This window comes from Schistocerca cancellata, chromosome 8, assembly GCF_023864275.1.
Source record: "Schistocerca cancellata isolate TAMUIC-IGC-003103 chromosome 8, iqSchCanc2.1, whole genome shotgun sequence".
NCBI classification, from domain to species: domain Eukaryota; kingdom Metazoa; phylum Arthropoda; class Insecta; order Orthoptera; family Acrididae; genus Schistocerca; species Schistocerca cancellata.
The window spans coordinates 476,594,151-476,738,329 of NC_064633.1; the positions used below are offsets into that span (position 1 = coordinate 476,594,151).

At 40.5% G+C, this 144,179-nt stretch overlaps 1 protein-coding gene across 3 annotated transcripts; it reads left to right on the forward strand.

The window, feature by feature from the left end:
• The first annotated feature begins 34,342 nt into the window (after window positions 1-34,342).
• LOC126094934 (TBC domain-containing protein kinase-like protein) lies at window positions 34,343-104,015 on the forward strand. Of its 3 annotated transcripts, none has more exons than XM_049909582.1 (16): window positions 34,347-34,438; window positions 34,523-34,564; window positions 34,662-34,862; window positions 40,508-40,754; window positions 60,132-60,357; window positions 69,961-70,238; window positions 72,061-72,210; window positions 75,848-75,965; window positions 76,056-76,217; window positions 76,438-76,615; window positions 76,930-77,136; window positions 77,218-77,379; window positions 77,571-77,692; window positions 80,882-81,027; window positions 101,468-101,627; window positions 103,849-104,015. In XM_049909582.1, the coding sequence occupies exons 2-16, from the start codon at window positions 34,558-34,560 to the stop codon at window positions 103,954-103,956; spliced, it is 2,472 nt and encodes an 823-aa protein (XP_049765539.1). In that variant the 5' UTR covers window positions 34,347-34,438; window positions 34,523-34,557; the 3' UTR covers window positions 103,957-104,015. The 3 variants fall into 3 exon arrangements, with proteins under 3 accessions (XP_049765538.1, XP_049765539.1, XP_049765537.1); XM_049909580.1 differs by having other exon boundaries at window positions 34,387-34,438; window positions 34,659-34,862; XM_049909581.1 differs by having other exon boundaries at window positions 34,343-34,564.
• The last annotated feature ends 40,164 nt before the right edge of the window (window positions 104,016-144,179 follow it).

The window sequence follows — 144,179 nt, forward strand, 5'->3', positions numbered from 1 at the left end:
GGTCTTGGCGTGCATCCGTGCGTCGCTGCGGTCCGGTCCCAGGTCGACGGGCACGTGCACCTTCCGCCGACCACTGGCGACAACATCGATGTACTGTGGAGACCTCACGCCCCACGTGTTGAGCAATTCGGCGGTACGTCCACCCTGCCTCCCGCATGCCCACTATACGCCCTCGCTCAAAGTCCGTCAACTGCACATACGGTTCACGTCCACGCTGTCGCGGCATGCTACCAGTGTTAAAGACTGCGATGGAGCTCCGTATACCACGGCAAACTGACTGACACTGACGGCGGCGGTGCACAAATGCTGCGCAGCTAGCGCCATTCGACGGCCAACACCGCGGTTCCTGGTGTGTCCGCTGTGCCGTGCGTGTGATCATTGCTTGTACAGCCCTCTCGCAGTGTCCGGAGCAAGTATGGTGGGTCTGACACACCTGTGTCAATGTGTTCTTTTTTCCATTTCCAGGAGTGTAGCTTTGTCACAGTCGCAGCGCTGTTACTGATTAACGTGTGGTGGGAACATCAGGCCACCTAAAATGCGTCCACTTTTGCATGCACGAGTCTTAGTTGCCTGTCATGTTTCCAGTTGTCATGGACACCCAACGTTGCGAATACTGACTGTACTATATGTAAAAATTCCATTGCAGATATAAGTCTCAAACCGTCGTAATTTCGTTCTCTTTCTGCACCCTAAATATCAGATATGTTAATTATCTAAGGTTGATAAGAATACATCAGACTGTAATGCTGTAGCATCAGGAACCCGTATGTGAGAAAACCGTTCAAATATTTGGAAAGGAGCTACAAACAGTATGTAAGTCATTTTACTAAGGTTTGAAGCTCCTCTTCTCGTTCTTCCATGTTTGCAATTTAAAAACTGGCTTGTTGTGGAAATCAGTCTTATGCAAACACAATGTAAATCTATATAGAAGAAACAGTAGCAACTACATGTAGTTTACAAAAAATTCACGGCGTAAATGAGACCTCTGACGTCAAGAGGACACTGCTTTTAGAAGATGTTTGTGAAGAGTTGGTAGCGTAAGACAAATTTCATAGTTGACGCTGGACATTTAATGAAGAAAAAACGCAATCCCACAAGAACAGAAAATGCCCAAAAAGGGAGAATAAACAATTGGGAACGAGACATACCGATAACGCAAAAAAAATTAACGCACCTACACATATATTGCAGAAAAGAAAAATATAGCACATGGCCAGGTAAAATTAAGAATGACTCGTTGTCAAAATTGGTTGCAGTAACTAGCAAAATGAATATGCAGACACCCTTTATGTCGATCATCTTTCCACCCCCCCCCTTACTCTCCTACGTTTCCTGAGAGTCCCCTCCCTCCCAGTACCCCCTCCTCCACCCTTCCCAACTGTACCCACTGCTACCTCTCCTATCTTCTCGGCGTTACACAATGTGAAATGCACATTTGTGTGAACGTACTGCTGCTATGCACTACAGGAATGTAGTATGAATATATTTAAGAAAGAAGAAAACAGTGATTTGGGATAGTAGAAGCGGAAGAGTTCGCAGAAAGATAAAATATCTATCAATAGCTGTCAAAAAGGAGAAAAAAATCAGTGTGACAGTTTCCTGGTCAGGTATAAGGGAGGGCCGTAAAGGGCCAGTCTGGTCAGGTTAAATAAGCTATAAGGAAATAACGTACAATCATGAACGTTCTTTCAGACGAGTAAGGAATTCCTGCATAAATACAAACCGACGTGGGCGTGGTACAAATAAACGTCGCATATCTCAGTTGCACGACATTCTGATAAGTAAGGACATCGCATTTCTAAAAACAGTCGCACTACGCAGCAGTCGTCTAATAGCTATGGCCTAACCATTCTCTGAAACGAGCATGAAGATAGTTCTACAATACGCTAATGAGCTAAAATATTATGTCCACCTGTTTTATAGCGTGTTGGTCACCTTTGGAATGCACTACAGCATCTTGGCATGGATTCGACAAGACCTTGATTTTTTTTCGGAGATATGCGGCACCGAATGCCTACGCACACGTCAGGTGATCCCTCTAAATTGCGGGTCACTAGTCTGCGAGCGCGGAGCTAGTGCCCGATAGCGTCTCAGATGAATTCTCTCACGTTACGATCAGGCGAATTTGATGGCGAAGGCATCAGCAGGAGTTCACTAACATGCTCCTCAAACCACTGTAGCTCGATTCCGTCCTTGTGAGACAGATAATTATCCTGCTGGAAGATGCCATCGCCTTCGGGAACGACATCAAGCATGAATGGCCCACAGTAATGTTCACGTGGTCCACAATTATAATGAAGGTTTCATTTACTACTACAGGTCTCATTGTGGCCCACGTGAATGTTTCTTGTAGCATTATACGAGGTGCATTCAAGTTCTAAGGCCTCCGATTTTTTTTCTAATTAACTACTCATCCGAAATCGATGAAACTGGCGTTACTTCTCGACGTAATCGCCCTGCAGACGTACACATTTTTCACAACGCTGACGCCATGATTCCATGGCAGCGGCGAAGGCTTCTTTAGGAGTATGTTTTGACCACTGGAAGATCGCAGGCAATAGCAGCACGGCTGGTGAATGTGCGTCCACGGAGAGTGTCTTTCATTGTTGGAAAAAGCCAAAAGTCACTAGGAGCCAGGTCAGGTGAGTAGGGAGCATGAGGAATCACTTCAAAGTCGTTATCACGAAGAAACTGTTGCGTAACGTTAGCTCGATGTGCGGGTGCGTTGTCTCGGTGAAACAGCACATGCACAGCCCTTCCCGGATGTTTTGTTGCAGTGCAGGAAGGAATTTGTTCTTCAAAACATTTTCGTAGGATGCACCTGTTACCGTAGTGCCCTTTGGAAAGCAATGGGTAGGGATTACGCCCTCGCTGTCCCAGAACATGGACACCATCATTTTTTCAGCACTGGCGGTTACCCGAAATTTTTTTGGTGGCGGTGAATCTGTGTGCTTCCATTGAGCTGACTGGCGCTTTGTTTCTGGATTGTAAAATGGCATCCACGTCTCATCCATCGTCACAACCGACGAAAAGAAAATCCCATTCGTGCTGTCGTTGCGCATCAACATTGCTTGGCAACATGCCACACAGGCAGCCGTGTGGTCGTCCGTCAGCATTCGTGGCACCCACCTGGATGATACTTTTCGCATTTTCAGGTCGTCATGCAGGATTGTGTGCACAGAACCCACAGAAATGCCAACTCTGGAGGCGATCTGTTCAACAGTCATTCGGCGATCCCCCAAAACAATTCTCTCCACTTTCTCGATCATGTCGTCAGACCGGCTTGTGCGATCACGAGGTTGTTTCGGTTTGTTGTCACACGATGTTCTGCCTTCATTAAACTGTCGCACCCACGAACGCACTTTTGACTTATCCATAACTCCATCACCACATGTCTCCTTCAACTGTCGATGAATTTCAATTGGTTTCACACCACACAAATTCAGAAAACGAATGATTGCACGCTGTTCAAGTAAGGAAAACGTCGCCATTTTAAGTTTTTAAAACAGTTCTCATTCTCGCCTCTGGCGGTAAAATTCCATCTGCCGTGCGGTGCTGCCATCTCTGGGACGTATTGACAATGAACGCGGCCTCATTTTAAAACAATGCGCATGTTTCTATCTCTTTCCAGTCCGGAGAAAAAAAAATCGGAGGCCTTAGAACTTGAATCCACCTCGTACTGTCCACACCGGATAGCGCATGTTTCGAGCAGTGTTTCTCCTTCTCACAGTGTATCTGGACACGACCATCTACCTGGCCTAACAAGAAACGTCTTTCATCCGAGCAGGTGATACATTTCCATTGATCCACAGTCCAATATCGATGATCCCGTGCCCAGTGCAACCTTAACTGACGATGTTGCTGGATGAAGATGGGGGACGCGTAGGGATTGCCTGCTGCGCAGCCCCATGTTCCATGCCTGAACCAACATTGTACTCTGTCGTGAGATCTGCCAGAGATCGCCGCCTGTCCTGCTGTGCAGAACTTTCACGTCCTGTGATGAGGCGTGGACGTCCAACACCAGGTCGTTTACTCTTCGTTTCATCGTCTTTCAATCATTTTCCGTAGATGCTCGCAAGATCAGTACACGAATAACCGATCAGCTTCGCCGTTTCCGAGGTACTCGTTCCCACATATCTCATGCCCTTAGTATGTGCTACGACTTTTAATATATTAATGTCCGACAGAATAGGCACTACTCGCATTCACTGAGGTGACAAAAGTCATGGCATAGCGATATCCACGAGCACAGATGGTGATAATATCGAGTACACAAGGTATAAAAGCCTAGTGCATTAGTGGAACTGTTATTTGTACGTTATTTACGTGAAAAGCTTTGCGACTGTATTATGGCCGCATGGCAGGAATTACAGACTTCAAACCCGGAATGGTAACTGGAGCTAGACACATGGGACATTCCATTTCGGTTATCGTTGTTGTTGTTGTGGTCTTCAGTCCTGAGACTGGTTTGATGCAGCTACTCTATCCTGTGCAAGCTTCTTCATCTCCCAGTACCTACTGCAACCTACATCCTTCTGAATCTGCTTAGTGTATTCATCTCTTGGTCTCCCCCTACGATTTTTACCCTCCACGCTGCCCTCCAATACTAAATTGGTAATCCCTCGATGCCTCAGAACATGTCCTACCAACCGATCCCTTCTTCTGGTCAAGTTGTGCCACAAACTTCTCTTCTCCCCAATCCTATTCAATACTTCCTCATTAGTTATGTGATCTATCCATCTAATCTTCAGCATTCTTCTGTAGCACCACATTTCGAAAGCTTCTATTCTCTTCTTGTCCAAACTATTTACCGTCCATGTTTCACTTCCATACATGGCTACACTCCATACAAATACTTTCAGAAATGACTTCCTGGCACTTAAATCTATACTCGATGTTAACAAATTTCTCTTCTTCAGAAACGCTTTCCTTGCCATTGCCAGTCTACATTTTATATCCTCTCTACTTCGACCATCATCAGTTATTTTGCTCCCCAAATAGCAAAACTCCTTTACTACTTTAAGTGTCTCATTTCCTAATCTAATTCCCTCAGCATCACCCGACTTAATTCGACTACATTCCATTATCCTCGTTTTGCTTTTGTTGATGTTCATCTTATATCCTCCTTTCAAGACACTGTCCATTCCGTTCAACTGCTCTTCCAGGTCCTTTGCTGTCTCTGACAGAATTACAATGTCATCGTCAAACCTCAAGGTTTTTATTTCTTCTACATGGAATTTAATACCTACTTCGAATTTTTCTTTTGTTTCCTTTACTGCTTGCTCAATATACAGATTGAATAACAACGGGGAGAGGCTACAACCCTGTCTTACTCTCTTCCCAACCACTGCTTCCCTTTCATGTCCCTCGACTCTTATAACTGCCATCTGGTTTCTGTACAAATTGTAAATAGCCTTTCGCTCCCTGTATTTTACCCCTGCCACCTTTAGAATTTGAAAGAGAGTATTCCAGTCAACATTGTCAAAAGCTTTCTCTAAGTCTACAAATGCTAGAAACGTAGGTTTGCCTTTCCTTAATCTTTCTTCTAAGATAAGTCGTAAGGACAGTATTGCCTCACGTGTTCCAGTATTTCTACGGAATCCAAACTGATCTTCCCCGAGGTCGGCTTCTACTAGTTTTTCCATTCGTCTGTAAAGAATTCGTGTTAGTATTTTGCAGCTGTGGCTTATTAAACTGATTGTTCGGTAATTTTCACATCTGTCAACACCTGCTTTCTTTGGGATTGGAATTATTATGTTCTTCTTGAAGTCTGAGGGTATTTCGCCTGTTTCATACATCTTGCTCACCAGATGGTAGAGTTTTGTCAGGACTGGCTCTCCCAAGGCCGTCAGTAGTTCCAATCGAATGTTGTCTACTCCGGGGGCCTTGTTTCGACTCAGGTCTTTCAGTGCTCTGTCAAACTCTCCACGCAGTATCGTATCTCCCATTTCATCTTCATCTACATCCTCTTCCATTTCCATAATATTGTCCTCAAGTACATCGCCCTTGTATAGACCCTCTATATACTCCTTCCACCTTTCTGCTTTCCCTTCCTTGCTTAGAACTGGGTTTCCATCTGAGCTCTTGATGTTCATACAAGTGGTTCTCTTTTCTCCAAAGGTCTCTTTAATTTTCCTGTAGGCAGTATCTATCTTACCCCTAGTGAGATAAGCCTCTACATCCTTACATTTGTCCTCTAACCATCCCTGCTTAGCCATTTTGCACTTCCTGTCGATCTCATTTTTGAGACGTTTGTATTCATTTTTGCCTGCTTCATTAACTGCATTTTTATATTTTCTCCTTTCATCAATTAAATTCAATATTTCTTCTGTTACCAAAGGATTTCTAAGAGCCCTGGTCTTTTTACCTACTTGATCCTCTGCTGCCTTCTCTACTTCGTCCCTCAAAGCTACCAATTCTTCTTCTACTGTATTTCTTTCCCCCATTCCTGTCAATTGTTCCTTATGCTCTCCCTAAAACTCTGTACAACCAATAGATTGTGGTCAGAGTCCACATCTGCCCCTGGAAATGTCTTACAATTTAAAACCTGGTTTCTAAATCTCTGTCTTACCATTATATAATCTATCTGATACCTTTTAGTATCTCCAGGGTTCTTCCATGTATACAACCTTCTATCATGATTCTTAAACCAAGTGTTAGCTATGATTAAGTTGTGCTCTGTGCAAAATTCTACCAGGCGGCTTGCTCTTTCATTTCTTAGCCCCAATCCATATTCACCTACTACGTCTCCTTCTCTCCCTTTTCCTACACTCGAATTCCAGTCACCCATGACTATTAAATTTTCGTCTCCCTTCACTATCTGAATAATTTCTTTTATAGCATCATACATTTCTTCAATTTCTTCGTCATCTGCAGAGCTAGTTGGCATATAAACTTGTACTACTGTAGTAGGCGTGGGCTTCGTGTCGTATCGTTAGGGAATTCAATATTCCGAGATCAACAGAGTCAAGAGTGTGCCGGGAATAGCCCATGTCAGGCATTACCTCCAATCACGGACAACGTAGTGGCCGATGGCCTTTACTTAGCGACCTAGAACAGCAACGACTGTGTAGTCAGTGCAAATGACGAACAACACTGTATGAAATAACCGCAGAAACAAAGGTAGGACGTGTCCGTTAGGGCAGTGCGGCGAAATTGGGCAGTAGACTACCGACGCGAGTGCCTTTGCTGACATCACGATATCACTTGTAGTGCCTCTCCTGAGTTCGTGACCATATCGGTTGGATACTATACGACTGGAAAACTTTAGTCTGGTCAGATGAGTGCCGATTTGAGTTGGTAGACCCCACGCAGCCATGGATCCAAGTCGTCAAATGGTGCAAATGGCTCTGAGCTCTATGGGACTTAACATCTATGGTCCTCAGTCCCCTAGAACTTAGAACTACTTAAACCTAACTAACCTAAGGACATCACACAACACCCAGTCATCACGAGGCAGAGAAAATCTCTGACCCCGCCGGGAATCGAACCCGGGAACCCGGGCGTGGGAAGCGAGAACGCTACCGCAGGACCGATCCAAGTCGTCGACAAGGCACTGTGCAAAGCGAGCGTGATGGTGTGCGCTGCGTTTACGTGGAATGAAATGGGTCCTCTGGTCCAAGCAAACCGGTCATTGAGTACAAAGGGTTATGTTCGGCTATTCGTAAACCATTTGCAGCAACTCATGGACGTCATGTTCCCAAACAACGAAGGAATTTTTATGGATGATAATGAGCCATAGGGCCAATAACACAGGGTGATTCAAAAAGAATACCACAACTTGAGGAATTTAAAACTCTGCAACGACAAAAGGCAGAGCTAAGCACTATCTGTCGGCGAATTAAGGGAGCTATAAAGTTTCATTTAGTTGTACATTTGTTCGCTTGAGGCGCTGTTGACTAGGCGTCAGCGTCAGTTGATGCTAAGATGGCGACCGCTCAACAGAAAGCTTTTTGTGTTATTGAGTACGACAGAAGTGAATCGACGACAGTTGTTCAGCTTGCATTTCGAACGAAGTATGGTGTTAAACCTCCTGATAGGTGGTGTATTAAACGTTGGTATAAACAGTTTACAGAGAATGGGTGTTTGTGCAAAGGGAAAGTTCTGGACGGCCGAGAACGAGTGATGAAAATGTAGCACGCATCCAGCAAGCATTTGTTCGCAGCCCAGGAAAATCGACTCGCAGAGCTAGCAGAGAGCTGCAAATTCCACAATCAACTGTATGGAGAGTCCTACGAAAAAGGTTAGTTATGAAACCTGAACGTCAACTACCCGAGGCGATGGATCGGCCGCCAGGCAGCCCGTGACAGAGCACTTCATCACTGGCCTCCAAGAAGCCCTGATCTTACCCCCTGCGATTTTTTCTTATGGGGGTATGTTAAGGATATGGTGTTTCGGCCACCTCTCCCAGCCACCATTGATGATTTGAAACGAGAAATAACAGCAACTATCCAAACTGTTACGCCTAATATGCTACAGAGAGTGTGGAACGAGTTGGAGTATCGGGTTGATATTGCTCGAGTGTCTGGAGGGGGCCATATTGAACATCTCTGAACTTGTTTTTGAGTGAAAATAAACCTTTTTAAATACTCTTTGTAACGATGTATAACGGAAGGTTATATTATGTTTCTTTCATTAAATACACATTTTTAAAGTTGTGGTATTCTTTTTGAATCACTCTGTATATATATATATATATATATATATATATATATATATATATATATATATATATATATATATATATTTGCTTCAGTGCGGATGGACTAATATCTTCCAAAATCCTACGGGAATCACTAATTTGCGAGTAGGCCATTAATGGACGCGGGACGCTGCATTGCAGCTTGCGGTAAGTTGGAAATTTGGATTGGTCAGGGATCGTGTCCGGATTGCCGAAGCGGTTAAGGCAACCGTTCATAAGAAGCTATTTAAATGCGGGTTCAATTCCCTGTCCGGCACAAATTTTGAACTTTCGCCACTGCATTTCCACATTGCCTTGCGCGGATGGGAATCACTAGTGCCCCATCCGTCCTTTCCCTTTCCTTCCCATTACACAGTTTCATATACAAAGTCGTTTATGTTAGCATCTTTCCATCATTTTCGGCCTGTCGCATCGCTAGACTGATTCGCCATCTGTCTCTGCACTGCTTATATACTTGCCTTACCTCATCGCATGCCCTCAGCTCCACCAGGGGGCATTCAATTCCAAGGTGGGAAACAGTCAATGTTTGGGCTCACCAGTGTATCACGCCCTCAAAGGTATTTTTCGCGGTTAACAATACGTATTTCTTCAAAGTGAAGTTACAAATTTGGTGAAATAAGTGGAATTTGTCGTTATTGCCATAAGTTATGTGTGAAAAATGGATAATTAATTTATTTTCTGCTATAAGCATCAAAGAGAACCGGAAGTTTAGATCCACAGAAATCAAGCATGTGAGTAAAGAGGGGAACGCATCTCCCAAACATTTCCATTCGGCATGAATCATGAAGTCCTGTACAGCCTGAAGTGGAGGCAAAGATAAATGGAGCTTTTGCCGCATCCCTAAAAACACAAGTTTCCGCTTCAATTAGCCAACAGCTTACGTATTTCTGCTGTGTATTCTGACAGTAGTACTCTGCACTGTACATGATCATGTCATGACTCATGCTCTTAGGCTGTGCAGCAACACGTAACCTTCTGCGATGTTTTGCTACGGGCAGCGGTAACAATATTTTATCGAAATGTCACGACCCGACAATAACTCACGCATATGGATACTCATTCTTAAAACACGAACATATTCACGCCACAGTGAATGCTGCCACGAAGCTGTGGAAGCGCCAAGTATGAAATATCTACAAGAGTATACATGACATGCTTTATCTGCTGTAAATGCAAAGTTTCATCAGCACATAAATTCCAAGGTACTGGTCAAAAAACTCTAAATAACACAGAATGAGCTTATCGCCTAAAATGACTCCGGCTAAAACAGATTCTAACTACCCTCTGGTTTCACAGAACGAAAAATAACGAGAGCTGCAGCTATTTGGAATGACAGAAGCGGAACATCTATAACTTTGTTTTAGAAAATTGAACAATGAAAGATACACAGCACGTTAGGAACTTTAAACTTATCGAACACCTTTAATATTGAGCACAAGTACTGGCCACCAACAAAATAAAAAATTAGGTATGTACTACACTACCATTTCAATGGACATCATCATCTTCCTTTTAAGGATTAGACAGTTGCCTGTTTCGAACTCACAAACAAAATCATTACCATGTTTTTGGACATCTTCCAATATCTATTTTTCCATTTTGCTTGTAGTTCAGAATCTTCGGAGAAATTCTGTGACCTGGCATTCTCATGACGTGTCTACAATCTTCAGGTTATTCTTGAATTTTTACATTCGTGATGAAGGTATTTAATTCAGTTCTAATGTCTTCATTTTTAACCATGCCTCATCTTGTGGAGCCCTTCATCTTTCTAATCTCTGCTGTCTGAATTTTATTTCCTCTCTCTCTCTTTTTTTCTTAACCCAGCTTTCGTTTCTGTAAGATATCACATAAACACACTCTATACAGGGTGGCTGTAACTGAAATGCAGCTATTCAGAGAGTCCTGTGTGGGCTTTAATTAACATATGGCAGCGAAACTCAGTAATATGCGAATGCGTTAATGCGGAAGCGATTTACGCTGCATAAAAATTAGTTCCGATTTCGGCCCCTATGTGCAAATCTGGCACTGTGAATGCAAGAAAGACAGAAGTGTTTCCATACGAGCGGGGCGTGGACAAAAAAGAACAAACACCTCAGAAAGGCGTAATGATGATTTTATTATAAACCTCTGCTTATCCGGTTTGTATAGTATGACCACCGGAGCCCTCGACAAGATGCTGCATATATAAAACGACGTGATCAACAGTTACTCCCAGCAGTTTCAGTGGAATCCGAGTAATGTAATCCTCTATACTGGCCTTCAGAGCAAGTAGAGACCGAACGCGTCCCTGGTAAACGCATTCTTTTAGTTATCCCCATGGCCAAAAGTCACATGGATTCAGATCAGGTGATTTTGCAGGTCACGCATCTGGAAAGCCTTTGGAGATAGCGCGTTCTTGGAAGGTTGCATCAAGCAGATCTTTCACTGGGCGAGCGACATGGGTTGTTGCCCCATCTTGCAAGAAAGCAGTAGTATCCAAAATGGTTCAAATGGATCTGAGCACTATGGGACTTAACATCTGAGGTCATCAGTCTCCTAGAACTTATAACTACTTAAACCTAACTAACCTAAGGACATCACACACATCCGTGCCCGAGGCAGGATTCGAACCTGCGACCGTAGCGGTCGCGCGGTTCCACACTGTAGCGCCTGCAGCAGTATCCACTCAGTTGCACTTTTCCAAAGTACGAATCACATGGTGTACCTAGATAACGTGCAGACGGTTCGGTACGTCGGACAGTCCTCAACAATCGTGACACTGCTCGAACACTAACACTAACTAGGACACGTGCTGCATTGTCAGTTACAGCAACAGCAACGTCGTCAATAACTTCCACCGGATAGGATGCTCTCCTCTTCCAGGCACCACACCAAGCTCACCCGTATTTTCGAATTCTTTATCATCTTCTGTAAACCATTTGTAGACGTCCGGCTTCCCCTCTGACATTTTAGTCGGCTATACTCTCAATGCAGCACTATAACTGCTATCATTCACACAAAAAAGTGTCACGAACACCACACGGTCTCTCTTCTCGGTAACCATACTGTTCACACGTGTTATGGTTTGTCAAATGACAGCGCAGATGCCATACCGTCACGAAAACAGCGTACAGCGCTAGATTTGCACCTATTGATCGAAATCGGAATTATTTTTTTCCTGTGAAATGGGTTCCACGTTTAACACATTAGCGTGTCTTCTACGTTTCGCTACCATACGATAATTACAGCCTACAACTGCACCTCCGTGTGTAGCGCCACTTTCTTTATACCCTATAACGATATGTTTACATAATGTTTATACATAAACATACAGTTATAAATGTCCCCGTTCGTCGTCTGATCAGTCGGGAGTTGCATTGCATAGGAGAGTAAATGCCTATTCAAAATATAATTATTTTGGATAGCTCAACATGAATTTCCTAAGGGACCGTAGTTTATCATGCATTTACCAGTAGAATATGGCGCGGAGAAAGTATTTCGCCGCATGCAACTTCCGTCCGAACTCGACGAAAGAATTCGTGACTGTGAACTCTCTATTTGGCAGAAACATAAAGAAAATTAAATAACTTCATGAAGGAGTGAGACATAGATTCTATATTAAATAAATAGTCCATACACCAGTTCCATTTAAGTCTGAATTTATGGCAATTAATAGACGAACTTATACTGCAATGAAGGATTTAACATGGATGCCGTTTTGACTGGCACTTCTCTTAATGAAAACAATTCCTTCGACGTTTTCACATACACGTCGCACAATAAATCTACTGCTAGGCACTTTTAGTATTACACATTCACTTTTCACTAAAACAATATTATTTTTAATGATAATAATACGGCGGCAAGACATGCGCGTCCGACACAAGAGACAAGAGAAGAATGAGTAAGTGTTCATCGAGAGTATCTCGTACCTCAAAAAAAAAAAAAAAAATGGAATAAAAGTGTTCTTCTTCTGTCCGTTTTTCGCGCCGCGGTTTTCAAAGTCAATAACTCACTGCATCTCTGACGGCGCTTCGACAATAAACAAGTTACGTCACAGGTCGTTCACCTTTTACATTCTCGCAACATTATTTGCTAACTGTAGCTGTTGCCGAGCGACTGCTCGATTAGTGAATGATTTAAAATGATAAGACAATCACATAATGTTACAACCCCCACCCCCACCCCACCCCACCCAAGTAAAATTTCATAATGGTCTCTTTTCGTACTTCAAGGCTCAATGTTCTGCTAATGGTACCATAAACAATTCGGAATTTGTGTGTTTTGTTTTCCTTGTGGTTTCAGTACCCGCCGATCCCAGTATTTTTCTCTTGCTGAAGGCTTCTTTCACCTCCGGTAATGATTTTTAAATAAATATAAAAAGTTGTACTTTGGTTCGAAGCTCCAGACACAAGGTACTCTTAACATTTCCCGCAAGCTACATCAGGTTGCATTAGAGCCCGCCGGTAGCACAGAACGTTGCATAACTTGTACATATTTGATGAACGCTGTTGTTTCTTCCGTAAATGTTCTTGAAGTGGAACTGCAACCTTACACCCATTCGGCGAAATCTGATCATGATCCGAAGCAGCGAAGGGTGTTTATGATTTTTCAGCGTTCCTTTTTGGGGCCCTTCTGTGGCGTGACGATCTCATCGCCACTCACATGAGTGCTTTATCTAAAAACTACCTTGAGCAGTTAAACAGAGAACCGACTCGTGGAGATAACATATTAGACCTTCTGGTGACAAACAGACCCGAAATATTTGAAAAAGTTAACGCAGAACAGGGAATCAGCGATCATAAAGCGGTTACGGCATCGATGATTTCAGCCGTAAATAGGAATATTAAAAAGGGTAGGAAGATTTTTCTGTTTAGAAAAAGTGACAAAAAGCAGATTTCAGAGTACCTGTTGGCTCAACACAAAAGTTTTGTCTCAAGTACAGATAGTGTTGAGGATCAGTGGACAAAGTTCAAAACCGTCGTACATTATGCGTTAGATGAGTATGTGCCAAGCAAGATCGTAAGAGATGGAAAAGAGCCACCGTGGTACAACAACCGAGTTAGAAAACTGCTGCGGAAGCAAAGGGAACTTCACAGCAAACATAAACATAGCCAAAGCCTTGCAGACAAACAAAGATTACGCGAAGCGAAATGTAGTGTGAGGAGGGCTATGTGAGAGGCGTTCAATGAATTCGAAAGTAAAGTTCTATGTACTGACTTGGCAGAAATCCTAAGAAATTTTGGTCTCATGTCAAAGCGGTAGGTGGATCAAAACAACATGTCCAGACACTCTGTGACCAAAATGGTACTGAAACAGAGGATGACAGACTAAAGGCCGAAATACTAAATGTCTTTTTCCAAAGTTGTTTCATAGAGGAAGATTGCACTGTAGTTCCTTCTCTAGATTGTCGCACAGATGACAAAATGGTAGATATCGAAATAGACGACAGAGGGATAGAGAAACAATTAAAATCGCTCAAAAGAGGAAAGGCCTCTGGACCTGATGGGATACCAGTTCAATTTTACACAGAGTACACGAAGGAACTTGCCCCCCTTTTTGCAGCGGTGTACCGTAGGTCTCTAGAAGAGCGTAGCGTCCCAAAGGATTGGAAAAGGGCACAGGTCATCCCCGTTTTCAAGAAGGGACGTCGAACAGATGTGCAGAACTATAGACCTATATCTCTAACGTCGATCAGTTGTAGAATTTTGGAACACGTATTATGTTCGAGTATAATGACTTTTCTGGAGACTAGAAATCTACTCTGTAGGAATCAGCATGGGTTTCGAAAAAGACGGTCATGTGAAACCCACCTCGCGCTATTCGTCCACGAGACTCAGAGGGCCATAGACACGGGTTCACAGGTAGATGCCGTGTTTCTTGACTTCCGCAAGGCGTTCGATACAGTTCCCCACAGTCGTTTAATGAACAAAGTAAGAGCATATGGAGTATCAGACCAATTGTGTGATTGGATTGAAGAGTTCCTAGATAACAGGACGCAGCATGTTATTCTCAATGGAGAGAAGTCTTCCGAAGTAAGAGTGATTTCAGGTATGCCGCAGGGGAAAGTCATAGGACCGTTGCTATTCACAATATACATAAATGACCTGGTGGATGACATCGGAAGTTCACTGAGGCTTTTTGCAGATGATGCTGTGGTGTATCGAGAGGTTGTAACAATGGAAAATTGTACTGAAATGTAGGAGGATCTGCAGCGAATTGACACATGGTGCAGGGAATGGCAATTGAATCTCAATGTAGACAAGTGTAATGTGCTGCGAATACACAGAAAGATAGATCCTTTATCATTTAGCTACAAAATAGCAGGTCAGCAACTGGAAGCAGTTAATACCATAAATTATCTGGGAGTACGCATTAGGAGTGATTTAAAATGGAATGATCATATGATGTTGATCGTCGGTAAAGCAGATGCCAGACTGAGATTCATTGGAAGAATCCTAAGGAAATGCAATCCGAAAACAAAGGAAGTAGGGTACAGTACGCTTGTTCGCCCACTGCTTGAATACTGCTCAGCAGTGTGGGGTCCGTACCAGATAGGGTTGATACAAGACATACAGAAGATCCAACGGAGAGCAGCGCGCTTCGTTACAGGATCATTTAGTAATCGCGAAAGCGTTACGGAGATGATAGATAAACTCCAGTGGAAGACTCTGCAGGAGAGACGCTCAGTAGCTCGGTACGGGCTTTTGTCAAAGTTTCGAGAACATACCTTCACCGAAGAGTCAAGCAGTATATTGCTCCCTCCTACGTATATCTCGCGAAGAGACCATGAGGATAAAATCAGAGAGATTAGAGCCCACACAGAGGCATACCGACAATCCTTCTTTCCACGAACAATACGAGACTGGAATAGAAGGGAGAACCGATAGAGGTACTAAAGGTACCCTCCGCCACACACCGTCAGGTGGCTTGCGGAGTATGGATGTAGATGTAGATGTAGATGAATGGGTGTCGAAGTCTCTGTACAGGTAGGTTTTTAAAGTGCGCAACAAAGGTGCGCACATGGCACCGAGATTGTTACCGAACCGGAATATGGGGAGGAGGTCGGGTGTCTTAGAGGAACCCTTTGCCGTGTAATTCACATGTGTCATTGTAACAAGCCCCTGTGATTACAGCACAAAAGGGAGCGAAAAAGGAGGGCATGGACGCCATTTGCTGCTTTGGATCACGTTCAAATTTCAACAAATGGTTTGAATGATCCTTTTATACCACAGCAAAAAGTGTAGTAGCACTAGTCCAAAGAGGTCAGATCACTTTCAGTGGGGCTACACCACCACGGTGTTCATACAGAAAAGTTCAATTGTCCGGCGGGTGTTAGCAGTGTCTAACGTTGTCAAGGAAATCGTCCTGTTGCTCACTGTACTGCGAACTGTCGTTCTCGACTGCGAAATGTACGGGAAGTAATGCCCCAAGGAGATGGGTTCTTTTGAGAGGCACCCACATGCCTTGCTCATACTGTGGCATCAAGCAGTCAGGCCTGCAAGATGAGTGGTCTGCCAAGCGAGTGGTTTTTTTTCATTTATCGCAAAACATCAATGACTGATTGTGAGCTATAGTAACCACAATTAAGCTACAAACTATTCTCCTGTTTGAATATTACGCAACGGAAACAGATAACGCACATCTGACTATTAAAAATTTACACAACTCTGATTGTTCACTACGCCCTGGCAATATCACATTTTCTTTCTCACCCAACGGCTTTGATCAACACGTGGCCATTGCACTGAATATGAATGGCGCACACGTTATAAATTCTGGATATCATGACTACACACTATTCGAAGAACAAGGCCACCAATCTTTTTCTTTCCACTATCTTTTTTATTCCGATAACTTCTGTTATGATTCAAAGATAAACTAAACACACCTTTACATCTTATACAATAATTACACATGAGAAACTACGCCCACTGGGCATGGCTTTACAGTGGTGATTCTCTATCTTATGGTCTCGTAATTATCTAACGCTACAGTGCACTTTCTGGATAGGATGGTGTATCTTTTGCCACTTCGACTCTCACACCCATCATCACGAAAATTTACTCCAGACCGAGCAGTCCAAAAAGGAACATGCGTAACCCACTGCCTCTGAACCTATCTTGCTACTCTCCCGTGCAAACAACACATACTTAAATTACACGAAATACATCACACTGGCAGCATCACAAAGAATAGTCACAACGTTAGAATCACTTTACTTTCAGCTTTCCCACTTCAATTAGTATTCATCCCAGTTTCACACGACACTGCCCCACTTCGTAACTTTTCTTTCCTACTACGAACTCTGGAGGATATATGCACGTCTTCCTGTGCAATGCAAGCCAAGTGGCGTTGCTGGATAGACGGACGACTAACCTTGCTTCTCTCTCAGAGTATTAGAGTTTGAATCCAGCGTCACACGGAAACAAAACACGCAAAGTAATATTAAGAACATATTCGTCACACACGCGAGTCCTCAACTGATACCATGGACGAGTACTTCTCTTTACCCTTTGTCTCATACACAGATTGAGACTCACACAGTACTCACCATGTGGAAGTACTCGTCTCTAATTTCAAGTCCTGCACACGCCATTTCTTAAATATTTCCAACTTATAGTACACACGCCAGTAATTCTGCTTAACTTTAGCACTCGGAAGTATTTCAACTTAGTACTAGCACTCGCAAGTATTCCAACTTAGTACTAGCACTCGCAAGTATTTCAACTTATTGCTACACGTAGTTTCACTGTGACCGTTGGTCACTTCAGAAGATTACTACGATCCCCTTAATATTACCTGCCTGTCATTTAATTCTCTCCCCAAAAGTTCCTGAAATAGAGAAATAATTGTTCCAAACTACTCTTAAGTATTTCACATGCATACCATTTTCTCCACTCTTTTGTCTTTACGGAGCACACCTAAAACAGGTCTTACCAACACAAGATCCAGCGCCAGAGTGCTGAAACATGGCCATTCTTCAGGTCATCTCGCACCTCCATCGAGGTGGGGAAACACCATGCTACCGTATTGGTCAGCCACATTTCAGGCGCTCAAAGCTCAGGTAAATTTCATCTCTTTGGTTCCACCAAAGGTGACCAAAGGACCAAAGGACCAAAGGACATTATCTGCAGTTACCAGACGACCATACATTGATTCATTTCACGGATCTCACCAAACTGGATGTAGGGATTTATATTATGGGGGTGCACATGTGATCAATTAAATAAATAACTTGTCATTCTTTCCTACACTGTTATCCGGCTTCGGTGTATTAAGTGAAATTGAGTTATTATTACAAAAAATATGTTGTTCTGACAAGAATAACGAAGAATGTTGTACGTATTTTCAATGTCGGACGGTACTGTACCCTTTCACTTTCACTGACGCCCCTTATGCCACCTCCTGAGGCCATTTTGTGTCGATCCTGATCGGCACTGTGTCTGAAACGCTTTCTTCAGACTACCATAAGAAAACCGTGTGATTTCAGTGCTGGGAATCGCGATTCTGACCTCCATGGCCAAGACGTCAAAATAAGGGGTGAAATGTCAGTTAGAAGGCGATTGGTGACCTTCCCATCGTGTGACACATTCGCGACGGCGTTGTGCAGAATTGTGGTGAAATTATTAAACCACCTTAAACCTCGCATGAACTTCTGAGCTCTAGCCTTTTTTTTGCATGTGTCGACATCTTGTTGTCTGCAGCATCGCCGAGCCCAGGGGCGACGTCGCAGGCGCCACTATTTTGTACCAATACAGAGGAAGATTGAGCCAAATTTCAAACTAATGCGCAGAAACAGGGAACAATTATGGGGTTTTGAAAAAGTAACAATTTAATTGTGTTGTGTAGCGTATAGGTATTTAGTTTAGTCTACAATCTGAGCACCTCCCTGAGACTGTTTGGAAATGAGGTTGTTATTTACTGAGTGGTAAACTCATTGAAAGATGAAAACTAATTACAAAATGATTTATACAAGATACCTGTGTGAAGCAAAAAGTGGCAGTTGATCCTGAACAAAAAGAAAGTGTGAGTGTTAGTACTAAAAATATTCCATTAAATTTTGGTTACACAATAAATGGCACAAACTTAAAGGCTATCTGATTAACTAAACATTTGGGGATCACAATTTTGAACTACTTAGTTTGGAACGATTACATATAAAATTTTGGGAATGGTGTACCAAAGACAGTGTTTTATAGGCAGAACACTTAGAAGATGCAACAAATCCTAAAGAGGCTGAATACACTATGTTTGCCCATCCTCTACTAGAAAACTGCTACACTGTATGGCATCCTTATCAGATAGGATTGATGGAGGACATCTTAAAAGCTTAAAGAAGGGCTGTGCATTTTGTATTATCGCAACAAGCTGGGGTAGAAATCGTTAATACAAAGACGTTTTTTGTTGTAGCAAGGTATTTTCACAAATTAGATTCATCAACATTCCTCTTTGAATGCCAAAATTGACTCCTATCTAGATAGGGAGAAATGATCATCACAATAAAAAAAAGAGAAATCGGAGTGTGCACAGGAAGATTTACGTTGAAAGGAGTGTACTGGGATACACTTATATGTGGCGCCCCAATTCTGTAATGATCTAAATGTAATCTAAAATGGAACTATTATATGATAAACGGTATATGTCGCTGATGGGCTCTATACAGCGTATCGCTGACTGTGCACCACTGCAGAGCCATAGATATTGGTGTGAGATAGTAGCATTGAAGTACGAGAGTGCTTATCGCACATGGTGTCTTTGAGCGAAAGAGGATGGAGTAGGCAGTGTTTGTGATGCGCTCTGTAAAGCCACCAAGTGTTGGATCATAATACGGGAGTTACAAGTTGTTTACTGTGTGTTATTGGAAATACAAATGTGGAAGCAGAAGACTTCTTGCAAGCAAGGTAAAGATATTAACTATTTATGACTCTAGTTTTGCCAGCACATTACTGTAGGAGAATTGGCTGATAATTAGCAATTGTTGAGTAATCCCAGAATGTACGTAAACAGATTTTATGTAAAGGCTAGTTAGATTTTCCCCTTTTGTAATGTTTCTAGTATTTATTAACACAGGTGTATGTAATTTGATGATTTGTCTTTATGCTTTTTTAGTGAGATTACATAATACTTGCTGTATAAATCTCATTGTTTGTGACTCAATTAGTAAAAAGGATGTAATTTTTCTGAGTAATGTGATCTAAATTGTCAGATGTTTTGCAAAGTCAGACTTTGAATACAGTTTTACTATTGAAAAGGTCGGTGTTAGTAATTCACTCAAATCAGTACTGCCTCCCTGTCAAGGTCATATGTTTTTCAAAGACATTGAATTTTTCTTAATGTTTTCATTTATTAGCCAAAAGAATTTCATGTAAATTTCAAAGTAATTCAGCCAGCGTTGCACACCGCTGAGCCTGTAGGTAGTATATTTTATTCTTCTTCATGCAATACCATAATATATCACGATCCACCATTGTTCCTTTAGAGGTAACACAATTTTATTTATTTGTTATGTGTGCAGGGACCAAAGTTACCGGGTTTGAACAGGGCCAGAGGATTCAGTGCCTAAGGGGCTGAATGTATTTTGCAGTGACCGTATTTCTTTATTGGTATTGGGAGTTGCATAGTTGCAGTCAGTTCGTATAACATTTTTGCTAACAATAACACAGAGTAAGTACACCACTTGCAGTTACCACACTCTACACAATAACTCTAGTTTTTTATGCACTGTCAGTTCAGGCATTCATTTAAGTATTCCAAAAGAAAGATTTTAAAAGAATGTTGCAACATGTTCATTTCTCCCATGTGCTATTTAGGAGCAGAATGGTGGAGAAATAGTCTCAAAGTGTTTCTGTGAACTCTCTGCCAAATATTTAAGTGTGAATTTCAGAGTAATCATGTACATAAAGATCACCCATGAGTCGTGGTTTTCATACTTGGGAGGGCTGCGACATTTATCGACATTTATCGTTTGGAAATAACCTAGACCTCAGGCTACACTACAGCTCAACCTGTCACCACAACCAAGTTTTCAGGAGGGGGAGGGTGGGGGACAATATGACACTGTGGCCAAACGTTTACACACTGTATCTTTTTCCATTTCATAATCAACTACTAAATAACATCAAAAGCTAACTCCAAGATAAAATCTACAGGTAGCTTATTATCCCCTTAGACACATTTCCTGACAATTTACCACAACAGATTGTACTAAAAACCATGGTTCATAGAGGTCTTTATTGCAATATATGGTAGCTGCGTTGCATGCTTACGGTTTTTGGTATTTTCATATCTAAACTTAAGATGTTTAATGTTTTGTGCACTTAAATTGCGGTGTTCATGAGTTGTGTGACAAAACAGTGACTTTTCCATGAGGTCACGGATCTTCTACTATTATTGGATGACACGCGCAACCTGAGCAACCACCATGCATGTACACGCCGTATTTGTTGTGTTTACACTTGTGCATTACAAAAATATGCATTTTAAGTGATATAGTGCACTAAACCATTCAGCTGCTTGTACATAGCTCTGTTCAAATTTCGCGTATACCCTCGCCTAGATTTACACTGTTTTTGTTCTTGATTCATCTTTACATCGAATCTGAGCACACCAAATTTCTTCCCTTACATCCTTAGCACGTGTTCCAAAATTTTACCTGATAAATTGCATCCTGAATCGATATTGTGTTGTTTTAAACTCGAGGTACACTGCTGTTTTTTGCAAGAAAGTAAAACTCACTGAACTCGTGCATAATACACTCACAAAATAAAACCTGCTAATAAAGCACTTTACATGCAGTCAGTAAGCAAGGAAACTAAAGTAATGGGACACATTTCGCGCAAGGGATGCATTTCACGCGCTTTTTCCTCTATAATTCGTTAATCTCTTGCTGGGTTGTGATACCTGTGTTACCATATTCTAGTGCACTCTGGCAAGACAGTTGCAAATTTATTCCAATGGTGGATAAAATAGCCAATGGCAGAAACAAAAAAGCCATTTAAAACACTATTAAAACAATAATCTAAACATCTGTTAAAGATGCATCAAAGCATAATAGAGATATACAGAGACAGGGATTCAACAGCTCATTTTCAGCAACTCTCTTCATTCCCTTTTGATATTAACAGTGGCAAGTCAAAATTGTGTGCAGGTTGGTAGAATACCCTTAGGCTGAAATTCCAGAGCCTTCTGGACACCCACAAGAGCTGCATTCCAAGGAAACCACGCCCCCAAATTTCTGCTACGTAGAGCTAAGCAGGATTTCAAGGTGCAGCCTTAAGACTAGGTACTACCAGTTCGAAAAACATCGTGTGGCATCACATATCAAAAAAACGTTGACTGGCAGTTTTTAAATCCACGTGGAACATGTGTGAAATGCATTTTGACAATTTAAATTCTGTAATACATTACTGAGAAATGTATTTTAATATACGTCCTGGGCCAGATCCATCTCAGAACCTTTAATTACGAACCATATCTGGTATAGATGTATAATAGTATTATAATAGCTTCAATAGTCCATGGTTTAATTTATTGGATTAAAATTTATGTGCAGTTTCTCCAAAGATCTACTGTCAAATATTGGCCAAAACATACTGAGCAATATATTGCATTTCAAATGCTCTGAGCACTATGGGACTCAACATCTTAGGTCATAAGTCCCCTAGAACTTAGAACTACTTAAACCGAACTAGCCTAAGGACATCACACACACCCATGCCCGAGGCAGGATTCGAACCTGCGACCATAGCAGTCCCGCGGTTCCGGACTGCAGCGCCAGAACCGCTAGACCACCGCGGCCGTCGTTGAATTTCAAGTTAGCATCTCTTACTGTATACCAATCAACACATTTTACTATAACTCATAATTAATAATAGGATGCACTGTTTTGTACAGGCACATTTCAAACACTGTGGTGTTATAATGTTGTCAATTAGTTGTCCACCATAATTAAATAATGCACAAGCATTAAGGTAAACATTAATTATTTAAAACTGTACAATGTTGTTGTCAATTAGTTGTTCACCATAATTAAATAATGCACAAGCATTAAGGTAAACATTAATTATTTAAAACTGTACAATGTATGTGGAAACGTTTTTTCTGTTTAAATATGTTAATAAAGAACACTGAAGTCTTCAAAAACTTAACTGTTTTCTCTTGTCTGACAGGTAACTCAAAAATGAATCTACATATTTAACTAATAGCTTGAAGTTTACCCTGATAGACTGTAGAGTTAAAACTATAAGAGAAGTATTTTACAGTGATGACTCACGAGTCCTTGCTTCTTTGTCCTCATCTTATAAAGTTAACTTATTACAACATTTTTGGCCACGTATTCAACTTTTATAAATGTAGCACCACCTCTTTTATAGGACAGCCTTGGCAAGTAATTACTTAGCCTTGTCACTGTAACTAACACAATGACATCCACAGTAACCACACATGATGTTAATTCTCATAGTAAATGAAATACAGTAATGTACACTGAAACTGCAGAAGCAATGAGCTGCACAGAGAAGTACAATTTGAGTTTTCATACACTGGAGCTCCACTTGCATAATTGGCAGCAAGACTTATAGGAACCAGCAACACTGCTATTGAGAACATTTTTATAGATGCATCAAGATTGTAAAGTCAGTAATTCCCATAGTTAATAAACACTTAAACCATGCTGATCAGCTGCTGTTATCTAATGTCAGAGGCTAAGAACTGTAAAAGGAATTCAAGAAAAAATGACAAGATAAAACTGGAAACCTGTATGTAACATACCTCATTTTAATGAAAATTATGATACAATAGTCATGGATACTCTGTTAACTGTTTTCCTAGGAAATAGAACAGTGGTAGCATTTTAAATACACTTAAGTCCTAGCTTACAAATGGAATCATTAAGTCAACTAAAATTAAGAGAAGCAACTTAACTTCGAGGACCCTTTGCCTTTCGCTGGCAAGTGCTCTAGCATCTGAGCTACTGAAGCACGACTCATGCCCGGTCCTCACAGCCGAGTTCGAGTCTCGGTCGGGCACACAGTTTTAATCTGCCATGAAGCTTCATATCAGCGCACACTCCGCTGCAGAGTGAAAATTTCATTCTGGAAAAATCCCCCAGGCTGTGGCTAAGCCATGTCTCCGCAGTATCCTTTCTTTCAGGAGTGCTTGTTCTGCAAGGTTTGCAGGAGAACTTCTGTAAAGTTTGGAGGGTAGGAGACGAGATACTGGCAGAAGTAAAGCTGTGAGGACCGGGCGTGAATCGTGCTTCGGTAGCTCAGATGGTAGAGGACTTGCCCGCGAAAGGTAAAGGTCCCGAGTTCGAGTCTCGGTCGGGCACACAGTTTTAATCTGCCAGGAATTTTCATATCAGCGCTCACTCCGCTGCAGAGTGAAAATTTCATTCTGTAGATATAGTTTAGTAATTCTGGTAGAACTCAGCGAGCTATAAAAATAGGTTTATTCAGCAGTGAAGTACACGAAGTAGAAAGTGTTTAGTTTTTGACAGTACAGATACATCACAATCAATTGAGAAAGGCTTGTCTTAGATCAAAGAAGTACCTTACTTCAGCTTCGTTTGTGGCATATTTCATCACTGGTATAGGTGATGTAAAAATGAATTATCTAGTTTATTCTGCATATCCCATTCACTAATAAGTTATGGACTCAATTTTTGGGAAATGTACAGGGAACATATGAGATTAGAGAAGTATGTTATAAGAACTGTGGATGGTGTTAATTCCAGAATATTCTACAGAGACCTCTTCAAAAAGCTTCATATTTTGAAAACTAATTCACAATATGTATATACAGTTATGCCCGTTGTCACTACTAATAGTTTTTCTCAAAAAATAATTAAAACTTTGAATATAACACTAGGTTCGAAGACAATGTATAAAAAACTTTAAGGAGTCAGTTAAATGCGTACACGTGTATTCAAGAATCTGCTACAGGGTGCAGAATGTCATGTAGATAATTATGTATAGTTTAAGGTTCAATTAAAAAGCTGTCTGCTGGGCAACTTCTTATCCATTGGAAAGTATTTCATGGAAGCTATAAAATTTAGTCTTTGAAGTTGTGTATAATTAAAATTAGCACTGTAATAGAACGTTCTTTCACAGTGTTCAATCATTTCATTGAATTGCACTAAGTTAAAATAGACACATTTGAGTTTTCTGCAAAGATTACATGAATGCTTGTCTCTTCTTTTGGACATGTATGAAAGAACGAACATCATGCAATCTTACAGTTGATTCCTCTTGATGGGCAATTAATCCACAATCGTCAATGTGGATACACAATATTGTTTGACCCCCTCATGGGAATCAAAAATTAGCAGGCATGGAGGATATGGATGATGACTGCAGACAGGTGGCACTAGATGGGGATAGAGCTGAGATAGTCCATGCATTTTCAGTAAACGTGGTGTTCGAATGATGAAGTGGTTAATGCAACTGCCAAGAAGCAGGACATCCCAGGTACAAGTTTCAGTCCAGTACATGTTTTCATTCACCTCTGCTGATTCCACACAAAGTACAGATATAGCTGACAGTTGTTCCTTCCCTTTACTTTCCTTTCTCTCCTGCCCAAATACAATTTACACAAAAATTTTTGCAAAGAGACAATTCTCTGTGGATCCTTAGATAAAGACAAGAATGTAAACATTATGCAGATATTCATATAGGCCTAATATGAATGACCCTTTTCAGTAGACAAGAAATGAATGAAAACCAGTCATTGCAACATTCCCATCAAAGTAAAAAGACGCTATTAGAAAAATTACGAAAAATACCGAAATTAATCTGAAACAAAGCAGAGAATTCCAAACAGTAACCAGCAACTGCTTTAAGATAAGAGGGCTATTTAGAAAATAAGGGACAATTGGACACAAAATGGAAACTGTGAAAATAAAAAATATCTTATTTGCAATAGTTAGCTACAACTTCCAGCTGCTTCTCTACATAGTTACCACTTCTCCTTAGGTATCTGTCACAGTGTTGTACCGACTTCCCAATAGCCTGATTACAGAAGGCAGCCACCTGTACTTTTCACCAATTTTCTGCGCTGGTCTACATTTCGTTGTCTGTGCCAAAATGATGTCTTCATAACCAGTGGTTCACGTGGGCTGAGATAAAAGTCAGGGGGTGCCAGTTATGGGTTGTATTGTGGGTGATCAAATGCTTCTCATCGAAAATGCTGTTAGAGTATCTTAATTGTTGTGCAGACTGAGTCCAAGATTTGTCATGAGGAAGGATCAATTAACAGTTATGTTATGAGGGCTGCATCACATCAGACGGAATCTCTCACCAAGCCCTCACATATGGAGGGAGACACCATTTATCTAGGCACCTTTTTGTGCTCACTTTGCACTCAGAACCGAAAGAGCAATTGGCAGGCATACTAGAGACACTGCCCAACACATCTGCACAAAGCTTCATCAGATTTTGGCTGTGGTTTTAATTTAACTCCTGATCAGACCTTACTTTCCGAGTAGCCCTCATAACACAGAACATTCTTCACATTATGCCTGATATTATCCTCAATTGTATAACTGAATCTGCTATCTAAACTGTTATATGTACCCCTTACTATTATTACATGATCTTTTTTGTCAGCGAGCCCCACACTTGGCTTAAAATACCATTTACCAGTTAATTATCACCCAAAGAGTCTGTAGCTGTTCTGACATTCTTCTTTCAAGACTATTTTCTACTGAAACAAACTTCTTGATTGTCTTAATCGTTTCCTTTCTAGCATGGCTTGGACTGTATCCCTGTACTGTTAGACATCTTCTGAACTTATTTGAGTCGCTTACATGCTTTTGTCATACCCCCATGAACAATGGACCTTACCGTTGGTGGGGACGCTTGCGTGCCTCAGCGATACAGATGGACGTACCGTAGGTTCAACCACAACGGAGGGGTATCTGTTGAGAGGCCAGACAAATGTGTGGTTCGTGAAGAGGGGCAGCAGCCTTTTCAGTAGTTTCAGGGGCAACAGTCTGGATGATTGACTGATCTGGCCTTGCAACACTAACCAAAACGGCCTTGTTGTGCTGGTACTGCAAACGGCTGAAAGCAAGGGGAAACTACAGCCGTAATTTTTCCCGAGGGCATGCAGCTTTACTGTATGGTTAAATGATGATGGCGTCCTCTTGGGTAAAATATTCCAGAGAGGCAAAATAGTCCCCCATTCGGATCTCCGGGCGGGAACTACTCAAGAGGACGTCGTTACCAAGAGAAAGAAAACTGGCATTCTACAGATCGGAGTGTGGAATGTCAGATCCCTTAATCGGGCAGGTAGGTTAGAAAATTTAAAAAGGGAAATGGATAGGTTGGAGTTAGATATAGTGGGAATTAGTGAAGTTTGGTGACAGGAGGAACAAGACTTTTGGTCAGGTGAATACAGGGTTATAAATACAAAATCAAATAGGGGTAATGCAGGAGTAGGTTTAATAATGAATAAAAAATAGGAGTGCGTGTAAGCTACTACCAACAGCATAGTGAACGCATTATTGTGGCCAAAATAGACACGAAGTCCATGCCTACTACAGTAGTACAAGTTTATATGCCAACTAGCTCTGCAGAAGATGAAGAAATTGATGAAATATATGGTGGGATAAAAGAAATTATTCAGGTAGTGAAGGGAGACGAAAATTTAATAGTCATGGGTGACTGGAATTCGTGAGTAGGAAAAGGGAGAGAAGGGAATATAGTGGGTGAGTATGGATTGGGGGAGAGAAATGAAAGAGGAAGCCGTCTGGTAGAATTTTGCACAGAGCATAACTTAATCATAGCTAACACTTGATTCAAGAATCATAAAATAAGGTTGTATACATGGAAAAATCCTGAAGATACTAGAAGGTATCAGACAGATTATATAATGGTAAGACAGAGATTTAGGAACCAGATTTTAAGTTGTAAGACATTTCCAGGGGCAGATGTGGGCTGTGACCACAATCTATTGGTTATGAACTGTAGATTAAAACTGAAGAAACTGCAAAAAAGTGGGAATTTAAGGAGATGGGACCTGGATAAACTGACTAAACCAGAGGTTGTACACAGTTTCAGGGAGAGCGTAAGGGAAGAATTGACAGGAATGGGGAAAAGAAATACAGTAGAAGAAGAATGAGTAGCTCTGAGGGGTGAAGTAGTTAAGGCAGCAGAGCATCAAGCAGGTAAAAAGACGAGGGCTAATAGAAATCCTTGGGTAACAGAACAAATATTGAATTTAATTGATGAAAGGAGAAATTATAAAAACGCAGTAAATGAAGTAGGCAAAAGGGAATAGAAACGTCTCAAAAATGAGATCGACAGGAAGTGCAAAATGGCTAAGCAGGGATGACTAGAGGACAAATGTAAGGATGTAGAGGCTTATCTCACTAGGGGTAAGATAGATACTCCCTACAGGAAAATTAAAGAGACCTTTGGAGAAAAGATGGCCACTTGTATGAATATCAAGACTCAGATGGAAACCCAGTTCTAAGCAAAGAAGGGACAGCAGAAAGGTGGAAGGAGTATATAGAGGGTCTATACAAGGGCGATGTACTTGAGGACAATATTATGGAAATGGAAGAGGATGTAGGTGAAGATGAAATGGGAGATACGATACTGCGTGAAGTGTTTGACAGAGCACTGAAAGACCTGAGTCGAAACAAGGCCCCGGGAGTAGAAAACATTCCATTAGAACTACTGACGGCCTTGGGAGAGCCAGTCATGACAAACCTCTACCCTCTGGTGAGCAAGATGTATGAGACAGGCGAAATACTCTCAGACTTCAAGAAGAATATAATAATTCCAATCCCAAAGAAAGCAGGTGTTGACAGATGTGAAAATTACCGAACTATCAGTTTAATAAGTCACAGCTGCAAAATACTAACGCGAATTCTTTAGAGACGAATGGAAAAACTGGTAGAAGCCAACCTCGGCGGAGATCAGTTTGGATTCCGCAGAAATGTTGGAACACGTGAGGCAATACTGACCCTACGACTTATCTTAGAAAATAGATTAAAGAAAGGCAAACCTACATTTCTAGCATTTGTAGCCTTAGAGAAAGCTTTTGACAATGTTGACTGGAATACTCTCTTTCAAATGCTAAAGATGGCAGGGTAACATACAGGGAGCGAAAGGCTATATACAATTTGTACAGAAACCAGATGGCAGTTATAAGAGTCAAGGGGCATGAAAGGGAAGCAGCGGTTGGGAAGGGAGTGAGACAGAGTTGTAGCCTTTCCCCAATGTTATTCAATCTGTATATTGAGCAAGCAGTAAAGGAAATGAAAGAAAAATTCGGAGCAGGTATTTAAATCCATGGAGAAGAAATAAAAACGATGGGGTTCGCCGATGACATTGTAATTCTGTCAGAAACAGCAAATGACTTGGAAGAGCAGTTAAACGGAATGGACAGTGTCTTGAAAGGGGGATATAAGATGAACATCAACAAAATCAAAATGAGGATAATGGAATGTAGTCGAATTAAGTCAGGTGGTGCTGAGGGAATTAGATTAGGAAATGAGACACTTTAAGTAGTAAAGGAGTTTTGCTATTTGGGGAGCAAAATAACTGATGACAGTCGAAGTAGAGAGGATATAAAATGTAGACCGGCAATGGCAAGGAATGCGATTCTGAAGAAGAGAAATTTGTTAACATCAAGTATAGATTTAAGTGTAAGGAAGTCGTTTCTGAAAGTATTTGTTTGGAGTGTAGCCATGTATGGAAGTGAAATATGGACGATAAATAGTTTGGACAAGAAGAGAATAGAAGCTTTCGAAATGTGGTGCTACAGAAGAATGCTGAAGATTAGATGGGTAGATCACGTAACTAATGAGGAGGTATTGAATAGAATTGGGGAGAAGAGGAGGTTGTGGCACAACTTGACAAGAAGAAGGGACAGGTTGGTAGGACATGTTCTGAGGCATCAAGGGATCACAAACTTAGCATTGGAGGGCAGCGTGGAGGGTAAAAATCGTAGCGGGAGGCCAAGAGATGAATACACTAAGCAGATTCAGAAGGATGTAGGTTGCAGTAACTACTGGGAGATGAAGAAGGTTGCACAGGATAGAGTAGCATGGAGAGCTGCATCAATCGAGTCTCAGGACTGAAGACAAAAACACCAACAACATGCTTTTGTGTCCAGTCTACAAAGCGCTACAGCTATTGGAAGAGACCACACTGCAGTTATCGGACTTGCTGCATCTTTTCACTGATTTAGCTGTAACCCAGTCTTCTAATCTAGCCATAATAAACCACAGCTCGCCATTGTGCTAACTCTTCTTGTGCCACTGGCAACTTATCTTGAAGTATCAAGATTAGCTGCTCTTTTTCCATTATAGTGTAGCTACAGTGACAGTCACTATATATACAGAAATGACCACCAACGATCTCCCTTGTGTAGATTGTAGGACATGACTTAAAAATACATTTCTTGCACAGGTCTCATTATTGACGATTCTTCAACAGTTTGCTAGCTTGTCTGTTTTCATGGTAAAGTTCTGACAGAAGTGTTTGTTTAAACATATAGTTTAATAGAAGATTGTTTTCTACAGCTGTAACTGTTATTTATTTTATATACAATAATTTTCATTTTAATTAAACGCCACCAAGAAATGTCACCATATTTGCACTAAATGATAATATACTTGACATGATCATCAAAATAATTTTATTTCTTATTTCATGATAGGTCTCAGAAGAACTGCATCCGATCTGTGGCATAAAACAGACAATATAACAAAAGTTATTAAAAAGGAAACAATGTAAGAACGCAGTGATGCTGAAAAAACATATCAATAATACAAAATATTTTCCACTTCCTTCTCCATTCCTAATACCATCTGTGCTCAGCGGCTATAGATAGTATAAAATTGTACAATATAAACGAATTCACCGCAGTCTTGAAGGGAAAGGTATTGAGGGAGATATGACTAATACACAAAAATTTCCACTGGACTAGCAACTACAGTTAGCCTTAAACCAAATTTTCACGGGATGTGATGGGAGCTCATAAAACAGTGTTCCTTTTAGTAATTGCGGTTGCAATTTGACATAACAAATGAGAAACTGATGCTTTCAGTTTATAAAATATAAAATTGAGATTCCTCTTCCTCAAGCTCCCTGTATAACGTGTGAAATTCGCCTTCTATACCATGTAACGACACTTTTTCGGACCTATGCATTTTCTTCGTGTTGTTTTGCATTTCTGTCTCCCTTCTCTAATATACAAGCTATCACTGCAAGCTACAAGCCATTTGACTCCAATAAATGTCATTTTCGTACTAATGTGGACTCCAGCAACCTCACATATAAGCTACAGTGTTGTGTATGTACACTGTATGCATAAAAACAGTTGAAAACACCTTCGAATATCGCAATTACCACAAAAAGAAAAGTTGGGGACAGCAATGTGAGTTGAGGTCACATGACTTGTATTGGCTTGACATACCATGCCGTGCTGTGACGAACAGTGTGAACATACATTGCTGTGAAGGCGCCATAACGTGATGGTACCGCGAGGATAGTATAAATTGGCCTTTATCATACAAAATCAAATATTTTTGTGCACTTTTAAGTAGTACACATAAACGAGCTGTAAGAGAACTGAATTTGACATTCCAAAACATTTAGTATCTCTGTAGCAAGTTAATGTTTCCATAAGACTAAATTCCAGGATTTAAACTTGCAAATAAATATTACACTCGACACGTACAAAAAGAAAGTCTTCAAAATTGAGATTCAGTGCTGGGATTTACATTTTTCTATATCACTACTCAGAATACATTTGATATTAACTAACATATTAAGTAATTTATTGAAGAAACAACGATGTCCCCACTACAAATGTCCTGAAATTCTTCTGAATCATCGTCCTGTTTGCTAGCAGAACTGTTATCACTGACATCTTCACTATCCACCGAATAACAATTTCATCAAACTTAGGATCATTAAAACTGGCATGTTCCTGTGCATTTTCAACTTCTTGCGGCATAATGAATAGTCCATTCAATTTCGGGCATGCAGCCGGGCAAATAAAAGTCCCTCCACTGATATTTCGGTCGCGTATCGTCCGGCCATCCTCAGAATGAGACACAAGACTGACGACAAGATGCCAAGCGCATCCTTATATGCTCCACCACGGCGGTACTGTGCATGTGGGTCACAGATGCTGGTCGGCGGCAGAGAAATACTTTACACATGCGCCGCCTATGGTGAAGGTATATTGACATTCGATTCGCTTATCGATGTATGATCGGCGGCGGTGACCCATGACAACTTCTCTGCAGTTTAATTACCCCAAGAGCCGGATTCCATGCTTTGTTCAAATTAAAACCATTATCGCTATTTATTAAATTATTAGGTAATCTAATCTCTATAGCTTCCTTGAAGACAGATTCCCAAAAGGAAGAGGTGGATGTTAAAATCTTCACATCACTGTAACTCATGGAATGCCCTGTATCAATACAATGTTCGGCCACAGCTGACTTGTCTGTCTGTAATAAGCATGTGTATCTTCGATTTTTATTTGCGCGGCTGCAAGCCCGAAATTTAATGAACTTTGTCATGTTCCTGTACACTCATTTTGTACTATAATGAAGAAAACAGGTATGTAATTCAAGAGGCGTGTTCTAGATGACCACAGCATGAGTCAATAAGGCATATGAACAACGAACAGGAAAGTGTATAACGCAACTGACAACAAAACATTATTGAGTTGGCAATATACAGAAAGCAGGGGAGCACAGAATCATTCCGCTAGAGCTGGCCTTCGACAACAAGTTCGAAAATTTTCATGCAGTCTGAGAGACCACACCTATCATTTATGTACTAGCAGCAGGTTGTACTCATAGCATCAGGGTTGGCCATTACAGTTAACTACATAAAATTATCACTCATTGCAGTTACAAATTTCTGCCAAAGAGCCTATAGATTTAGCACTCTAAGGTGCTGTAATTGAACACTGGAGTATGGAATACATTGGAATATTCAATATGCAAATTTCAAGAAATCTATTTAAAGACAATAATACATGGCAATCAAAATAATAAAAATTAAAAAAAAAGAACAGGAGTACATGATAGTGAAAATAATAAAAGATCAAAAATTCATGAGGTGACAAGTGTAATTATTTTGGCTATCAAGACAAGTATTTTCTCACTTACTTCAAGTAAAATAGTCCATAAATGAGAGTCTTCCAACGAGAATGGCATTAAATTATTTCTTCCAGAAATGAAATTTATTTATGAGATAACTGAAATTATTTGTGAAATAAAACGCTCACACAATCTGCAAGAGCGGTTTAATTGATCTACAGAGTTTATTAAAGAAGATTGTAAGGAACAAGTAAAATGTTTGCTGGCATAATAATGGGGGTTAGTTTATTTTCTAATCATTATTTATTTATTTATTTCGAGTTCTGTAAATCCATATGAGAATGTATCTCTGGATATAGAACGAATTAAATTTTTACAAATTATTGTTTAGCGCACAAGTACAACGTTCTTATCATATAAATAACAGGAACAGATAAGCTACCATATAACGTTACATATAAGTTATCATATTTGACTTTTGAATAAATACACAGTTATACATACAGAAATATACATACATTTCAGTTTTAAATAACATTATAGATAGACAGAGAATGATGATTAGGTCATAAAGAACACAAAAATAGATTTACGCATACTCAGGAGCTATTTTGCATTTTGGCTGAGAAATTTCTCTATACTATATATAACATTCATCTAGAAGGAACTACATCAGCTTTGCTTTAAACTTGGGTATGTCTCCAACCAGTTCTTTTATTATTGGTGGGAGGGCATTAACAATCTGGGTGACACTGTATAAAAACCCCTCTGCACCATGATATTTGTTTTTAGATCATAATGATTATCAATTTTTCTTCTGGTGTTATAATTATGGTACAAACTATTGGTTTTAAATAAGTAGATATTTTTTTAAACAAAACACATCAGGGAAAAATATATTCAGTAGTTGTTGTAAAGATTTGAAGATCTCAAAACAAATTTCTGCATGAGTGCCTACGATGGAACACTTTTCTTGTTATCAGTTGATTTCTCCAGAATATTACAACATAGGCCATAAGCTGATGGAAATAGCCAAAGTATGCTTTTTTATTGTGGTCATCTCCCTACTGTCTGATATGATTCTCAAGGGAAATGTTGATGAGCTTAACCTTTTGCACAGATCTTGAATGTGGTGGTGCCTCTTAGGTTTGCTGTCTACATGCAGACTAAAGAATTTGGAGGACTCGACTTTAGATTCTATGGCAAGCGATGAAGATACACCACTATCGTAGCTTTGAGTGATATAAAAATAGTAATCGCAATAATATTTCTATCAACTAATACGTATTCACTGTTGAACTACTTTGATTGGACATATTTTCTCACTATATAGTTCCGAAGTACGGCTGTAACTGTAGTACTGGAAGATGCGTTAACATGAAACTTCTATAAATATGGCACTGATATCAGCCGCGTTTAAATGACTTATTTAGCTAATGTGAGGCGTACCTACATACTAGCATGTCAACAATCACTGCATGGGTTATTAGGCATTACCCGAAGGTGAAGATCTCTGACCACTATCGATATGTTGTCAAAGTGGGCGTGCAGCGGGAAGTTTGTTTGGTCTTTGATGTATAGTGGCGCTTTGTTTTGATTTCATCATGTTCCCGATTTCTAGGTTATGTGTAGTGTATACTTTTACAGTTTTTAGTCATCTATTGAGATTGGATTCCTTGGCAGTGGGTGATGTGTTTTAAACAATAGCCACTCGCATGTTCAGTAATTTTATTGTCTTTTATAAACGTTTTTCTCTGTTGTTTAAGACGTTTACTATCATCGGTGACATTTCATATACGCGATGACAGGTGACTTATTTCATCTCTCAGATGTTTAGTTTCCTTATAGGGATTGCTTGATTCCAGTTCTGTAAGGTAAACTAATTTTTCGCAATTTCCGTAGCAGATAAGAAGCATCAAGATGACATTGGAAGCCTCTTTGGAGGCATCACTTTCTTCGCCAGGAGCCATCCTGGCGAAATGTGTGGCAGTAATGGCCTGCCATTGACGCCAAATTCTATAACTATTTATGGAAGAGCACAGTTTCTCAAAACGATCAAACATCCGCATTTGTGCACATACGTGGACATAATAAGAGGAAAACATGGTTAGTTTAATGAGTGGTTTTGGTTCCATTAACTCGTATCACTCACAATACCGTTTCGATGCCCGCATCTCACGGAATTGGAGAGCAATATTTGTGTAACATCAGTTGTGTGTGTATCTTCTAGCAGGCCATAAGTTCTGCGAATTATAATTAGCCATTCTCAACAGGTCTCAGTGAAATCGCATATAACCATGTTTCTAGCATATTGTTTTCCGGTTGTAGCAATTTTAAGAATTTGTGGATAGATCCTTGCCTTTCATATTGTTAGTACTTTAAAGATGAGTGGGGGTGGGAGATGACATGCTGTCAGATGCTTTTGTGTGTTTGTTGTAAGACAACGTATTTTACAGGATGTGATGTACCTAATTTCTCTTCCAGTTGTCACACTGATAAATATTTAGAATTGATTCTATTTATTAGAATCATGTATTGTAGCTCACTGAAACAGGACATTTTTTAGGGCAGACTGGGATATGCTATTGTTAAACCATTGCGTAAACTAGTAGGGGGGGGGGGGGGGGAGATCTGATGCTAATAACTGCTGCTCTGTCCCACTACTGACAGCTTTATTCAAAATTCTTAAAAATAATGTGTCAAGAGTAGCTTCACATATTGTAAAAATTAAGTACTGACAAAATGTCAGTTTGGTTTTCAGAAAGGCTTTTCGGCAGGAAATGCTCAGTATTCTCTTATTGATTAAATATTTTATGTTCTGAATAACTGAACACCACCCATTTGTTTGTTTTTTTGTGATCTCTCAAAGACTTTTGACTGTGTGAATTGTGAAATTCTTCTAGATAAGCATAAATTTTGTAGTGTGAGTGAAACAGCACAAATTGTTTAATTCATATTACTGGAAGTATGCAGAAGGTTCAAATTAGTAGTACAGATAGGCTGCAAAATTCAGCAGTGTCCTCTGAGGAGGTATCAAGAACAGTGCTCCCAGGGTTCAGTGTTTATGTTTCTATTCACCACTTTCATATGGCATCATATTTTTGGGTAATTCATCATTGAGAGAAAGAGTATTCCTTGCATGAAAGCTTGAAATCATAATAATGACTTACCACTGTACATTTGTCAAGGTCCAGAGCTAGTTCTTCTTAGATGATACAGGTGTAGTAATCACACTGAACACACAAGAATTAGCTGAGGAAATTGTAAATAATGTCTTTCACAATATGAGTATTATGTGATTTTTCTGCAAATGGGTTGACTTAATTTTGACAAAATGCAATACATACAATGTTGTACAGTAAATGGTGTAACACTGTTGATAAATATAAGCTTTACACACACACACACACACACACACACACACACACACACAGAGGGAGGGAAAGGGATGTATTATGCTGCCACAAAAATCTTTGGTCATTTGCCAAAGAGCATTAAAAGTTAAAAGTCTGACAGATACCAGCCATTATTTTAAAAAAATGAAAAGAATTTCTACATGACAACTCCTACACAATAGCTGAATTATTAGACATGAAGTAATAATTTTTTTTAAAAAAGTTATGAAAACTTGTTAAACAGACAAGTTCCACATTACCAAATTTCGTATTCATGAGCTATGGAACAAGTATTAATGTAATGTAACGATGAGAATGGGGAGAGACAAACCAGTAATTAGACATATTTTGCATTTTTTTCAACAATGTCACATGAAATAATTTCCTGGTTAACTCATATTTAATAAAGAAAGTGAGTAAGTAGCTTATAAACCTTCTGTAAAAATAATACCTGGTTCTCACCCATGAGCATTTTGTAGAAATCTTGTTGAGTTGGGCATTCTGGCTATTGCTTTACATTATATTTATGCCCTCATGAACTTTGTTGTAATTAATGCACTGTGGTTCAAAAGGAATGATACTGTGTATAATTACAATATCTGAAGGAAAATTGATAATTGCTATTCAACATTACAGTTGTCTTTAGCCCAGAAAGGGGTCCACAGTGCTGCAACAGAAATTTTTTATGAGTTACCTAAGGATATAAAATGTCAAACAAACAGCAAAGTAAAATAATCTGAAAAGAAACTGAAGAAGTTCCTCCTTGACAAAACCTTCTATTCTGTAGAAGCATAGTTACTATTGCAATGTGTAAAAAGTGGTTGCTAGAAATTACCAACTCAGCTCCATATGTTTCTTTAAACAATTACAAATTAATTTGCATTGTGAATGTATAGTGACTTGTTTCACATCATTATGATTTATCATGTAGAGTGATCCATGGAACAGGAAACTAACTTTGTGGTCTTTATGAATGAGGAACAGTTCTTCTTTTGTTAATAGCAGAGTGCTAAATGTGTTGGTACAAAGGGTAGATATTTCCAAAAGACATGGCGTAACTATGGGCAAGGCACCAGTAATTAGTAGAAATACCTAAAATAAGTGTAGAAAAATCAAACAGTTGAAAATAGAGGGTGGAATAGTGACAGTATTATGAAAAAGATAGTTGAGTCACAAATAGGCACTACAAAAAGACTCTCACAATTAAAGTTTTCGGCCATTAAGGCCTTCATCAACAATAATCTATCTATGACCCAGCATATCCCCTAAATGGTGAGTAGCAACTTTCCTTTTACAACACTGTAACATTTCACCCTGGATTTTCCATTGTTTGAAAAGGGTGGTTGCTACTCACCATGTAGCGGAGATGGTGTGTGTGTGTGTGTGTGTGTGTGTGTGTGTGTGTGTGTGTGTGTGTGTGTTTGTCTAATTCTGATGAAGGCCTGTTTGGCCAAAAGCTTTTCTTGATAGTCATTTCGTGTGCCTGTCTGTGACTCAACATCTCTGCTATATGGTGAATGGCAACTGTTCTTCTCATAATATTGTTAAAATAAATGTGGTTGACACAACAGGCAACAGCACTATAAATTTTTAATTTCTTGTTAAAATGCCATTTTCTGAAATCAGCACAGATAAATGAAACAAATAAAGGTATTTTCTTCTATAAGTTGTTTATAATGAAAATGCTTTGGAAGCAGGTGCTGACAGGTATGAATATTAGTGAAAGATCAGATTAATAAGTCATGGTTGCAAAATTCTGAAACTTATCATTCACTCATTCACAGAAGAATGAAAAAAATGCTAGAGATTGATCTCTGGGGAAATGTGTGTGGGTTCCGGGAAAATGTAGGAACATGTAAGAGAATACTCACCTTATGAATGACCTTAAAGATGCATTGAAAGAGAGAGAGGGGGGGGGGGGGGGGGGGAGAGAGAGAGAGAGAGAGAGAGAGAGAGAGAGAGAGAGAGAGAGAGAGAGAGAGCAAAGATACATTTATGTCATATGTATAATTAGAAAAACTTTTGAAAATATTGTCTGGAATAGGCTACACTCTTTCAGATTTTGAAGTTTACAGGTATAAAATACAGGGAGCAAAAGATCATTTCCAACTTGAACAGAAACAAGACTGCACTGCAATTATGAGAGTCAAATGACATGAAAAGGAAACAGTGGTAGAGAAGGCAGGAAGACGGGGTTGTAGACTGTTATCAGTGTTACTCAGTTTGAAGATTAAGCAAACTGTGAAGCTTACCAAGGAGAAATTTAGATAGTGAATTATGGTTCAGAGAGGAGAAATAAAATCTTTTAGGCTCATCGGCAACATAATTCAGTGAGATAGGGGAAAGGACTGGGAAGTGTAATTGAATGGAATGGGTAGGGCCTTGAAAAGAGTTTATAAGTATGAACTAAAGTAAATCATGGGCAAGGGAGTGCAGTCAATGTAAATCAGGTGGTGCTGAGGGACTTGGATTAGAAAATGAGATACCAAAAGTAGGATGAGGGTTTTTTGTTTGGGGAGCAAAATAACTGATGATGCATGAAGTAGGAGGATGTAAAACACAGAATGTCAATAGGCCTAGTTAGAAAAGCATTCTGAAGAACTTTGTTTACTTCAAATTTAATTTTAGTATGAAAAAGTCCTTTATGAAGGTATTTGCTAGAATGTAGTCTTACGTGGAAGTCAATTGAGGAAAAGAATAGAAGCTTTTGAAATACAGTAACACAGAAGAGTGCTGAACATTAGATGGGCAGTAACTAATGAGAAGGTACTGAATTAAATTGGGAAAAAAAGAAATGTATGGTGTAACCTGTTTAAAAGAAGGGATCTCTTCATAGGGCACACACTGAAGTATAAAGGAAATTCAGTTTGGTAATGAAGGGAATCTGGGGAGGGAGGGGGTGAAAATTGTTGAGGGAGACTCAGACTTGAATACAGTAACCAGGCTCAAATAGACATATGTTGCAGTATTTATGCAGAGTTAGAGAGACTTGTGCAGGATTGAATAGTACAGAGAACTGTATCAAGTCACCCTTAAAGAACAAGGGACAGTAGATTGAATTAGACAAAAGAAAATATCATTATATTGACTTGTTGCTGTTCATTAATTGGATCTGGGATGAAAGATTCTGTATTACTTTCAACACGATAAATGCTGTGAACAGATTCATTTAGCAGTTCATATTTAATGCTCTTTAGATTTCATTACAAAGAAGGACCTTCCAGAATTTTGAATTAAAGTGTAAGTTAACAAGGATAAGTGCTTGTCAGAAACTATTGCTATTGCAGGTTAACTGTCATTCATGTTCATTAGCACTAATTTCACTAACCTGTGCTAATCTATGTTGGCATAGAGTTAGGTAGGACTAATATAGGTTACAGTTAGCTAAATAGCTCTCTCTCTTTGAAAGAGTGTGATGGTTTTTCACATCATTCATCTGCTAATACTTGCTTAATATTTGCATGGGGACACTGTTTATTACAAGATAATCAGGTAGTCTAATATGTTTCTAATTTTTTAGTGGTAAAAATCTGTCATTGATATTTAAAGTAAGTTTAGCGGAGCTTAACGTGATTTCAGAGTAGAATCTCTGTCTTAAGGGATTCATGATGTTGGCTAATCTTAGAAGCCCTGTTATTCCATGAAGGTGCAATCACATTTTGTACTTTTAGCTGATCTATTGGGATTGGTCGTTGGGTAAGGTATTGCCTATTCAGGCAAGGGTCTCACCAAGCACAGGAAGTTTCAGAACAGTTGCTCACTTTGATAGGGAGTGGGAGATTCAGTCTTCAGTCACCCACTGAACCTTACCCAAATACTTTAGATATGATGTTAATGCTGATACATGATCCCGCCCCAGCACAGTAGTTGCGATTAGAACACTTTTACGTTCTAATTATTTCTATGCAACTTCCAAATCACCCTGAACCTTTTACATTACCTGTTCTTTTATAATAGTTATGTTGTAATAGTACCCTAAACACTGCTGCATTTGTATCATGCCTCATTGAAACTGTAACACAACAGTGAAAAATGATACTGATATTTTAATTAATATTATTTGTGTATACATTTGTTTGCTGAAAGATAATGTTTATAAGGTTAGGTACTTTGGTTACTAAAAGTTATTCATGTTTCAGTTAGTGAGAGCTATTCACTTAATGTAATGTTAACTTTATTTGCAAGTGGGCTATGCATAAATTAACAGATTATAATTAATCTCATGTGTCAAAGAATAATGTTTAATATATGATTAAATTAAAATTGCAGCAACATTAAATTATGTTTCTAAGAAATTCTTTGTATAGTTACAATTCTGTTTCTCTAACATTGGCATTAATTAATGCTTGTTGACAGAGAGGACAATGGTGGTGTGTCAGTATCATCCCAAACCTTTAAGTGGACAGTTTCTTCCACTTCATGCATTACAGAAATTTACTATGCAAATAGTTGATGCTTTAAATCACCTGAATACTTTGCGAATTGTCCATCGAAGTCTGTGTCCAGAAAACATATTAGTTGATGATAAAGGAGATGTGAAGCTCTTCAATTATGGACTTTATTACATGACTGGAGAAGGAACTGATGTTTCTTTTCCCATAGGGTGAGTAGTGTTACAGAAATTTGAGTCATATGTTGTATAGAACAACGATCGTGTGGCTATTTTATGCCAAACGGTGGTATTTTCTTGGGAAGATGAGTTTGTAAAAGAACTCTGAGATTAATTTTTATCAGCAGGTTTTGTGTGTGTTTTATAGAGGCTGCTACCAATCACAGTTCTTTGTTTATCATGCTAAAATTATTTTCATATTTCAGCATGTGTTGAGATATAACATCAGGCAGAAATGATTAGACAAGATAGATTGCGGGCATGGAGGCTGTGCTCTGAAAATTGAGTTCCCACCTGCAGTTTGTAGAATAAAATTTTAATTCGGAGGATCCAAATGGCATAGGCATTGAAGCAGCTGTAGATTGGAGGGAAGTTGGAGCAGATTGAAAGAAGATTCAATGTCTGCTTCTATATAGCTGTGGTCAGTTGAATTAGTGGTGAAGAAATGTTTCCAAAGAAGGGTTGCTTAAAAGAAAGCAGATGTTCGACGTAAGCCTCCATTTGGACTGAAAGTGAGACCTTACAAAAGGACTGTGACTATCATATATGATATTATGAGAGTAAAGGTTTACAACCAGGTTAGGATTCTGGGGATGTCGCTTGGGAATAGTGTGATTAATGCGATGAGAACTAGGTTGTAACTATTTCAGGAGGTGAAGTGGATTAGCTGTGCAAGTTTTGAGAGCTATGAGAGGTTAAGTGGGGGTAATGAGTTCTTTGGTGGTTAATGATATGCTCAAGTGAGAGTGGGGTATGATGCTGCTGAGAATGTTGTTATAACTCCTTGAGAGCAAGTTTTGCCCACTTGCAGGATTGCTGTAATGCAAAATGAGCAAAACAAGAAAGGAAGGGTAGAGTTTAACACTCGTTGACTGTGGTTTTGCTAAACAGCACACATACTTAGATTATGAAAGGACAAATAGAAAATTGGCCTTGCCTTTCTTAAAGAAATCATCCTGGCATTTACTGGACCAATTAGCGAAATGACGCAAAACCTAAATCAGGATGGCCGAACAGAGATTTGATCTGTTGTTCTCCCACATGCGAGACAACCGTGCTAACTGTTGTGCCACCTTGCTTGATCAAATTGAGCAGACATATATTAGTAAATGACTATTAGTGTGCTCAGTAGAATTAACATTGGTCTATTGTGGTACCCGTCAAAAAAGAAACTGTGGTCAAACAGGGACTCAAAAATGCAAAACAGCAGCAATCAAAAAAATAAATTTGGAGTGTTTAGCAGAGAAGGGATTAAGGTAGTTCAGATAGTGAAGAGGGCTATATGGAAGATGCACTATGCCAAGAGCATCGTACTGATCATACATGAAGATGAGCAGTCAAGAAGCTGTACCCATGAATACTGTGGTGGATGTCTCATTATCTGTGTGTGCGGTATGTTATGTGAATATTCAGATACTTGATGGAGTCTGCAAGTGGGAACTGACATTCATAAAATCCTGTATTTTACTGAATGTTGCTCTTTATATGTAAAACCACGTAGTAATTGTGTTCTGTTGAACATTATGTATATTTAACTGCATGTAAAATTAGGTAACTATGTGGTGTGTGCCAGTGAACTAAAAGGTTGAAATATTAATTCAGAAAGCAACCAAACTCACTTTCAAATTGGGTTACAAATACACAGACTGGCATGAAAAATGCACCACATAATAAATAATGTGTAATTATCTATTCAGTCAAAGTGTGGTAATTTGTTCCACATTTTTGTGTGTGGTATGTTATGTTTGTTGCACCAGCCTTAATTGTTTTTCCCACAAAACCTTAAAAACAGATTTACTGAATATGAGGAATGCTTCTGACTCTTACTGCATTTATTGTTCCACGTTGTATTGTTTCTCTTTCAGTCGTGTGTCTTTAGGATCTTTCTGTGAATATTAAAATCAGATTTCTGGAGCGAGTATTCTCTTAAGCCCTGAATAAACTACATGTGCTTTAGCGGAAGTTGGTTGCAGCATGTTTTATTGTGGAGAAGTGTTGAGAACTACACCTTCCACTGTTTCCAGAACTGTAAGAGTACAGGGACACTGGAAGTTATGCAAGGAAATCAGAGTCAGACCCAAGAAAAGCAGTATTGGCAAGAGATGATCACTTCTTACAACTTCAGTTTCTCTGCAACCATCACACTGCTTCTGTTGAAGCATGAAATCTGCTCCATTAAGTTTTAGGGATTCAACTGAGGGAGAACTATCCATAGAAAACAACAAGAAACCATCTTCAATCCAGATGACATGCTACAAGCCAAGAATCCACCATAAAGTGTTATGCAGCTTGTCTGTGTTTCACCAGGGAATATCATGGCTGGAAAGCACAACAGTGGGAGCAAATGTTGTTCATCAATGCATTGTGATTTAGCCAGTGATCACTTGATGGTAGTACAGAAATGGTCTGGAGAAGGACGGGGAAAAAGTTTTCCCCTTGCATATTCTCACTGAGGACACCTTTTCAGAGTGATTCTCTGATGGTGTGGGCAGGAAGGATATGACTACAGGGACCTATTTGGTCTTCATGGAGGATGGGCACCTTAAATCACGTAAGTATGTGGAGGAAATCTTTTACTCCATTCATTGATGGTTTTACACTAATACAGGGTGTTTCAAAAACGACCGGTATATTTGAAACGGCAATAAAAACTATGCGAGCAGCGATAGAAATGCACCGTTTGTTGCAATATGCTTGGGACAACAGTACATTGTCAGGCGGACAAACTTTCGAAATTACAGTAGTTACAATTTTCAACCACAGATGGCGCTGCAAGTGATGTGAAAGATATAGAAGACAACGCAGTCTGTGGGTGCGCCATTCTGTACGTCGTCTTTCTGCTGTAAGCGTGTGCTGTTCACAACCTGCAAGTGTGCTGTAGACAACATGGTTTATTCCTTAGAACAGAGGATTTTTCTGGTGTTGGAATTCCACCGCCTAGAACACAGTGTTGTTGCAACAAGACGAAGTTTTCAACGGAGGTTTAATGTAACCAAAGGACCGAAAAGCGATACAATAAAGGATCTGTTTGAAAAATTTCAATGGACTGGGAACGTGACGGATGAACGTGCTGGAAAGGTAGGGCGACCGCGTACGGCAACCACAGAGGGCAAAGTGCAGCTAGTGCAGCAGGTGATCCAACAGCGGCCTCGGGTTTCCGTTCGCCGTGTTGCAGCTGCGGTCCAAATGACGCCAACGTCCACGTATCGTCTCATGCGCCAGAGTATACACCTCTATCCATACACAATTCAAACGCGGCAACCCCTCAGCGCCGCTACCATTGCTGCACGAGAGACATTCGCTAACGATATAGTGCACAGGATTTACGACGGCGATATGCATGTGGGCAGCATTTGGTTTACTGACGAAGCTTATTTTTACCTGGACGGCTTCGTCAATAAACAGAACTGGTGCATATGGGGAACCGAAAAGCCCCATGTTGCAGTCCCATCGTCCCTGCATCCTCAAAAAGTACTGGTCTGGGCCGCCATTTCTTCCAAAGGAATCATTGGCCCATTTTTCAGATCCGAAACGATTACTGCATCACGCTATCTGGACATTCTTCGTGAATTTGTGGTGGTACAAACTGCCTTAGACGACACTGCGAACATCTCGTGGTTTATGCAAGATGGTGCCCGGCCACATCGCACGGCCGACGTCTTTAATTTCCTGAATGAATATTTCAATGATTGTGTGATTACTTTGGGCTATCCGAAACATACAGGAGGCGGTGTGGATTGGCCTCCCTATTCGCCAGACATGAACCCCTGTGACTTCTTTCTGTGGGGACACTTGAAAGACTAGGTGTACCGCCAGAATCCAGAAACAATTGAACAGCTGAAGCAGTACATCTCATCTGCATGTGAAGCCATTCCGCCAGACACATTGTCAAAGGTTTCGGGTAATTTCATTCAGAGACTACGCCATATTATTGCTACGCATGGTGGATATGTGGAAAATATCGTACTATAGAGTTTCCCAGACCGCAGCGCCATCTGTTGTTGAAAATTGTAACTACTGTAATTTTGAAAGTTTGTCTGCCTGAAAATGTACTGTTGTCCCAAGCATATTGTAACAAACGGTGTATTTCTATCGCTGCTAATTTGGTTTTTATTGTCGTTTCAAATATACTGGTCATTTTTGAAACACCCTGTACATGCTCATGTGTTGCAAGAATTGTGGGGTCAATGGAAGCATCCAATTCCACTCGTCTGCTTTGACCCATGACATAAGGGTGTTGTGGTGTGTGATATCATTAAGGCAGAGTTTGAGTTGGTTTTGTTTGTAGGTGTCATCTTATTTCGATGTCAGCCATTTTTTTGTTCGTGCGGTGACTTAGAGAAGGAACTGCAGTGCGGTCTTCCTCTGTGAAACAAATTTGGAAAAAGGTGTTTAGTATTTCAGCTTTATGCATGTCATCCTCTGTTTCAATGCCATCATCATCCCAGAGTTTCTGGATATGCTGTTTCGATCCACTTACTGATTTAATGTAAGGCCAGAACTTCCTAGGGTTTTCTGTCAAGTCGGTACATAGAATTTTACTTTCAAATTCACTGAACGCTTCACGCATAGCCCTTCTTAAGCTAACTTTGACATTGTTTAGCTTCTGTTTGTCTGAGAGGTTTTGGCTGCATTTAAACTTGCAGTGAAGCTCTCTTTGCTTTCGCAGTAGTTTCCAAATTTTGTTGTTGAACCACGGTGGGTTTTTCCCATCCCTCACAATTTTACTCGGCGCGTACCTGTCTAAAACTAATTTCATGATTGCCTTGAACTTTTTCCGTAAACACTCAACATTGTCAGTGTCGGAACAGAAATTTTCGTTTTGATCTGTTAGGTAGTCTGAAATCTGCCTCCTGTCCTATTACTCTTGCTAAACAGATAAACCTTCCTCCCTTTTTTTATAATCCTATTTGCTTCCATATTCAGGGATGCTGCAAAGGCCTTATGATCACTGATTCCCTGTTCTGCACTTACAGAGTCGAAAAGTTCAGGTCTGTTTGTTATCAGTAGGTCCAAGATGTTATCTCCACGAGTCGGTTCTCTGTTTAATTGCTCGAGGTAATTTTTGGATAATGCACTCAGTATAATGTCACTCGATGCTCTGTCCCTACCACCCGTCCTAAACATCTGAGTGTCTCAGTCTATATCTGGTAAATTGAAATCCCACCTAAGACTATAACATGCTGAGGAAATTTATGTGAAATGTATTCCAGATTTTCTCTCAGCTGTTCTGCCACTAATGCTGCTGAGTTGGGAGGTCGGTAAAAGGAGCCAATTATTACCCTAGCTCGGTTGTTGAGTATAACCTCCACCCATAATAATTCACAGGAACTATCCACTTCTATTTCATTACAGGATAAACTACTACTAACAGCGACAAACACGCCTCCACCGGTTGCATGCAGTCTATCCTTTCTAAACACCGTTTGTGCCTTTTGTAAACATTTTGGCAGAATTTATCTCTGGCTTCAGCCAGCTTTCTGTACCTATAACTATTTCAGATTCGGTGCTTTGTATCAGTGCTTGAAGTTCTGGTACTTTACCAACGCAGCTTCGACAGTTTACAATTACAATACCGACTGCTGCTTGGTCCCCGCATGTCCTGACTTTGCCCCACACCCTTTGAGGCTGTTGCCCTTTCTGTACTTACCTGAGGCCATCTAACATAAAAAAAACTGCCCAGTCCATGCCACACAACCCCTGCTAGCTGTGTAGCCGTCTGCTGTGTGTAGTGGACTCCTGACCTATCCAGCGGAACCCAAAACCCCACCACCCTATGGCGCAAGTCGAGTAATGACCGATTACAATTTTTGTAGTTTTATATGTAGGTATTGGTGTTTTGGTATCATCAACTGTGGTCAAGGGAAATGTCTGATTCCAATTGCCATAGTTTTTGCTGCTTGCATTGGTGTTTTGGTATCATCAGCTGCGGTTGGCCTATATAGGTCAAGGGAAGTGTCAGATTACTGTAGATTTTGTCATTATTTTTTGTGTGTTTTGGGATCATGGTGTGTTTTTTACTGTTATATTTAGCTTGTCCCCTCCCTAAAACCCCCAATTTGTGGCAGTTGTCCCGTTAGTTTGATTATATTTTTAGAGGGAGATGTTACTGTGGTGTCACCGCCAGACACCACACTTGCTAGGTGGTAGCTTTTAAATCGGCCGCGGTCCGCTAGTATACGACGGACCCGCGTGTCGCCACTGTCAGTAATTGCAGACCGAGCGCCGCCACACGGCAGGTCTAGAGACAGATCCTATCACTCGTCCCAGTTGTACAGCCGACTTTGCAAGGAACGGTTCACTGACAACTACGCTCTCATTTGCCGAGACGATAGTTAGCATAGCCTTCAGCTACTTTTGCTACGACCTAGCAAGGTGCCGTATTCCATTGATATTGAGATTCTATTAATGTATCATCAAGAGCGATGTTCTACAAATGTGGATTAAAGTTAAGTATTCCAGAAGCTACGTACTTTTCTTCATAGCATTCATTACGTATCCTGTTTCAGACCTCACGCCAGCCTGCGTGAGTTTAAGCGCGTGCCTTTCGGCTTCCTCTCATTGTGTCTAGGCTGTCTTGTCTAGACACAACAGTTACTGTTTTATATATAAGTATTTTTGTGTATTTTGCTATGTGTATGTAGTGACATCATAGGCACCATATTTGAGATGCTTAGAATAGCCATTTCCGCCATATTGATGACGTCATGGGTCAAAGCATACGGATGGAATCGGACACGTCCATAATCCCGAATTTCCCCACAGGAGGTCCACAAATCTTCTGTGGATTCGTGCATAGCGAGCACGGGACCCCGAGCTAATGTGGCCCTCCTTCCTTTCCGGGCTGCATACCTTCCTTTTCTGCATCCTTCCCCAACCCCCATCTTCACCTCCCCCTCACCTCCCCCTCACCTCCACCTCTTTCCCTCCCTTTCTCCCCCTCTGGGAGTATGTTTTGTGCCTACATCCGGAGACAGGTGCTTGAACAGGTACCATAGTCTCTCTTCTTCGCTTTCTCTGTTTGCAAGTCTTTGTCCTTCCTTTGTCCTTCTCTTTTCATTACCTCTTCTCTTTACCCTTTTCTCCGCTGCGGCGTTTGAGACCTCTCTTCTTTCCTTTCCCTTTCTTTGTTTTTCCCTTTCTCTTTTTTCCTCCCTGTGCGTGTCTGAAGGCCGACCCACGCATTCCCACGTGTAGCCGGTGATGGAGTAACGCGTAATTCCCCGCCCCGGGTAGACAGGTAGGACACGTACGTACCCCCTGGTACCAGCCAGGCCCAGGGAGGGGTGATTACCCAAGCTGATACCTTCCGAAAGTGCCGATTGGTCCCTCCATCCGTTTCTCGGGAGGTGTGACCTGAGGTGTGAACAATCACCTAAGGCGGGAGTGCCCTCAGAGAGGGCTCCCACAAGGAAGGAGCATGCCATCGTAGATGCCGGTAATCATGGGGGATACTTCTGCAATGGTTTCTTCATCATCTACTATGTCTGCTCACAAGCATAAGTTCAATGAGTCTCAGCCACAGACAGTTCTTCCATCGTTGCCACAGTTCCTTGTTGTTTCTCGGTCTGATGAAGGTCAAGACTTCTCCACGGTCAATCCTTTCATTATTCCGAAAGGTGTCGACGCAGTTGCAGGTCCTGTAAAGTCTTGTTCCCGATTACAAAATGGCACCTTGTTGTCAGAAACAGTCAGTGCCCTCCAGGCACAAAAATTGCCGCGTACGTGGTGTGTACATAGTTCCGCATGGTCAGCACGTACACAACTTTCCCACTAGAGCGCACCCCGCTAAGCACAACAGCGCAGGCGCAGCACTCGTCCGTCTCCGCACTACGAGATGGCGCTGCCTTAGAGGCAGACCAAATTCTGCTTCCGCCGATCCGCATATTAATATGCAATGCAGCCAATGATATTGCTGCTAACGTAGAATCTTTTCTCTTCGCGGATCACACTCGCGCAGTGATACCTGAACGCGCGAGGTATTATTATGAGTGTTCAGACCTCCGATTACTCAGTCTGCATTTGTCTGCACCAGTCTGCATTTGTATGCACCAGTCTGCATTTGCCTGCACAAGTCTGTACCAGTCTGCATTAGTCTGTACCAGTCTATAGTCAAGTTTCAGTCTGTGCCTAATAAGATTACCATATTCCTGTACGTAGCCATGAAGATGAATGTATAGACACTTTGTCAAGTATCAGAGACATGTGAGAATAAGATTAACTTATCAAGACCAAAGGAACTACAGATTGACAATTGTAAATAGCATCCAGAATCAAGTTACGTAATGTTTATGCTTGTTATTATTTTAATAAATTTGTGTGAAAATTAATCAAGTTCTGTTTAAAGTTGGTCACCGTCAATTTGCTACTCTAAGTGTGCAAGTGGCATTTCTATCGTCTGACCTAATGGCAGAAGATAAACACGCCACGATAAGACCACGAGACGTATTGCTGACACTCGCCTACTTCATGAGAGTGACAAGTCAAATAATCTGATGGTGTGTGTACCAAAGGTCTTACAGTACGCACCCATACGTCACTCCTACACACCTTTCCTGTCCAGGTGGAAGTGTACCACACTTTAAATTCATCACGTGGGGTCGTTTATATACACTCCCTCGACGGATTATCTGATGAGGAAATTCAAAGCTACCTGTCTGACCAGGGCGTCACGGCTGTTCACAGATTCGTGAAAAGGGTTGACATGAACATCGTTCCAACCCGTACTGTTTTCTTGACATTTGACAGAGTTCAACTCCCATCGAACATAAAAGCGGGCTATGAGATAATTTCCGTTCGCCCTTACATCCCAAACACTACGCGTTGCTATCAGTGTCAGCGGTTCAATCATACCAGCCACTCCTGTTCCAATCCGGCCAAATGCGTTACGTGTGGCAAGGATGCCCATGAGGGTGCTTGTCCACCTCCATCCCCTCGTTGCATCAACTGTATGGATGACCACGCTACTTCCTCTAGAGATTGCCCCATTTTTAAAGACGAACTGCTCATTCAGGAAATCAGGGTGAAGGGAAAGGTGTCGACCTTTGCTGCTCGAAAGTTATTCGCCAGTCGAAAGACCACAGTGCCTCACACAGGTAAATACAGCACTGTCTTTGCCTCTCCTTGGCCAACAAAGGAGGCAGCCTCTCAGACTTGTGATCTCACCTTTAGTGCCACAGTCGTCAGATCGGCCAGCGCAAAGATCGCCCATTCAACCTCCCCACTCTAACCTGCTCACTCTATGGCTCACCCTTCATAGGGTTCTGCTAAATCTTGAGCCCCAAAATCAGACACCCGGACTTCCAAAAAAGAGCCTACTCGTGAAGATTTTTTACATACACCAACTTCACAACCATCGGTTCCTCCTTCATCTCAATGTTCTGTTTCCAAAAAGGCTAATAAGAAACCTAGTTCCTCTCCTTCTCCGCCACAGCGTGTCTCATCTACAGCACTGCCTGGTGGTAAACACCTTCTGTGTCGCTGAGGCGCACTGCTGGTGGCCGATCAACCGGCCGATTGCTGGTGGCAGGAGCTGCTCCTGAACAATCTATGGATCAGGTTATTCTGCCTTTGGCTGAATGCCATTCCATGCTGTCGCTCGCAAGCTCTGAGCAGTCGTTGAGTTAGTCACATTCTTCCATTTTCTGTCCACCCTATGTCCATTATCCATTGGAATATCCGCAGCATTCAAGCCAATGGGGATGAATTGTCGATCCTCTTACGATCCTACTCGCCAGTCATCATCTGTCTTCAGGAAACAAAGCTGCATCCCCACGATCACTTTGTTTTCCCCCATTTTCAGCCAGTCCGATTTGATCTCCCCTCTGTTGAAGGCACTCCAGCACATGGAGGACACATGATTCTTCTCCATGATACTCTCCATTATCACCCAATCCCCTTAAACACTTCTTTCCAAGCTGTCGCTGTCCGTCTTTCCCTTTCTGGATACACCTTCTCTCTTTGTACTGTCTACATTCCATCGTCCACACCAATGGCACAAGCTGATCTCCTTCATCTTCTTGGTCAGTTTCCGCCCCCCTATTTGCTGGTTGGGGACTTCAATGCCCACCACCCATTTTGGGGATCTCTGCATCCTTGTCCGGGCAGCTCACTATTGATAGACGTCTTCCACCAAGCGGATCTTGTTTGCCTCAAAACTGGGGACCCTACGTTTTTGTCTGCCTCCGTGACAAATTTCTCTCATTTGGACCTTTCAGTTGGTACTGTTTTGCTAGCTCGGCACTTCGAATGGTTCGCTCTCACTGATACACACTCGAGTGACCACTTTCCATGTGTCCTTCGATTGCAGCCACAACTGCCATATATGCGCCTGAGACGCTGGAAGTTTGCCCTAGCCATTTGGACACTTTTTTCATCTCTAGTGACATTCGATGACCATCACTTTCCTAGCGTCGACGATGAGGTCACTCATATTACAGAAGTTATTCTTACAGCCGCGGAACGTTCAATACATCGCACCTCCGAATTGCCCCAGCGCCCCCCAATTCCTTGGTGGAACGAGGCGTGCCATGACGCAATACGTGAGCGGCGACGTGCTCTTCTTGTTTTCAGACACCATCCTACTTTGGCCAACTGCTATAAGCAGTTCCATGCGCGATGCCATCACGTCATCTGCAATAGCGAGAAGGCAAGCTGGGACTTCTTTACTAGCTCATTTAACACCTTCACTCCCTCCTCAGAAGTTTGGAGTCGGATTCGGCAGTTATCTGGAGCACCTAGCTTCTGCCCGGTCTCTGGGCTCACTGTCGCGCATGATAAATTGGTGGACCCCGTCGCAATTTCTAACTCATCGGGTCAACACTTTGCTGAGATTTTGAGCTCTTCAAATTACCCACCAGCGTTTCTCCCAAAGAAACGTGCAGCAGAAGTGCAACCTCTTGCCTTCTCCTCTCAAAATCGCGAAATCTACAATACTGTTTTCTCCGCGGGAACTCCAACATGCACTCTCTTCTTCTCGCTCTTCCACCCCAGGACCGGATGGTATCCACATACAAATGTTGCTGCATTTATCATACCATAGTCTGCGTTACCTCCTCTGCCTTTATAATCGAATTTGGACCGACAGTACTTTTCCCAGATGATGGCGGGAAGCTATCGTCGTTCCTGTTCCGAAACCTGGAAAGGACAAACATCTCCCCTCTAGCTATCGCCCCATTTCTCTCACGAGTAGTGTATGTAAGGTTTTGGAGCGTATGGTGACTTGCCGTTTAGCCTGGTGGCTGCAATCCCGCAGTCTTTTAACACCTGCCCAATGTGGTTTCCGAAAGCATCGTTCTGCAGTTGACCATCTTGTTGCTTTCTCCACTTATATCATGAACTATTTTCTCTGGAAACGACAAACAGTAGCGATATTTTTTGATCTGGAGAGAGCATACGATACCTATTGGAGGACAGGCATCCTCCACAAAGTGTTCTCTTGGGGCTTTCGATGTCGGCTCCCCCTTTTTCTTTGTGAATTTATGGCAGAGCGCACATTCAAAGTGCGGGTGAACACTCTCCCGTACCTTTTCCCAAGAAAACGGGGTACCCCAGGGCTCCGTGCTAAGTATTTTACTGTTTGACATTGCCATAAATCCAATTACGGATTGTCTCCTTCCTGATGTCTCGGGCTCCCTCTTTGTGGACGATTTTGCAATCTATTATAGCTCTCAACGGACCAGCCTTCTTGAACGACGTCTTCAAGGATGTTTTGAACGCCTCCACTCTTGGAGCATCGAAACCGGCTTCCGCTTTTCTCCCAGCAAGACCGTTTGTGTTAATTTTTGGTGTCGTACGGAGTTTCTTTCGCCTTCCTTACATCTAGTCCCTGTCAACCTTCCGTTCGCGGACGTCACTAATTTCTTGGGTCTTCTGTTTGACAGAAAGTTGTGCTGGTCCTCCCACGTTTCCTATCTTTTGGCTCTCTGTCTGCGATCCCTCAACACCCTCCGTGTCCCGAATGGCACCTTCTGGGGAGCAGACCGAGTGGTCGTTCTCCGCCTGTATCGCGCCTTAGTGCACTCAAAATTGGACTATGGAAGCATAGTTTACTCCTCTGCTCGGCCGTCCATTCTTCGGTGTCTTGACTCTGTCCATCACCGTAGATTACGTTTAGCATCTGGAGCTTTTTACACCAGCCCTGTGGATAGCCTTTATGCTGAGACTGCTGAACCTCTGCTGTCCAGTCAGCGAGCTGTCCTTCTGAGTCTGTCTTCCATGCCTGCAAATCCGGCCCATGACATTTTTTTTGACGCCTCCTTGGATTTAGGGTATGCTGTCCACCCTTCCTCCCTTCCTCCGCTTCCGTCAACTGCTCCATTCTCTTTCCTTCCACTTCTTCTTGACAACTTGGAGTACAGCACCGTCTTGGCTCCGGCCCTGGACCTGCCTGCTCCGTGACCTTTGTCTGTTTCCCAAGGATGGGTACCCCTTCTCTTGTTTATCATCGGGCATTTGCTGCTCTATGCGCACAAATGAAGGATGCCACATTTATTTACACTGATGGCTCAAAAACATTGTTTGGTGTTGGGAGTGCCTATATTGTTGGCAACACCTCAAATCAATTTCGTCTTCCCGACCAGTGTTTGGTTTATACTGCGGAGCTTTACGCTGTTCTCCAGGCTGTCCAGTACATCCGTCGCCATCTGCCAATACAGTATGTTATCTGCTCAGACTTTCTCAGCTCTCTCCTGTCCACCCTCTTGTCCACCGAATTCAGGACTGCCTCCACTTGCTCCACTTGGGGGGTGTCTCTGTGGCGTTCCTCTGGATCCCAGGACATGTTGGTATCTGTGGAAATGAGGGGGCCGATATAGCGGCCAAGGCTGTAGTCTCTCTTCTTCGGCCAGCTATTTGCATGATTCCCTTCGCTGATCCACGGAGTGTTTTATGTCGTCGTGTTGCTCTTTTATGGCACGCACATTGGTCAACACTTCCCAATAATAAATTGCGGGACGTGAAAGCTCTTCCTTGTGCTTGGTCCTCCTCCTCCTCCTCCTCCTCCTCCTCCTCCTCCTCCTCCCGTACTCGTCGTCGGGAGGAGGTAATTTTAACTAGACTCTGGATAGGGCACTGTCTTTTTAGCCATCAACATCTTTTAAGTGGCTATCCTCCCCCACTCTGTCCCCACTGCTCTCAACTGTGGACGGTGAGACACCTTTTACTTGAGTGCCCCTATTTTACTCCGTTACGCGCCCGTCTACAGCTGTCGCCTGATATATCTTCCATTGTAGCAGATGACACGCGATCAGCCGATCGCATTCTCGAGTTCATTAGTGCCAGTGAGATGACGTCAGTAATTTGAAGCTCTTTTTGGGGACAAACAAACCCCCTTCTATAGTGGTTTTTTAAGCTTTCCTTCTGTTTTTGGTTTCCCCACTTTTTTGAGTTTTGCTCCTATTGCTGCTGGTTTCCAGTTTCGTTTTTTTAGCTTTTCCTAAGCCACAGATCATGTGCTAATGACCGTAGCAGTTTTGCGCCCTAAAGCCATAACAAAAGAAATCCCGAATTGTGCAAGAGCTGTTGGGTGAAGTGAAGATTTGTACTATGTCCTGTTGAACATGTATGGAAACAGATGGAGAGAAGGGCACGTCAGCAGTATTTAGAGGCCCTACTGGACCTTTGGGAGACCCTCCCGGAAGAATTAGGAGATTCATCTAGAGGACATTGTAGCATTAATCAGGAACATACGTGAAAGGTTGGGTGCCATGATTGGTGCAAGAGGAGACAATATACACTTTCGAAGATGCAGGGAGATCTTCAAAGTGGTGCATTACCTTCATGAGCTTCCTCAAAATTTGCTTGAAGTGTGAAGCCATTTGTTTTACTTCCACATCTCTGGCTTAATTCATTTATAAGCAGCCTTTTTTATTGTTAGACACTTAGATGGTGTTGTACAACAGTAATTTATTGTGAAAATAGATTAGTCTCTTAAAAGTGACTGGAATTTAAAATAAGAAATTCAGAATAGAAATTCTAAATGATTAACGGAAAATCTCATATAAAGATGTGCAACAAATACCAACAGAGAGATAGAGTGGCTGGCCAGTACTTACCTCAGCTCAGTACAGCCGATAGATACACATAAAACAGAACCGAAAATTACATTCCTAGCTTTTGGAACAAATGTTCCTTCATCAGGGAGGAGAGAGGGGAAAGAAAGGGAAGAAGGGAAAGGAGATTCAGTTACTCACAACCCAGGCTATGAAGCAACAGGGAAAGGAAAATAGGGAGGGTAGCAAGGATGGAAGCATGGTTGTCAGAGGGAAGCCAAAGATATTCTACTGTAAGTACTGTGCCAGCTTCAAACCAAAGAGGATGCATACAGAAGTAAAGAGGTATATAGTATAAAGATAAACACAACTATGTAGGGTGAAAAGATGTGTGAATGGTTAAAGAGAAAAGGGAAAGAGGAGAAGACTGAAGAGTAAATGGGAGTGAGGTTGTTTAATGTAGGTTCAGTCCAGGGGGATGGCGGGATGCCCCATGCATCCCCCCACAACCACCTACTCCAGCCCCGCTACTGGTAAAACATACACAATTCAAGGCAGGGCCACGTGTGAAACTACACATGTCATTTATCAACTGACATGTCTGCACTGCACAGCCTTTTACATCGGCATGACAACAACTAAACTGGCTGAGCGCATGAACAGACACAGACGAACTGTCCGCCTAGGAGATGCCCAATACCCAGTAGCGGAGCATGCCCTCCAGCATAATTCTAGGGACCTAGGAACCTGCTACACCGTATGTGCCATTTGGGTTCTCCCACCCAACACCAGTCCCTCTGAACTGCGGAGATGGGAACTTGCACTCCAACACATCCTTTCATCCCGCCATCCCCCTGGACTGAACCTACGTTAAACAACCTCACTCCCATTTACTCTTCAGTCTTCTCCTCTTTCCCTTTCCTCTTTAACCATTCACGCATCTTTTCATCCTACATAGTTGTGTTTATCTTTATACTATATACCTCTTTACTTCTGTATGCATCCTCTTTGGTTTGAAGCTGGCACAGTACTTACAGTAGAATATCTTTGGCTTCCCTCTGACAACCATGCTTCCATCCTTGCTACCTTCCCTATTTTCCTTTCCCTGTTGCTTCATAGCCTGGGTTGTGAGTAACTGAATCTCCTTTCCCTTCTTCCCTTTCTTTCCCCTCTCTCCTCCCTGATGAAGGAACATTTGTTCCGAAAGCTAGGAATGTAATTTTCGGTTCTGTTTTATGTGTATCTATCGGCTGTACTGAGCTGAGGTAAGTACTGGCCAGCCACTCTATCTCTCTGTTGGTATTTGTTGCACATCTTTATATGAGATTTTCCGTTAATCATTTAGATTACCTATATGGTCCACATTCTTCATTGTTTTGTCCCTTTTGTTAGCTATCACTTACATCTGTCATCTTAACACTTTCTCTTCTTCAGTGTTTTATATATACATAAATAAATATTTTCGTCACCAACTGTGCTGGTTTCATCTTCGTCCTATTATCTTGTTCCGTTTATAGTCCTCTTCTCTTTTTTATTTATTGATTTATTTATTCAACATTCCATAGTTTTAACGTTCGTTATTCGCTGTTTCCCAGCCAACAATCACTGCCAACAATCTCTTCCACACCTACCAGTATCATCCATTTCCGTCGATTTCTTGTTGCTGGCGATATTTTTGTGCCATTGGCTATCTTTCTCTGCCACAAAAAAATTTTTTGGGACATTTCTGCGCCATCGGCGATCTTTTTTGCGGCACGCGCGATCTTTTTTGCGGCACGCGCGATCTCTGTTTTTGAGCAACGTGTGTTCTTTACCCCTGATCTGGACATACTTGCTTGGTCTGGTCAACTTTTTCCGTATTTTTCTTATTTAGTGGTCTTCCTTTGGTATTGAACATTACCAACACAATTTCTTTCTTTCTCGTCCTTCCCTCCCCGTTTTATTCCTTCTTATGATTACTATTTCAACTTTAGTTATTTAATTTCCCTACCCACCAGTTACCCACTATGTACCCTAATCCTATACCACATTATTTACATTCATTCCGGAAACATGCATTCACCGTAGCCAAACTGCAATCCCACATACTTTTCCTCCGGTCCTGCTTAACCTTTGGAATTATCCCTAAAGGGCTTACCTTAAAAGTTCCCATCTCCGGGTGCAATTCCTCCTTCCACCAGTCTCTCCTGGACTTCCAGAACCTTCAATCCTTAGCCCTTACCCAACTTGTCCTGAATCTCTACACTACTTCAAGTAACCACCACTCCCAACAGCTCCTATCTCTCTTCAAAGTCCTTCGCCTCTCAAACCCTTGCTTGGAGAACACACTCAGAAACATCATCCTAGAAGCCAGCTGCAAACTTGAGTTCCATGCCACACACCACCTGAAAAAACTATCCACAGTGCTAGTGCAACACCTAAGAAGTGGGGTCCCTCTCCCTATCCCTCACAAACACCAACCACAACAGAACCTTCAACAAACCCCCCTCATAGCCAACAAACCTAGCCTAGCCACCCTACTCAATCTCCCCATCCCAGCACATACCCCACACAGACCAAATCTCAATTATAACCACAGTCAAATGTCACATATCACTAGTCCCAATTCAGTCCTAAACCTCTCATCCAGATCCCTCTCTCCTCCAGAGACATCTGTTCTATCAAAAGGCTTAACCTTTAGCCCCACGCCTAAATTCAACCACACTGGCCTGGTTAAAGATCTTCTCTCATTCACCCGGAACCTGAACTGGAAATATCACTTCACTACCCAAACACAGCCCCCAAATACTAGACCCAGTGTTGAACCCTGTCTAGAACAGTTCCGACTGCCTTCCCAAAGGGATCCTCCTCCCCTCCCCCAAAACCATCCCTTGCAGACATTTCAGGAATTCCTCACATCCAGTGTTGCCTCCCAGTCCTTCTTGAAGAACATCCCGACAACCCCCAACATCACCCCAGCTGAATCCCGTGCCATTAAGGAGCTGAAAATAGACCACTCTATTGTCATCCTCCCAGCGGATAAAGGCTCCGCAACTGTCGTACTTGACCGTGTGGAGTATGTGGCAGAAGGACTGCGTCAACTCTCCGACACCTCAACCTACAAAGCTGTTACCCAGGATCCCATTCCCTCCATCCAGACTGAGCTGCAAAAAATCCTAAAAATCCAAGGTCCCTCACAAGGCCTCACAACGGCTTCCATAGACTTACTCATTCCACCTGAGCCACGTACCCCTACCTTCTACCTACTACCCAAAATCCACAAAGAGAACCATCCTGGCCGTCCCATTGTAGCAGGCTTCAAAGCCCCAACCGAACGTATCTCAGCTCTGGTAGACCAGCACCTCCAACCTATCACCCGCAGACTCCCATCCTACATCAAAGACACAAACCACTTCCTAGAACGCCTCAAATCCATTCCCACTCCTCTCCCACCTGAAACCTTTCTTGTCACCATAGATGCTACATCCCTTTACACAAACATCCCACATACCCATGGTCTCTCTGCCCTTGAGCACTACCTCTCCCAACGCCCACCCGAAGATCTTCCAAAAACCTCGTTCCTTATCACACTTACCAACTTCATCCTCACCCATAACTACTTCACTTTTGAAGGCCAGACCTACAAACAAATCAGGGGAACGGCCATGGGAACCAGGATGGCTCCGTCCTATGCCAACCTCTTCATGGGCCGCATGGAGGAGGCTTTCCTGAAGACCCAACAGCTGCTTCCCCTGGCCTGGTATAGGTTTATAGATGACATCTTTGTGGTCTGGACTCATGGTGAAGAAACACTCCTTAATTTCCTCCATAACCTCAACTCCTTTTCGAATCTGAATTTCACCTGGTCCTTCTCCAAAACCCAAGCCACCTTCCTGGATGTTGACCTTCGTCTTGTTGAAGCTCACATCCACACCTCTGTCCATATCAAACCCACAAACAAACAACAGTACCTTCACTTTGATAGTTGCCATCCATTCCACATCAAACGCTCCCTTCCCTACAGCCTAGCTATTCGTGGCAAACGCATCTGCTCCAGTGATGAATCCCTCAACAATTACACCAATAACCTGACCAGTGCTTTCCTCTCCCGCAACTATCCTACAGACCTTGTCCACAAACAGATCTCCCGAGCAATACATTCCTCCCCGTCCAACAACAATGTTCCTACCCCCAAACCACACAGAAGCATCCCCCTTGTCACCCAATATTATCCTGGCCTCGAAAACATCAACAAATTACTCCGCCAGGGATATGACTTTCTCAAGTCAACCCCTGAAATGAGATCATCCCTTGACAAAATTCTCCCCACACCACCCAGAGTCGCCTTTCGTCGCCCCCCTAACCTCCGTAACATCCTTGTTAAACCCTACAATATTCCCAGACCACCTTCTCTACCCAGCGGTTCCTACCCCTGTAACTGACCCCGCTGCAAAACCTGCCCCATGCATCCCCCCACAACCACCTACTCCAGCCCCGCTACTGGTAAAACATACACAATTCAAGGCAGGGCCACGTGTGAAACTACACATGTCATTTATCAACTGACATGTCTGCACTGCACAGCCTTTTACATCGGCATGACAACAACTAAACTGGCTGAGCGCATGAACGGACACAGACGAACTGTCCGCCTAGGAGATGCCCAATACCCAGTAGCGGAGCATGCCCTCCAGCATAATTCTAGGGACCTAGGAACCTGCTACACCGTATGTGCCATTTGGGTTCTCCCACCCAACACCAGTCCCTCTGAACTGCGGAGATGGGAACTTGCACTCCAACACATCCTTTCATCCCGCCATCCCCCTGGACTGAACCTACGTTAAACAACCTCACTCCCATTTACTCTTCAGTCTTCTCCTCTTTCCCTTTCCTCTTTAACCATTCACGCATCTTTTCATCCTACATAGTTGTGTTTATCTTTATACTATATACCTCTTTACTTCTGTATGCATCCTCTTTGGTTTGAAGCTGGCACAGTACTTACAGTAGAATATCTTTGGCTTCCCTCTGACAACCATGCTTCCATCCTTGCTACCCTCCCTATTTTCCTTTCCCTGTTGCTTCATAGCCTGGGTTGTGAGTAACTGAATCTCCTTTCCCTTCTTCCCTTTCTTTCCCCTCTCTCCTCCCTGATGAAGGAACATTTGTTCCGAAAGCTAGGAATGTAATTTTCGGTTCTGTTTTATGTGTATCTATCGGCTGTACTGAGCTGAGGTAAATACTGGCCAGCCACTCTATCTCTCTGTTAGAATAGAAATTCTGTAAGAAATGTGTGTTGTTTTTTTGTGCCAGTCACTGTTTAGTGAATAACATATCTATTGTAGAATCTTTTGCTTCATTGTGCCACTAACACTGGAAATAATTTGAATTATCATTCCAGCCATCCAAAATACATGGCTCCAGAAGTGTTACTTGGTGCACAGTCAGGACCAAAAGTGGATGTTTGGTCATTAGGTATGATACTACTTGAACAAGCTATGGGTAAAACACTTTGGGCTGGTTTACGCCTGGCTCAGTGGCTAAGAAAGGTTCTTAGTTTGCTGCATTGTCCTAGTGTTGTGGAGAAGATAGCAAGAGAGCATAACTGCTGGGAACAGTTACAACAGGTTAGAAACTGATGTAAATTGTATTTTTCCATTCATGTAGATGTACTGGTTTGAATACTGTAGTAGTCACTTATGTAACACATGAAACCTTGTTACTGAGAAATGTTTATGAATGGTAAAAATGCATATATAGTAATGTTGAACATAAATTAATCAAGCAGAGTGTATGTCCGTGGATGGGGGCCACACCAAGTGCAGAGGTATGAGGAAACTGGAGATAATTGTATACTTTAGCAAAATCTGAACCAAACAATGGTTACCAACTTTTAATATCAACTTTGTTGTCCTCCTTGTATAGAATAACCAGAGAGTGATAAATATGAATGTCTGAGTAATTCAGCAACACACTTCCCCGAGTCAGACCATAACACTATGATGATCAATTTGATGGCAAAAATTAAATGTTTGATGTACATGATAACTGAATATTTCACAGAAAAATTAATTCATTAAATTTGGATGAGTACTTAAGAGTATTGGTAAAGATAGATCCATTAGCATATAATGTCCTTTGAATTCAGCTAGCAGCGTGCATCAGACAATACCTTGTAACAACATAAATTTCCAGGAGTACTTAATTCTTATTTCTAGAGTCATCTTTCATGGTTATAACACTAAGAACATTTAAATAGTTTTTAGAATGTATAAATAGTTTTTAAGTGACAGCGAAGTTTATATATAAGCAAACACTGTCTCTGCGATATTGAAAATCCACCCTATAGACTGATGATCGCTGAAACTTGAATTCATATGTTATCTTAAACTGCTCTGACCATCACATCTTGCTGCAATTATCATCACAGATTCAGTGTCAGTCAATTCATGACATGCTGCCATGTTCACTACATATCTCTCAGTAGCAGACTCCAGTTATCATGTCTATACTTGGGTGACATGCTGTAAGAAGCCACAACATTTTGGCATCATAAACAACTCATCTTCAAATGGCCACTCAGTACATGTATAAATATTTGACAAGTGGCCGTCATGTCATCACCGTAGAGCCACAAGGGGTGATCAACATTCTACATCTCATTGCCAGTTTGAATGTGGAGTGTAAGGGGCAAATTTATAGGACTGTACAGAGAAAAATGCATCCACAGGCTTCAGCAACTGACACCAAAATCATCTTTTTGCTGACACCACATTTAAGAGCTCAATGACCGGCATGGACCAGTTAACTTTGTCGGTGGACCAGGGAATGATGGTGGCATGTAGCATTGTTTGATGAATCCTAGTTTCAGCTGTAGTGAACTGATGAGCTTGTAAGTATGGCATATGTCCCCTGAAGCTGCTTGTCAACAAGGTTGCATCCAAGTTAGCAGCTTGGGCTGCATTCACATGGTTCTAATTAGCTCTCACCGGCCATCTGCACTGACGTTCGATAGGTAAACACTTTGTGGACTTTTTTACAGAGTGTCTACATCCTTTTCTGACATGAGGGTATCCTGCCGAAAAGGTCGTGTTTTAATATGACACTGTTGCACATCGTCCCTCTTCGGTTGCATGCAGGTGGCTCAATGGAAACTCTCCTAGATCACAACCATGTTAATTTGATGAAGTGTTTTTTTGGATACTGTCAATACCCCGTATATTTCACTAAATCCCGCACCAAAAACACAAGAACAACTGTTGATAGCACTGTAAGATGTATAGACCCTCGTAGAATCCATGCCTTGATGTGTTACTGCAGTTCTGACAGCTCACGGCGAAGCATCTTGTTATTCACATCTCATCTAGTGCCTACCTGTGCCTGATTGCTAGTGAGTATACATTCCATGAAATTCTCACAGATTTGTGTAGACAATTTTATATTTCAAATGCATTATATGTTTGACAATAATTTTAATCTTTTGTTACTATGAGTTGAAGAATCCCATATAAGTTGTTTAATATAAGAAATACTGAAAAACAGATACACAGTATTATGTGTATCTGTGTAGAAAATGCACTCTCCAGCTATCTTAAATTAGAGGTTGATCATTAAATCAAGCCCTAGCAAGTTTTGCACTACTACCAAGGCTACCAAGTTGGTGTGACTCCATAAACTTAAATATCTTGTAAATTTAGAAAAGTTTAACAGTTATGAAAAGGATAGATTGCTGCTCACCTTAAAGATGATATGTTGAGCTGCAGATTGGCAGGAACTAAACCCGTGCGGAGTGGCCGCACAGTCTTTGGTGCTATGTCACAGATCGTGTGGCTTCTCCTGCCTGACGTTCAAGTCCTCTCTTGGACATGGGTGTGTGTGTGTGTGTTGTTCCTAGCATAAGTTGGTTTTCACACACACACACACACACACACACACACACACACACACACACACACACACACACACACACAAGTAGTCAATGAGTTAACTTTTTCCCCATAGATAATTGACAATTTCTTTTGAAATGATGTGGAATGAATCAGTTTACTGGCTGTATACATAATATTTTTGTGTTTTTGCCTACATGCTGGTTATTTACATATTTATAAATAGTGCAGTTGCTGAAACTTAATAAAAATAGTCTTAGTAGTAATGAATGCGGAACTTAGCTTTCATGGTCAATGCTCTTAAGCTTCCTTAGCTGTGAATTTTGATCCACCCTCACTGTAAGACGTAAACAACAGCATGGAAACAATGAACCAAAGCTTGTTTCTCTTCCACGTACAAGCAAACAGCAGTTGAGAGCATAGATACAAATATAGAAGCAATCCTGGTACTGATACAAGCAGTTGCCTGGCATTAAGTATGAACACAATATGAGGGAAACTGCCTGCTGTGCAGCACTTATCAAAAGGAGGGCTGTGGTAGATGGCATGCCGTCTGCTGTGCCATGTGCACAAGTCACGTGGCCCACAGCAGGCAACCTCTGGTGGGTGGCCCATTCAGATACCTTTGGTGGAATATTTGAAGGGTGGCATGCTGGTGGCCTAGTGTCTCGGCATGTATGCATGTGTCATATACAGAGTTATAGCACCCCTCCCCCTCGGCAAAAGGGCTCACGACCAATGTGAGTGTTGCAGTGATTTCTGAAACATCCACTGTCTCTGTAGCAAATGTCGCAGCAATGGCGGCAGCGGAAGGAAATTCCAGGCTGGAACCATTGAGTAGGGCAGAAGTAGCATGGGTGTAGACATGCGCAGCAGCCACTTCCCCATGAAGTACCGTAAGAGAGGTCCATTGACAAGGAAGCTGGTCACATCTCAACATCTGGTTCCTCAAAGTGGTTGAATAGTGCTGCAGTTGAAGGTGTTCACTACTCTGTTGGAGGCACTGTAGACACCAGTGTTGAAGTGTCTGAAGGCACCTGCCAACCCAATGGTGAAGCCATCATGGGAAGGCCCAGCATCAGGCACAGGATGCGGTGGGGGTGGGTGGTGGTTGCTGTGGATCCCAGGACTCCAGAGGAGAGCAGGAGATGCTGACATCAACAAGGACAGCCGAGATGCGCTGCGGACCCAGGACAGGCGCTGAGGGCATGGGCAGCTGTGGACCCGCAGCTGTTACTGTTGCACGAGGATGCTGCTGGTCATGATGGAGTGCCACCAGCCCTTCAGTAGTGTGCACTGTATGAGGCAACAGCAGCCTTTACAGTTGTGGACAATGGCTACAATCCACTCTGTTCAGCAACCAAACCCCTAAACCCGGACCATAGAGTCAGGAGCAAGCCACGATAACGGTGGCACCGATGGGTGTTACCGGGTAGGCGGGTAGGTATGACCATATGCAGGAAGGCACATGGCTGGACCTTGGAGCATCTTGGCCAGACCCCAAACATCCACTGGTGTAAACCTGTAGGAATTCAAGGAGAATGTCAAGGCTTTGTCTGTAGAGCAGTGTTAAATGTACTTCTTCATTTGAACATGGAATGTATGGACAAAACTTACTGTCTCATTGTTAAATTTGGGGGGGGGGGAGGGGGGTCAATGAAGGAGCAGTTGTGTGGTGAATGTTTTGGTTGGTGCAAAAAATCATGGAAGACTTGAGACAAAAACTGTGGACCATTACCTCTCACAAGCGTATAAGGCAATCCTGTAATAGAAAAAGTTTTCGAGAGGCCCTGATTCATAGCCCCAGCTGATGATGGAGGACAGATAACATGTGGAAATTTAGAGAAAGCATTGGTAACCAACAGCCAGGAAGAATTTAGGAAGGGCCCCATGAAATCAACGTGAATGCATTCCAATGGGCACTGTGGTCTGGGACACAGAGAAAGCGTTGCCCACAGCACTGTCTGTTGGGTAGCACACTGAGAGCAGGCCGCGACAAGATGTACAATGTCAGTGTTCATGCCAGGCCAAAACATAGGCTGATAAGTTTTTGCCCCCCCCCCCCCCCAATGCCCCTGATGTAGGAGCTGAAGCACATCCCACTGCAGGGCGGTCGAGATCACAAACCTAAGTGACAGCCCATCTATAGCTAAGGGAACCACCTCCATTAAATGCTGAAAGTTGGTAAAGGAAAGGAGGGCAAAATTGATATGCAAAGGACCAGTAGTCCTGCCCAGAGCCCTGTCGGACCAAACATACTGAACAAGGTGAACAGTTTGAACCAAAATAGGATTAGCGGTGACAGCAACTGTGATCCAAGAGACCTCCACTGAATGTTGTATCTCAGCATCTGAATGAAAACAAAGGAGTCCATCCTGATCAAAATAAGAATCTGGTCCCATTGGAAGCTTGGACAGTGCATAGACATTGCTTTGTTGTTGGTAGTCGGAAGATGTATTTCACAGTTGTAGTGAGACAGAAAGAAGGCTCAGTGCTGAATGTGATGTGCTGCTTTGTAGGGCAATGAAACTGAAGGACTGAACAATGAAACAAAGGACTCATGGGCAGCACTGAGGTGGAACTTAGAATCATATTAGGACACATGAAACTTGTTGAGGGTGTAAATTATAGCAAGTGCTTCCTTTTGAACTCAGGAGTAGCACTGTGGAGTGGAGTTGAGTGTTTTCGATGTGTAAACTGTTGAACATTCTGAACCATCCTCATATCGATGTGCAAGAACAATCCTGAGTCCGTACTGAGAGGCATTCATAGTCAAAACCACCTCGTGGCCAGGACAAAAAGTAGCCAAATAAGGAGCAGAATGTAATTTAGATTTCAAAAGCGTGAATGCATGCTCACGAGCCAGAGTCCTCTGAAAAGGAACTTTCTTGTGAAGCAACTTGGGGAGAGGATGGGCCGATGTGGCCGCACCTAGAATAAATTAGTGGCAGTAATAATTTTACCAAAAAATGCTTGGAGTTGTTTGGCATTGGTACAGAAAATTTTACTGAAAAATGCTTGGAGTTCTTTGACATTTGTACAGCAACAGTAAGATGTGTCCACAGTAATGTGGTGTAATTGCTTAACCCCATACTGAGGAATGTCAAATGCCAAATACACAGTAATGACGGGAAAAGAGTGACTTGACCAAGTTGCGTTTTAACTCAGCAGTATGTAAGACCATGAAAAGGTGTGCAAGTTAAGTAAAGGCTATTCCGTGGATGCACTCGTCGTGATGATGTCATTGAGATAGTTGGTGCATCCCAGAACCAACATCATCAGTTGTTCCAAAATAGTACTAAAAAATTGCCAGGGTGGTAGCCACACCAAACAAAAGGGACTGATACTAGTACAAACTGAGGGGCATGTTAATTGCATGGAGCTGGTTAGAATCCTCATCCAGTGGAACCTGTAAGTAGGCTCCAGGAAAATCAGTTTTGGAGAAAAAGTGACCATTGGTGAGTTTAGCCAATTACTCGTCTCGACAGGGCAAAGGGTAGTTGTCAGTGATAGATTGAGCATTAACTGAAACTTTCAAGTTGCTGTAGAGACCAGTCATTGTTTTAACAATCACGAGGGGGGAGGGGGGGTAGACAATCACTCATTTTAGTAGGCTGTAAGACCCCCAAGGATGCCAGCCTATCGCATTGTGATTTCACTTGATCACGCAAAGCATAGGGAAAAGATACCGCTGCATCATAGGTCGCAGGGTAATATGTACTGCAAAATTAATAGCACAACCTAACCTATCTCAGAAAAGAGACAAGAACTGAGAGAATCTAACTGCTGATTAGGACCTGGTTGCGAATGAGGTGCATCATATATGAAATGGAAAAACTAAAAGCCTTGAAACCATCCAGACCAAACAAATTTCCCGTACCAGATCATCCACTACCAAAAAAGTCGAGGAATGAACCACAGATTTATGCATACTGGCAGCCATAAATTAGCCCAAAATTGGAATATGCTGCTTGTTGTAACTCCAAGTAACCTGAGACAGAATATGCTGATTGTTGTAACTCCAAGTAGCCTGAGACGAAGCTGCAGATGTAAGATGCACATAAGTTTATGAGTTCACTACAGTCACTGCTGCACCCATGTTCACTTATAAGCTGAACACTTTGTCTGTCACTCACACTCTGGTAAACAGTTTGTTATGATTCGTAAGCACTGGAGACACAGAATTAAAACCCATGTCCATGTCCGCAGAAGGGGCCTGGGAATGACACACAGATACTATATGTCCTTTTCTCCTACAGTTGTTGCAAGTCACCCAGTGCTAGTTGTTGTTGGGCACATTGCTGTCTAGTGTGGCATGCAAATGGCTGCCACATCATCCTACCCCCGGAATTGACTGATGTGTGATGACCAGGATTAGAAGCAGCTGCAGCAGTATCACACCAAACCTCAATCTGATCACCAGCAGCATGAGATTGAGCAGTATTTAACACTTCTGCCAAAGATGGATTCTTGCACTGTATTGCACATTGATGCGCCTTGTTAGGAGCCAACTGAATGATGGCATCACAGGCCATAGATTCAGCAAAGGAATCATGATGAAAATCTGTAACAAACTGGCATATGGAACTGAGGCTGTGAAGTTCAGCCACCCAAGCATGGTAGTACTGGTGGAGCTGTTCATGACAATAACAGAGCTCTACTCGTGCTGTGGTGACACATGTGCATTTACGGTGATGATTTAGCAACAACCTGCACATCACATTGAACAAAAGTGACACGTGTTCTTGGACCGGTGCTAACTGACCCAGCAGCTGTTAGATCCGAGGAGAAATCCAAGAAAGAAACAAAGCATTACACATGTTTGCATCAGTGACGCCAAAAGAAGGAAGTGTTGTCGTAGTCGCTGCTTATAAGCCTCTCAGTCTTCAGCCGCGTTGTGGTAAGGGGGAGAAGGCCGTGATTATGCTAATGGCGTGGAAGCCTGCATAATCAATATGGCGGATAAGTTCATGAGAGCAACTGTAAAAGCCTACAGCAGCTTAAGGAGAGATTGAAGCACTGCCGTCTCCATGGACGGAAGAATCAAAGGAACAAGGAAATAGACTGCGCATGCAGAAGTGGACACCACACTCATCGCCAGTTGACATACTGTATGGCACGAACAACAGCATGGCCATGACGAAACAAACTTTATTCTTCTTCGACGTACAAGTGAACAACAGTTGATAAAATAGACACAAATGTAGAAACTACCCTGGTACTAATATATGTAGTTGCTGACAATAAGTATGAACACAATATGAGGGTGAGTGCCTGCTGCACTGCACTGCACTTGTAAAGAGGAGGGCTCTGGTGTGGCAGATGCTATGCAATGTGCACAAGTTATGGCCCACTGCAGGTGGCCTCTGGTGGCTGACCCACACAGCTGTCCTGCGAGCAGCCTGGTGCTGCGGCACATATCCAAGCAGTACATACAGAGTTATGGCAGCTTTATTTCTGCCAGTACCGCTGTTCTACTTTCCAAACTTTGTTTAGCTCTCTGCGTACCTCAGTAGATTAAAACTCCTGGGAAAAAGAATGTTGTAAATAAATAGCTTAGCCATTGCATAGGGGATAGTTTCCAGAATGAATATTTCGCTCTACAGTGGAGTGTGTGCTGCTTTGAAACTCTGTGCCAATTTAAAACTGGGTGCCAGACAGAGGAGAGAGATATTGGCAGAATTGAAGTTGTGAGGGTGGGCTGTGAGCCGTGCCTGGATAGATAAGTCAGTATGAGCAATGCCTGTGAAAGATCAGGTTATAGATTTGGTTGTTTCAGTTAAGCTGCAAAAGTAAATTGTAACTGTCCCATTTAATTCCTCAGTCTAATTTCCTTCAATGAGCCAGAATTTGTTCAGTTTCATTGATGACTAGGTGTCACAAGATGTGCATCTATGATTATAAGGGGGAGGGGGGAAGGGAGGAAGTACTGTGTTGTCAGTAGAGGCACAGTAACAGCATTCTGGTTCAGTTAGGAGAGCCCAGTGACTTAGAAAGTGCATGTCACCTGAGTAACAGGTCCATCAGGGAGATTTAGACCCTCTCAAAGCTGTTCACCTCTGTCCATTGCTAATGTGATGGTGAAGTAGAAACGCATAGGAACAACCACAGCTAAACCAAAACCAGACAGACCTCATATAGTGACTGATAAGTGGAGTATTACAGAAATAAGTGGAAGGGATTTCAAGTGAATTCCGTTTAGCAGCAGTCCAGGTAGCACAATGACTGACACTTGTAAGGAGTTAAAAAGAATGGGGTACAGTGGTGACGTAGCTCCTGATAAACCACATATTTTTGTAGCCATTGCTAAGTGACACTTAAGGTGGTGTAAAGTCACTGTCATCCACTGAACAGTGGATGACAGGAAATCAGGGATATGTAGTGATGAATCACACTACACTCTGTGGCAGTCTGATGGCTCTGACAAATGCCATGAGAATGTTGTTTGGAACAGCAACCAATTTTGATCGAGCTTCTCGCAGAGGAATTCTACAAACCAGTTATAAAGAGTTTTTTTTTTTTTTTAATTTGATTGATTTCCAAAAGCTGAAGGAAATGATTTGGGTCTTGTTGTTGAGTTAGACCTTAACAAAAATTGTGAAAAATTGTTAAACGAAGAACTTTGTGAAGTTTCCATTTTTTTCACAGTTCTGCTTATTTAAACGCTCACTGAGAACAAAGTGTGTGGTCAGTTTCTCAACTGTTATTGTTATAGCAATAACAAATGGCAAATATTAAAACAATACTTATGTCCCATCTCAGTAATGCTGTGTAGTTGTTGTTCATAAAATTTTGAAAGGTGACACTGATACCACAGTACTTGTCACAACTGCTCAGTGCCTAATAGGGCAGCCCTTGGTCTCACTGGAGATCTCCCCACCGTCCTCGCAGATACCGATACCAGTGTTAACAGAGTGGTGAAATTTTGTGAACTATCAGGCCTCATCCCTAAACTGGTGGGGAAGGGCAGCAGACTTTAGTATGTTATGAACTGCTCTGCATGTGGTGACAGCCTTTGTCCCCACCCATGAGATGACATGTTGACTTTTCATCAGGGCGCTGATGACCATGATGTCAAGCGTCCCCTCAACCCAACTCATCATCATCAGTGCCTAATACTGCAAACTCTGCATGGACCAATACAAGTAGTTTCCTGATTCGTGAGATTTATTGTTTATAATTTACATCAAGTTTGTTTAGTTTTTAATTTTTTTTTCTTTAGTCAAAACTTGGACTGTAAAATAGTTCCCACTGCTAATGATATGTTTTTGTAGTATAGAAATGAACATAAATATTGAGATTAGGTACTGATGGATATGTGTAAACATATGCTCTTTATTCCAGACAGTGCCCGCTGATTTTCTAGACCTTCTGTCCAAATGCCTGAATATATACACAAGTCAACGGCCAATGCCTCGTCAACTGATGTGCCATCCGTACCTTAAAAATATTGAACAGAAATCTGTTACGGAATCTGTTCCACAATCTAGACCACACCCTCTGCTGGAAAGGCCCCTAAAAGAGCTGTACCATTTGTGGAGACTGGCAGGCGGTGATGTACAGGCAGAACTGCGAAAGCAGGGTCTTATACGTACAAAACCTCCAATTCTATCACTTCCAAGGTATTTCACATCCTATTTTTATTTTTTGGATAAGTAAACTTACATAACTTTTTTAAAGGTGTAAACAGAGAGAATTCACCAGGTTTATGACATTGGCATTGCATCCAAATGGCAATCACTAAAGCAAGAATGACTGGAGCAATTACACAAGAATAAAATAAGTAGCTGAAATTTGTAACATCTCTTGCTTTTGGGATTTCTTCACAAGGAGAAAAAGAAACATAAAAGTCAGGAAAAAGCAAGTTTAAGGTGTACAAATTATATCGGGAAGGAATAATAAGTCCAGATTTTAGCTGGTGAGAGACGATGTAATTCAGGAGTTCGAAAGTAACTTTCTTAACTGTTACTTTTGAATTCTTTGATACTTTCTGTGTTTCTCCCAAAGAGTTTCAGTACCATTCTTTAAGTACCATATACTTTGCCTTCACTTTTTGCTATCCCTGATTGTCATCTTGCTTCTTATGTAAGAATTTTTGATAAACCAGAAGACTTAATCAACTGCTTTTTTCTTTTTCTTTTCTTTTATAAATTTGTGTTGCATCTCTTCTCCATTTGCTTCTGTTTGAGCTGTTAGTAAGTGGATGTCCTTCTGTGGTTCCAAGCACCCACATATAACTGCTCACTGTAGTCTTCTTTCAGAATTTTACTGAACTCTTGAGCACTCATTGATAGAAGTGTTGCAGAATTACAGGCCACCTTGTTACATGTATGACAGGTATAGGACAATGGACAGCATCTACTATGTTTTATCGTTGTTGGGCACTTCCTTTATTATTCCCTTCCTGAACTGAACATGAGAAAGACACATGTGAGTATGTCTCTGTACTACCACAATGTGTGTTTGGCAACACGCAGTGTCATCTAACACATCAACTTTTAGTTGTACACTCAAATTTGAAGCATGTGTGCATGGTAGGTTTGATGAGATACAAATACATCAATACAGCAATTACATCTATTTACTTTTCTTTTTTTATTATGTTGAACTAAAAGTTACTTTATTTGGGTTGTTTGACATAATTTAATAATTGAAATACACTGAAGAGAAAACAAGTCTAAAGTGACAGTAATTTCTTTTCTGGTGATAGCAAATGTGTTTCAAAAATGTAAAAATTTGCATACAGATCCAGTAAATTCAAGCTCTTGCTCCCTTGCCTGAACAAACATCATAGTTGATTTTTCCCGCACACAGTTAGAGTGGAACAATAGTTAAATGGTGTGAAGGTGGTTCGATGAACCCTTTGCCAGGCACGTAAATGTGAATTGCAAAGTAGTCATGAAGATGTAAATATATGTTGAAATATATGCATGGAAATTAAGTTTTGTCTCATATTGTTTGTACATGCCAAGTATTTTGTGTAATATTTGCTCGACATATGCTCACCTCTGGTTGCACAATAAATTGTATGTGTGTTCTTGTCAAACATGCAATAACACATTTAGCTAGTTTTAGACTTTCTTTGAATATTTTCTCCTGAATATATTTTGGTACAGAAGTAGTGAGAAGGAAACAGGTTGACTAAAACGGTCAAATAAAAAAAATATTTGATTTGCAATTAGGAACACCAGGACACACATCTCAGTCAGTTAATCTGAGTGAAATTGTCTGTAATACTTTAGGTCCCTCAGCTTTGCTCGTAGATTGTCTCTTTAATATGGCAAATTTCGACTGTCAGTTGCACAGGAACTGTAACACGAGAGAAGAAACAAAATATATTAAAATAGAAGTGAAATGTTCACTATTTCGTACCATGTACAAGTAAAAGTGCAATGTTTAATTTATTTATTCATTTAAGTAATTGCGTATTTATCTCTATGGCAGTCTGGTGATACTGGAAGGCACGGTGTTTGGACAGATCAGAGATCGAACTTCAATGCTGGATTTACGTGTTGTTCCACTGCCTTTGGACACACTTGTTCAGAGACTGGCACATGTACCACCAACTTCATACTACCCTCTAATTGAAGTAAAGTGAGTATGCTTCCATGTTTACCAGAGTCATTTGACAAATAGATATTGTAAAAGAAAAAAACTGCTTTACATTGTTTATGAAAGAAAAAGGCATTTGTTACACATGTATTGGTATTTTTCTCTCTCTCTCTCTCTCTCTCTCTCTCTCTCTCTCTCTCTCTCACACACACACACACACACACACACACACACACACACACACACACACACACACACACACACACACACTTTCCCTCTCCCTCTCCCTCCCACCCTCCCTCCCCAATGCCCCTCCCACCTAAAAGTTACCGACTTGTTGCAGAGTCTTGTGGAAGTTCACTTTCAAAAATCTTCATTAGCTATCCAATAGTAATTTAAAGTAAGTAATAATTTAATATCACAACACAGTCAAATTCACTTCTTTCGTTCATTGCACTTGTAGTAGGTCATTAGGACAGCTGATATGTCACACATCAGCATTTCACTGTTACATCACCTATAGATGTGTATTTTTCAAGTGGCAACACAGATAACAAGCATAACAACTTCCCAATATAACTACAAGTTTATGACTGACTGACAAATATTCACACATATATGTTCAGTTTTGACTAGCTGACACAGACATGCCTGAAAAGTACATGGTGAAACACAGATTGTTTGCATAATGAGTGCTAACTCCTGACAGACAGACTGGATTTTGTGTCACACCTATTTATAGATGTACACATTACATGATTACAAATTGTTAGAATACTGAGCTCTTCAATTTTAGATATTAATGTAAAAGACAGAAAAACTGAAAGGGACAAAGATACAATTGGCAGTGAAGTAAGTTTATGTAGCCACCAGTTCTGTAATTGGGCAGTAGCAGAATTATTGGTACTGTTTTGTAGAAGAGCAATTTAATGCGAAAAGGGATTTGCAAAGTTCACTGAACTATTCTAGAAAGTGAAACTTTCTGAAACTTCCTGGCAGATTAAAACTGTGTGCCTGACTGAGACTCGAACTCGGGACCTTTGCTCTCTGCAAGGTTCGCAGGAGAGCTTCTGTAAAGTTTGGAAGGTAGGAGACGAGATACTGGCAGAAGTAAAGCTGTGAGGACCGGGCGTGAGTCGTGCTTCGGTAGCTCAGATGGTAGAGCACTTGCCTGGGAAAGGCAAAGGTCCCGAGTTCGAGTCTCGGTCGGGCACACAGTTTTAATCTGCCAGGAAGTTTCATATCAGAGCACACTCCGCTGCAGAGTGAAAATCTCATTCTGAAATTTTCTGTTTATAATAATTAAGTCTTCCTGTGTTGTTGTTTGCTCTGTATCACTTTGAACAATATTCAAAACTGTTTTAATTTTATTATCAGAGGTGTTAATCTCAGATGTAATGCATGTACTTCTGGACTTTTTAATAAGTTTTATTAATACAATGCAGTAGTTTTTGTAATGATTGACTGTTTGTGGTTCATTACTCCTTCTAACTACAAGATACATTTCCCTTCAGTAAGCCACATCTTTTTAGATGGTTTATTACAGTTTTGTTTCAATGTTTTCTTGGGGAAACTTTTTTTTTTTCATATACTCACAAAGGTATCATGAAACAGGTTAAATTTTAAATTTCCGTCTAACTGATGTGGACTTTCCCTAAAATTTGTAGTTGTTAAATTGTTAACTGAACACACTAGTCCGGAGGACTTTTTTGCATTACTTTATGAAGCTGTGCACCGTGATCAGAAAGACCATTCTTAACAGGGAAGGTTTTCATTTCTTAAAATTTATCTTGGTCTATAATAAAATTATCTATCTATGCATTGCTTTTCTGCTCTACCCAAATAGGATAAGCACTAACTGACTTCAAATTGAAAGAACCAAATAATACTTCAAGGTCAGACTCTTTCAAAAAATCTACACCGAAATCCCTACAAACAATAATCTGCTTCCTTCTTTCTGACAGATAGCACTATGAAGAATCCAATTTTTTGAAAGAGCTGAAAATTTGCCAATGGGGACTTATACACAGCTGCAATTATAAAAGTACCATTATTTAGCTGAAGCCCACAGGTGGATGCTTCTGTATGTTGCTCTATATAAAACTTTTTAGTTTCTAAAATGTTCAAACTATGATAGATTTCAACATACATGGCAACTTCTCCTCTCTCTAAAGAGTATCTACTTACATGTGCTGAAAACTTATATCCACCCACATTTACCTTTTCCATATCTGTAACTATATGATGTTCAGACAGGCATAGTACATTATTTCCACCCTTAGTTTCTAAAACTTCTAAACAAACAAGAAGCTCATAAACTCTGCTTTTTAATCCTGTGATATTCTTATGCAATATACCAATATTATTTTTCACTTTGCCTTTAGGAGAATCTTGTGATATACAGACATTGTTTTTCACATACTTTTTTGAGAATCTCAGGATATTTGAACATCTCTAGTATCTGCCTGTCTGAGCTTCTCATTATGCTTAATTTCATTCATTGAATCATTAGACACTGATATTAGCCTGAAACAGTGGTACCCATGAGTTTCAGTGACCCCTCCCCACCCCTCTCACTCACTCAAAGATTTTGCCATCGTCCCAGCCAATTTACCCTTCCATTTCCTATTGAGATGTAGGCTATGCCTTGTGAAGTCCCACTTGCCAGTGTATCAACAGGATACAAACCCGTGTTGAACAGTGTAGCTGCCCAAAGCAGCTAATCTTCCTGAAAGGGCTGTTCAGTTGGGGCCGGTCATACAGCATGAAAGGAGGAACCAAGCGAACATTTGTATGGTTTGTTGCAGAAGCTTTTTTTTTTTTACCAGATTGCATGGAATTGATGATGTTATGTGAAGAGTTAGTTATTGAGTAGCTGTCAGGAAAATTGTGTGTATTTGATCTTAGGCATGCCACACTTTTTTTATGTGGACATATCCATATCCACATCCACATCCATATCCTTACTCTACAAGTAGCCATATAATGTCATGAAGGGTACAAAGTGTATAAAAATATTTTTTTCTCCTTCCTGTTCCATTCACAAATTATGCAGCATTGTTGATATCTTTTGTATATGTCTGAATTTCTCTAACTTCCTTTGTAATTATTGAGCATGATTTAAGTGGGAGGAAGTAATCTCTCTCTCATCTTGTGTGAGCTCTTGGAATAATGAGAGTAAAGTTTTACATGACATGTGTTGACTTTACTGTAGTGTCTCCCATTGAAATTTGTTGAACATTTCTGTGGTGCTTTTGCACCGACCAAGCAAACTTACGACAATGCAAACAAACACCTTGTATATTCCGTCTCTCTTCCATTAATCCAACGCTTTGCAGAAACACAATATTCCAACTAATGACACTATTACTGTCACTGCAGATGTTAGCTTACTGTTACTGCGAACTTAATTTCTCTGTAGAGTAAGTGTGTTGGAGTTTGGTGCATTCTAAGTGTAGCTCCAGTTTATAGTAAACAAATGATGCTTGTTATGGGATACTGATACTTACTTTGCAGATTATAGCTTTAATACGGAACACCAAATTAAGTGATTGCTGTGTAATTGTTCTGTGTTTATTACACAAAAAAAATTATGCATGGGTCAGGGAGCTATTACTTTCCAGACAACCAGGTAATCACTTTATTGCACAATAAAAATACTCTTCTACATGTTTTGTAGGTCTGACATTATTGGTGAAGATCCACAGCCAGATGCTGCCAATTTACCACTTGTTATCCGAGAACGAGACACAGAGTACCAGCTTCATCGGATACTTTTGTGTGATAGGTTACTTGAAGTGAGTGATATTTTTAGTGATTTAATAATGTATTTACCGCAGTATTTGTGTGTTTTTACATATTGTAGTACATAAAGTGTCACATGACAGGGGTACCCATATAAGAAAGCTGCGCTTATTAAGGAAGCTCGCAAAGATATTCCACCTCTGTTCCGTGGTGATATGTGGGCTGCTGTGTTGGAAGTCGTAGGTGATATTCAGGGCCGTTACACAGCAATTGATAAGGAAACGCCTACACATACAGACAGACAGGTATGTTCATCATTAAAAATATGATGATAATCATTTTAGATTTTGTTTTCATATAGCACATTTTGCTTACTATACATTCCTCAGATTAAACTTAGTTTAATGTACATAGGTAGTTAGCTAATGAACAAGGTCTTGTATCATCTTCTCAAATCTCTGTCTTTTTGTGAATGTGTACACCTCATAACAGTGCAATATCTAGCTGGTACACTCAATTTCACAGATCGAAGTGGATATTCCACGCTGCCACCAGTATGATGAACTCCTGTCCTCAACGGAGGGTCATAAGAAATTCAAGCGTATATTGAAAGCTTGGGTGGTAAGTCACCCACAGTATGTCTATTGGCAGGGATTGGATTCTCTTTGTGCACCTTTCTTGTATCTCAATTTTAATAATGAAGGTAATTTTAACTTTTTGATAGCTACATTGTGAGTCATAGATTTGTTTCAGTTAATGAACAAATATTAATTTATTTATAGAAAATTAGACTGTTTTAGACCATAAAGTGTGTGATATAAGGTTGTGGCTGTGACTGTAAGCTTATATATAAGTGTCTTTTGATTGTGCCTTTCAGCACATTAATGTGTTGTCTTTACGGTAAGTAGCAATCTATCTTTTGTTACGTTCTTTATATTCTAGCCTGGAGTTTTTCTTGATATTCTAGTCTGGAGTTTCCATTGTTTGATATAACATAGATATTTTTAACTTTTGCAGCTCAAGCTTATGCTTGTCTCTCAGCATTTATACCAAAATATCTGCACAATTTCTTTCTGAAAGATAATTCAGCAGTAATACAGGAATATCTTGCAAAATTTTTCCATCTAATAGCATTCCACGATCCTGAACTTGCAAATCATCTTGCTGGTATATCATTCATACCTGAATTATTTGCAATACCATGGTTTCTCACAATGTTTTCACGTAAGTGGCCTTATATCTTATGATAGTAATAAAAAAAATAGTTTATAAAATGATACAATGTTTTTGTTTGATTTCCTACAGATGTATTTCCATTGCACAAAATCCTTCACCTCTGGGACAAACTGCTGCTTGGAGATGCTTCTTTTCCACTTTTTGTGGGCTTAGCAATATTGAAGCAACTGAGAGATACATTACTAACTTCAGGCTTCAATGAATGTATTCTGTTGTTCTCTGACTTACCAGGTACAGAGTAAATATAAGAAAGCATGTAATTTTTTTGTGCATGACTTCTGTATGCAGAAACATAATTTATCTTAATTCAGTAGGAAGTATACATCATTCTTGGTTTGTTATTTTTGATTCTTGCTCACCATATTTGTCAATTCTAAAAACATCCAATTGAGTGACTCATGACACTGATTACATATTTTCAGAAATAGACATGGAACGTTGTGTTAATGATTCAATTGAGATGTATTGCAACACGCCCCGTAGTGTTACCTACAGACAGCACGAGTTGCCAGTAAAAACTGAAACAAATGTGAACCCTGATCTGGTAAGAAAAACTGAGAATAATTTTACAATCTTTCTTACAACTTCTTTTACAGATGGCACATAAAGCTATTCTTTTGTAACATCACATATGATGCACACTATAAGTGAAATTGGTACTCTTAATAGTTTCTTATTGTTTGTATTAACTGCATCAAAATACATTCATTTTCATGTAGTACCAGAAAATAAGAGGTTATACTGGAGGGAAGAGGTGTGAGAAAATGAGCATAATCAAAGTTGGCAATACTAGATAGCAGATCACTAGGTAGGTGTTTCGAAATTGTGACACAGAACTATGAATATATCTAGTCAATTGGATAGTAGGAAATATTTCTTAGCTATGAAGCACACATTCCTGGTAGCCTACATAGGGATTTCTATGTGATGAGCCACTCCATAATGCCCAGATTTAAGCTTTTCACTAAAAACGTAATCAGTCTCACAGCACCATCTTATTACCCAGAAATTTTAGTGTTACTGAAGCCTCTTACTTTCTGGATTCTTTAAAACTGCTATCCACAGACTTTCCAATTTACACTTTCCTTGTACATTCTCATATGCATGGATTGTGTGGTATCAGAAAGTTTTTCTATTACCTTTGACTACCAAGTCTTGAACTCATTCTCGTGTAATGTTGAGTATACTAGAAAACTAGTGACAAAATCTGATAATCATGCCATACCGGTGTTCTGTTTGGTGACACTGCACATAATGGAAATTCACCCATCTTGCTTCATAGAATTGCCCAAATCAATGTCTCTTATTGTTACGCATGCTGAGCTGAAGATAGGAATACCAAACCTGTCAAGCATATTAAATCTGAATTAGAGTGAATTTCTTAGTTGCTCATAAAATGACTTAAGGTCTGCACATACTGTAAGGAATACTCATTATAGTTCAGAGATACCAATAATTCTGCACATAAACTTAGCATTTGTATTATTTTTATTAGTTAAGGAGTTGAACTGATAATACCATGGTGCATCTGATTGTGTGTTAGACATGTGAATATGCTGTTGTTGTATCTTCAATCGGAAGACTGGTTAGATTCAGCTCTCAATGCTATTTTATCCCGCGCAAACTGCTTCATCTCCTAATAGTGAATGCAACCTACATCTATTTGAACCTAGTTACCACATTTGTCACTTGGTCTCCCTCTATAATTTTAACCCCCACACTTCACTCCAATACTAACTGATGGTTCCTTGATGTCTCAGTACATGTCCTAACAAATCTCTTCGGTTAGTCAAGTATGCTGCAAATATCTTTTCTCCCCATCTCCATTGAGTACTTCATCATTAGTTACATGATCTACCCATCTTACCTTCAGCATTCTTTTGTAGCTCCACATTTCAAAAGCTTCTGTTCTCTTTTTGTCTGAATTGTTGTTGTTTGTTTTCAGTTTCATATTCCAGACAGATACCTTCAGAAAGATTTCCTAAACTGAAATTTGTATTTGATTTTGAAATTTCTCCCCTTTAGAAATACTTTTCTTGCCATTGCCACTTTACATTTTACATACTCCCTACTGTGACCATCATCAGCTACTTTGTATCCCAAACAGCAAAACTTTACTTTCAGTGTCTCATTTCCTAATCTAATTCCCTCAGCATCACCTCATTCAGTTCAATTTAATTCAACTGCATTGTTTCACCTTGTTGCACTTTTTTGATGTTCATCTTATATCCTTCTTTAGTGTCCCCACCAGCGGACATCACGATGGAGACAGAAGAGGTGGCTACCCAGCACAGTGGGATAGTGCAGAAACCTGCCGTGGAGGGCACACACAACACACAGTATGGACAGACCTGCTGGTACAGGTGTTTACCCACAGGCAACAGTAGGCTGGGCAGACCAGTGCTAACTTGGATTTCGACAGGCCCGGTCCTCACCGTATTGTGTCATGTGTTGTGCTGAGGCTTAGCCATTGGTCCTCTGCACCAGCCTCATTCTGGGTTCTTCCCATGCTCGTGTCTACATGGGTTTGACACTTTGCATCGCATAGATCACACTGTGTTCATTTCTCTCTTAAGGGATTGTGTTTGGATATTATCGAGCCACTGTCAACCCATGAAGTATCCACATTGTACGTGTAGTGAAGTGGCGTTGTCACGCCTTTGTAGATACTAAACCATCCTTCAAGACACTGCCCATTCCATTCACATGCACTTCAAAGTCCTTTGCTCCTTCTGACAGATGTACAATGCCATCAGCAAACCATAAAGATTTTATTTCTTCTCCCCAAACTTTAATTCATTCTCCAAATTTTTTTTGTGTTTCCTTCACTGCATGCTCAATGAACAGATTGAATATTGTAGGCAATAGACTACAAATTGTCACTCACTTGCTTCTCACCGAGCGAGGTAGCGCAGTGGTTAGCACACTGGACTCGCATTCAAGACGACGACGATTCAATCCCACGTCCGGCCATCCTGATTTAGGTTTTCTGTGATTTCCCTAAATCACTCCAGGCAAATGCTGGGATGGATCCTTTGAAAGGGCATGGCCGACTTCCTCGCTGTTTGGTCTCTTCCCCCAAACAACCCCAATCACTTGCTTCTCAATCACTGCTTTCCTTTGATGCCCTTCAATTCTCACAACTTCTGTTAGTTTTTTGTAAAAGTTGTTTGTAACCCTTTGCTCCCTGTATTTTACCTGTGTTACCTTCAAAATTTCAAAGAGAGTATTCCAATCAACATTGTTGAAAGTTATAGATGTTGTAAATACAGGTTTATCTTACTTCATTGTATCTTCTAAGATCAGTCGTAGCATTGTGTGTTCGTACATTTCTCCAGAACCCAGACTGATCTTTCCTGAGGCCAGCTTATACCAATATTTCTATTCTTCTGTAAATAATTTGTGTCAATTGCTTGCAGCCATGACATTAGCCATGCACTATGCAAATATAAATAAAATAGAGTATATAGTCATAATCACTATAACTTTCATGTTGTATAATGATATTCCATGTAACTACTAAAGAGATAACTTACCCTCAGTTCCACACTGGGGAAAAAGCCTTAAGAAATCATGTAAATGATCAGCACCCATGTTGCCATCCTTATTTTCCACTGAGAAGATTTACTATATGTGTAAAACTGAATCATTCCATATCACTGCAAGCTATCACAATTGTGATCCGTGGAACATACAAATAACTAACTAAATTAAACTGCTTAATTTGTTGCAGGAGATGAGCCCAATTCCATTATCTGAGCTGCAGAAAGAGTTCTGTCCTCGTATAAGTGCAGCCAATTTATTAGAGCTAATGGACATAAAGCAAAACAAATTTTCAAAATCAAAAGTTGTTGTTGTGGATGTGCGACCTCCAGATGAGTATCCTTTTGAATCATATACAGTGTCGGTTTATTCCTACACATCAGTAATACTTACATTAAAATGATTTAAAAATAAAAGTTATGGACAGAGAAGATATCGAGATATTAAACTTTGAACTATAAATTTCCCAGATGTTTCCTTAAAGAGCACAATTTCTAATGAGAAAGAATCATGCCATCAGATTTATGGCAATTAGGAAAATATGACAGGGAAAATATGAGTTACAAGAATAATGTAACTACTGAAATGTTTTTTTAAGCTATTTCTACCCTCTTCTTCCAGTAGTCTTATGATACTGATTTTATCTATCTGCAGTTGAAACCTTTTATTACTGTGCATTACCAGTTAGATGTGACCAATCGAATATTAAAAATGTCTTGAATATTAAATCAACAGGTTAACTAAGTTGTGTGTTGTTAGCTGAAAAGTCCTACCAGATAATCATGTGCCTAATCAAAAAGATTCCAATGCTAATACAAACCTTGTCATTTTTTAATTGTGTTTTAAAGGGGGTGGTTGAAATACAACTAGCCAACAGCCTGATCAGTAGAGACAGTGCCTTTACTCTTCAATAAAGAAACACCAAGCGACTGGATTTCACAGCCAGCATTCAGGATCGTGTCCTCCCACTACTCCATCTGACAAGTCATGTGACTAGGTAGTGAGAGAAGGGGTGGGGAGCAATAAGACTATAAAAGAGGCACAATGTAATAAAAACCGAGCGAGGTGGCGCAGTGGTTAGCACACTGGACTCGCATTCGGGAGGACGACGGTTCGATCCCACGTCCGGCCATCCTGATTTAGGTTTTCCGTGATTTCCCTAAATCGCTCCAGGCAAATGCCGGGATGGTTCCTTTGAAAGGGCACGGCCGACTTCCTTCCCTGTCCTTACCTAATCCGATGAGACCGATGACCTGGCTGTTTGGTCTCTTCCCCCAAACAGCCCAACCCAACCCAATGTAATAAAGATGTTCATTCTGCAGTTACCACCTGAACACAAAGGCAAGATACACTGTTGAAATATGATGTAACAGCAATGGCTGGCCCCAGATGGACATCTGAGAGCAATACAGATTTGTAGTGTTTGATTTTATTTTGCTCCTCATTGTGAACTTGATTGATGTTTTTTACATTTATTAATTACAAAAATAAACATACTTGAGTGCAGCATTTGCAGTTAACAGAACATGAAAGGATTAAATCCACCAACTAGAGGAACATCAATGGGGTACGTTATAATGATAATATTGTGACTGACCAGAGACAGGATGCTACATTAGGTGATGGTTCTAGGTTGTGTAGTCAGTAAACTGGCCGAATATTTCATATTTTGTACATTAGATGTGCACCCCTATATCTGCAATAGACTGTCCATTGTTAGTGCAGCTAGAAGGATATGTGTGTTTACAGTGTTACTGTTACTTCTTTCCTGTTATCTTGTTTATCACAGCGGTCTCCTGTTGTATGTGCCTTATCACCTGATCTTGCACATCAGTAATCTGTGCAGAGGCCTTGTCAACTTGACCTACACTTGTGGTGATATTTCTCTGAATCTCGCTCGGGCTTATCTTCATTCTGTTGCTGAGATATGGTCACTTTCCTTTTGCTGGCTTTCCACACTTTGGTTACCTAATATATGATACCCTGACATGCATTGTTTATTGCTTCTTACATTGGGTGATTCTGTTGCACAAACATTTGTTTCTTCATGGATATTTTTTCAAATCTTTGCAAAATCTTTTTCATTTCTCTGAAAACTGCAAATTCTTGTGGCCCTAATTGCCTGTTAGCTTCTGCCCTAGTGTTCTATAGATCTGCATGTTCTCCTGATGTTACAGACAGCTGTATCATTGTGTAGTTTTCTGTTGGAATTATAGGTTGACTTATGCATCTGTGACATGTTGCTGTGTTTGTTTGTTTACTCCCATGAACTTGCTGTCCAGCTTAATGCATCCTGACTTTCCATTGCTGAATTCATTTCGACTGTTAACTTGTATGGGGCCATGTTGATTTCTGCATCATAAAGTACTTTCTACCTTCACTACTGCAACTCTTTCTTGCCAAAGTAAGAACAAAAATTATTTCATATTTGTCTCTCAAATAAGATGACAGCATCAACACAACATTGATATGCAGTGGTGAAATAAAACAAGTAACACAGAAAAATCATAACTGAAACAATGAGATGATGTGCATAGCTAGGTAGATATACACTAATGAATTCTGTCTGTAGCATTTTTATGTTAACTGCTCACCATGCCAACTTGTTTTCCTGTTAATTGAGTTACTGTCTGCAAGGAATAAATGGATTTCAAACAGAGTTTAGTTAATGAAAATAATAAAAATGAATTAATTTTCAAAGCAACAATATGTAGCCACACAATAATACATTGAGGAATGGACATTTAATTACATATCTGCCTAACATTATCAGATAATAACAAATTAATCCATATCCCATTAATTTTGTGGTCAATTATTCTGAGGCCACAAACTTAGAACCATTTATGTATTGCTTATTGATATTGATTACATTTAACAGTTATGAAATACTTGCTTAAGTGTGGGGAATTTGCAAGTAATAACTAAAGAATGAGTAGGTGTTTCAGGTGCTGCGTGCCAAGTAATGCATAGGAACTCATACTGGTGAGGTACATTCCATTTGTTTCATATGCTCCATCCCCTTTTTTGGACACTGGCTGGTGGCATTGCTGTTTTGTCTTAGAACAAACTAGATTATTTTGGAACAGCTTTGGAAAGAAGTCAGAAAATCATTGTGCCATTTAGCTTCTAAGACTGCTGTGTCAGCAGTATCGTGTTTATAGAGTTGTACATAAATTCAAAGTAATAGTTGTGCATCAGCAGCCCAATTCAGGTATTATAACATCAGTATCACAAATAGATGTTGCAGTCTGTGCTAGACAGTAAAATATTCCTTCTTTTTAATGGGAAATTCCACCTTCATTGTGGTACATGAACTTGAAGGACAATTGATGTTGGTGTTACAAAAATCTTCATCAGTTGCATCAAGCAGCTTTGCAGTGTGAAAAACAGAAGTATAATTTGCAATTACAGCATCATGAATTATTGAACTGACCTTTTTCTGCCATACCATAACTTCCGATAGGTAGGTGAACAAAATGAAATTAAGCTTAATGAAAACCTCAGGCAGGCAGGTTCTAGAGATACTAAAATATCATAAGATTGTTGCACAAATATAGTGAAAAATAATGTTGTTATATTGCATAAGACTATCAAAGGATTAAAAAACAGAGTAGATGAACTACTTGTTCACTTAGAAACTTTAGAAACTGAGGGTGGAAAGATGTACTGTGCCTGTTTGAACGTCATATAGTCACAGATATAGAAAAGGTAAACATGGGAGGATAAAAGTTTTCACCACATGTAAGTAGACACTCTTTAGAGAGAGGAGTAGTTTCCATATATGTTGAAGTTTATCATAGTTTGAAAAATTTAAAAACTAAAAAGTTTTGTGTAGGGCGACATATAGAAGCATGTTCCTGTGAGCTTCAGCTAAATAATGGTACTTCTATAAGTGAAGCTGTCTATAGGTCGTCATTAGCAAATTTTCAACTATTTGAAAAAATTGGATTCTTTGTAGTGCTCTCTGTCAGAAAGCAGGAAGCAGATTGTTTGTGGTGATTTCAATGTAGATTTTTTGAAAGAGTCTGACAGAAGGAATGATTTTGAAGTGTTACTTGGTTCTTTCAGTTTGATGTCCTTTACTGTTTATCGTACTTGGGTAGTGCAGGGAAGCAATGTGCTGATAGATAATGTTGTTACAGACCAAGATAAATTTAACCAAATACAAACTTTTCCTGTTAAGAATAGTGAATCTGATCTTGATGCACAGCTACATACAGTAATGCAAAATAGACCTCCAAAATAGTGCGTTCAGGTAACGACTTAACAACCGCAAATTTTAGGGAAAGCCCACAGCAGTTAGACTGGGATGAGGTGTACAGGGAACCTGATGTTAATGTAAAATTTAACCTATTGCATGATATCTTTGTGAGTGTATTTGAAAATAGTTTCCCTAAGAAAACAGTGAAACAAAATTGTAATAAACCATCTAAAAAGTCATAGCTTACTAGAGGGAAATGAATTTTGTTGCTTGGAGGAGTAATGATCCAGAAACAGCCAATCATTATAAAAACTATTGCACTCTATTAATAAAACTTATTAAAAAATCCCAGATGTAGGTGCATTATGTCAGAGATTAGCACCTCTGATGATAAAACAATTTTTAATATTGTTCAAAGTGATACAGAGCAAACAACAGCACAGAAAGACTGTATTTCTATCAAACTCAATGTAAAGTTTATTATCAGAAAGTCAGAGGTAGAAAATATTTTTAAATAATCACTTTTTAAGTGTAACAGATAAAATAGGATCCAGCATTTTCATTAGAAAATGCACGGCTGTATATGGAAGAGGCAATGCCTAAACAATTTGATAAAATTGAAATTGAACCCATCTCTCCAACTGAAATTAGGAAAATAATAAATTCACTCAAAAGTATAAGCTCACATGGAATTGGTGGCATTTCCTGCAGGGTACTAAAAGCTTGTTCCCAAGAGATAAGCTGGACTCTCCGCTACACAAGTAGTAGCTCACTGAGAGTATTTTCCCAGATGGACTGAAGTATGCTATTCTTATACCATTGCATAAACAGGAGGTAGGTCTGATGCTAACAACTACTGCCCAGTATCACTTCTGACAGTTTTACCCAAAATTCTTGAAAAAGTAATGTGTTCAAGAGTGGCTTCACATATTTATAAAAATGAAATACTAATAATATGCATGTGGCTTTCAGAAAGGCTTTCAACAGAAAATGCTATGTATATTTCACTGATCAAATACAGGGTGAACATAAAGTCCAGGAACACTTTTAATTATTTATTGCACAAGAACTAAACATTGTACAGATGTCATACATATGGCATTCTGAGGGAACAGCACTGTCAGACGTGGTGACAAATATGCGCCCTTCAGAAATAAATGCATCTGTACATCTTCATTATCCCCAAAATTTACAACACATTCAACATCCTCAATAGCCTCTTGAACATCCTTTGCAACATCTACAACAAAATCATTGTCTCCACTTATTCGCTGCAAGACACGAAAATCATTGGCATGTATTCTTCTCCATCATCATCTATGTACATACTCCACAAGCCACAATATGGTGCATGGCAATGGGTATCTTGTATCACTACTACCCCTCTCCTTTCCTGTTCCACTCACAAATAAAGCGAGGCAAAAGTGACTGGCTATGTGCCTACATAATTTCTCTTATCTTGGTGGTACTTAAGCAAAATGTACATTGGTGGCAGTATAATCATCGGCAGTCAGCTTCTAATGCCAGTTCTTTAATTTTTTTCAATATTGTTTTGCGAAAAGGTGGCCATCTTTCTCCGTAGATTCCTATTTGAGGTTATGGAGCATCTCCATAACACACTGGTAACAAATGTAGCAGCACACCTATGAGTTTCTGCAAGAAGTACTCAAGACTGGGTTGTGCTAGTGTTCTGTATATAGTCTCCTTGAGAGATAAGCTATACTTTCCTAAAATTTTCTCAGTTAACTAAAGTTGACAATTTGCCTTCTCTGTACTATCCTTAAACGGTGTTCCATTTCCATGTACAGAGAATATGATCAGCTGTATCAAGTCCCTGTCATAGCTGGGGACATAATTTGTATCCTTGGCCCTCGTGAAATCTGCAGAGGGGCACCGGTCAGATGCTTTTCAGAAACGTGAGTGTATGGAATCTCCATGGCTCATAAAATATTGTGTGAGAAAAGTGGATTTTGCACCACCTGATTGGTCAATAAGTGACTAGTTAGATGCTTTCGATCTGCTACATGACTTTACTTATTACCAGAACTTTCTCGGCTTCTCAATAAGATCTCTTGTGAAGGTGTGACAGCAGGAGTTGCTGCATGCTTCACATGACCTCTTTTATTATGCAAAAAGGTGGCGCATACCAATCAATTAAAATTCTTCTCTAAAATCAATCCTGCATTATCTTGAATGACATTTAGTTTTCCTAGTATCTTCAAGCCCTGTGTCCTGTTGAGTTATCAGTTTGTCAAGTCCCTGTGACAAACACCTTTATTGTGCAAATATCACCTTGAACTGGAGGCAATAACATGATTAGGGTCTCCATGTCCTTCGAGACTCCACAATAACACTTAGGGCAGTTCTTCTGTGATGACTTTCTCAGTATCTCTGTATGTAGCTCCAGGGTGCTTGAGTTCTTGAGCTTGCTCTATTTCAGCAGACAGTGAGACAAATCAAATGAAAGTACATGGTTTGATAGACCTTTTCAAGTCCCAAACATCTATGATGCATATATGCAGACTGAAGCAACGAATAAAAATTTGTACCAAGGCCAGGATTGATACCCGGGTCTCCTGTTCACTAAGCAGATGTGCTAACCGCCACACCACACTGGCACAGTGGCTTTGCACTACAGCACGGATTACCCTAGCATGCCTCCTTCCTCAGTTCTTAGTCCTATTCAGGCTTCAGCCTACTTAGTATTTCTCCTAAGTTCAAATAGCATTGCAGATACTCTCCAACTATACTGAATCATGTTTCATTTGATACTGAGGTGCTATTCCAATGCAATTGAGGAGTTTCTGCAATGCTGTTTGAGTTTAGCAGGATTACCAAGTGGGCTCAGCTGTGAAGGGGAATTTGGATTGAGGAGGGAGGTATGCTAGGATCATCTACCCAGATGTGCAAATCCACGTGCAAGGGTGGCGTAGTGGTTAGCACATCTGCATAGGGAGCGGGAGACCTGAATGTGAATCTTGTCCTTGGTGCAAATTTTCACTTATCACTTCAGTCTGTGTATGTAGATCAGTGAGACAACTTTGGTAGAAATAAGAAGATTCTGTGAAATATTGACCTGTTTTCTAAAATACTAGAGATTGAGCAAGGCACACTACAAAACACTGGACTCGTACTTTACTAGAGGTTATTGGTTCAAATCACTGTCTGGCCATCGAGATTTATGTTTTCTATTTTTTCCCCTAAATTATGTAAGGCAATTGCTGGAATGGTTTCTTTGGAAGTATGTGGTTGATTAACTTCCCCATCATTCTCCAATTCAAGATTTACTCAGTTCCTTTTGCCCTCATCATCAATAGGATTTTAAACAGTAATCTTGTTTCCTTTTTAAAACTATAGGTAGCAGATATCCACAGTGGCTAAGTCAGTTGGGATCATATGACCATTGGATACAGTGCCTGAACAGCCAGTGTAACAGCAGTCGTGGATCTGAGAGGATGTGCCTGTAGATGTAGCAGTTTGTATAATACATAGTAATCTAATTTAGTCTCTTGTTTTTCCCATGCTTCTGTGAAGAAGTAAATTCCACATGTGTATTTTATTCTGTGAATTAGTAGACTAGTGTTTACCACTTTAAGTTTTTTATTTGTTTATTTTTTAATTTTTTCCTCCTAATTTTCGATGCATATCTCTGTATGAGGCTTCTTCATTGGGTAGCATTGACTGACTAGATAGGCCAGCAGCAGAACATAGAATGCAACCATCAACTTTTGTGTTAGTGTTATATTACTTGTGATACGGACAAACATTTGGTATAAGAGGGTGTGCTGCAAAGCAAAGCTTCCGAATTTTGTATGTGAAAACTTTTAAAGCTTCTACATCTTTATTCTTCATGTCTACATATTTATTTCTCCAACATAGTCACCAAGGTGATGAAAACATTTCTTCCAGTAAGAGACAAGTTTGTTGACATTGCCATTGAAGAATGTTTGACTTTTTTGATGGAGCCACAACCTCACTTCTGTTTGCACCACTTCACCACCATCAAATTGAAGTCCTCAAAGGTATTCTTTATGTTTTGGAAACAGTTGAAAATCAGATGGAGCAAAGTTGGCACTGTATGGAGGATGCTCGACAACAGTGAACCCAAGGCATTGGATTGCTACAGATGTCACAGCACTCATGTGCAATCTGGCATTGTCATGCTGAAAGAGATAGTATTCCATGTATGGATAAACTCTTCGAATTTGAAATGGCTTCTCACCCACAAACATAGTTAGGTTACACAGTGCCATGTCATACACTGCAATTCGGAGCCCTTAGTGGCAGGTGGCTGCAAATATGTGGGTGTGAAGAATAAAGATGTTTTTATTTAAAGTATGTTAATAGTTTTCACATAAAATATTCAGAGACATTACTTTTCAGCACACCCTCGTAGATGGTTAGGGACTGCAAATGATGTGTGTGAATGCAAGGGGGAATTGGCCACAGTCCTTAAACAGCTGGAAGCTGTGTTGGCCGTGGTTGACAAGCTTTATGCTACTGCCCTGAGCGGCAGTGGCATTGGGGCATCTGAAGTGAATGATATTGACACCTCTGGAGCCTATAGTCACACTTGTCTGTTGATGATTTGCAGATGGTGATGGAATTGCGAATCTCGGGGCAGAAGGCAAAAATTGATATCAGCTGCATGGATGAGGTATTGCCCTCTGCTGAAAGTATGTACAAGCCAGCATGGGATACCTTGCCTGTTGGGACTGTGGTCAATCTTCCTGAGAAATGCAGGCAAGTGCAGAGAGTGGGATTGCCTGTCATTAGGAGGTCCAGTGTTAGGCATGTGATGGAGACCCTAAGAGAAATACTGTGCATGTTGGAAAAGAACAGCAGTATCCACTGTGTTTGCTTCGCAGGACATCTTGTCCGAGATATGGAGGAGGCTTTGCTGGCAGCTGTTGAGCTTACTTGGTGCACCTGGCTGCAAATCACGGCTCACGTTGGCAGGAATGACACCTAGTGAAGACAGCTATCGTCACTTACGGGGTGGAAACAGAGCTATTGTTTTGTAGATCATTCCCAGAACCAATCGCAGTCCTCTGGTATGGACCCATGTGGAAGGCCTAAATTAGAGGCTTGGGCAGTTCTGTGATGATGTACAATGTGGATTTCCGACCTTCACTTCGGGGTGAAGAAATGTAGGACTACCCTTAATAGGTCAGGCATGCACTACACTCAGGAAGCAGCTACCAGGGTAGGGGTTCTGTAGGATAGAGAAATTCCTCCAAAGGCCCAAAAAGACATGTTCATAGTCTAGACAGGGTAGTATTCGTGATAAGAGATTGGAGAAAAAATGTTGATATGTAGCACTTCACTGCAGGAACATATATAGAGAGGTCCAGGAACTAGTCTCACTTATAAATGGTAACACTTCCCCGAAAGCTGCTTGAAACCAAATTTCAATAGCAATGAAATTCCAAACTCCCAAAGGAGTGTCTCCCAAAGATAGGTTAAATCCCAATGATGGAGGTGTGTTTATCGCAATAAAAAGTATGATAATATCAAGTGACATTAGCAAAGATACAGAATGTGAAATAATTTGGGTGAAGAAAAGTGTTACAGGTCATCTGGTGCTTTTATAGACCCCCTTGCCTTACCAGCAGTAGTGGTGGAACATCTGAGTGGAAATTTGAAGAATATTTCATGGACATATCCCTGTCTTGTTGCAGATTTAGGTGGAGATTTTAAATTGTCAGCTATAGACTGGGAGACTCAAGTGATGGGGAAAGGTAGTAGGGACAAAGAGTTGAGTGATATTGTTCTAGCTATCATGAGGCCATTATAGCATCTCTGAATACAGCAGTAAATAGGAGTACAAAGAAAGGTAGGAAGATCAACAGATGACAAATTTCAGATTACCTGACAGGTCAACACAAAAATTTTGTCTTTTGCACTGGCAATGCTAAGCATCAATGGACAAAATTTCAAGAATATCATACAATATGCTTCATCCAGGTATGTGTCTGGCAAAATTGCAAGTGATGGAAAAGACCCACTGTGGTGTGACAACCATGTTAGAAAGCTGCTGTAAAAGCAAAGAGAGTGCCATTGCAAATTTAAGTGTAGCCAGAGCCTCACAGACATACAAAAACTAAATGAATCCAAAGTTAATGTAATTAGGGGTAGACATCAAGCGTTCAATGAATTCAAAAGTAAAATTCTCTCTACTGGCTTGGCAGAAAATACAAAGAAATTGTTGTCTTACGTTAAATTGGTAAACAGATTGAAGCTATTTGTCCAAACACTCTGTGACGGTATGGCATTGAAACGGAGGATGATACAGAAAGGCCAAAATGCTAAACGTCTTTTTCCAAAAATATTTCACAGAGAAAAATTGTACTGTAGTTCCTCCTTTAAATTGTCACATAAAGAACAAAATGACAGGTCTCAAAATAAGTGCCCAATGGATAGAAAAGCAGCTGGAATTGCTCAACAGAAGGAATGCCCCGAACCTGATGGGATACCATTTCGATTCTTCACAGAGTATGGGAAAGAATCTGCCTTTCTGCTAACAGCAGTGTACCACAGGTCTTTGAAGTTATGAAACGTTCCTGATGATGATTTTAAAAAGTACAGGTCATCGCTCTTTTCAAGAAGGATCATTGAACAGATGCACAAAACTGTAGATCTACATCTCTGATATAGGTCTTTTTTAGGATTTTGGAACATGTTTTATGTTCACACATTATGACATTTTTTTGAGACCAAAAATCTCCTCTCTAGGAATAACCTTGGGTTCTGGAAACAACAATCGTGTGAAACCCAGTTCTCCGTGTTTGTCCATGAGACCCAGAATACAGGCAAGCAAGTAGATGCCATGATCCTTGACTCTAGAAGGTGTTTGATACAATTCCGCACTGCCACTTAATGAACAAAATTTGAGCATATGAAATGTCAGATGAACTGTGGATGGGTTGAAAAGTGTCTGGAAAACAGAATACTGCATATTATTCTGAACAGATTGAAGTCTTTAGCCATAAAAATGACTTCTGGTGTGCCTAGGGAACAGTTATAGGACTTCTACTTTTCACAATAGATAGGGTGTTTTGAAAAGTGTAACTAGATTTCAAAACTCAATATTTATTGATAAAAACATACTACAAACATGAGGTAAATTGCTAAATACTCAAAAAATCTTGAAGTTTTAGCTTTGGTATTACAAATGCTTTGTGTGTCGACCAGCAGCAGCAGCATGAACAGCATCTAGACTATAGCTAAATTTGTCATAAACTTTATGCAGTGTATCTGCTTTTACAGAAGTTATGGCAGCTGTTACTCTGTTCTTCGCCTATTCTGTGTCACGAGGCTAAAGGGGAGATAAACACTCCTCCCTTGACATATGCACCAAAATAAATAAATAAATAATTGCATGAGATCATGTCTGGTGATCTTGGAGGCCAAGAATGCAGGGCAGTGTCTTAGGATCCCATCTGCCCTATCCAGTATTGAGACAGTGTGTCATTGAAAAAATGATGTATGTTATTGTGCCAGTGTGGTTGAGCTCCATCCTGTTGGAAAATGAAGTCATCGGAGTTCTCCTGCAGTTGTGGATAAAAGCCAGTTCTGCAGCATTTGAAGATAGTTTTATATATGTATTCTGAAGCGGAAAGTGAAAATTTGTACAAAGTCCTGGGATTGAACCCCCGGTCTCCTGCTTACTAGGCAGGTGCATTATCTCTAAGCCACCTTGACATAGCAGTTCACTCAACTGCATGGATTACCCTGGCATGCCTCCCTCCTTGATCCAATTCTCACTGTCACCTCAGTCTGCTTTAAATTCCCCCTGCATTCTAGTTGCTGTGTTTTCCTCAAAAAAGGATTGCACACTTTTCCATCTTTAGATGAGTGTCTTTCGTTCTTAGTTATGTCAGGAGGGTTCTAGAGTCCACATTATGTCAGTTTACTTTACTGCTAACGTGAAATGTTGCTTCATCACTGGAAATTAACTATGGTATCATCTTAAATGTTCTCTAGCAGAGCATTGCTGAAGTCAACCTGTTTCCTTTTATTAACACTAACCCGAAGAGCTTACACTAATTTTAGCCTGTATGGTTTATAGATCAAACGATGCCTTAACACTCGCCTGACAGTTGTATGAGGCATTGCCAGTACTCTAATTGTGTGATGAGTAAACTTCTGTGGACTTCGCTCAAATGTTTGCCGAATTCTTTCCTGCATATCATCTGAAGTGTGAGGTTGTCCTTGACTTTTACCTTTGTGCAAACATCCTCTCTCTTCAAATTGGCGATACCAATGATGAATGTTTTTGTGTGCAGGCAGATCAATGCCAGAATGCTGATGGCAAACACACTGGATCAAAATCATTGACTAACTCTTTGTAAAATGCAGCATACAATATGCCTTTTGTTGAGCGGATGCCATCATTCTTCTGACTGACTGTAAACTGAGAAGACACATTGATTGACATCCAATGGCGATTTTCTGAAACTCCAGGCCACACCCATTCAATCAATACTTTTCCTCACCAACATGCCCTAAGTTTTGTAATTATTACTGACCAAAATTGGGTCATTCTTTTAGAAAAACACTATATGTAAATGACCTAGTGGACCACGTGAGAAGATTCCATAATGCTTTTCATGAATTGTGCTGTTGCATACAGAGAAGTCAAAACTGTAGAAAATAGTATTGAAAAGCAGGAAGAACTGCAGAGCATTGACGCTTGGTGCAGAGTGTGGCAGTTGACCCTCAACATAGATAGCCCCTTCATTGTATGATTACATGACTGCAGAACAATCACTGGAAGTAGTTACTTCCATAAAATATGGAGGAGCAGGTGCGAGGAGCAATTTAAAGTGTAACAACAACATAAAATTAATCGCAGCTAAGGCAAATGCTAGACAAAGTTTTGTATGTAGAATCCTCAGGAAATGTCCATCATCAAAGGAAGTAGCCTGCAAAACACTCCTTCAGCCAATGCTTGAGTATTGTTCCTCAGTATGAGTTAGATAGGACTGATAGAGAATATCTAAAGAAGAGTAGCGTGTTTAGATAAAGGATCATTTAGTGAGAGTGAAAGTATCACAGAGATGCTCAGTCAGCTCTAGTGGCAGATGCTGCAAGAAAGGCGTTCTACATCACAGTATGCTCTACTGTTAAAACACCAAGAATGTACATTCATAGAAGGATCAACCAGTATATTGCTTCCTCCTACATACCTTGCGAAGAGACCAAGAAGATAGAAGTAGAGAGATTTGAACCCACGCGGAACCTTATCAGCATCATTCTTCCCGCTAACCAAATGTGGCTGGAGCAAGAAAAGGAGGATGTGACTGTGATATGCAAGGTACCCTCTGCTAGACACTGGCTTGCAGGGTATAGATGTAGATTCTTTTAATGTGATCGTTAGCCTATTTACCATTATTCTACCATGGTTTTAAGACACTTTTACAACAGTGGTTATGTTCACAGTAGTTTCAATTTGAGTGACTGTAGATACAAAATTTAGTGTAGTTTTCTATGCTTAATTTCTGTAAACAATACCCATCATTCACCTTGAGGTGAGGGTTTATTTTACTAGATATGTTGTTTGTTTAATTTAATTTTGAGCAGTCATTGTATTTCATAGTAACTGATTTGTTTCACCTCTGATGCAATGTATTTCATTCCTAATATAGCCTATATATAACGTGGCTGAAGCTTATCCATTATGGGTGTTCTAGAAGAGTGCTGTCTAGTGGGGCATGCAGGGACTGGATGGCAGCCTGATGACATTACCAGCCACAGTGTCTTGGGGGGGGGGGGGGGGTTTAGTTTCCATCATATGTAATTTTGAATTCTTGGCTTTTATTGTGACAGGTGTGGCGACAAGTGTCGCTAAGTGGTTAGGTGTCAGACTACATCTCCAAGGTTTCTACATTCAACCTTCAGTCACTGCTAGGATTTTTCTATAATTTTCTGCTTCTTTCACGTCTGGGAATGATTTGCGTATGTGAAAAGTGCCATGTTTCACCATAGTTTGGATACTATATTAAAGTATGGGCACCTCGATAACTGATATTTTGTTGAAAATAAACATTGTGAGATAATGGCTGTGTAACGATTAAAGTTTATTAATTATAGAAAATGAAAACAAGTAACTAACTATTGTTAATGGGATTTATTGAAAAATATTGCATTTATCCAGTTCACACTGAGAGATTCATCATACGACAGCAATTTACATGTTTGTTTGCTTTTTTTAATCCTGCATATTGCAAGGAACATACTTTCTCCAGTTGTGGCAGAAGTTTCATGGAGAGTTGGTGCTGTCAAAAATCGCACATAAATTTTGTGCCATGTTTAACTGTTAAAGTGTTTGCTATGCTGCAGAGTAATACACAAGACTGAAGTCTTTTAAAAACTTCGAGACAGTTCATGGTTTTACTGTGCAATACATTGATCTGACTATGATCATTTGACATGATCAAAACTGTTTATCAGAAAATATCAATATAACAGTGTGTGAAAATAAAAAAAAAAACTAATAAAATTGAATCATTCCGTGCAAGCAGCCATGAGTTGCCACAAGCTATAGTAACAAGGAGATTGAAGGTGGCAGGACAGCAGCTGAGATGATAAAATAAGAAGGTGATTGACAAAATAATAAAGCTTATTAAACAGATATAAAGGATAAAGAAATTGCTGAAAAATGGAAGAATGCTGTCTTAATACCAATATGCAGGAAAAACATAGATGAGAAGTGCAAAAAGCTGCAGAGGGATATCACTTCTAGATTTGGGCTACAAAGTTGTCAAAATTCCTGCTGGAGAGGGGAACATCATCTGGAAAGTAGGGTGAAAATAGAATGGATCGTAATGATAGGACAACTGGTACAACACCCATCCTCAAAAAGCAAGAAGACCATAATAAGCTTTGTAGACTTCAAGACAGTGCATGAATGAATTGATAGGCTGTGATTTGTGAGGATACGGTAGAACAGAGGTTGAGACGACATTGCAAGAAAGCTTATAATCTGTATGCTGGCTGATACAAAGGCAAGGGTGAGATTCAGGGTAGCATCGTCAGAGTATTTTGGTTCCAGATTAGGGATAAAACACACATGGAGGACAAGGTGGACAACAGAGCAAAGATGAAATTCTATGCTTCTGCAGACAGAATTGTAATAATCAGACAAAATAAGAGACGAAGAACTTGCCAACCTGAGCAACATAACTGGAATAGTGAGTGAGAATAAGAATCCCATGAAACAACAAAAACTGGCTCTTCATATTTTTCAACTTCTTTACTCAACTAGTTCACATGAGTGACAGTGCAGAGAAATTCATCTTCATAGTTATCGATGATCATTTGCTCATATTGTGTAGCACTTCGTTTTCTCTCTCTCTCTCTCTCTCTCTCTCTCTCTCTCTCTCTCTCTCTCTCTCACACACACACACACACACACACACACACACACACACACACTCGTTTTTATCTATGTCTACCTTTCTTTCTTTATGTATGTTATGCAAAACTCAGAGTATAAACTTGAATATTATCACACTAAAAGAGCTAAATACTACATAATTTGAGGGACTAATGTAGATAAGCATTTAAGATCTCATATCTCTCATTTTTTATGAGAAATGTGAATTGCATCATGAAATTGCATATTACGCTGTTTGTAACAAATATTTCATTTATGAGCAAGTCTTAATAATTGATTCTTGAATTTCAACTGGCATATTGTTTGATTGCACAGTGTACAGGTGTAGTGCTGGTCCATAGTGTCCAATAGGCACAGTATTTTGGCAATCAGACATGCCAGCATCATCAGGTGTGCTGGCAATCTGAACTCCTGAGGGCATGCAGCTGACTTATATCCTCTCCCAATACAAGATTTTCCCTCTGTGGTCATTGCTCGAGAATACATGTCGGCAGTTGCGAAGATGCTTACGTTGGCATGTGTGGTGGTGTTGATATAGCTGGTCTGTCTACCCTGGTCGCCCCATCATTGTGTTTGCTGCGCATCTTCTTAATTAGACTCAGTGTGGGTTCCCAACCCTTGCTGAGATTATAGCCATAGTCCTGATTGTCCATTGTGAGAATTTCAGTGGCTTCTGTATTGATACTGTTTCAGTATTTTGAAGTCCACGCTAAAATTGTGGTACATTCATAATCCATAGCATGATTCTCTGACAAACAATGCCTTGTGACTGCCGGCTTGTTGGAATACATTGGTCGAGCATGCTGCTGGTGTTCTTGGCATCAATTTTCAATTATGTGCACAGTTTGCCCAGTATATGTTTTGCTACATGCACAGAATCTGATATACGTTAGCCTGCCTTTCACAAACTAGGTCATCTTTGATATCCCAATAATGCACGTGTTTTATTGGGGAGGCAAAAGGCCATTGTTATGCAGTGCTTTGTCAATGTACACCTGATATTGCCTGATAGCATGTCGGTAAATAGCATAAAGGCTGTTCTCTTCCATAAGGACCACACCAAGAACATGTAGGGCCTTGTAAATGATGATGCCTATAGGGAGATCAACCTGACCCCACCAAGAAGGGTGAGAAGAAGACCCAGGTGCTTCTCAAGAAATCAGAGTTACTAGAGGGTGTCATTAAAAACTAGCACCACAAGGACCAGTATTACCAAGGCTTCACAGACTCCCCAAGGTTCACAAAGATTGGAGGTCACTGTATCCCATTGTCACCAACATCAGAGCTCCTACATATTTGCCAGCAGATAGAGATACTAAGTCCCTATGTAAGTAAATGCCCACATCATATCCACAATTCTGTGGGTTTTGTAAAATGCTTCAATAACTTCAGGCTGAAGAACTCCGATGTCAGAGCAAGTTTTGATGTTGGTTTGTTATTCACTAGGTTGTCTCAACATGGATCACTAGAATTTATCGATCAGAAATTTGATGAGAAGACCTGCAACCTTTTCAGGCATGTCCTGACATCCATGTATTTTCTGTTTAATGGATCAAATGGAGGGAGTTGCAATGGGCAGTTGACTCTTGCCAGCGGTCGTGAATCTGTGTGTAGAGCACTTTGAGGAAGAGACCCTGACATTATCCAACTGGAATCCCACCTGCTTTGTGTATTATGTGGATGACACTTCTGTCAGCTGGCCCAATAGAATGGACAAACTCCTTGACTTCCTTGTACATCTGAACTCTCTGCAGCCCATCCTCAAATTCACTATGGAGACTGAAGGAGAAGGAAGACTACAATTCCTGGAAGTTATGATCAAGAGAAGAGATGATAGCACACTGGGCTAAGGTGTGTATCAGAAGAAAACACACACTGATCTGTGTTTGCACAGAGATAGTTGCCACCAACGTGCACAAAGGAATGGGGTACTAAAAACACTAGTACATGGGGCACAGACCATCTCAGATGTAGAATGTCTGCCCCAGGAACTGTGACACATCAGAACTGTAAATGTAGGCTTCCACGGCCATTGTAACATTCAATAAAAAAATTTCCGAGTTTGTGACCACATTGTCAATATATATAAAACTACCAATGTTTTGGTCCATGTTGCAAGTGACCTCCTTCAGGGTGTTTTTGTTTACTGCTGAATGAGAAAACTTTGCTTCTGCTATACCTGCAGACAAGGCCGTTATCTAATTCTGATAGGCTGTTTAGGATGAAGTGGAGGGATGTTAGAAGTCTTTGTTGGTGTTTTTATTATTTGATTTCATTGGTGGAAACCCGATGTTTTGATTGATGTTTGCATTACTGCTTGTAATTGGTGAAAAGCGGTGAATGGAAAACCAAGCGGCAGCTGTGACATGGCATTGTTTTTCTGCTTTCTGGCACTGGCCGAGGCGCGCCAGTGCTCTACGTACCTGTGACCGCTGCAGTCTCCTGTGTGGCTCTATGTGTTGCTTCAAATGAACTATCGTTCCTTAGTGCTGTTATTGCTAGCAGCCAAGATGTCGGAAGTCGGTAGCCATCTTCTCTGTTCATGTGGGCCGGTTGCTTGGCTATTTCTATTGCCTCTCTAATTTTTCTCCTGAAAGTAAGAGGCTGTTTCGCCAGTATGCGAGCTTCACCAAAATCAATCTGTTTGCCGCACTCATGCCGGTGTTCTGCCACTGCTGGCTTGGTGTGCTGTCTTAGTAGGATATATATTTTGTTTTCTGATATCCATGTGGTGATTGGTCATCCTGTCTCGCCTACATACGCTAATGCACATTCGCATCTGATTTTGTAAACCCCAGCAGCATGTATTTTGTCAATTGTATCTTTTGTTGTGTGAAGAACATCTTTTATTCTGTTGCTGCTTCAGAAAATCGGTTGATGCCTGATCGGCAGAGAATTTTGTCCACCCATTCAGTGACACTGTGAACATAAGGTAACAGTGATGTTTTGTGTTTCTTTTGCTCTCCTCTATTGCCCTTATACATTGTCACCGTAGCTTTATCTGTTCCTTTCATTCCATAACCATTGGCACAAAAAGTGGACTTGAGAATTTCTAGTTCACCCTTTAGGTGTTCCTCATCGCTGATCCTGTGAGCCCTCTTGGTTAAAGTATGCAGGGTGGATTTCTTCTGCATAGGGAGATGATGTGAGGAGGCATGTAGGTTCCTGTCAGTACTGGTTGGCTTCCTATACACACTATGGACCATTAGGCTTTCGGTAAACTTCCATGTCGAGGAAAACAACGCCGCATCACAGCTGCCGCCTGGTTTTCCATTCGCCTGTTTTCACCAATTACAAGCAGTAATGCAAACACCAATCAAAACCTCGGGTTTCCACCAATGAAAAAAAATAATAAAAATACCAAAAAAAGACTTCTAACATCCCTCCCCTTCATCCTAAACAGCCTATCAGAATTAGATAACAGCCATGTCTGCAGGTAAATAAGAAGCAAAGTTTTCTCATTCAGCAGTAAACAAAAACACTCTGAAAAAGGTTGCTTGCAACAGGGACCGAAATATCGGTAGTTTTATATATATTGACAATGAAGTCACAAACCCAGAAAATTTTTATTGAACATCAGAATGCCAGATTAAACACGATCTTTGCCCCACCACTACAGTACAACCTGTGGAGTCAGAAGAAATGACAGAAGAGGAGGTAACCATAGTTTTTATACCTTACACTGGCTTACTATTGCGAAAAGTCAGGTGCATACTGAAAAAGCACCACATAAGAACTGTCTTTTGACCCCCCACCTCCCAAAAATAAAACGCTGGCATCACTTGGGAATGTCAAAGTTGACCTTGGTTCATGGAAGACCAGGGTATATCAGATTCTGTGCGAGTGGGTCATATATGAGGGTCATTCCTTGAGTCATGACAATTATGGTATAACTTGCAATAATGCAACAACACAGGAATTTCAGGATGTGCATTGAACCGGTAAGGCTGTGTGTATCTGAATGCCATCATAAAATAGGGTTCCCTTACAGGAGGTAATGGCAAAGTTTGAAATGAAACACACACATTGGAACTCTATAAATTTGTTGTGCATGTGTACAAATGGAACAAAATGAGTCAGAATCCACTACTGTCCTTCAAAATAGTCTTCCAGTGCATCCACCAGCATTGCCAATGAAGAGGATCGTGATGAATGCCGTTGGCACTGCCATCAATATGTGCCACTTGTCACTGAAATGCAATGAGGATATCCACCCTGTTTGCAAAGCATCTCTCATACATTGGATTCTTCAGTTGAGTAATGAGGTCAAAGCCACATGAATTGAGGTCTGCTGAATTGGGTGGGTGGGGGAGGATTTCCCACCCCACTGCTATACAAAATTTCTGATGATGCCTGCAGTGTGGACTGTAGCATTAATGTGGAGTATTATTGCATTATCAGGCAGTGCCTTATGTTTTCAACAAAGTGTACAGCAAAAAGTTGCGGTAGTATTGGAGATTGAGAGTGTGGCCATTGCTAACAATGACAGCCATATATTGGACAAACAATGCATGCCATTGAAGATCAATGCCAAGAACACCAGCAGCACCCCAACAAGTTGGAGGTCATGGAGCACTGTGTCAGAGAATGATGCTATTGATTAAGAATGTACCAGGGTTTTATTACAGACTTCCAAATATTGGGACAGTATCATTAAAGAAGCCGTCAAAATTTGTACCAGGGATAATCTTATTGATCAGGAGTGCAACTATAATCTCAACAAGTCTTGGGAGCCAGCAGCATGCCTAATTAAAAAGACACTCAGCAAACACAACCTGATGATGAGGGCAGACAGAGCACCTACATCAGCATTACCACATACACAAGTATCTCCACAACTGCTGATGCACACACTTGGGTGTGGACCATGGAGGGAACAGCTTGCAGTGGAAGGGGATGTAAGTCAGCCAAACACCCTCAGGAGTTCAGTTCATGAGGGCACCTCATGATGGTGACACGTCTGATCACAGTAGTATTGTGCCCGTTGGACACTATGGATCAGCAGTACACCCGTGGACTGTTTAATCCAGACCTTAGAAGGTAATTCAGTTTTACTTTTAGTAACTGAAACTAGAATGCAAACAAAATTTCTTTGCTTTACATCACAATAACAATTTAATTCTAGGCTTATAGTCAGTTATTCTTGTTGTCTCTCCTTAATTTGCATTTAGATACAACCGAGGTGCAATTCCATCAAGTATCAATATTCCATTTTCAACTGTAAATTTATCAGAGAATCAGTTACCTCCAGGGCCTGAGAACAGTATTCTTCATAGTCACAAAGGCAAGGTTATTACAGTGGTTGGATCACGTGGACCAAATGCTTCTCAGGTATAAGTTTCTATAGAACATAAGTTGTTGAGCAACTACTACTACTACTACTACTGCCACTAATAATAATAATAATAATAATAATAATAAAAGTAAATTAGATTTTTGAAATGAAATTTTTCGAAAATAAAATGTAACAGGTTGAAAGTCACACTTGAAATTATCAGAAAAAGAATAAAGATAGTTAAGAACTGTGCATCCCGTAGCAGTAACCAGTCTGCATGCAGGAATTGCTGAACTTCGCTACAATATACCGTAGACATGAAAAATTGGTGAATGGCTAACAACGGGAAAGCATACTGAACAGGAGGATGGAGCAAAAGGAAAAAGGAACAGTGATTTACAGGCCAATAACACAATATGTTCAAGTTCCAGAGATGCTTATAAAATTCATGATTAGTCAAAGGAAGATGATATTGTATCAGTGCGGCAACAATGACAATTAATGAAGTAACTGTTCTGTGTAAGACCAGCTTCAGATTGAAGTTTGAGTATGGAGAACATAGAGAGATGGAAAGCTAATCAGTGTTTGATGTGGATCAACTACAGAAAAGGGCCCTGTCTTCAATCATGAAATGCCTGGAACCCATTATAATCAGTGACAAATAGTGAATTTCACAGAAAATGTGGTGCAGTACTGAAAGACAGAACTTTCTGTTGGAAACGAGAATTGTAAATTTATCGACACTAAATGAGAAATCTTGCAATGTGACTCTCCCCTGCTCCCCCCGCTCCCCCCTCTCCCCCGCTCCCCCTCTCCCCCGCACCCCCCTCTCCCCCGCACCCCCCTCTCCCCCGCACCCCCCTCTCCCCCGCACCCCCCCTCTCCCCCGCACCCCCTCCCCCTCTCCCCCGCACACCCCTCTCCCCCCTCCCCCTCTCCCCCGCACACCCCTCTCCCCCCTCTCCCACGCCCCCCCCACTCTCCCCCGCACCCCCCCTCTCCCCCACTCCCACCAACTCTGGTCCTCCCTCTCGCCCTATTTATTAAATCCTCTGGGTAATGTGTACAGATTGTATTTACCCTAAAAATCAAGTGGCAAAGGACTTCTGCATTTTAGGCAGACAGTGGGAGAAGAAAATCATGCACTAGTAGCCTATGTGACAGAAAGTGAGGAAATTGATCTGATGGCAGTCAACACCTTAGAGTTTCTGCAAGTGTAATAAATGAAGAATTGGTACTGCAAACTCACATTGACAGCTGGTGGACAATACCATTTTTATAGATCCAAGCAAAACAAAGCAGACAATAAAAAGACTTGGTCAAGCCTAACCAATGTACCCTTGAAATACAAAACAAAACCAAATATGGCTGTCAGTAGCAAGCCATCAAAATGAGTGGTACAAAAGCCAGAATTGAGAAATCAGTAGTAGACCCAAGTGCAAACTTTGTAAGGAAGCTTGTGAAACTAGCTGTGCAATACATCACACACATGAATTAAAACCAAAGGCATGATGTGGTGCAAATTATACACTATAACTTATGCCAGAAATACCATCTGCCAATGGTGAAAACTGGTTGGTGGGATCATAAATTGGAAAAAGTGGTTGGTTAAGGACAAGCCAAGCTACTGTGTGACTTCACACTGATCAAACATGAACACAGTGCACGACATCATAATTACGTAGAAAAGAAAAGTGCGTATCATTGACAATGCTGTTTCAGGTGACAATGCTGTTTCAGGTGACAATAAAATCAGTGAAAATCGATTGGAAAGCTTACAAAATATGAAACATTTAAAATGGATTTCAGCAACTCTGGCATAAACAAGTAAATGAAGTACCAGTGGTTTTATACACTGCGTGTGTAGTTCCAAAAGATTCGTTGTTGTGATCTGCACGCATTTCAGCTTACACATCATGCAGTACTAGGCACTTGGGAAGTATTTGACTAGTGATAAAAAATATGGCATATGATATTTGCTGTGTTAAATGTTGTGTATAATTAATGAGTAATAAAGGTGATGTATCTCAGTTTTCATGGTGTAACTATGAACTTCATTTCTTTTTGTGATTTTAAAATTATGTTCTTGATCATTATATTCCTTTTTAATTGACATTTCTAGTAACACTGCTGAAAATTACATGGCAGTAGCTGTTACTTTGAAATACTGAAAGATAATTCTACTGTAAATCAGGCAGTTAAATTGTAGTCACTCATTGTTTCTTTACATTGTGTGTGATTTATATCAAATGTAACTGATAAAGGTTTTCTCTGCAGTTTGCACACATGTTGGTTCAGTGTGGGTTTCCACGAGTCTGCGTCCTGCACGGCGGAGTACAGGTGTTGCGTTCTTCCAACATTTTGTTGGTTCCAGGAGCCATGTGACGGCACAACATGGCACTTGCAAAGTGCGATAGTTGCTGAATTCATGTGATACATTATTGGAGAAAGTAATCTGGCCAGTGGTATACTTGATATGTGCAGAAGAAAACTACACAATGTAATGTTCAGGGTCACAATGGTGTAACAGCTGTGAATCAAGGGATTTATATGGTTCTCACTGAAATTACCTATGTAATACATGATTATTGTGAACAACAAAATACTTTGTCTTTTGAGATGGTCACAGTTATTCCTTATTTTTCCATTCCATTTGTAAGCTATAAAAGAGTCTTCTAAGAGACGCAGAATATTCTTAATGACTGAGCTGAAAACTAATATATGTTTATAATTGTATATTTATTAATAGTTTCAGTTGTTGTTGAAATAAGATTTGTATGTAAAGAGTCTTGAAAGCAAAGAAAACTGTCATATTTTTTTGGAAATTCAAAGTGTAAATGTTATATAAACTGCGGAAATTTGCATATATGCTTCAGCAAATGTTTCTGCTGATGAATTATTTATTCCCTGTTTGAAAAATGCAAGTCAGGGATATACTCATAAATCTATTTGTACATAGTTTAATTATTCTCCAGTGATTAAAAACTAGGTCAGTGGTTTAAATATACTGATGGCTGTGCTTACTGTGGCAGATATATTGAAGAAAAAATTAGAGTAGTTGTTAATTTCCTCTTGAAATTATTTACTTGTTATTAGCACACATATATCATTAAATATGTTTGAAAACAGATTTGTCTTTGTGTATCACAGTAGTTCTTTCTGTTGTATGTCATTTTCCTTACAGTACTAACATACCAGTTTTCCCCATGTTTAAATGATATGTAGAGAAATGTATGAGGTATTATGATTCAAGAAGAATGTGATAGTGGTTTTGATGAAGGCTGAAAGTATGGTAAACAATAAAAAATTCTTGGGATTTAGTTCATTTTATGTAACTAAATGAAAGGCTGTTCATATGGTGCTAAATGCATTTTGCTCTTTTTATTCGTAAAGTGTCTTGAGTTGCCTGCAATACATGATGATTTGTTTCTGTGTATAACTGCAAATTTGTTATTACATTACAGATTTTATTTATTTTCTGTATTTTACATTAGAAACAACTTACTGTAGCAAAAATTTCATGAAGTTAAACTAGTACTCATTTTTACTTATGATCTGTGATCTTGTTGGTGGTGGTCCCAAGAACATAGAAGAAACTAAGGAATGATAGAAAACATTTAAAAAAAGGAAATTCTTGTTATGATTATAGTTTTAGGGATAAGTTAAAATCAGGACCCTCTCACTGCTGTTTTTTATGTCTCTCTCCCCTTTTTCCTCCATTGATTTCCAGTATATCTCACTGCTCCTATCTCCTCTCTTGCTTACACTGTCTTCTTTCGCCTTTCTTTCCTGCTGCTACTGTCTCCACTATACCTTGGCAGCTCAAATATTCTGAGGAGTCCAGCTGATGTTTCGCTTATTCCCATAAGCCTAAAATTTCGATTCAAAATTCATCCTCCCCTATACCTACATATTAAAGTTCACCGGTCTGGCAGGGTCCAGACCCCCCAAGCCTATGTATGGCCTCAACCCATTTGCATGTTTCCTTTCCACTCTCTCTCTCTCTCTCTCTCTCTCTCTCTCTCTCTCTCTCTCTCTCTCTCTCTCTCCGCACTGGCACTGCCTCTTTCAGCATAAAAAAGTGTGAATATCTTTGCATCCAACAATTTTTGTTCAGGAAAGCAGAATGAGAATTGAGGCAGCTGGTTCCTCACTGTTCTGTCTCCACACAAAATGTGCCCTACCCATTGTGTTATAACAACTGCTACAGCCATTTCATGTGTCTTTAATACAGTACTGTATTGTACAATTTCCTGATGGTACATGTAGTTGCTGGTCCATGACATACTTCTCATGAATGACCGTCAAGATGAGTACACCCAAAATTGAATTCAGCTACCCATTTCGTAACTGCTGACTGTGGAAGTGGAGACCTTGTAACACCCACCAGCTGTTGGTTAATTTCAGTGTTCAAAAACAGAAGGTTTAAATACCTCCAGTTACTATAATCCCACTCCTAACACAAATGGTAACATTTTTTGTCTCAGCTCTGTACCATATGTTATACCTGTACTAGAAGTATATGAAATGAAATCTCCAAATTCAGAACCAAGCTATGTTTTTCAAATCCTCATTATGTGGTGTATAACTCACAAGCTGCTGATAATAACAGTATAAATAGTTTATTGACAAATATTTTATTTGAAAACATATTTAAAATTTATGGTTCACTTGTTGTCTTGTAGTCCTAATTTTTATGTTCTCAAAAATGTATAACATTCCTAGAAAAACATGTTTGTGAAATATTTCAATTTTCTTGACAGTTTTTTGGAAAACCATCCTCCTCATAAAATAGAATCATAATGTCTTTGCCTAATGTGTATCTATATTCTATGCTTTTCCAGTCTTTTATGATCTGTCTATATAAATAAAAATGTAAATGTTCATTAGTTCAAAATCGTTAATCTCTGAAAGTTTTTCACTGATTGCTTCAAAATTTTGGCACAATGCTACATTGGAATACACATGTTTATTTTTAAAGACATGTAATATATAAATAAATGTGTAATATGTAAAGGGGTTACCAAAAATCTGAAAAAGTACATGACAAATTTACTTTGTTATTAGCTAACAGGACAGGTGAATTTATGGCTTGTGATTAGAATACTACTACAAAATCTGAATGTGCAATAATAAACAATTAACAAAACAAGGTTCATAGTCAGAGAGGGTGAGGAGGAGATAGGTAGAGGTGTGGGAGTAAATGGACATAGAAAGCAGAAAGGAGGAGATGGACAGAGAGATGGGACAGGAGGAGATGGAGAGAGAGGGGGAGGAGGTGATTGGCAAAGAGAAAGAGGGAGCAGGAACAGGACAGAAAAAGGGGTCAGAAGGAGATTAGAACATGTATACAGTCCCCATACATATTAGGAACGTACCATCCCTCTCTTTTTCCATTTAACCACACTAAGCCAGAGCAACACACAGCCAGGAAGAGCTACTCTAAAATATATCATCTTTGAATTTTAACTCTGCACTCCTTTATCTAGCAGCTATCAGGTACAGATACCATTGTATAAAAGACCATAGCATGCAACGTTTATCATGTAATGTTTTGTGTCAGTCAGCAATTTTTTGATGAGATCATGCTAAGTAATCAACAAATTACATAAATTGTCATTTTTGTGGAACTATTATCAAATGTTGATAAAGTGTTATTTCCACTTGTATGCGAGTTTATTGGTCTGCAAGGTGAATCATATGAAAATTTTTATACAGCTGACCATCATCATGACAGCCAATGGTAATATACATATAGTATCCCAAAACTAAAAATTCAGTTTCGTGAAACACATGATATAGAGAACACATATCTATACAGTATGGGCACATGTGAGGCATTAGAAATCATTAAAGATGAATGTGGCCACTGTCCATGTCAACACACATACCACCTTTCCACAGTGGAACACATTCTGTACTTGATCAGGAGTGATGCTGTAAACTGCCTCCACAGTCCGGTAACACAGCTAATGCGGGGCACTGATTTTAACGCTGTACATAGGGCCAGTTTAAGGCCCAAAAGACACAAGCCGCCACTTGGGGCTTCAAGCTGAGAGGAGTGCCATAGGTGCCCAAGTGCAAGTTTTGTGTGCAGGGTGTATCACAATTGTAGCAAAAACTGTCACAGGTGAACCTGTATGAGGGAGGAGGGAGATGGGGGAGAAAATGATAAGTTGCTTGGGTGGAGAAATGTTCTCAAACCGGCTGTGCCTTTATGCAAGGGACTTGATGTAAGCACATGCAAAGAAGTCTAAGGGTTGTGGTCAGGTGACATTGGAGCCCATGTACATGATGATTCTACTGATCCATCATCCAGGAAACACAAGCTTGAGGAAATCTGAAGCAGTGAATGCAAAATGAGTACGCAATGGAATTCAGAATACACCACCCCATTTGCCGTTCCAGGGAAAGCTGAAGCATATCAAGGTAACTGGTACATGTTATTGTATTCTCTAGTAAAGACTGAATGATAAATCTTAGTCTTGGTAATTCCTAGCCATGTGCTCAGTTTAGAGTTGTTTGTCTCCAGTTCTAGCACCTCATGAAGGTTTTTCCAGCCCCAATCTGGCAGTTGTGACAATTCACAAACCATTTGTGTAAAATTGTCTATCTGCGTGGAGATTATGTGACAGGTTTTCATTTTCCATGGCCTCCAAAAGATCAGCACACATTTCTATATTGGTGTCATAATCTTTCTCCTCAGGATGGTGCGTTACCTGGATGCAGTATGCCAGACAGTGGGTTGTGAACTCTTCAACTCATAGCTCATCTAAAAAATAGAATTGTGTGGGCTCCTTTCAGTGGCCTCCTCAATGCTCTGGACTGTGTTGTCAGATGATGATTGGTGTCCAGGACTTTCTTTGTTAAGCACGTTTCCTCTGTGTCTGTATTTGTTGACAAGGAGGCTGATATTGATCCTTATTGGTGGCTCTTTTCTGATATGTTTGATGTACAGCACACAGACCTCCTTGAATATTTTACCACCAAATTTCTTCTAGAGAGAGCACCTCAAAAATCTGTGAAAAAAGAATTTATTACATTAATGCTTTAATGAAAATGAATTGTTACTTTTGGGACATTCTGTATATCATTCCCCCCTCATCAAAATTGGCACAATACCACATGTACATAGGTCACGACTGTCTGACAACCCTCTATTCAGTTTATATACATCCATCTTCGGATGGGTACTGGAACAGCAGCTGTTATCTTAAGGGAAAATGATAATACCGACAGCTGTATGTGTTAGTTTTTATTTTATTTACAACTGATTCTGACGGTACATTTCACTACCCTCAGGTCCCTTGATAATGTTAGTGATCATATTTTGAATGAGAAAATAACATTATCCTTCTAGTAAATGCCCAGAATCTGAGGTGTGCAGGCACATACATAAGTGTGATGTTGCAAGCATGTCATGTGTTGGATTGGGAGATTTAAAGTTTAGTCATCAAAGTAATAAAGTTAATAGTTAGTAGATATGGCATTAAGCATAAAATTGTCTTTGTTTTGATAACTAAAGAAATCCCTAGGTCCTCATACTTTGTCAAGTTAAAAGCTGCCATCACAGTTTATAATATCTTCTATCAAATATGTTTCAATTGATTCCCTAATAATTGAATCCCAGATTAATTTGCATGGGAAAATAATCCATAGAATATCTGAAGAAGATAAAATTGTAGCTACGAGCTGACTTACTGGGCTGCAAAAGATGAGAGTGGCAATCTTGTTCCATTCACCTTTCAAGTACTGTGTGTGTGGTCTGACCAATTCACAGGTTTCCACTTTCGCTTAATGTTCTGTAGACTTCAGCTATCTGCAGTTGCACATTGTCCTTTGCTGAGCTGAGAACAACACAGTTCTTTGTAGGTAGGTGTAAGGTTAATTTAACATAATGTTTCTCTAGGATTCCACCAAATGTAGGTGAAATATTGGCCACACTTGGAAGGAACACCTTAAACCTGAACAACTTTTCTTCTTTATCTTGAGTGGTCACATTTAATCCTAAGGAAAGCTGTGCTAATCTTACCTGAAGAATATCAATTGTTTTTGAATACAAGTTGTTGGTATTCCACCTTATTTGCAAGGCTGTCCCTATCAGACATATACCAGCTGCACCAGCATTTGAAGGATGCCCATGGACTGAGAACAATGGTGGCAGCGAAGATGACTGTGAACATAGTTTTGAATATGTGGACTTAATTGTAGACTGAATCCCATGATGGTCCATCAATCTTCTGACTGACTAAGAGATCTAGGAATAATAGAGAGCCACCTTTACCCATTTCCTTCATAAATTGGATATTCTTGTGGATAGAATTTAGAGGATGTAAAAATAATGACAGCTCTTCTTTATTTTGTGGCTGCACTACAAAAGTATCCTTTACATATTGCCCCAAATATGGGAGAAGGGACTACCCTGGCATCAACATCAATCCATTAAAAGTATTCGTTGTTGTTAAAAAGGGTGTTGAGAAAAGGATTCATGGAATGACAATGTTATATACACCAACTTTTGATATAAATATTGTGATGTAAAATAATTCGCCTGAAGATGGTGGCCTGCTTGTCAGTCGAAATATCATTGCAAGATGATGTCATCTGGCTGCTATTCTGAAATCTCACAGTATAAAAATGAAGGAATTTATAAAATCAGTCTGCTGCGGCAAATTGTTGTCATTTAGAAAATTTATATTGGCTGATCTTGTAATGTACCACATGTACTGATTGATCATTTGATATAATTAGGCGGACATCTAGTAAGGTTGCTAGGTGTGTAGCAGAGTTTTACATCTGCCTGTGCCAGCTCACATAGATAAGTTACAGTGGCAGATTCAAGAACTACCACAAAGCATCTTGGCTTCACTGGTCTCAGCTTGATGATGTGTATTACATGTTCTCTGGTGAAGTTAAGTAAAATGACCTTGCAATACTTGACTATTTCTGCACATTGGTTTGGATTTAGCTATTCCTGGCTGTTGATATCTACCTAGCACATGGACATGGCTATTGTTCTAATGATGTATGGTCTCCATTTTCCATTCGATTTGCATGTAGCGTGTACTGAGTGTGCACTGAAGTGTGTGTGTGCGCGCGCGCGCGCGTTTGTGCGTGCGCATTGAGAGAGTTTCATATTAGAGTGCTACCCAGCCAGAAGAAGTTGCAATGTTCTTCAGCACTAACATTTGAGTTATATGGCAAATCTCCCAGTAATTTTCTTGCTTAGAGGTGTCCATCTCTATAGTTCTTTGTTTTTGTTTGCTTCAGGTAGAATTGGGATCGATTATATTCTGTGCTTTGTTTGTACATAGTGTTCAGTAAAACCTGTGCTGTTGAAAAAGCAGACATACAACAGCTGAGGATCTACAAGTACCAATACTGATATAGTGAAGCTGTTGCCAGCTAGCTAAGTGAACCCTTTATGGGGACACAGATTCTAGTTTGCATATTTTTAACGTCATTTGTGAAGTAGACCTCTGTGTTCTTGATGCCAAGATTTCATTCATTATTTCAGAGCATTAGTGAGCCTTGATGTTTACTGTGAAGCCTTATACATTTTGCAAGAAGCCCCTAACACTAATATGATTTCTGAATATACCATAACATTTGACTTAACGTTGAATTACCTGTGTGCCTGAATGTGCAGAATGTTCACATTGGCTGTTGGTTGGTTGGATAGCATTGTAATGGTTTCAGTTTTATAATGATAATAGTTGTCAAGCAATAGTCTGTGTTTAACAGTTCTAACAGATTATATAGAGTGCCCTCACAACCCCCAGAGCTCTGTCTCCAGAAAAAGCAGCAGATGTGACACATTAAAAGACTCCTAAATAGTTATACGAGTCGAGTCAGATTGTGGTAACACCAAATAAAAGAAATTTCAAGACTAGTACTTTTTTACTTTTGACCTTCATACATAACTACAAAAAACATTAAAGGGCTGTTCAAATGTGTAATGGACACTAATGGCTCAAACATACTTCTCAAGCAACCAAACTCAACCACTCCAGCGAAAGAGAGTACCTTGTTTTCCTGGTTGTATCCCTACCTAATACAAGGTGGTATGAGCTATGATTGGTATGTAGACAGGAAGAAAAGTTCAAAAAGACCCTGAGATATCTCCTTCAAAAGGTACACTCATGTCTGGATAAGGCATGTTCAATTTGTCTTAACAAGAGACTCGGGGGGAATTTTAAAAGGTGGTACTTGACAAATCCTGAGGAACCAATATGATCACAGTCGGTTAAAATTGTGGTTTTGTTTCAAACCTAACTTTCATAATTATTGATATTGTAACTGTCAAGTGGTAATCAATGCCACTAGGATACATCATTCAGATTTTTAAAATTATTTTATTGATTTATGCCAAGTGCTATGTGTTCTCATATTAACCACTATCATCAAAACTTTATTATAACAACTGAATTCTCTTAGTAACAGCATATAGATTATAGTTTTAATTTGAATGATGTCTGATCAGACTCTGGAAAATAATAAGTTTTAATGTGCCAGTAGCTCCAGAGCATTATCTTTGCTTAGGAGATGCTACAGCATAAGTGTTGTGCAAGTAGGAACAATATTTATTATTTCACTTCCACCTATATATAACTTTTTAATTGAATCACATCTTATTGATCTTAATTACTGATGTCGCTTGACCATACAGAAGATAAATGGTTACAAATACAACTTTCTCATCTGAGCTTACGTTACTTTTCTTTAATTGATCCATTGTTCATATTATTCTTCAAAATTAATACACTTGTTGTCATGGTGTTGAGTTGAAGCACAAGACCTTAAAATTCACTAATTCTCTAGACACTTCCAACTTAACCATGTAACCTAACAAGAATAAAACAAAAAAATCAGAGCAAATCCTAAATGTCCCTCCTTCCACTACATCACCCCTTTGTAAGACCCAAGACTAGACCCCTCATATATCACTGTGCGTCATGTATTGGCTCAGGCTAAACTGAGACAAATAATCTCACATGGTCATGGCAACTACAAAGGAGCAATGTTTTAGATCTTTACCGTAGTTTTTACAATGGTGGCTATCAATTTTAGTGGCCAGCTCAAATTTTATTTTTTCTGTTTCACTGTCACATGATAACATTCACATCCAGCAGCATCTGTGGTCAGGATGAGTCTGTGGTCTGATTTTTCAAAAATTACTTTTCTTTATTTTCTTGACATTTTTGTGATTTTGTAATTGGCCACTGTGGGGCCTCAACCTGCAATAAATGTGTTAATTATGGAAATGTAAACTTCTGGAACTCATTTTTTTTGGATCCATTTCTTACTTTCATCACTGAAGTTCAAGTAAGTCTTTATGACAGAAGCTGTGCCAGTAACATTTAAAAGATATACTTTTTACCTCTCACCAACCACAGCCAAGGGAGAACTATTACAATTCAATGTGAATCAAATAACAGTCAAGTCATTTGTAACTTATGTCAGTTTCAAATGTTAATAGCAAAAAATGAAACCCTGTTTGCAGTTTCTTAGTATACTGGGTATCCCATTTATCTTGACCACCCTAAATAACTGTTTGTCCAGATGCAAATTACAAAATGTTTCAAGCAAATGTTCTTTAGCCGTCATGAGGACATCAGTCAAGAAGATTGCTTTCCTTGAAGCTTTGTTTTTTACAAAAAAAAAATGAACAGCAGTATGACTTTTTAAATGGCACTCTGTATTTTTTATTTGGTAATTCACTTCATCTCATAAAGACCTATTCAAAAATGTATCACAGTGTACCATTCACTGAAAAACAATGTTCTTAATTACATAACACAACATTGACTTTGAGACTGGGATCACAAACTCATCCACTTGCTGGAGTTGTCAGTTAAAAAATAAATAAATAAATAAATAAATTGGCTTTGACTCTCCTGTACAATCAGTACACTGGTGCACATTTGTTAAAGGAAAGAATTATTACTGCTTCCAGTGTTGCCCTCTGAAGAGAATTACAACCAAGTATGATACGTTCTTGCATGTCCTCTGGAGTTGTTGGAATATTGTCAGAGACAATGTCTTTAATGCATCCCCAAAGAAAAAAGTCCAGAGGATTTAAATCAGGAGACCTAGCAGGCAAAGTAACTGTTCCTCCTTGACCAGTCCATCTGGCAGGATAGCTTCGTTTCAGAAAACGACATGCATGCAAGGCATTATGCGCTGGACATCCATCATGTTGGTACCAAATAAGCATCCTGGTTGTTAGTGGCACTTCATCCAGAAGAGGAGGAAGAATTCATCTGAGGAAGTTGGCATATGCTGTGCTGTTTAGACTACAATTGATGAAACAAGGGCCAATAATTGTAGCACCAAGCATCCCACACCAGATGTTAACTCTCCACTGAGGCTGATGTTCCACCTGTCTAAACAGTCGTGGTTGTCGCTGGACCAATAATCCATGTTCCTTGTATTTACCTGTCCTTTGTTTGAGAAGGAACATCCATTGGTAAATAGAACATTGGAGAAGAAGTTTGGGTTGGTGAGGATTTGCTGCTGTGCCCACTGACAGAACTGTTCATGATTCTGGAAATCATTCCAATGCAATTCTTGATGTAGGTGTACATGGTAAGGATGGAACCGATAAAGTGTAGGAATAAGATGTGCACTAGTTTTAGGAATGCCAATCTCATGTTCAAGCTGTCGTGTGCTCACATATGGATTCATAGCAATGGAAGCGAGATCAGTAACTTCGGTAGCTTTGTATGTGCGAGTGCTATGATGATTGCATTGTCGTGGGTTGAAACTTCCTGTTTCCTGAAGCATCGCAACAAGATGAGAAAACATCCATCAGGAAGGCGGGTTCTTGTCAGGATATCACTCTCTGTACAGTTCCGCTGCCTGCTTAGCATTTCACCTACCTTCAACAACAACAATAAAAGAAATGTTATGTCGATGCAATTTGTAGGATGAACAGCCTTCACTGTATGCCTACTTTACACAACAGTATTTAAAAGGACTAAACAACTGTACTAAATGTACCCATACATAAGACAACAGTATTGCAATTACTGTTCTGCTGACTACATTCCCCACAGGTAAGTAGCATTTCTACCTTCTCTTCATTGGTGTACACTCTACTCACACAACTCTTCAACTGACAATGGTTGAGGGAATGATGGGTGTGCATTCTACTTATGTTTACATTTGTCCTCTGTCAGCGCTGGGAACGTCAATGTCAATGTTGTGTTATGTAATTAATAACATTGTGTTTCAGTGATTGGTACGCTGTGATTCATTTTTGAATAGATCTTTAGGAGAGGAAATTAATTACTGAATAAAAAATGCAGGGTGCCATTTAAAAAAGTCATACCGCTGTTCATATCTTTGTAAAAAAAAAAAAAAAAACTACAATGATGGCAGTCATGCTGATTGATGTCCCCCTGTTGGCTAAAGAACATTTGCTTGAAACATTTTGTAATCTGCATCGGAACAAACAGTTATTTAGGGTGGTCAAGATAAATGGGACACCCTGTATACACAGGTTAAATTTAAAATGTAATCAACACACTGACCACAGTCTCTTTTTATAAATCACTTAAGCATGAGGCAAGATAAGTTACTAGGAAGTTGTAGAATTATTCTCCTGTAAGAACATAAACCACTGCCTTAAAAATGTATTACACCTATAATAGCACATTACATCTAACATACTTGACTGTGTTATCACACTGGAGAAGATGGGCAAGTATCATTGGGCTGTGAAACAGCTGGCTTCATTCAAACACATTTTGCAAATAGCAGATGCATAGAAAAAGGTAGATTATGTCTTACTAGATTTACGAAATATGTAGCACATCATCAACTACTAAAGAAATGATCATATGGAATATCTTCAGGTACCTGATTGCCTTGATAGATATTTGACTAATAGAGTCCAGTATGTTATATTGGTCGGCAAATGTTCGCAGTACATGTAAATGATTTATCAGATAGGATGGATAGCACAGTGATATTATTTGTTGTTGATGCTTTTGTCATTGTTAGGCAAACATAAGAAAATCCAAAAGACTTTTACAAAGTTACCACATTTTTTAATTAATGGTAGCTCTCTTTAGACATGGATACATACAAGCTACTGCTTAAAACAAAGAGAAAGAAGCAACAATACCCAATTACGATTAATGTGTCCACCATGAGCATGTCTTCTTGTATAAGTACTTAGGATTAATACTATGAAATGATAAGGTGTAGGGTGGTTATGTGAAATCAGTGTTAGGGAAGACAAATGGGACTGTTAGACTAGGTGGAAGGGCACTGAGAAAACACAGAGTATATGATGATGAACTCACATACAAGATACAAGTGTGACCAATTCTAGAGGGTTGTTCCAGCATTTGGAGACCTTACCAAAAACACACCAGAAAAGATACTGAACAGTTCTGATGTGCTGCTAGCATTGTAACACGACAGTGTTGTGAAGTGTAACACAAATGTTCGGGGAACTTACTGCATCTTCAGAAGAAGAAAGACAATGTAGTTCTTGTGGAACATTCTAGTGAAGGAAAATTATGCAGCTATCTTGCTGCCAAGATTGTGTATCTAACATGTGGCGTAGCTCAGTACACAAATGGAATTGGATAAAGAATTGCTTTTATTAGTGCAATGTACTCTGCATAGGTCAGTAGCTCACAGAATGTTTAATGTATGTATAAGTAGTTGTGAAGTCTGATTAACATCACTTATACTTTCATCTGAGTAACTGAAAAAGGTTCTCCACAGTGACTGTATCAACTGGAACTGATGATTCTCCATTTTTATTACCTTATTACACCACTCACACATGAACTTCCTGCCCTACAGTGAGGCAATAGTATCTAGTGTAATGCCAATTTGCTCCAAGGTTAACATGTGTCTCCTTCGCTGCCATAACTGCTGCATAATGTCCCACTATGCCAACATGATGTAGCGTTCAGCTAATTAACACCCTCTTTCCTTGAATATGGAAGTTTTAGGAGGCATATTGGATATTCTGTAATGTCCTTTCTGATAGTTATATTTCCTGTGTTGGTTGTAGGTCGTTAACAAATGGACCACATCTAGTATTCATCAATGATTTCATCCAAATTTATGGTGTATGCAGGACTAGGCAAGAAATGACATGGTGCCACACTGTTGACTGTTAACAAAGGTACAAGCATATAGGATATGTAAGTGACTCAAAAAATTAGTAAGTAATAGAAAAAAGTATGTTGTCCTTGATGGCAAGTGTTCATCAGAAGAAGGCTATTGTCAGGAGTGCCCCAGGGAAGTGTAACAGGACAGCTGTTATTTTCTATATACATAACTGATTTGGTGGACAGGGTAAGTGGCAATCTTTGGTTGTTTGCTGATGATGCCATAGTGTACAGGAAGGTGTTGTTGTTGAGTGACTATAGGAGAATACAAGATATCTCGACAGAATTTGTAATTGATGAGATGAATGGCAGTAGCACTAAATGTAGAAAAATGTTAGTCAATGCAGATGAGTAGGAAAAACAAATTCATAATGTCAGAATAATGTGCTGCTTGACACAGTCATGTCGATTAAATATCTAGGTGTAACATTGCAAAGCAATATTAAATAGAATGAGCTTGTAAGGATTGTAGTGTAGAAGGCAAATGGTTGACTTTTGGTTTATTGGTAAAATTTTAAGAAAGTATGGTTCATATGTAAAGGAGACCACATATAGGACACTAGTGCAACCCATTGTTGAGTACTGTTTAAGTATTTGGTATCCATATCAGTTTGGGTTAAAGGAAGACATCAAAACAATTCAGAGGCAGATTACTAGATTTGTTACTGGTGGGTTCGAACATCATGGAAGTATTACGGAGAAACTTTGATAACTCAAATGGGAATCGTTGGAGAGAAGGCAATGTTCTCTTCTACAAGAACTACTCAGAAAAAATTAGAGAACCAGCATTTGAGGCTGATTGCAGAATGATTCTGCTGTTACTCATGTACATTTTGCACAAAGACTACAAAGATAAGACTAGAGAGATTAGGGTTTCTACATATGTGTATAGATGGTCATTTACCCCTTGCTCTATTTGCAAGTGGAACAGGAAAGGAAATGACTAGAAATGGTACAGGTTACCCTCTGCCATGCACCAACTGATGCCTTATGAAGTGGGTATGTAGGTTTGGGTGTAGAAATGAAAGTGACTGAAGTAGGTTGGCTAAGCATTTTTGCATTTTTAGGTTAGTGTAGGTTCCAGGCATAGCAGAAAGAGGCAGAATGGTAATCTGAGGTCATATTGTCGAGTCCCTATGCAGAAACTTCTTTTATCATGTTACTTACACAGCATATACACTGAAGTAATGTTCAATATATTGTACTTATGAATGATTTCATAAAAGAGTGAAAAGCACTGGAAAAGGAAAATTTGGGATCGCAAATGAATTTCCAAGGAAGTACTATACTTCCAGCATTCGCGAGGACTGTGCAAATAATGTTCCAAAAAGGATTGTAGTTAAAGTGTACATAACTTTTAATTCAGTTATTTTCTATGTGAGCTTCTAGAACCCCCACCAGTTAATGCAATCCTATGATGTCTGTTTTTATTATTGGGTAAAAAATTTGATCAAAAGGAGTCATAACTGCTCATACCTCATTGAGAGATAAAAAGAATCCCATCATGAGAAGGCTGAACCAAAACACATTCCATTATACATCACCAGCTATCCCCACCAGCATTTGGTGAAATGATGTGTTACTTGTGGTGTGCTGCCAAACCATGCAATGAGAGAGAACCTTTTGTGAATGGAAACCAAGTTTGTTTTTCTATAGAAACTTTAAAGTAATCTTATAGTTGTAAAAATGTGACATTAATAATGAATGTAAGATCCCAAGAAGATTACTACTTTCCCTGTTCTTACAATGAATGTCAGCCCAACTGATGTAAATAATCAACTGTACAATAATAAAAGTAACAAATTTTACATACAAAGTTCTTGTGTTTGCCTTATGACTCCTCCTTAGAAATTCATTTACAATCCCAAACTTTTGTTTGCCTTTATTTTTCATGCCTTTTCTGAAAATATTAATAAATGCAACATATTGAGCATTAATTTCAGTTTTTTGCAGTGCAGGTAAGTAACATATAAATTGAAAATAAACATGTTTACACATAGGAAGTCAACCTGACAACCTCTGGTTTACAGTTTTGCAGCCTTTTAAGTGCACCAATTGATGCCTGGAAACTGTACTAACATAAATGGCTCATATCTTGGCTGACCCCTGCCAAAGATTGACCCCTGCCAAAATGCTATTTTTCCAGAAGGCTTGACTCTCAGAAGCTCCTACTTTTGTCACTTTCACTTCTGGGTAAATCCTGCATATACCATAAATTTGGATGAAATCAATGATGGCAAGGAGGTGCAGTGCCATTGTAAGAGAATTGGAGGATATAAGGGACTTGGACATTCAATAACTTCTAAACTGCTCCAGAGTTACTATTGATAGCATGTAACTAAACATAACATACACTTCACATATCTAGTACAAGAACTGTACCATCTTTCCTTGTTTAGTTTTCCCCCTTTCAGTTCCAGTAAGACATAAAAAATTAACAATTTAATTTGACAAAAAGAGATAAAAACTTTACACCAGTCTGTGCAAGCTATTTTACCAGTCTGTTGATTGATTTTGATAGTTGATGATTACTGAAGGAAGACTAGAGAGTAGGTTCTATACAGAAAAAAATGGCACAGATATACAGCTCTTGATTGTGATCCTCAACGTAAGCTGTAAACAGTGACTGCAAGTGAACTAACACTGAAATGAAATGTCCTGTGGTGAGGGCCTCCAAGCGGGTATACCCAATTGCCTGATGCAAGCCTTTTGAGGTGTCACCACTTAGGCAACTTGTGCATCAATGAGGATGAAATGATGATGATGAAGACAACACAAACACCCAGTCCCAGAGTGAAGGAAATCTCCAACTCAGCCAGGAACTGAACCCGGGCCCCCGGAATGACAAGCCAGTGTGCTGTCTATTCAGCTACAGTGGTGGACAACTAACACTTAAGATACACTTGAGACTTGTTATTCAGTTGGAGTAATTGGTCAAGTTGTAGACATGTTTTCATCTGATTCCCGATGTTTCCTTCCCCCCTCTCCTGTGTTCCTGCCAGTGTCACCCCCACCACCCCTCCCCCCTCCTGTTAGTGAGATCATAAAGCTCTGTGGAAAACAAAACACAGTATCCCGTCTAGAGCAAAAAAAAAAAACTGCACAAAGTAAAGTAATAGTGTAAGTGAATGCCGAGCATGATCAACCATATACTTTCTGTTTCATAACATTTAGAAGATTCATGATTTTATGTTGTGGTTGTACCTTTGATTATTAAACTTGATGTATAAAATTACACTGAACAACTGTGGCAGCACTACAGTGCAACAAATTAGTACTGATACATTTAACTGAACATATACTAATGAAGTGAATGTGCCTGTCTGCAGCTTGATGTGTATTCTTTACGGTAAGTAGCAATCTGTCTTCTCCTACGTTGTTAAAAGTATAGTAAAATGATTATGAGACTTGTGTTACCTTCTGTACATGGGAATTCAGACAGGATACTCCAGATGTATCATATATCTTATTCAGTGATGAAGCTACATTTACCAATCATAGTCAGGTCAACTGCCGAAACATGCACTTTTGGTATGTGACAATCCTCACTGGTGTCAGCATGTGGAACACCAGTGTCTGTGGAGTGTAAACACGAAGTATGGGATTGTGAACTGTCAGCTCATAGGCCCATTTTTCATAGACAGAAATCTGAATGTACACAAATATTGTAGCCTCTTAACTGACCATCTCCCACAGATGCTAGGTGTTCCCCTGCAGACTAGGTGGAACATGTGATACCAGCGTGATGGCTGTGCAGCTCATAGTGCACGAAGACTACAGCATGTCTTTACGAATTGTTTCTTAATCGTTGGACTGTACGCAGAGGACCTGTACTTTGGCTGACCCATTCCCTGGATCTGACACTTGTAGACTTTTTTCTGTAAGGAACACAGGCTGTCTATGAGGACATGCCAACTACACCTGATCATATACAATAATGCATTACTGCAATCTGCTCGGATATCTCCACTGAAATGCTAGCATGTGTGCAGCAGTCATTCCATACCAAACTGGCAGCATGCTTGGCTGTTGCCAGTGGACATTTTGAACCTGTGATAGTCAGTTGTCATAACTGGTCAGAATCCACATTACTAGTGTATGCACTTGTGTTGTTCTTTAGTTTGTGCTACCACAGGTATTGTACAAGTGTTGGTGTGAGAACATTTCAAAATACAATACCTCTATTGACAACATCAGAGTTCTATTACACTTCCTCTCAGATCACATTTTTCTGTGGAACACCTGCTGTCCAGTATAACATACTGGGCTCTGTTGGTTAGATATTCACCCAACTAGTCATATTCCATACTCAGCGGATGGACAAAAATGTGAAAACACCATGAGAAATGCATGCTTGAATATAAATGCAGATGCTAGCCAAGCCTGCAGGTTGCGTTGTTGTATTTGTCACATGGACGGCATCCATACAATGCCCTCAATATGTTGCAAGTGTCACTTGTGGTCAGAACACTGTGTTGCATATTTGTGACAGCATTATGTCGGAGCTAAGTGAATTCGTACATTGCCAAATTCTTGATGCTCGAATTGTGCTCGGGTGCTCTGTCACTGAGGTAGCCAAAGTGTGTGGGGTTGGGAGAGGTACCGTATAGAAGATCTACACCACATACAAGGAAAGCAGTAAATGATCATCTGCTAAGTCACAGCACAGATGAAAAAGTGTTGCGCGTTCATGGCAGACAGTGACTGTAGAGGGTTGTGACCAAAATAATAAGATTACAGCAGCAAAAGTCACTGCACAACTGAATATCGCACTTGTGAACACAGTCAGTGCCAAATCAACAGAATGGTGCTCTGTAAGCAGTAAATTGCGGGGTGAACTGTAATTCCAAAACCACTCATCACTGATGTAAACACCCATAACAGGAAAACGTGCTGCTGAAGCCACAAAACGTGGACTATGGAGCAATGGAAGAATGTGATTCAGTCGGATGAGTGTTGTTTTGCAATGTTTCCGGCTTCTGGCTGAGGTAACGTACCTAGAGCAAAACGTGTTGGGAAGTTTGGTATGATTTGGGCAGCCATACCATGGTATTCCGTGAGCTTCATGGTTACTCTGCAAAGTCACATTGCTGCCAAGAATTACATGACCATTTTGACTGAACAGGTCCATGCCATGGTACAACGTTTGTTTCTCAATATGGATGGTGTTTCCAAGACGACAGGGCCCCTGTGCACATAGCTTTCATCTTTCAGGACTGGTTTCGAGAGCACAAGGGTGGATTATCACATCTTCCCTGGCCACCATTGTCACCAGATCTCGGTATTATTGGACCTCTGGCGTCACTTTGGAGAGAACAATGTGTAATCCATATCCATGTCCATCATCGTTATGTGGACTTGTTATTATTTTGCAGAAAGAATGTAATAAGATTCGCTTGAAAATCATGCATAAACTGTATTTATCCTTTTCTAGTAGAAACCGTTAGCTGTTATAAATGTTATCACTTTTTACTTCCTAATTTTACACTTGGTAATGTGTTCGTGTTTTTGTTGTTTCCATATTTTTGTCTGCCCTGTACCCTCCTGTGTAGGGAGAAATGATCATCATAATAAAATAAGAGAAATCAGAGCTCGAACGGAAAGATTTAGGTTTCCCTTTTTCCCACGCGCCATTCGAGAGTGGACTGGTAGAGAAATAGTATGAAAATGGTTCAATAAATCCTCTGCCAGGCACTTAAATGTGAATTGCAGAGTAACCATGTAGATGTAGATCTGTGAAGATTTTTCCGTGTTCGTCACTGTTGTTGTGTGAGATTTTTGGGGACCATTTTTGCACAAATCATTCTCATACCAGAACTTCAGTTATTAGTAGACGAACCATTTCTCAAATGATATTCAGTTCTTCTGCAATCGTTTTCATGGATAATCTTCGATCAGATCATACAAGTTCATGCACCCTGGCCAAGTTGACATCTGTCCATGAGGTTGATCATTGTCCACTACAGTCTTCATTTTCAACATTTGTTCTGCCTTCACTAAACATTTTATGCCAATGAAAAACTTGAGCTCTTGACATAACCTCCTCTCCAAAAGCCTTCTGAAGCTTACCGTAAGTTGTCATTGCATTTTCACCCAATTTAATGCAAAAAGAAATGGCATACCATTACGCAATATTATGCAGTTCCATTTCCCTAATGAGAGACACAAACACGTGTGAACTTATTACAGCACAGCTCAATGACTGAGCAGTTGCATCGATGTACCACTTGGACTAGAAGCAGCTTATAGACCAAGGTCAAAGATATCGTGTCTACGCAAGCCTGCAGGGTTGCCACATCTTGTAAAGAAAATCAGTCTCATTACTTTATTGTCGCACCTCATATTGAGTAGAACATTGTGTCGCACAGTTGGCAAATTTCGAGACGGCAGAGCTAGAAGGGGCAAAGTGTCTGCATTAAATTTTGCGTGAAACTGAAGAAAACCATTACAGAGACACACCAAATGATGCAGGAAGCCTACGGTGATGAGTGCTTAAGCCATACTCAGTGTTACAAATGGTTCACCCAGTTTAAAAATTGCCGGACGGAAGTTAAAGATGACCCTCATTCAGGACGCCTTCCGATGTCAACTGACGATGCTCATGTCGGGAACGTCAATGAAACTGTGCATGCCAATCGAAGATTGACTGTCTGAGAGATTGGAGAACACTGTAACATTTGAGTGGAGTCATGTTATAAATTCCTGACACAGCATCTTGGAACGCATTGTGTTGCTGCCAAGTTCGTACCATGGGTCATGAGTCAAGATCAGGAAAAATGGTTAAAATGGCTCTAAGCACTATGGGACTTAACATCTGAGGTCATCAGTCCCCTAGACTTAGAACTACTTAAACCTAACTAACCTAATAGTGAGCTGCAGTAGGAAAGTTAGTTCAGGGGTTTTGTGCAGCTGTTGTGACAGGTGGTTTCATTGGGGAAATTGTAGCGGTGTGAGAATTGGGGAAGCAAACAAGACTCTTCCATTCTTTTGCAGGGTTTGCTCAAGAGATAGGATTATAGCTGAACAGGAGGAGAAAATTAGAGCCCTTCAGGCTGATTTGGACAGAGTGAGGGAGAAACTGAAGAGGTTAAGAGGGGAGGAGGGTAAACAGCGGTGGGAAGTGGTAGATGGGAACAGGGGCCACAGAATGAGGACAGAGTGTGACAGTTTCCCAGTTGGCACAACCAATAGATTTGCCTTGCTATCACAGTTATGTAAGGAAGAGGCTCCAGTAGAAGTAGATGTAGTTAAGATGCAACAGAATATCACTAGGAAACCAACTGTTTCAAAAAAAGTAGAAAGTAAGAGGAAAGTTCTGTTGCTAGGTAGCAGCCATGGAAGAGGTGTGGGCCAGGTGACAGGTACCAGGTCACAAACTTTTTCAAGCCAAGTGCATGTCTTAGCCAGGTGGTAGAGGATGTAGGTTCCTTGTGCAAGGATTTCACAAAGCAGGATCATGTGATGATAGTGGGTGGAGTGGGAAACAGTATTGATAGGGATCAGGGCTACAGTATAGAGTGTGACCTGGTGAAAATATCCTCGGCAATGACCCATACCAATGTTGGGCTGGTGCCTGCTTTTGTGTGGTATGATCAGCCGCAGTTGAACCACTCTTTCAGGTTGGTAAATATGGAATTGGATCAGTTGTGCAGGGCAGCCACTCTGTCAGACATTGGATTGGTTCCCGTTGAGGGGCAACAGTCTGGATGATTGACTGATCTGGCCCTGTAACACTAACCAAAATGGCCTTGCTGTTTTGGTACTGTGAACAGCTGAAAGCAACGGGAAACTACAGCCGTAATTTTTCCCGAGGGCATGCAGCTTCACTGTATGGTTTAATGATGATGGCGTCCTCTTGGGTAAAATATTCTGGAGGTAAAATAGTCCCCCATTCGGATCTCCGGGTGGGGACAACTCAAGAGGACATCGTTATCAGGAGAAAAAAAAATTGCATTCTATGGATCAGAGTGTGGAATGTCAGATTCCTTAATCGGGCAGGTAGGTTAGAAAATTTAAAAAGGGAAATGGGTAGGTTAAAGTTAGATATAGTGGGAATTAGTGAAGTTCGGTGGCAGGAGGAACAAGACTTTTGGTCAGGTGAATACAGGGTTATAAATACAAAATCAAATAGGGGTAATGCAGGAGTAGGTTTAATACTAAATAAAAAAAAGGAGTGCAGGTAAGCTACTGCAAACAGCATAGTGAACACATTATTGTGGCGAAGATAGACATGAAGCCCACACCTACTACAGTAGTACAAGTTTATATGCCAACTAGCTCTGCGGATGATGAAGAAATTGATGAAATGTGTGATGAGATAAAAGAAATTATTCAGATAGTGAAGGGAGACGAAAATTTAATAGTCATGGGTGACTGGAATTCGAGTGTAGGAAAAGGGAGAGAAGGAAACGTAGTAGGTGAATATGGATTGGGGCTAAGAAATGAGAGAGGAAGCCACCTGGTAGAATTTTGCACAGAGCATAACTTAATCATAGCTAACACTTGGTTTAAGAATCATGATAGAAGGTTGTATACATGGAAGAACCCTGGAGATACTAAAAGGTATCAGATAGATTATATAATGGTAAGACAGAGATTTAGGAACCAGGTTTTACATTGTAAGACATTTCCAGGGGCAGATGTGGACTCTGACCACAATCTATTGGTTATGAACTGTAGATTAAAACTGAAGAAACTGCAAAAAACTGGGAATTTAAGGAGATGGGACCTGGATAAACTGAAGAACCAGAGGTTGTACAGAGTTTCAGGGAGAGCATAAGGGAACAATTGACAGGAATGGGGGAAAGAAATACAGCAGAAGTAGAATGGGTAGCTTTGAGGAATGAAATAGTGAAGGCAGCAGAGGATCAAGTAGGTAAAAAGACGAGAGCTAGTAGAAATCCTTGGGTAACAGAAGAGATACTGAATTTAATTGATGAAAGGAGAAAATATAAAAATGCGGTAAACAAAGGAGTCAGAAAGGAATACAAACCTCTCAAAAGTGAGATCGCCAGGAAGTGCAAAATGGCTAAGCAGGGATGGCTAGAGGACAAATGTAAGGATGTAGAGGCTTAGCTCATGAGGGGTTAGATAGATACCGCCTACAGGAAAATTAAAGCAACCTTCGGAGAAAAGAGAATCACATGCATGAATATCAGGAGCTCAGATGGAAACCCAGTTCTAAGCAAAGAAGTGAAAGCAGAAAGGTGGAAGGAGTATATAGAGGGTCTATACAGGGGCGATGTTCTTGAGGACAATATTATGGAAATGGAAGAGGAGGTAGATGAAAATGAAATGGGAGATATGATACTGCGTAAAGAGTTTGACAGAGCACTGAAAGACCTGAGTCGAAACAAGGCCCCGGGAGTAGACAACATTCCATAAGAACTACTGACAGCCTTGGGAGAGCCAGTCCTGATAAAACTCTACCATCTGGTGAGCAAGATGTATGAGACAGGCAAAATCCCCTCAGACTTCAAGAGGAATATAATAATTCCAATCCCAATGAAAGCAGGTGTTGACAGATGTGAAAATTAGCGAACTATCAGTTTAATAAGTCACAGCTGCAAAATACTAACACGAATTCTTTACAGACGAATGGAAAAACTGGTAGAAGTCGACCTCGGGGAAGATCAGTTTGGACTCCGTAGAAATGTTGGATCACGTGAGGCAATACTGACCCTACGACTTATCTTAGAAAATAGATTAAGAAAAGGCAAACCTATGTTTCTAGCATTTGCAGACTTAGAGAAAGCTTTTGATAATGTTGACTGGAATACTCTCTTTCAAATTCTGAAGGTGGCAGGGGTAAAATACAGGGAGCGAAAGGCTATTTACAATTTGTACAGAAAGCAGATGGCAGTTATAAGAGTAGAGGGACATGAAAGGGAAGCAGTGATTGGGAAGGGAGTGAGACAGGGTTGTAGCATCTCCCCGATGCTACTCAATCTGTATATTGAGCAAACAGTAAAGGAAACACAAGAAAAGTTCGGAGTAGGTATTAAAATCCATGGAGAAGAAATAAAAACTTTGAGGTTCACCGATGACATTGTAATTCTGTCAGAGACAGCAAAGGACTTGGAAGAGCAGTTGAACAGAATGTACAGTGTCTTGAAAGGAGGGTATAAGAGGAACATCAACAAAAGCAAAACGAGGATAATGGAATGTAGTCGAATTAAATCGGATGATGCTGCAGGAATTAGATTAGGAAATGAGACACTTACAGTAGTAAAGGAGTTTTGCTATTTAGGGAGCAAAATAACTGATGATAGTTGAAGTAGAGAGGATATAAAATGTAGACTGGCAATGGCAAGGGAAGCGTTTCTGAAGAAGAGAAATTTGTTAACATCGAGTATTGATTTAAGTGTCAGGAAGTCGTTTTTGTAGCAAGTGTAGCCATGTATGGAAGTGAAACATGAACAATAAATAGTTTAGACAAGAAGAGAATAGAAGCTTTCGAAATGTGGTGCTACAGAAGAATGCTGAAGATTAGATGGGTAGATCACATAACTAATGAGGAGGTATTGAATAGAATTGGGAAGAAAAGTTTGTGGCACAACTTGACTAGAAGAAGGGATCGGTTGGTAGGATATATTCTGAGGCATCAAGGGATCACCAATTTAGTATTGGAGGGCAGCGTGGAGGGTATAAATCGTAGAGGGAGACCAAGAGATGAATACGCTAAGCAGATTCAGAAGGATGTAGGCTGCAGTAGGTACTGGGAGATGAACAGGCTTGCACAGAATAAAGTAGCATGGAGAGCTGCATCAAAGCAGTCTCAGGACTGAAGACCAAAACAACAATAATAACAACAACAACAACAACAATAACTGGAAGAGTGCAGAAAGTTGAAATAAGCAGTTGACATAATATGCAAAAAAAGTGATTTCTCAAACTGGGGAACAATCAAGAATAGGGTGCCGCAAGGTTCAGTCTTGGGTCCTCTGCTGTTCTCAATATATATTAATGACTTGCCATTCTATATTGACGAAGATGCAAAGCTGGTACTTTTTGCCAATGATACAAGTATAGCTATCACACCCAACAGACAAAAATTAACTGGTGAAATTGTACACGATGTTTTTCAGAAAATCATTAAGTGGTTCTCTGCAAATGGGCTCTCATTAAACTTTGACAAAACACGGTATATACAGTTCCACACAGTAAATGGAATGACACCACTAATAATTATAGACTTCGATCAGAAATCGGTAGCTAAGGTAGAATATTCAAAATTTCTAGGTGTATGTATTGATGACGGGTCGAACTGGAAAAAAAACACTGAGGATCTGCTGAAACGTCTGAGTTCAGCTTTTAGGGTCACTGCAAATGTTGGTTATATATGTCTCAGTAAATTAGCTTACCACGCCTATTTTCGTCCTCTGCTTTCTATGGTATCATAGTCTGGGGTAACTTATCATTGAGTAAAAGAGTGTTCAATGCACAAAAGCGTGTAATCAGAATAATTGCTGGGGCTCATCCAAGATCGTCCTGCAGACACTTATTTAAAGAGCTAGAGATCTTTACTGTAGCCTCACAATATATATATATATATATATATATAGAGAGAGAGAGAGAGAGAGAGGGAAACATTCCACATGGGAAAAGATATATCTAAAAACAAAGATGATGTGACTTACCAGATGAAAGCGCTGGCACGTCGGTAGACACACAAGCAAACACAAACATACACACAAAATTCTAGCTTTCGCAACCAACGGTTGCCTCGTCAGGAAAGAGGGAGGGAGAGGGAAAGACAAAAGGATTTGGGTTTTAATGGAGAGGGTAAGGAGTCATTCCAATCCCGGGAGCAGAAAGACTTACCTTAGGGGGAAAAAAGGACGGGTATACACTTGCACACACACACATATCCATCCACACATATACAGACACAAGCAGACATATATATTGACATATATATTGACATATATATTGATATATGTCTGCTTGTGTCTGTATATGTGTGGATGGATATGTGTGTGTGTGCGAGTGTATACCCGTCCTTTTTTCCCCCTAAGGTAAGTCTTTCCGCTCCCGGGATTGGAATGACTCCTTACCCTCTCCCTTAAAACCCAAATCCTTTCGTCTTTCCCTCTCCTTCCCTCTTTCCTGACGAGGCAACTGTTGGTTGCGAAAGCTAGAATTTTGTGTGTATGTTTGTGTTTGTTTGTGTGTCTATCGACGTGCCAGTGCTTTCGTTTGGTAAGTCACATCATCTTTGTTTATATATATATATATATATATATATATATATATATATATATATATATATATATATATATATATATATATATATACACGTGGGAAATATATATCTAAAAACAAAGATGGTGTAACTTACCAAACGAAAGCGTTGGTATGTTGATATATATATTCATTTATGAAATTTGTTATAATCAATGCGAACGAATTCAAAAGTAATAGCAGTGTACATGGCTACAACACTAGGAGAAAGGATGATCTTCACTACTCAAGGTCAAATCTAACTTTGGCTCAGAAGGAGGTAAATTATGCTGCCACAAAAATTTTTTGGTCACTTACCTAATAGCATCAAAAGTCTGACAGACAGCCATATAGCATTTAAAAGGAAATTAAAAGAATTTCTGAATGGTAACTCCATCTACTCATTAGATGAAATTTTGGATATAGTAAGTGGGCAATTTCCCCAACCCCCACAAAAAATTAAAAATATTAAGTGTCATGTAATATTTTGTGTAATGTAATATCTTGTATAGACATCTTTTATTAACCTGACACGTTCCACATCATTACGAAGTGTCGTATTCGTGATCTATGGAACAAGTACTAATCTAATCTAATCTCTAAGGACATCTCACACATCCATGCCCGAGGCAGGATTCGAACCTGCGACCGTAGCAGCAGCGAGGTTCCGGAGTGAAACGCCTAGAACCGCTCGGTCACAGCGGCCGGCTCAAGACCAGGAAGACCTTCGCCTCGCAGACTGTGAAGAGTTTTTGGATCTCTCGGACGAGACGGAAATGTTCCTTAAAAGAATCATAAACGGTAATGAGACGTGGATCTACGGTTATGATGTAGAGACCAAGGTTCAATCTTCTCAATGGGTCGGGAGAGGTTGTCCAAGACCAAAAAAAGTTCGTCAGGTCAGGTCGAATGTCAAAGCTATGCTGATAGTTTTCTTTGACTTTGAAGGATTAGTTCATCATGAGTTCGTGCCACAAGGACAGACAGTTGACTGATGGTACTACCGGGACATGAGAAAATGTGAGAAGGAAACGGCCTGAAATGTGGCGAGACAATTCATGGCTCTTGCATGACGATAACGCACCCGCACATTCATCTTTGTTGGTGCGTGACTGTTGCACAAAAATCGAAATCACTGTGCTGCAACATCCTGCGTACTATCCAGACCAGGCCCCGGCAGACTTTATTTTTTTTTTATTCCCAGAGTTGAAAACCCGTTGAAAGGACGAAGATTTGCAACGATGGACGAGATAAAAGAAAATTCGCAGACAGCCCTTCTCGCGATCCAGCGAGAGATGTACCAAGACTGCTTCCGGAAGTGGAAACGCCGTCAGGAGCGGTGTATCGATTGTGGAGGCGAGTATTTTGAAGGAGACTAAGCGCAATAAGTAGAAGGTAAGCGTAGAAAAAAAAATTGTGGACAAAGATCAGCAGTTTTGTGGACAGACCTCGTACTTCGTGAAATCGTAGTTTTGTTAGCAGTCAGTGATATAAAACAGTGCACAAAGCCTTTCGGTTTTAACAGCTGCATTTGGGGACGTCGTTTAGAAATGCTTCGAAGATGAACTCTCCACCCCCTGCACTTGTCAAGTGACGCAATTTGTGGAGAGATGTCACACTAAACGTGTGGAATGTTGTCTGCAAACAATAACTACATCCATAAAGTATGCAGAAAATCACGGTAATTATAGCAGAGGATTGCGCACATCGAGTACAGCTTGCCAAATGTTGCTGATGCAGAGTTGTTTACTCGTGCCACTATTCACTGAGGACGACACGCTCACTCGAGATGGAATTTTAAACTTACCCAACCCTCATATTTGGACGGACGAAAATCCACGAGCGCAGGTAGTTACAGTAACAAACGCAGGTTAGGCGTGGACGTTTCAGCTGGGATAAGTTGTGAGCAGATTACTGGGCCAGCCAGACTTACAGGTTGTCTTTCATTTCTTCCTGAGAGTTGTTCTTAATGGATTGAATGCGATGTCATTTCGGATTTGTCAGTAATGTAGCTGCAAAGTGGTGGATCTCCCACTCTGATGCAATGCCAAGTTTGTGTTAAGAATCTCCATGTAATTTACAGGTATATAATTAAAAGCTTATGGAGACAGAACATAGTTTATATGTTTTTCTTGGTTTTGAGTGTCTGGAAGACTTGCTTGTATTCCGGTCAATTTTCGTGTATACTTATTACCTCAGTTGATAGACTACAGAACGTTGTTAAACACTACATAGCAGCTCTTCTGTAAGTTATTCTTAATTGACGCTATATGGAATCAGTTGGCACAGAGTAGAGTGGAGCACATTGTTTGTTGATGTTTAATACACGTAAACAGTCTTGCACAGGGTCAAACACATAGTCCAGTCTGTGGTTGTGTATCGTAGCCTCCATCCTGATAATACCATGTTCTTTAGCCAAGTAGGACGCAAAAGCTTCTCGTAGTCGTAATGTCTGGACACGTGTTTACCAATAACTTGTGATTTGACATGTGAATTTGTTATACATCTTTACAGCTGGAACTGAACCACTTTAAATGGTCAGTCCCAATTGCCTTATCGTTGTCCACAATCGCATAGCTGTTTCCCTAGCAGTCTTCTTCCCTGCAGAAGCTGTGTTTTGATATTAGTTTGTCATAGATTTCCTCTTTATTAAAAATCCTGGCCAAAAATTGGGTGATGTCCAAATCCAAAAGATAATAATCGTCTATTCGAATCTGCTCCATTATTGCAGGCAGCTCTTTCATTAGAACATCCTTACAACGTTGGCTAATTCCATTTTATATTGTGAAGCCACAGGATTTCTATATTTCTTCGAAATGATTTCCTCCCGGGTTTTCCCCAATATTCCTCTTGCCATTACATTGCCATTCCCTTGTAGGAGAAACGGTAGCTTTGCCTTGACATTGGCTCTTGTAGTGACAAACATGGAGAATTTACTAGTTAACTGACCCACACGTCTCCCTCTGTAACATCACTCACCGTCTCTTTTCTAATCGCTTCTTATAGTCTAATTGACTAGCACAATGCTATCGCAAAATAGGTCTGTAATGGATGTAATCTCATTTGAATTCTTCTTACTAAGGAGCAAAGAAAGCAGATGTTGACAGATGTGAAAATTACCGAACTATCAGTTTAATAAGCAACGGTTGCAAAATACTAACACGAACCCTTTACAGACGAATGGAAAAACTGGTAGAAGCCGACCTCGGGGAAGATCAGTTTGGATTCCGTAGAAATGTTGGAACACGTGAGGCAATACTGACCCTACGACTTATCTTAGAAAATAGATTAAGAAAAGGCAAAGCTACGTTTCTAGCATTTGTCGACTTAGAGAAAGCTTTTGACAATACTGAGTGGAATACTCTCTTTCAAATTCTGAAGGTGGCAGGGGTAAAATACAGGGAGCGAAAGGCTATTTACAATTTGTACAGAAAACAGATGGAAGTTATAAGAGTCGAGGGGCACGAAAGGGAAGCAGTAGTTGGGAAGGGAGTGAGACAAGGTTGTAGCCTCTCCCCGATGTTATTCAATCTGTATATTGAGCAAGTAGTAAAGGAAACAAAAGAAAAATTCGGAGTAGGTATTAAAATCCTTGGAGAAGAAATAAAAACTTTGAGTTTCGCCGATGATATTGTAATTCTGTCAGAGACGGCAAAGGACCTGGAAGAGCAGTTGAACGGAATGGACGGTGTCTTGAAAGGAGGGTGTAAGATGAACATCAACAAAAGCAAAACGAGGATAATGGAATACAGTCGAATTAAATTGGGTGATGCTGAGGGAATTAGATTAGGAAATGAGACACTTAAAGTAGTAAATGAGTTTTTGCTACTTTGGGAGCAAAATAACTGATGATGGTCGGAGTAGAGAGCATATGAAATGTAGACTGGCAATGGCAAAGAAAGCATTTCTGAAGAAGAGAAAGTTGTTAACATCGAGTATAGATTTAAGTGTCAGGAAGTCGTTTCTGAAAGTATTTGTATGGAGTGAGGACACGTATGGAAGTGAAACATGGACGATAAATAGTTTGGACAAGAAGAGAATAGAAGCTTTCGAAATGTGGTGCTACAGAAGAATGTTGAAGATTAGATGGGTGGATCACATAACTAATGGGGAGGTATTGAATAGAATTGGAGAGAGGAGAAATTTGTGGCACAACTTGACTAGAAGAAGGGATCGGTTGGTAGGATATATTCTGAGGCATCAAGGGATCACCAATTTAGTATTGGAGGGCAGCGTGGAGGGTAAAAATCGTAGAGGGAGACCAAGGGATGAATACACTAAACAGATTCAGAAGGATGTAGGTTGCAGTAGGTACTAGGAGATGAAGAAGCTTGCACAGAATAGAGTAGCATGGAGAGCTGCATCAAACCAGTCTCTGGACTGAAGACCACAACAACAACATCCAAGGAGCACAACATTTCCGGTGTAATTTATGTTGCAAATGTTGGTAACAATGGTGTCTGAGCTCTCGAGTAATAACCGCAAATCAAAGCATTCGTCGATTGCCCTTGTCTTCCTTCGTAATTGCTGAGGGCTGTTTATCGCTTTGGAGGATCCATGTTGACACTTTCCACTACCACAGATGACTGATTGGTTGTGTCTGTCTAGTCTGATTTTATGCTCTAAAGAAACAAGTGGTGGTAATCTGTCGAGCTACCACATCACGGAATTTGTTCAATACGTTATTCTTTAATTGATACTACATGGCAGTGATTGGCACAGAATACAGTGGAGCAAATTGTAAATCTGTTTGTTGGTGTCTAATACATTTAATCAGTCTTGCACAGGGTCAAACATACGATCCGTTTTCTTCCCATCAGCAAGATTCTGTTGTTGCGTAACCTGATGGGCATCCATTCACTTGTTAAAATGCTACAGTTCTTCTATACAGATGAATATAGGGAGAAAAAACTCGCTGACATGCGCTATGTCCCCTTATCTTAAGTTGTTTTATTAGTAATGTAGTGTGATTTGTAAGCTACTCTTTATTTTTTTTGGGGGGTGGGGGGTGGGAGTGGGGGGGGGGGGTGTTGGGGAGTTTCGAGTGCTGTGGTATTCTTTCACAGTACTTAGAACTGCAAGTAAATTTCTGGCGACACTTAACTGAGGCTAGGAATGTGAGATGCCCACGTGTATGTGCCGGTAACATGGCTGCTTGCTTCATGAAATTGACATTGCTGCGTCCACGTAATAAAGTGTGCACAAGCTGTTAAAACTCACCAACCTGAAAAAAGAAAAAGTTGTTTTCTGTGTGTGTAAAAGTAAAAGTAGAATTTAAAAAGATTTTGTACAAGAATATTTGTTTTTGTATTCTCTACCCAGCCAAAAATCCTAAAAAGTGTACTATTCACGACGATCTATGTGCACGGAAGGAGACCTTGAAAAGTAGTCGAAACTAGGTAGCTGAAAATATAGTATCCTTTGTTTCTTACCTATGTGATGTGGATAAACACTATATAATATTTTCCTCTTCTCATAGTATGACGTATCTCTGGATATATAAATCTCTCTTTTTTTAATATAAAATATTGTAAATGACTTTGAAGAAAAAAAAATGTATTGTTACTGACAACAAATCGCTGAAAGTCGTCATTGCGCTTAGGCTGTACCAAAAACCTTTGTTGTTTACACATCATGCTTGAAATTTCAAAGTTTTGTCATCCTCAGGTACTCTGGAAGCAGTCATCCCCCCCCCCCCCCCCCCCAAAAAAAAGAAATGACACGAGGTTTACAAATTAGACTGTAAATAAAAATAAGAATGTAGAACTGCTAACTTGTGGCAATGGTACCCACTTAACAATATGAAGTTGTCATGCACAGCAACACAGTACTGAACATTATAAACAACATGTGGTTGTATAAATGCGTCCATTCTTCCGAATATCACGCGATAACACATATTACTGCAGGCTAAAAAGTGACAAACACTTGAAATATCTTAAAAACTATGTTCACATTAAACATATGTCTCACATGTTTGTTCGATAATAAATAATCAGTTAATTTGTTATATCAGTGTTTTTATTTAGAGAAGCCCCTGATCCTTTCTCCAATAAAGTTATTGTTGGCTGGAAGTAAATATGAACATTTTTTGTGAACATGTTTTATTTGCACATGTATATACGTACAATCACTCAGTGTTACAGTATTGTTCAAATAATGTTTATCTGTATGTCTTGGATTTGACCTAAATCATATTCAGTCTTATAGGCGCAATTATATACATGGGGTTCCTTCAGTAAATTCAGCCTCCACAGATTTTAAAGTTACAGGCTCAGCAGGGAAATGCAGGCATTGATGTAGTGTTCCACTTCGTCATTATTTACACTACTGTTGTGCAAATACTCAACCAGTTCATAGTAGTGTATGCCCTGCTTACATATTTACGACATAGTCTATCTGTTGCAATTAATATCGCAAAATACAGGTCTTTAAGTTCGACTCTAATGTTTTACTAGGGCTGCCAAGAAAGTAATGCACCGCATTTTTTTCCTAAACAGTTCTATATTGAACACAATGAGAATTACACACACGAAATAACGGTGTTTTATCTACACATCCTATTTTTCCACGTAATCTCCATCCCGTTCTATGGCCTTCCTTCAGCGCGAAACAAGGGCGTGTATGCCTTGTCGGTACCAGTTCTTGTCCTGGTGGAGGAACCAGTGCTTCACTGTGTGTATCACCTCTTCATCTTCCTCAGAATGTCTTCCACGAATGGCATCATTTAGAGGCCCAAACAAGTGGAAATCCGAGAGGGTTAGGTCAGGTGTGGCAGCCGTGGATGGTCTCCCCAACGGATGCAAATCGTGGAGCTCCGCCGAACCGCCTTCTGATGACCTCACCCTCCGTGCCCAGCGACTAACTGTACTTCTGTCGCCGGCCGGTGTGGCAGAGCGGTTCTAGGCGCTTCAGTCTGTAACCGCGCGACCGCTACGGTAGCAGGTTCGAACCGTGCCTCGGGCATGGATGTCTGTGATGTCATTAGGTTAGTTAGGTTTAAGTAGTTCTAAGTTCTAGGGGACTGATGACCTCAGATGTTAAGTACCATAGTGCTCAGAGCCATTTGAACCATTTGCAGTGAGAAATTCAATAATGGCACGTTGCTTGTAACGTACATCATCTAGAGACACCATTTTGAAACTGTCCTGCAGCTACGCTCTCTGTCGGAAGTGACGGGAACTTGGCGCGCTCACTCAGTAGACTTCAAATAATACGTACAAAACATTTCGCATTCGTAGCATTGTTTTCGCCTGAGGAAAAAAGTGAGGTGCATTACTTTCTGGGCAACTGTCGTTAGATATACGTTTGTCCTCGGTGAAGTTAATACTAGGATTGCCTTTCTATACATACCTTCTATAGACACTTTACAGCCTAACACATGAATGTCAGCCTCCCTCATACCATGAATACTGGACTTTAGCACCAACACACTGTGCGTCTTCTACCTGTATGACTGCTACAAAGGCTTTGTTGGCTGCTAGGTCTACATTCAGGCGTTTAGGACCATAAGTCACCTTGTATGTGTTGGCGAATAACAGTACTCTTGTGGTACTGAGACTTAAGTTCTGGTACCTGCTGCAGCTATGCTAAGGCATAATCAAACAGGAGAACATCCTGTGGAGAGTGACTGCTGCTGCTGCTGCCAAGGCACTGGTGTGTTGCATAACACCTTAGTGTCCTCATCCGGTATTGGGTCAAGAGCTCGTTGCTACTGCTGTGGCCGTGCTGTTAACACAGCTGAACGACACTAGGTCAGGAAGACATGCTGTGGGGATTGGTTGCTACTGTGGTTCAGGCGGGAAAATCTGGGTGTCCTAGACCAGCAGTCTGGCCACCACCAGATTGCAGGCTGTAACAATAACAAGACCTAAGCATAAACAGAGCATTTCATGACGTTATTAGTTTGCTGTCATGACGTTATTAGTTTATCTGTAAAAAAGAATTACATTTGTAATCACACAAGGCACGAGTATAACGTTCACTGGTGAGTTGTGCTGTTAACAATCATATTAAATCTAATACTTACCGAAAGTCGCCTTTTTCCCAGCCAATGGCTGCTGCTGGCAGCGTTTCATTCTGGACAGGAAATGACAAGCCGCACGCACTCGAACTATAAGTAATTAAAATTATCCGAAGGGTGGAGAGCTAAAATTGCACGCCATTGGCTGAGTGGGTGCGCCATACCGCTGGGGCACTGGTGGCGGGGGCGGAGGGGGGGGGATGGGAGGGTGCGAGGTGGGGGTGGTCTGCACAGGGCAATGACGCGAACACTGAAGAAACTTCGAGCTCGAGTGAGTCGTGTTCGACCACATTGGCAAAAGCAGGATGTTTTGCTGTTGCAGGACAATGCACGGCCACATGTCAGTCAAAAAGCCATGGAAGCGATCACAAAACTCGGATGGACAACACTGAAACACCTGCCTTAGAGTCCTGACCTGGCTCCATGTGACTATCATCTCTTTGGGAAACTGAAAGACTCTTCGTGGAACAAGGTTTGAAGATGATGACTAACAGTGGCTCCAACAGGTTGGTCCAGAATTTTACCCTGCGCGTATACAGGCGCTGGTTCCAAGATGGCGTAAGGCAGTTGAGAGGGATGGAAATTGTGTGGAGAAACGAAAATATTATTCCTAACGGATGTGTCTACACACTGTAAAACTTTCAAACATGTAGAATAAAAGATGGCTTTAAAAAAATAGTGTGCATTTCTTTTGGAGTGACCCTCGTAACTCATCCACAAAGGAAATGGCGTAGAAGGTTCGACCGATTGTTGAGTATTGCTCATCTAACTGGGATCCTTACCAGGTACGACTGATAGAAAAGATAGAGAAGATCCAACGAAGAGTGGTGCGTTTCGTCACGGGATCGTTCAGTCCGTGCGAGAGCGTTATACACCTGCTGAACAAACACAAGTGGTAGACGCTACACGAGAGGCGGAGTCCAACACGGAGCTTTACTATTGAAATTTCGAGAGAGCACTTTCCGGCAAGAGTCAGACAGCATACTACTTCCTCCCACATATACTTCGCGAAATGACCACGGTGAAAAAATTCGAGAAGTTAGTGCTAATACAGAGGCTTACCGACAATCATTCTTCCCACGCCCCATTCGATGGGGGGCTCAGTTAGTGGTACTAATAGTACCCTCTGCCACACACCGTTAGGTGGCCTGCGGATTATGATGTGGATATAGACTTAAATTTTATTAACTTAGCCACTTTCGACAGATTACTCTGTCTTCTAAATTTTGTAGACTTTCGAAAACAATAGGTTAATCTGTCGCAAGTGGATAAGTCAATGAATCATTCCAAGTGTGCAGCTGCTGACTGAATTTTATTTTGAAAAAGTGTATATCAGAGTTGAAAAAATAACAGGTGAGAATAAAATCCCAAAAAAGACAGCAGTGTTACCGGCGGTAAAACGCGATTTTTGTACCAAACTGTGTACTGGAATCTTGTCACGTATTAATTCGGTGTTTCAGAACAGAGCGTAAAACATGCGACGTCAGCCACTACAGTAACGTCGAGTGCCAAAAAAGAAATTAATGTACCCACTCTTCTTTTTTTCCCCCCGGACAGCTGTGAGCTCGTGACGCAGATGCGCACGTCTGCTAGCGACATGACAAACGGCGTGAGCTATTGCTCCTTTATTTAGCAGCCAATAGCGGGCTATATTTTCCAATGCGGCCTGAAGCAACAGGACCGCTTGTCCTAATTATGTTTTCTAAAATAGCGGCGCGGCGCGGCACGGCTCGGCTCGGCTCGGCGGCAGCAATGCAACGGAGGCGTGCGTGCTGTGCTGTGGCGACTGACGGCCGTAGCCCGCTTTGTCACGGCGCGCTGTTGGCAACAGGCGAGCCGCGGGCCGTGTCGCAACTCCGCTTCCAGAATTATTAGTCGCCCAGTGGCGGCGGCACGGCAGACGCTGCACGACTGTGACGCACGGCCGCGGAACTTGGGGCTCCCTAGACGAAAGGTCGTCACCGTCTTCCCTTCGAGGATTAGGCTAGTACCAGTTCCGAACCCACAAGCGATATCATTCCCTCCTTTTCCGAGTTGTTCCAATAACCCCTTTCCCATTCGGCTTGTACGAGGTGCATTCAAGTTCTAAGGCCTCCAATTTTTTTTTCTAATTAACTAATCACCCGAAATCGATGAAACTGGCGTTACTTCTCGACGTAATCGCCCTGCAGACGTACACATTTTTCACAACGCTGACGCCATGATTCCATGGCAGCGGCGAAGGCTTCTTTAGGAGTTTGTTTTGACCACTGGAAAATCGCTGAGGCAATAGCAGCACGGCTGGTGAATGTGCGCCCACGGAGAGTGTCTTTCATTGTTGGAAAAAGCCAAAAGTCAGTAGCAGCCAGGTCAGGTGAGTAGGGAGCAAGAGGAATCGCTTCAACGTAGTTATCACGAAGAAACTGTTGCGTACCGTTAGCTCGAAGTGCGGGTGCGTTGTCTTGGTGAAACAGCACACGCGCAGCCCTTCCTGGACGTTTTTGTTGCAGTGCAGGAAGGAATTTGTTCTTCAAAACATTTTCGTAGAATGCACCTGTTACCGTAGTGCCCTTTGGAACGCAATGGGTAAGGATTACGCCCTCGCTGTCCCAGAACATGGACACCATCATTTTTTCAGCACTGGCGGTTACCCGAAATTTTTTTGGTGGCGGTGAATCTGTGTGCTTTCATTGAGCTGACTGGCGCTTTGTTTCTGGATTGAAAAAAATGGTTCAAATGGCTCTGAGCACTATGGGACTCAACATCTTAGGTCATAAGTCCCCTAGAACTTAGAACTACTTAAACCTAACTAACCTAAGGACATCACACACACCCATGCCTGAGGCAGGATTCGAACCTGCGACCGTAGCAGTCCTGCGGTTCCGGACTGCAGCGCCAGAACCGCTAGACCACCGCGGCCGGCTTCTGGATTGAAAAATGGCATCCACGTCTCATCCATTGTCACAACCGACGAAAAGAAAGTCCCGTTCATGCTGTCGTTGCGCGTCAACATTGCTCGGCAACATGCCACACCGGCAGCCATGTGGTCGTCCGTCAGCATTCGTGGCACCCACCTGGATGACACTTTTCGCATTTTCAGGTCGTCATGCAGGATTGTGTCCACAGAACCCACAGAAATGCCAACTCTGGAGGCGATCTGTTCAACAGTCATTCGGCGATCCCCCAAAACAATTCTCTCCACTTGCTCGATCGTGTCGTCAGACCGGCTTGTGCGAGCCCGAGGTTGTTTCGGTTTGTTGTCACACGATGTTCTGCCTTCATTAAACTGTCACACCCACGAACGCACTTTCAACACATCCATAACTCCATCACCACATATCTCTTTCAACTGTCGATGAATTTCAATTGGTTTCACACCACGCAAATTCAGAAAAACGAATGACTGCATGCTGTTCAAGTAAGGAAAACGTGTCGCCATTTTAAGTATTTAAAACAGTTCTCATTCTCGCCACTGGCGGTAAAATTCCATCTGCCGTACGGTGCTGCCATCTCTGGAACGTATTGACAATGAACGCGGCCTCATTTTAAAACAATGCGCATGTTTCTATCTCTTTCCAGTCCGGAGAAAAAAAAATCGGAGGCCTTAGAACTTGAACGCACCTCGTAGTTCACCATCTTCTGGTGAATTCTATAATGTGGAATTCTCATGGGGTGTTGTCTCCAGTCTTCACGATACATTTGATGCTTTTCTTTCAGTCATATTTTCTACTGGTCCCGCAGCTTGCACAAGGTCATAATATGACATCTTCTCTATAATTTTGGCAAAATTAGCTGCAAATTGTTTACCCACCAGGGTAACCGAGAGTGCTAACGCACTGCTTCCTGGACTCGGGAAGGCGCGCTGGCCCTGGATCAAATCCACCTGCTGGATCTACGAAGGCCAGTGTGCCGGCCACCCTGTTTGCAGTTTTTAGGCGGTTGTCCACATCCCGCTAGGCGTATATCGGGCTGGTCCCCATGTTCCGCCTCAGTCACATGACTTGCAGACATTTGAAACACGTTCGCACTATTCCATGGATTACACTAGATGCAGACAGTCGGGGCACACATGTTCCGTCCTGGGGGTGGGGTATGGAGTGGCGACAGGAAGGGCATCCATCCACCCCTTAAAATTATCGCGCCAAATCCGGTTAACCATAACAGAAGACCCTGCAAGTCGGGATAAATGGTTGGAAAGGGAGAGAGAGAGCTGCAAATTGTTTATTTATTTGTTGATTACGCAAGTTTACGACAAGCTTGTTTCGGCGTGCGTACCGATATCAAGCGTTCTTGTTGACGTTATATTTATACATCATTTTAATCTACGTCATGTAACAGTACTATGAGAATTTAAATATACGTCTAGATGGAGTGACGCCCATAAATCATCTTGGAAGATAAAGTTCTTTTATGTAGTATGTTGTTAACATAGGTCACGTATTTACTTTCTGTACAAGAATAATACCGAAATTGGGTATTATTTTTTGACAGTTGTAGAATGATAGGTAGTTTCAGTGCCAGTTTGATAGTTGCCAGTTTAATAGTACTATGAGGTCCGCAGCTCGTGGTCTTGCGGTAGCGTTCTCGCTTCCCAGGGATTTTCTCTGCCTCGAGATGACTGCGTGTTGTGTGTCTTCCATCATCATTGACTCGCAAGCCGCCGAAGTGGCGTCAGCTAAAAAGGACTTGCAATTTCGGCGGCCGAACACCCCACATCGGGTCTCCTGGCCAACAATGCCGTACGATCATTTCATTTTTTTCAGTACTATGAGATTTTATCTTATATTATACTTACTTCTAGATAGAGTGGCTTTCATAAACGATCTTGGAACGTAAGTTCTTTTATGTACTAGTTTTTAACGTAGGTCGTACATTTACTTGGTATACAAAAATAATTATGAAATTTCGTGTTATTTGTTGACAGTTGTAGAGTGACAGATTGTTCCAACGATGCTTTATGTTTACAACTTGATTACATGTAGCTGGTATAAACTTGTTAGGCAATAGGAAAATGCAACTAGCATTTCGCAGTAACAGCAACACATACAGACAAGGTTATGAACAGGAAAAAAATGACTTTCCTATCTTTTCCAACACAGGTGTAAGCAAAATTTCTCGCGACGACTGCAACAGTTTTTTCAGCGGACAAATACGACGAAGTTTTAGTATCTGTTTTAAGCAATACACGATAGGTTGTGAAGGCAACAACTCAAGTTTTTACCTACACTTTAAAAATAAAAATCATAGTGTTAACATAAACGAAAACGCATGAAAATTCTGCATAGGATACCAAAACGTCAAACCAAGAATACTTTTGAAAAACTGGAAATTAATGCACACACAAACAGATATCGGAATGACATCCTAAACGAACAGACAGACCTCAAACACAAAAATTATTTAGAAAACTTTATTGACATAATAGAAAAAGAAAAGGGATAAAAAACAAAATAAAACAAAACAAAACAATTGACAACATTAAAAATTCTCTGACTACCTATAATACAATTAATCTGTAAACATAAAAAATGATTGGAATAATTCGTAATTTTACAACTGTCAAAAAATAACACGAAATTTCACTATTATTCTTCTATAGAGAGTAAATAGGTGACCTATTTTAACAACCTCGTGCATAAAGAAACTTGCAGTCCAAGATGGTTTATGAACGTCTCTCCATCTACACAAGTGTAATATAAGAGAAAATCCCAGAGTACTACCACATAGGTAATAACACATATGCCAAAAGAAAGCTTGTTGTGAACCTATGTGACCAGCAAAAACAAACAATTTTCAAGTAATTTTGCCAAAAGTGTGAAAAAGACGTCATACTTTTTATCCGGGTTAAGAATAATCTATTCTTATATCTTCATTAGTAATCATGTCTCTTCTTGTGAACCCCTCCAACCTCCTCAGAAATCACATTTCTGTGGTATAATTTTTTTAAATTTATTTATTTACTTATTTATTTTTTGTGGTAACACAGCTTTCGCTTCCATACAATAGGACAGGAGCCGCCATCAGTCTTTAGAATTTCATGGTGGATTCTTTTTGTACATCACGGGCCAGTGTTCTGCTGATGGTACCGCAGATAGTTTGAAAACCATGCATTTTATTTTCAGTATCGGAGTCAAAACCAAAATTCTTCACAACCTAAGTAAGAGATTCGACAGATTCGTTCTAATAGTGAATTATATAAACAAGTTTTTGTTCGACTGGATATTTTCCTCGGAACGCTATTATTTTCGTTTTATCACTAGAAATTTTCGCTGTATATTTCGTCCAGCTGGAATGTTGATCGTTAGAGCTCGTTTTAATTCCTTTGTTTACTTTACATTTCCATTTACGAAGAATGACGTTAATGTAAATACTAAATACAGTAAGGTACAGTCCTCAGCCTTGTTTTACATCTTCGTTAATAATTATAACTTCTAACTGTTTCCTACCTATGTTTATTACAATGCCTGTATTTTTATACTTTTCACTACGCCGCGCGGGGTAGCTGCGCGGCCTATGACGTCTTGCCACGGTTCATGTGGCTCCCCCCGTCGTAGGTTAGAGTCCACCCTCGGGTATGGTTGTGTGTGTTGTCCTTAGCGTAAGTAACTTTAAGTTACGTTGAGTAGTGTGTAAGCTTAGGGACCGATGACCTCAGCAGTTTGGCCCCATAAGATCTTATCACAAATTTCCAAATTTTTTTCATTACTTGTTAACATCGAGTATTGATTTAAGTGTTAGGAAGTCGTTTCTGAAAGTATTTGTATGGAGTGTAGCATGTATGGAAATGAAACATGGACGATAAATAGTTTAGACAATAAGAGAATAGAAGCTTTCGAAATGTGGTGCTACAGAAGAATGCTGAAGATCAGATGGGTAGATCACATAACTAATGAGGAGGTATTGAATAGAATTGGGGAGCAGAGGAGTTTGTGGCACAACTTGACTAGAAGAAGGGATCGGTTGGTAGGACATGTTCTGAGGCATCAAGGGATCACCAATTTAGTATTGGAAGGCAGCATGGAGGGTAAAAATCGTAGAGGGAGACCAAGAGATGAATACACTAAGCAGATTCAGAAGGATGTAGGCTGCAGTAGGTACTGGGAGATGAAGAAGCTTGCAGATGATAGAGTAACATGGAGAGCTGCATCAAACCAGTCTCAGGACTGAAGACCACAACAACAACAACGTCTATTAGGTGGTAAAGGTATACGATCCAGGCATAATATTCCAAAGACTGTCACAGATCA

Bases quoted from the DNA above. Each gene is read 5' to 3' on its own strand.
- LOC126094934 (XM_049909580.1), top strand. The intron at 70,239-72,060 runs GTATTTCACATC...TCTCTATGGCAG, and splicing joins CCAATTCTATCACTTCCAAG to TCTGGTGATACTGGAAGGCA. The intron at 77,693-80,881 runs GTAAGAAAAACT...AATTTGTTGCAG, and splicing joins CAAATGTGAACCCTGATCTG to GAGATGAGCCCAATTCCATT.